Source organism: Nelusetta ayraudi, unplaced genomic scaffold (genome assembly GCF_046127955.1).
Source record: "Nelusetta ayraudi isolate G7.1 ecotype Tasmania unplaced genomic scaffold, CSIRO-AGI_Nayr_v1 ptg000106l, whole genome shotgun sequence".
NCBI lineage: Eukaryota > Metazoa > Chordata > Actinopteri > Tetraodontiformes > Monacanthidae > Nelusetta > Nelusetta ayraudi.
In genome coordinates, this window is record NW_027466156.1 from 1203165 (window position 1) to 1308031 (window position 104867).

The 104867-nt window shown below is 48.1% G+C and overlaps 3 protein-coding genes across 4 annotated transcripts; 1 reads left to right on the forward strand and 2 right to left on the reverse strand.

The window, feature by feature from the left end:
- The first annotated feature begins 270 nt into the window (after positions 1-270).
- On the forward strand, positions 271-56939 carry tns1a (tensin 1a). Its single transcript, XM_076048648.1, has 35 exons — positions 271-1267; positions 14883-14997; positions 16636-16673; positions 26493-26531; positions 27654-27695; positions 29742-29791; positions 30705-30876; positions 30983-31033; positions 31710-31832; positions 32075-32139; positions 32254-32337; positions 33220-33332; positions 33432-33492; positions 33585-33660; positions 33848-33977; positions 34221-34286; positions 34387-34506; positions 41852-43579; positions 44300-44377; positions 44619-44764; positions 45258-45408; positions 47469-47537; positions 48018-48050; positions 48242-48323; positions 48427-48926; positions 49011-49097; positions 49221-49349; positions 50028-50123; positions 50209-50286; positions 52449-52520; positions 52684-52710; positions 52822-52990; positions 53486-53554; positions 53648-53677; positions 53793-56939. Exons 1-35 carry the CDS (start codon positions 1172-1174, stop codon positions 53920-53922), a joined length of 5115 nt encoding a protein of 1704 aa, XP_075904763.1. The 5' UTR covers positions 271-1171; the 3' UTR covers positions 53923-56939.
- LOC142903151 (C-type mannose receptor 2-like) lies at positions 45364-47213 on the reverse strand. Its single transcript, XM_076048644.1, has one exon. The coding sequence runs from the start codon at positions 46310-46312 to the stop codon at positions 45581-45583; it is 732 nt and encodes a 243-aa protein (XP_075904759.1). The 5' UTR covers positions 46313-47213; the 3' UTR covers positions 45364-45580.
- A 1697-nt stretch (positions 56940-58636) lies between the features above and the next one.
- LOC142903149 (cyclic AMP-responsive element-binding protein 1-like) lies at positions 58637-61741 on the reverse strand. Of its 2 annotated transcripts, none has more exons than XM_076048641.1 (8): positions 61556-61741; positions 60337-60430; positions 60090-60236; positions 59854-59954; positions 59619-59758; positions 59346-59528; positions 59087-59240; positions 58637-58958 (listed from the first exon to the last, which is right to left on the reverse strand). In XM_076048641.1, exons 2-8 carry the CDS (start codon positions 60421-60423, stop codon positions 58814-58816), a joined length of 957 nt encoding a protein of 318 aa, XP_075904756.1. In that variant the 5' UTR covers positions 60424-60430; positions 61556-61741; the 3' UTR covers positions 58637-58813. The 2 variants fall into 2 exon arrangements, with proteins under 2 accessions (XP_075904756.1, XP_075904757.1); XM_076048642.1 differs by lacking the exon at positions 61556-61741 and adding an exon at positions 61378-61549.
- Positions 61742-104867: the final 43126 nt, after the last annotated feature.

Sequence of the window (104867 nt, forward strand, 5' to 3'; positions counted from 1 at the left end):
ACACACACACACACACACACGCTTGTTCCCTCGTTTTGTTGTGTTGTTGTTGTTGTCTCTTCCCCCCCCCACTGAGACCCTGCCCATCCGCCTCCCTGCCTTTATTTCACCGTTTCACCTCTTTTCCCTCCCAATGTTACCAGTCATTTCTTGCTTTATTTCCCCCCCCCCTCCCCCCTTTCTCACTCCTTTGCTCCCCTCCTCCCGCGCTGGCTGAGTAAGTGCTGCAGCATCGGTGCGTGTGTGAGCGAGAGAGAGAAAGACCAGAGAGACCAGAGAGAGGATAGAGTGTGTGTGAGAATGAGTGTGTGTGCGTGTGTGTATGCGTGTGCGTAAATCGGAGTGTGTGAGCGCGGTAGCACCGGGGATCCTGAGCCTGGAAGGAAAGCCGTGTGACTAGGAGGGGGGCTGCTCTTCTGTCTGTGGATGTATGTGCCAGGACAGCGGCAGGGGGACCCTTTCTTTTTATTTTTCTTCCTTTTTTTTAACCACCCCCCCACCACCAGCACGGGCGAACGCATACGTGTGTCCGTGTGTGTGAGCGAGCTAGCGAGTGAGCGCGTGTGCATGCCAGCGTGTGTACACGTTTGACGCCGTCGCCGATCAGCAGCAGCTGCAGCAGCGGCAGCGGCAGCGGCAGCGGTAGCGGCAGCAGCAGCGGCAGCAGCAGCAGCAGCAGGCTCTTTGCATTATGCAGCCGACGATGGTGCTCATCACACTTTGAGGACTGACTCATCTCCGGTGAGAGGCAGCGAGAGACAGCGGGGGGGGCAGATGGATGGAGAGACAAGGAGACAGTTTTAGGGTCTTTGTGCAAGGGGTCCCCCGAGACCACCCCAGGGTTTAGTCCACTTTGTGGGACACCCGCACCGTCACAGTGGCCTTGCCAATTTCCCTGCAAATTGGAAGTGCAGGCACGAAATCAGACAGAATTGTTTGCCAAAAAACCCGAGTCCCTCGTCTTCGTCTGACTTGAGGGGAAGCTTCCAAGTCGCTGCTGCCTCACGGACTCGACCGCACGAGAAAGTCTCTGCTCGTCCGTCTCGTCTTGCCGGGTCTTGGTGTTTTTCACCACCGCCCCCCCCCCCCCTCGCTCACAAGGCAAGGCGTCGCAGGATCGTACCCAGGGAGATAAGAGGCTGGCACGCAAGAGTAGAGAACAGACGCAGGCATGGCTCGCCTCAACTGGTGCCTGGCTGCCGTCATCAGCTGGGGCAAGTTCCTCTTCGCCTGCTTCTTCCCACTGCGGGGGGCCAAGCGAGACAAGGTAAGACTTTCCCCGGGAAAGGAGTGCAACGGGTTTTAGGGGGTTACTTACATGGTGGATACTATTGTAGTCTCTCACTTTGGAGACGTTTGCGTGACTTTTGTAGAAAAATTACCCTCATCATCCTTGGCGCACGTATTCCACCTCCATTGGGCCTCATACAGCCGAGCTGCTCCATGTGCACTGCCGGATTTTTCCGTAACCACGGAATGACGTTGCTGTGGGAAAAAAAAAAAATTGGTGACTGGTGGTAAACCTGTAAGGACTGTTTGCCCCCCCCCCACACACACACACACACACACACTCTAAGTGCTGATTCAAGGTCAGTGTTACATCTCCAAGTGGTCTCTCCAGGCAGCCACTCCAGTTGAGGACAGTAGGGAACCATGGGGATCAAATTTTTTGGGACATGCTGGTAGACCCTCTAATTCCAATGATTGCTTCTGCTCATATATACATTAGGTCACCTTGCGTTCACTAATGCAGAATCAAAAGCCTGATTCTTGGTCCTCAAAAATATGTTTTTTGTTTTTTGTTTTTTTTAAACCCATGCATCTGCTGCCATTGCATTTCCTCTATCATTGGGAAAGGGGGGAGGAGTTGATAGGGGGTGGGGGGGGGGGGGGGTCATCTTTCACAGCTTTTTTTTTTCCCTGCTGCGCCATATTACGATGGTCACATTGGCCCATTTGCACGAGCAGCAAAAGGCTAAGCGGAGTTCATTGAATGCTATCAGCTGAATGCACACTTTGTGTCTTTGTCCGTAGCCAAGGAAGAGGCTGTGTTATTAATGAAAAAAAAAATCCTGGATGGCAATATATACCCCCACCCGTTCTTTTTTTTTTCTCCTTTTCCGAGCAAATAATCAATCATGTGTAACAACTCTGGATTGCATAAATGCCACTATTTCCTCTTACGCACTCTTACACATGCACTTACACACATATGAGGACTGTGCCCGAGGTGGTGGTCCTTTTGATTGACTGTGATAGGTTGGAATGTTGTTGTTTTTTCCTCTGGAGGTGATTGCTTTTTTTTTTTGCATGCATGCATGCATAAATGCATTTTCTGAGAGATTGCGAGTCCTCTGGCAGGATGCATGCAAAACCCAATAGGATTATTCCACGTCATTCCTTGTGCAGTTTTGTTGCAAAAATGTAACTAATTAGTTGGTTATATATCAGTGCCCCCCCCAAAACCCTTCCCCCTTGGCAACGCAGACAAAACGATTGAAACTTGAGCGACGCAGCGTCGCAACTCTGTCTGTCTTTTTTTTTTGGCCGACCGGTGCATGAAGTCCGGAATGACGATTTACTGGCAGTGACGCCGTAGTGTGCAGTGCTGCTGCTGCTGCTGCTGCTGCTGCTGCTACTGCAGCTGCCCGTCTACACTCTCTCGAGTCCCCAACAGCCTCCCACTAACACCAGCAGCACCCCACCCTCCACCACTACCACCACCACTACCTCACTGCCGCAGCTCCTTATCTCCTCACCAGCGCTCAGTGGCTCCATCCCCCCTCCCCTCACCTCTTCTCCCTCCCTCCCCTTCCTCCGGCACTCTCTCTTTCTGGTCCGTTTTTTGTGCAGCTTGTTAGTGCCTTTGCACAACGCACACATACTCATTATGTATATGTGTATCTTCCCTCAACCCCTTTGACAAAGAATCCACAACCCATTATGTTCGCGCTGGCGCAGCTTAGTTGTGTTGTTGTCAGCAAAAGCCTTTTTTTTTTTTTTTTTTTTAAATCTCTCTTGCATGAAAATATACGCACCCCCCAACCCCTTGTCTTTGAAAAATCCAGATCATCCATGTTTGTATTTGCATGTGAAAAATTATTTTGTCTGCAAACCTCCTCCTGCAAAGGTGAATTGTACCCCAGCTAATTTCCTTGTACCTGCAAAGGGAACATTTACAAAACCCTATCATATAATAATGGAGTTTTTTTTGTCTATTGATCTTAAAGATCTTTTGACTCTTTATTTCTGTTAAGGGCCTCAACATTGTCGGGAGAATATCTGCTTTAGCTCATGATGGGGGCTGAGTGGGTTTTTGCACAAGGTTCTCACAAGGACTCATTTTTCTATGAATATTGAAAAGCTACCCACTTCAAGACTACATGATCTCGCTCATCATCATAACTAATCAAAACTTCCTCCAGTATCAATTTTCTGCGCAAAAAACACTCACAAACCCTCCCTGCATTTCTTCAGCTTTTTATTAGCAACAGTTGGGCAGGTAACAAAAAAAACCAAAACAAACCCAACAACAGGCAACCTTTCTTGACCAAATTCGAAGGACGTTGGCTTAAACATAAGACTGCAACGTAGCAACCGCAGCATATTGCGGTCCCGCATCATTCCTCTGTTCTGGAATGCCACTTGCCGTGTGCTCCGTCCGCAGCTCTGGTGGAGCTCACGTGACGTTGGTTGGGAGGTGAAAGTGGAGAGGTAAGGCTCTCTGTCTTTCCCTCCGAGGAAATGCTGTGAGGTGTTCAGTTTCCATGGCAACGCGGCTCACGCAGTCAGTCCCCACATGACGATGGGGGGGGGTGTGTGTGTGTCTGTGGAGGGGGGGGGGGGGGGGGGGGGGGGGGCTGAGGGGAGGTTGCAGCCGTGGAAGATGGGGCTCGGAAACGGACGGCAGTCAACACGCACAGCGGTTCTCTCTTATTTCTGCCCTGTTTTTTTCTTACGACTTAACTTTCCTCCTCTCCTCCTCTTCTTCTTCTTCCTTTCCTCGTTTCCCCGCTTCCGTTCCATATTCTGCTCATCTTCACCGTGTTGTTGTTCACTTTTTCCTTCTTTTGATTCAACTTTTTTCATCCCCCTCTTTGCCCCCTCTTCTCTGCTCTCCAACCGTTTTGACCCCCCTCAGTTCCTTTTGCTTTTGTTTCATCCAGTTTCCTTCCCTTTCTTTGCTCACCCCATCCCCAAGTGTTTTGTGTTCCCTTGCCTACCTATTCATTTAGGTAACATCCCTTTGGGCACTAAATTCAGGGGCCGGGCTACAGAGTGAAGAGGATGATGGAAAAATCTGTCCTCTGAACGGTCCCTTCTTCCTCTCTGAGTCAGACTGCCTCTGCAGTATATGCATGAAAATCGTATTCACTTTCTGTTGTATTTATTGAGCGTTCCCAACCTACCTTTCGGTGCTGAGTTGTTTCAGCAGGGCAGCGCAGGTACCCAACCACCGGGGCTTCTGCCCTGAATGGCTCATTGTATTCTGAAGCCAGCATTCAACATGATGAATGCTTTGTTATCCTAGCATTAAAGCTTTAATGTGATGGATTCGCCGGCGGCACGAGAGGAGACGGCAGAGTCGATGTGGAAATTGTCCTCAGTCCCCCCCCCCCACTTTGTCAGTTCTTTTGTTCCAGCTGTGCACATCTAGTTCTGTGTTTGTGTCACCCGAGCTTAGGGTCTGTGTGTTTACAGACATATGCAGTAGTGGTATGCGGAGCAGTAAATGTCATTAGCCTGAGATTTATTGGAGAAAATTGTGGTCCTTTATCCATAATCCCCCTCCCAGCAAACACCATTCTGTGGGAAGCAAAGTGTGTGTGTGTGTGTGTGTGTGTGTGTGTGTGTGTGTGTGTGTGTGTGTGTGTGTGTGTGTGTGTGCGCGCCTTCATGTTTTAAGTGAGCTCCAAGGCATGTTGCACTGGGAATAAGGGAATAAGAACCTGACCTCACTGTGCAAAAATGTTGTACTGAGAAAACACACTGCTCCCGATAGCGCGCCACCAAAATCGATGCTTTTTGCAGGTAGCAAAAGTATTACCCTGCACAGGACGGGCTGCCCTGCACTGCAGGAGCAGCAGCAAAGAAGGCAGCACGTGTGCAATTTGTTGTAAAAGTGGCATATCTTACGTCACACACTTGCACCCAAATTTCTCCAGGAATTGGTTGGAGGCCACTAGAGGCTGCTAGCAAGCTAGTTTAGACCAGTTTGCAATGAAGAGGTTTAGATTCAGGGAGAGGGGAAGAGGAAGGGGGAGGTGAAGGTGAAACAAAAAAAAGGCTGACAGGCATCAAACACTGTCAGCCGAACCCATTGAGAAATCAGTTGTGCAGTTAACATGACGACCGAAGTGTAGCCGACAGCGTTGCCCTCATGTGACCATACTGTGCTCTTTGCTGACATTATGTTAATATAGGACTCATAGGAAAGGGAAACACACACACATACACACACACAGATTATGTGTCAGGTTAGCCTATGGATTGAGGTAACTGTAACAGTGGAAGTGATGGAGTGCAGCAGGGATCAATAGAGGGTGTTTTCTCAAAATGAATTGGCTCTTAGCCCTTTATGGATGTGGCTGTGGAGTGATGTAATGTGGCCACAGCACTGATGTAATGTTGATTCACTGGTGTGCCGTATACAGACACACAAACACGGGGACGAAAGGCAATTTTTCACACCTGTGCTTCTGAAACATTAGACCGACGAAGTTGTACGGTGAAATCTTGTAAAATCTCAGGGAAACAGCTGCAGCATTTAAAGTTTTCGCACAGTATGAGAAAAGTTCATCCCTCACTCAATTTGCTTGCCCCACTTTGCGAGGAATCCCCAAGAAGGGTGGTGGGTGGTCATTGAATAGTGCGTGAATGGGATGTATAGGGTAAAAGAGGGACTAACAAGGACTGTTGGAAAAGAATGGTTGAGTTGTGGGAGAAAAAACAAGGGGCTTGAAACCCACCCCCACCTCCCTTCTCTCGTCCACGGAATGAAGTTACAACACTTAAGCAGAGACGGGAGGAGGGCAGAGGCAGTGAAAGCATGAGAGAGCGAGAGAGAGCGAAGGACTAAGAGTAGAAGGAGGTACAGCGAGCCTTCGAGGGAGGGAACTCACATGCAAGAGAGAGAGTGACTAGGGCCATCAGAGAGGGAGAGAGGGAGAGAGGGAGAGAAAACGACAGTGGCGTTCCCTCTCCCATAGACTCCGTTGCACCTCGCGTGTCTGGCATGGATTTGAATCACCCGTTCCTGCATGGAGCTGGTGGGAATTTCTGGGAATACCGTAGAGCCCGACCGTGAGTGTGGTGGAGATCCCCCAAGTGGGACGCCTCTCGGGATGCCCTCTGTCTCCCTTTCCCTGCCGTCCACTCTGGCCGGGAGGGCCAGGACCTGGGTCTGCCTCTCCTGCATGTTTTGGGTAAGGACTCAGGGGCCATTGGCAGTTTTTATACGTAGGAACGATCAATAACAGACCTTTGTTTTTCCTCACTCTAACATGTTCTCAGAGATCTTCCAGGGTATTGCCAGGTAGTGTGAGACTGTAGAGCGGAGAGCCGTTTGCGGCCAGTGTTGTATTGAATGCCTAACAGCCCTTGACATTGTTCCCACCTGTGGGGGTTTGTTTTGGAGTTAAGAATTTGGCTGAAACTTAAAAAATGGCTTTTTACAAATAAAACACAAGAAGGTATACCTTAGCTAAAATGCTATTCTGAGTGCAACCTTTTCAAACATTTGGAAGTCAAGTCCAGAGCATCCCCTTGACCAGATGCATGGTTTTAAAAGTAGCTCGTTCCTTGCCATAATCTGGGCTGGGCTAATCCAACTGACTGCATCTCGCATCGGCATGTCGAGTCCATGCAGCCCTGGCACTGGAGCTATTTCTGGTTTCTCCTGTATAATTTAATCTGCTGCTGCTGCTCGCTTCTCCTCATATCTGGGACTGACTCAGTGTGTCAGGGACCAAGGGGAGGGGGTTCTGCACAGCAAATACAACAAAGAGATGGGAAAAATTGAAGGTGTGGTGGGGGGTATCAAGCCCTGAAAATAAAGGAAATCTGAAGATAATTTTTTGGGGGGTTTTGTGACCAAGAAACCCGTCTTTTAACAGACCCAGCCAAACCTAAACTGCATCTTTTTCAGATTTCCTTTGCAACATCTTTGTATTCAAGCTATATGTTGCAGGATCCATGCAAATGTGGTGCCACTCTGCACATTACTTGATTTCTAATGCACCTATTTGCAGTTTCTCTGTTGGGGTAGGTAGTGGATTTATTGCCCTTTTTTTTGTTGTTGGCATCGTTGTGTGTAATGTACACACCGTGCATAATGATCTAACCCAAGTGTTAAATGAGGCATCTGCCCTACTTTTTTTCCCTGTAGCTTTCAGCAGAAGAGAGGGTCATTTAGATGCGAGAGGCAGGATGGAGGCAGGGGAGGAGGAAGGAGCCAGAGTGCAGTTCATATGCAAAGCGAGATATTGACTTGGCCAGATGCAGGAGGTGGTTCGGTGGTGGCGGCGGTGGTCCTTCCACTCTAACGTTAACTCCCTCCCATCTCCTTGAAAAAAGAATTGGCAGCAAAATAGAGATCGAGGGGGCAGAAGGGAAGAAGGGAAGACAGATGAGCGAAGGAGTTGAAGGAGGCCATGGCGCTGAGTGACGTGCAAACAGCCGAGCTCCAAGAAAGCCTCCTCAAATACACACCATCAATAATGTAGCGCTGCCGCACGCACCGTGAGAGAATATAAGATTTGACGTCGCTGACAGCCACAGTTACAAATGCCGCTGGCTAGCTGCTACGGCGCCGGGGGTGGGGGGGCTGCTCTCGTGTGAGCTCGTTATGGCTCTGTGACGACACGCCAATCAGCTTCTCTTTGTTTGACGCAAAGGCAAGAAAATGTGCCTGAGTGCTTATTGTTGCATGGTGTTTTCATTGTGTCATTCTTTTGATAACATCAACAAATTTGCCAAAGTGACGTACGACACAAAATATGCACGATTGTACTGAAATTGCCCTCAACGTCCCCTAAACCTTTTATGCAACCAATATGATTATTGTGTCGCATTAAAAATATAGCACACCATAAAACCGGGCTGGATTTTCCTGCCCCCGGTCTGCGCGGCCGCCCAGGTGGCAGCTGTAACGCTTGCGTGTCATGATGTATGGTAGATCCATCATGTCTCCAGTTGTCTAACAGAGTCCCGTATCGAGCGGCCAGAATCCCCCCGAGAGCCCTGAAAATCAATCAGACTCTGATTGTACCGCCACTGCCCGCCACGCCTCCCGTGTGCGTGAGTCACCCCAGCGTGGGTTGCAAGTCGGCGTGCCTGTGGCCTTGCCGGGTATCAAGAATGTCACACCAACATCCCCACCGCTGCTAATGCCAGCGCTTGTCTGACCTTGGTAGTTTGTTAGAGAGTCTTGACTCAATGGATCCGTCTTGGACGATCCATTGCATTGCAGCAGCATCATCACCAGAACCCCTCTTAAAGCATGTGGGATACTTGTATACCTACTGTACGTCCTTTTCGAATCCACATCAGCATCTTGTGTGTCCAACGTGGGGGAGATTGTTTCATATGCTCAGATCTCGACGAATCGCCTCAGCTGTCTCACAGTGCACCCGAGTCACAAGTTGACTACCGTCCTATCGAGGAAGTGACCTTAAAGGGGCGCAAGAAGAGCCTGACAGAGCGTCTTCGAGGGTGACAAGCGCATCGATTGGGTGCAGGTGTGAGAGCACCCCAAAAATTTATGTAGTGACTTGAATGTTGAGTTTGATCAAGGCTGCCGCCAAATAAGTGAACCTTAGGACCTTGTTTAGGTCAACTGCCTTCTGAAGCAACCGTAAAAAAGCAGTCATGCTGCCACACTGGCTCGGCCGGCCTCTCTGGAGATTTCCTCCTCGTTCTAGATTTTTTTTTCCAGCCACAGCCTGTGTGTGTGCCTGTGTGTTTGCATTGCGTGTGGCGCTCTATCTTTGCCAGTCAGACCATTCCCCCAGAGAGCGCGGCCGTCACCCGGGCTAAAACAATGCTCTGGCGCGTATGTGACCAGGTGATTTATATGCGATGTGACCGGGGACGCCTCCTTGCAGGCCTCCAGGCTGCCGCCGGTCCGGGCTGAGACCTTTGCCCTCCCTGGAAACCGTCCGCCCGCCGCTTCTGCCCCACATTTCATCAGGATGTGAAAAAAAAGTAATTATTTTCTTAAGCTTTCTACACGGTTGAAAGAACGCTTAAAATCAGCAATAACCTTCAGGCTCGATAGTGACAGTATCTGACAAATAATCTGAACATTTTTTTTAAAATGATAGACCACAATAGCTCACAGTTAGCAACATTTTAACATTTTGCCCCCCCCCCACCCTCCAGTTGTGTATTAAGTACTAGCATGTGGCGCTAACTAGGGATAGAAACGCCTTTGGTACCTTTCAAAGCAGACCATGTCTTTGCTTGCCGTTGCACTTTCTCCCTCAAAGAGATTGAGGCTCATTAGTGAAACATGGCGTCCCAAGTTCATTAGCGACCCGGCTAATGATCATAAGCAGCCGAGACTTCATGATCACAGCTCATTGATCCCTGGCGTCTCCCCAACGTCTGCACCTGGTATCGATCATATCGTGCAGAGCAGAGGGCCGGGGGTCGCCTGCTGCTGCGACCCCCGGCCTGCCAAAAATGCCTTTGCTGTTTGTCTTTTCTATCATTGCGCTCGTCACAGACGCACATCGGAAGAGGGGGGTCTACTACAATCTGGCTCCGGGCCGGCCGGTGTCGGTCCGTTGGGATCAGCTTTTCTCAGGGCAATAAATAAAACATCCCTGGCCCTCGTATCTGTGGCTTGTCCATACGCTCATGAAGTATGGATACGGCCAGAGAGAGAAATCTGCCGTCTCGACGGCGGCCAAACTTGCAACAACGTCGGCAATCACATGTGTGTGCAAGCGCACGTGTTTTGTCCCGGGGATCCGCATCTGTCCGAGCCCCCCCCCACCCCCCCAGCCCAACAACAGCCACCTCTACAGGCTGCAGAATGATTACGGGCTCTTTGCCGCTGCCAATCACTGATGTAGCCATAATCACAGTGAAAAGGCCCCCGGGGGGTTATAACCAGAATAATGACTACCCAGATAAGAGTTCCCTCTCTCTGGTCCACAAATGGCTCCATTAAGGCTGGAAGTGAACGCGCTGTTTCACCTCAACGGATGGTACGCAATTTTTTTTGCAAGGTACACTAAATACTACTGCTACGACTAATGTGAAACAGGAAAAGGAAGCTCCTGTTCAACACTGGCTATATCCTCACTGTTGTATAGCAAGCGATGCTAGCTGCAGCTTCCTGTTTCTGTAACCGCTAAACCCCTGGTCCTAGCTCCCACTTCTTCCCCCTTCAAAGGATGGTGATTGGTCACGTCATGTTATGACTGTCTTTTGAAAGTTATACAAATTGGAGCTTCACAGAATGGATCTGCTAGATTTTATCTCTGGATTCTGCGGATTCTTGCACCTAATTTAACTGCATTAAATGCATTTAAATCATTCTGTCCCCCGCCCCCCTCTCTGAACTGCAGTATTCTGGCTGTTCCATCCACTTTCCTCAACTTGATGCAACTGAAGCTACATCGCCGCAGCGTAATTCTTTTTCTTTCTCTTTTCAAGTGTTTACAAAAACTTTTTTTTCCTGATCTACGAGCCTATGCCATTACAGGTAATACATACTGGATCCTGAGCCTTGTTTTTTTGTTTATTCCCCCCACTCTATTTTGTCTCAGTCTCACAGAGGCCTCCATTGTTTGGAGCAGAATTTCAATTTGGTTGGAAATTGAAAGCAGGTGTGGTTGCTCTTTTTCATCTTTGTGTGTGTGAGTGTGTTTGTGTGTGTAGGACTTTTCCCTTTCTCAGTCTGCTGCTTTTGTGGGGCCTTCACTTTGGTGATCCAGCATTTTGGCCGCTTCGTGGCCTTATGTTGTTGTTTTTTTCCCTAATCCTCTTCCTCTCCTCACCTCCCCTCTTGGATTTACCATGTTTGTCTACCTCATCCATCAGCTGGGTACAAACACGTCCACCCTGCAACCACTACCACCAGCTGCATTAATACCACAACTTTTTCAAATGGAAAACGGACTTCAGGGTTTGTCCAGGAAATCCCTCTGCCTTAATCTTTATGAGTGGGAGCCGTGTGAACCCTTCCTGTGAACTGCAAAAGTGGAATATAGGTGTAAAACAAAAAGGATGCAATGCAAAATGATCTTCTGTTAATGGACGACGCAGGTTGGGTCACATTTATGCAAATTGTTGTCTTAATCCCAGCGTCCCTCCGGTTTTGGCCTTTTTCAACTAGTTCCTCCAGCATTAAACATAACCATGTGAGCCATGCATGGAATGCACATTCGTTTAAGCCCCAAGGGACGGGAATACAGACCACCTCCAGTGAAGGTGTCACTTGCTGCCCATAATCTCGACGCTAGCGCCTTTGGGAACGCGAACTCTCGAAATATTTGGCTTTTCAACAACGTCTGGGCTCAGTTGTAACAAGGATCGGCCAAAGTTGCGCAGAAGAGTCATTAGAAATATTGCTTTCAGTAATGTTTTTCCTTCCCGGGAAAGGTGAATAAAATCCTTGGTCTGTCCATATTCATCAGTTGATGGTTTGCAGAACTATATAAAGTTCTTTCTAAACTTTGACCTTGCAGGGGTGTCCATTCAGAGCACACTTATTTGATTTTTAACATTTAACATTAACTCTATCCTAAGCGGCGTTGGTTAGTTTCATGCTAGTCAGTCGGACAATTGTGAGCATTCAAAATTTAAAATAGCATTGATAGCACAAGTGTGAGGAAAGACATCTCATTTTCTGTAATCCAACTGCTAGCATTGTAGTTCAGGTGTGCGTCCGTCCCTGCATGTGTTGCAATAGCGGGTAATTTGTGTTCATGCATCATCCAGGATCGTTGTCCCTCCCCCTCACGTCCCTCCTCCCCACCCTACCTCCCCAACCCCCGTCGCCATGCCTCCCCCGGCTCTAAGTGGAGTTGCGGTCAAGGTAGCGTTGTGATGCCTTTCATTAGCTAAGTGCAGTGACGGGGGGGAGAGGAGCGACATGCACGCACGCACGCCGAGCGCTTTGATTCGCCATCCGCAGGCCTGGAAACCCTCCTCACTGTCCTCCTCATCCCTTCATCCACATCCATCATCCCCCTTTTTCCTCTCTTTCCACCTCTCTGTTTCTTCCCTCCGTGCGTCCTCTCCTGGGAGTCAGGACGCCGAGGACAAGCCTGCTGATTATGCAGCCTTTTTTCATTGGGAAACAGCCCGTCTTTTTTTATTTTGGATTTTATCGGCTGATTCGAAGTTTCCGTCCAACTTTCCACAGTCCTGACTTTTCACATCCTGTGCGATGCTTATTTCTTTCACCTGTTTCACCGATGTCCTGAGTGGTGCGCAAACATTTTTCTTTTTACTTTCAAATCCATTTTAAGGTTAATTGTGGAAACAGTGACATTAAGTCGTTACATTTTAGATTGCAGCGTTTTTCACTGTCCTTCCCCCTCCTGAATTTGCCAGTGAGCTACGGATACCTTGTCCACCTTTTTCTTCGTTAGTTTATTTTAAGGACGCATGTGTTCACCCTAAATACGAAACACGTTGTCAGGTGGACTGAATTGTCCACACCGGGCTTCCTTAAAAATGTGTCAGTGCAATGTAGCAGCTAACTGGGAGCAAGACCTTTGATCTATCTATGTTCTAATATACAGTATATATGAGGAACCGTTCTAAGGGTACGAAAACCAAATTGCTTTTATTGTACTGTGAGTGTACACTTATTAATGTATTTATGGGCAGTGTATTAAGCTTTTACCAATATAAAAATAATAAATCAAACCAAATATTACACCCTGGACCTTTCATTGTATATTTCATTTCAAGGAAGTTTCCGAACCTGCAGGACTGCTGGTCAGGTGTCGCTGTGCACCCCGGCACTGCATGGCCCAAGGTCGACTACATTCCCCCCCGGTCCGTTCACTGGCTCGGCCCCGTTGCGAGCGACGGAACGTAATGTGTGACAGAGACCATTAAGATTTAGGGCGATACGGGAGAGGAAAAACGCTGAGGAAAACACTTCTTGGCCAAATTGGCTGCCGCGCATGGAGGAGGGTGGAGAAAAGGAAAATGGGGAGAGAGAAGTCTTGAAAAATTAGCAGCGGCGACGGAGCTGAGGATTTGCAACTCTCTGTCTTTCTTAAAAAAAACAAAAGAAAACAGGCTCATTAGTGGATGTTGTGGTTGCAGCATCTGTAGCATCAAATCAGCCGCAAGTGATTTTTGTTTTTGTTGCTGTTGTTGTTGTAGCAGCACTAAGATGTGTTTTTGCTCCTTTTTTTGTCCCTTGGCTGGCTAGTCATGTGACCCTCGGTTTGAGTGTGTGGCCTCGTTAGGCTTCATTCCATTTTGCTTAGCTTAGCTGCCTCGCTAAGCTTAGCTACCTCACCAGCTCCATCACCGGCATAAATGCAGCATAGTGGGTGTCTGTCCTAGGTGAATCATGGAAAATGTCGATCACTCCGAGCAGAGAATCTACACACAGTGCGAAAAAAAAAACACACAGAACACACAAACACACACAAAACACTGCCTTCAATAAAGAGATTTATGGTCCGGTGCAGCCCAGCCCAGACTGGCCCAGCAGCTGCACAAATACACAGAGGAAATGACATCATCATCATCATGACTCATCCAGGAGGGGTTTGCTCTGAGGGGGGGGGGGGCAGAGAGATGAGGGATGATGATTCAGAAGGGCGACGACACAAATCTGCTTTTTTGACCTTTCGAGGACTGAAACAAAGTTCTAGCCTACGCCCTAGCAAGTGGTTTCGGAGAGGCGCCTCAGAGGTCGTGGGGTCAACATCATAGAATGCGGGCCAATCAGAATTTCCTGCAATACACTGCAACATACTTATTGGCCCGTCAATGAGCTACTTTCCTATGGTAGTCTTCTTCTTCTGCGGTTGCCGCAGCCACTTCCTACTTTCCAAAATCCATTGGTCCACATCAGCACTAAGCCCGCCTCCAGGGTGGAGCTCTGCAGGAGCTTTCTTCTCCTCCTCTTCTTCCTCCTCCTCCTCCTTCTCGTTCTTATTGAATGGAAATGAGAGCGGCAAATAAATGTTATTTTTCAAAAATCTTCTTCTTCTTCTTCTTCTTCTTCTTCTTCTTCTTCTTCTTCTTCTTCTTCTTCTTCTTCTTCTTCCTCCCTGTTCATGGCCTTAGCATCTTGCATTTGCTCAGGTTTTAGTTGGGATGTGGAGTTTTTGACACACACACACACACACAGGCCGTTCCTGGAGTTTTTCCAGCTTTCTGACGGCCGCTGTGAGGTTCCTTCCTCTCCTTCAACCCTCCTCATCGTCGTTAATTAGTGACTTAATTACAAGACTTCAAAGTGACGACATCCCACTGTCGGCAAGCTAGTGTGTGTGTGTGTGTGTGTGTGTGTGTGTGCGTGTGTGTTGATGTGAAGGGATAGCACAGTCCTCTCACCACATGTTAGAAGATATTTTATCCACCAGGTCCATGATGTTGTTTGGGTTCGTGCCTGACTTGTGTCTGTTCATTATGTAATAAATCTAAGAGACAATATTTTTATCCCCCGCCTGGTCTCTGGCCACGGGACTGTGTGTGAAGTTGCCTTTGACAGTCCATCTGTCCGGCTCAGGAATCACGACTCTGCCCTGACCGAAGTTGTGCAATAGATTTTATCCTCCCGGGGAGGAGATTTGAACACCTCAAAATAGCAAAACATAACAAGGTAGAAAATGAACCAAAGAAAAGTCTGACTTTCTGTCTGTCTGTCTGTCTGTCTGTCTGTCTGTCTGCAGCCCGAAGAACTGGAGGGCGTCCACACACACACCTTCAAGCTGAAGCCCTTCAAGAAGGCCAAGAGTTGCGACATATGCAAGCAGGCCATCACCAAGGAGGGACTCATCTGCAAGGGTGAGGAGGCCTCCGGAGGGGTGGGGGGGTGGATGGTGGGATGGATGGAGGGATGGATGGGCCGAGGGTTCAAGGGATGGATGGAAGGATAGATGGATGGGTGAATGGGTGGAGGTGTGGAGGGGTGGGTGGATGGATAAATGGGTGGATGGTCGCTCATTCAAATTCAATACCGTGATAACAAACATTTAAAAAAAAAAAAAAAAACACCAGATCAGATTGTGGCTTGAGAAGCATGTATGGTCAGCGCTTCCTATTGGTTAGAGCTGCATGCTTCCCTCATAGCTCCGCCCATCCGCAGCTACTTCCTCCTCCAAATAGTGGACTGGTCTCAGTGCATCACCTCTCACTGCCTCCGCACACGAAAGACTGCGTGTTTCTCTGACTTGAAATCTAACCTTTTAAACAGCGAAAAGAAAATGCAACTAGACAAAGAGAAAAGCTGGACTAATCGTCACATCTGCGTGTTTTTATTCTTTCTATTTCTTTTCCATGTGACAGTAGTGCGCCGTGCACAGGCTCTGCCTCCCGTTAGGTCTCGGCCGGCCCGTCACGTGTTTCCTCTGCTAATTTTAGCAGCTCCACAGGTTTTATTGTAAGTCCCAGTCAGTTCCAGGGGAAATTAAAAACATCAGAGGACTCCCTGGCAGCTCCTGGCTTTTCTCCCTTTCTTTCCCTCCACATCTCTCCCTCCGTCCCTCCCTTCATCCCTCTCTTTCCTTTCCTTTTGTTTTCTGCCCTCTTTTTTTCTTGTTGCTTTTTGCAGAGGTCGGGTTGACTGGAGCCGGGGCTTCAGTTGGAAGGGGCTCTGGCTGAGGATTTGAGGTTAAAATTAGCATGGTTGCCACTGCTGCTGCTGCATTAGCCTAGATAAGAGGGGAGGAAGAGGGGATGATGGGTAAATGGTGGGGGTGGAGCCGGGCAGAATAAAAGCAGGGGGAAATTGGGGTATGGAGAGGGAATGGAGAGAAGAATTCCATCGTTTTATGTGCTATTGGGGAAAGGTGCTGCTGCTGCTGCTGCTTACCTGCAGACATACCATACCTCTGACATACCAGTTTCCTGCTCATCCAATTGATCAAAAGCCAATAGAAAAAGTTTGACCAATTTGTGGGGAATATGTTTTACATTTAGCAAACAGTCCTTCCTTAAAAGAGGAAAAATCAATAATAATACTAATGTGGAAGGAATAAAAAAAAAAAAATCTGCCTACAACCTTGAATTTTTGGAAAAATGTTCCTTATTCATGTATTAATGCACCTCTTTTTTTTCTATTTTCTTTTAGAAAAAAGGGAAGAAATAACATTTATTTTTCTTAACGCTCGCCCTCCTGCGTCTCCTCCTCCTCTATTTGATCGTCTCCACCTGCCTGCTTCAGTCAGTCAGCGTTTGGATGTTTGCTGCGTGTGGCCACTCGGGGGCAGCATCCCGTCACGCAGCAGCAGCAGCAGCAGCAGCAGCAGCAGCAGCAGCAGCAGCTCTTTGATCATAGCTACAGAGTGCTGATTAATTTAGAGTCGAAATGAAAAAAATTGACAGGATGTTTGCAACCCTGTTTGTGTGGGGTTTTTTTAATTAAATGTTTTATCTGCTCCTAAAAAAAAACAAACTTTATTTTTTCTCTCTCTTTTCTTCCAGCGTGCCGCTTGTCCTGCCATAAAAAATGTGAGGTGAAGGTAAGAAAATCAAGTTTCTCTCCTTGTTGCTTCTGTCGTATATGCTAAAGTCTGTCCGCTGCTGTTGCTTCTCCTCTTATACTTCTGTTGGATCTGTACTTGTTCATTAAATACTGCTTTCAGTGCCTCCAGTCTTGCAGCTGCAGCTGCTCAAATAAGTCAATCAGTCAACCAGTTGAGACCAGAAGAGTCTTCCTGTCTTGGAAATATGGCTGTTTGAAATATTTGTCACCTTTCCTAAATGTATTTGTTTGCATGTGACAGAAATATGCGATTTGAGGCAGAGAACATTAACAATATGGGTGTATGAGCGGAGAAGCCTCTCCCGTTTGTATTTGCATGACCTCTGGTGTCCAGTCTTGTTTGAGTCATGGCTTAGTTTGGGGTTTTTGCAGAAACATTGCTACTTAATCACCCTAAACACATAGATACCATGTTCTAGATGTGCCGAAAGTCAGCGTATTTAGCCCTCTGTTTACAGCCTCGCTAAAACTGAACATTTTCTTTGACTTGAAAGTAAAAGTGACTGGCACCACAACATACGTGTGAAAAGTGACAGGCTGCAGTGGGATGGAGCCAAAACACCTGGCTGGCCAGGTGGGTGTGGGGTGGCCACCAGCCTGGGTGAGGTATCAGTCACCCTTTGTGACGTCACCAAAACTGCTCCTCCTCCCCACTTCTCTCTCTGGGAATCGCTCTCAGCCAATATTTTAAAGCCTGTGACATCCGAAGAAGAAGAAAAAGAAGAAGAAGTAGAAGAAATGGTGGTGGCGGTGGTGGAAGTGGGTGGAGACCAAATCACCCAAATACCTCCCAAATCATTTGTGGTGGCGAGTCACAGAAATAATCAGGAGGGCCGTGACTTACTGGTTCTGGTGGTGACAGGAAGCTTCAAGAAATCTGTTTCTTCTTCTTCTTTTTCTTCTTCTTCTTCTTCTTCTTCTTCTTCTTCTGATGCAGCTTCCCAACTCTTCGCACTGCAACCAACTGTGTCTTTCTTTTTCTTTTCTTTTTTACAATGTGTTAAGGAGGCCTAGTCAAAGTTTTCACATGATGAATGAATTACATTTGAAACATGACATATGCTGTTCTCTGCTGGTGGCTCCTTGAATTGGTCAATTGATCAAAGTGGGGTTTAAACAAGCATTTATTTGGGACCAGAATGTGATTTTCTTTGGCCTCTTAGTTGTTTTACTCCCCATCAGTCCTCTCCGCGACCTCCAGTCAAGCTTCTTTGACGGGACTTCATTGAATTTGCAACTTCAAAAAAGGTTCAACAACAACAGTCACGTACAATATCGCCCTCTGTTTGGAGGCGGCGGGAACACGTGTTTCATTTATTTGCAGCCTTGGCGTTCAGTCCGTCGTCTCCCGTTCGCTACTTTCCCCCTGAATTCTGTGAATGTCAACTTATTTCATTTTCAAGGTTTCAAGGATTCACGCCAGATCTCCTCCTGCTGCCTGCTGCCGAGCGCTGTCTGAACCCTCACTGTTCACTCTCTCTCTCACACACACAAGCCTTGTGGGGTTTTTTTTTCCTATTTTTTTCCTGCCATGCCTCGCGGAATACCGCCGCCGCCGCTGCAGTTGACGCCGCTCCTGCCGCTCCTGCCGCTGCTGTGGTTTTGCTGCAGTCGGATAGGGCTGGCAGGTTTGGGCAAGCAGAGGGAATGAGGCGGAATGGAATGATCGGAAATGATGTGTGAGGGGAGAGAAAACTAGGCAAAGTATTTCCTGGTGTCAGCAGTGACATTTCTGTCAATTTCCCAGTTTTTGGGCATTAAAAAACGAAAACAAAAACAACAACAACAAAAACAGAAGTGAGTTCAGTCTGCTGTCCTGGAAGCTGGTAGCTAACGAGTTAACAGCAGCATCCTGCGTGTGTCACAGCAAACCCTTACCACAGCACCCGACCCTTTTTACCTCAAAGGACTCTGATTGGTCCGGTCAGGTTCTGACCGGTTGACATTGATATGAATGAGCTCTTTTTTTCCAAGATGGAAACCTCACAAAGAAAAAAAAAGGCTTGTGCTCAGCTAGTAAGACTCATATAGTATAATTAGTCCCCTATTTTTCCAGCTGATAGTGAACCTGAGCTGCTGAGTGTCTTTCTGTTCTTATAATATACAAATTTATATTACAGGGTGGATTAAAAAAAGAAACAAAAGAAAAAAGTTTAATTCAGAGCTCAGATTAGCTCGGCTCTTCTCTAAGAAGCAAGAACAAGTGATCCAAGAGAAACCATTTTTTTTGGAGGCTCACACCTCTGAGTTTTTTGCACTTGGGGTAAAATATTAGTCGATAACATAGCTGTATTGCACCTTCCTTTGTGGACTGGAGCTTTTAGGGTGTTTTGTGTGTGTGTGTGTGTGTGTGTGTGTGTGTGTGTGTGTGTGTGTGTGTGTGCGTGTGCACGTGCGTGTATGCATTTTTTTCGTGTTGATGTTTTTGTTTAGAAACCTGGTGGAGGTCTTTAATTAGAGCTCTGCAAATTACGTTCAGCCCCGTGTAAAGTGCAGCCCAGAAAAAGTCTTTAAAGGAGGGACGGGGCGCGACCCTGTTTTACCACCTACTGTAAAAGTCTGCACTGTTTGCGTAGCTCACGGCTGGCTTGGCCTTTTTTTTTTTTTTTGGCTGTGAGTTGATTGGTTGGAGAATGGAGAGGAGGTTTAATAGCGTGGGACTTGACATGGGAGAAGGTCTGAACTTGAAAGAAAATGCCACTTTTCACAACTTTTCCCTGTTTTTTTTACATTCTTGCTCTGGAAACACGCCTTAACGAGCGACTTCAAGGCTCAGCATGGTGGAAGAATTTGTCCTCCTTCATATTGGACGTCCGAAGATGGACTTATGGAAAAAAGCCATAATGATGGTGATCCTGCCTTGTCAAGAAATGGAAGGATGAAGAAGTGGGACGGAGCCACGGCTGTTTGCAGGCTTGCAGGCTGTGCAGAGGAACACAAACAGATGACGATCCTCCTTCTCAATCATCTGCAGAGCCGAGAGGAGCGGCAGCGGTGGGAGGGATGCAGGGAGGATACAGTTTCTCCTCTGCAGCTCCCTTTTTTTTTTGAGTCCCTGGCCTTATATAGAGTGTTTTGAAAAACTACCCTTGGACAGCAGTTGACGAGCAGGTCTGGAGGCTGCACGGGCATCCGCTTCAATGAAGGGAATTCAGTAGCTGCTCTCTGGCACACGTCCGGGATTACCAGAGAGAGAGAGAGAGAGAGAGAGAGGCAGGGGAGGAGGAAGAGAGAGTCCTGGAGGTGAGGGGGTCTGGAAGTGCAGAGAGAATACAAGGCAGAGGGACACAGCAGCAGCAGCAGCAGCAGCAGCAGCAGCAGCAGCAGCAGGAGGAGGAGGAGGAGAGCGTGAGAACTCAGGTAGGACTCACTGGAAGCTCCCACGTTTGTTTTGCATGTGTTCTTCAGAAAGCTGCTGCTGTGAATAAGCTGTGTTTTGGTCCAGATGCATCCCTCCACTTGCTCCGTCCCTCCGTCTGTCCGTCCATCCGTTGACCCAACAGTTTGTCCCAAACTGGTGGGAACGTTTCCACGAGTCCCGTGGGAAAAAGTGGACAGAGTTTGAGTTTGAGTTGCCTTCAGGGACCTCCGGGCAGTCGTGATTTGTGGCGGCGGAGTGCTTGGTGCTGTGTGTGTGTCTGTGTGTGTGTGTGTGTGCGTATGTGCGTGCGTATGTGCGTGCAGGCGGCAGCTGGTCAGTGTGTTTTCATTCCCGCTAACCTGCGTCTGTCTTGTCGCCACTGTTACCAAGAGATGAAGTCAGGAAGCAGCTGCAGAGCAGCAGCACCGTCGTCATTCTCAGCACCCCCCAGGGAGGAGAGGATGGCCGTCCTTTGACCTTTGACCTTGCCTTATACACACACAGACGGTAGTCAAACACGAGCGGTCAGGAGGTCCCGTCTGCTGTCTCACAGAAGCCGGAACATCGTCAGACGGTGAATGCGGATTCTTGAATTGAGAGCGTTTTCTCCCAACTTTTCTCATGATACACAGTCCGGATTCGAGCAGCAGGGTGGCGTGCAATCTTAAACCTGTTGCTGCTGCACAGGTACAGGGGTTGAAAGTCTTTGTGGAGGCTGAATGAGCAGAACAAACCCAAGTATTTGCTTGTTTGATGTCTAAGAAGCAGCTTTCTGACTTTCGTTTCTGCTTCCTTCTCTTGTTTTTGCCCCTTTTGAAATTTGTCGGAATTCTCAAGAAAGGTGAGGTGGTGCACAGACACACGCATGCACGCACGCACGCAGCAGGGTGGGCTGGTAAACTGCTGGCGAGGAAATAAAACGAAAGACGAGGTCCTCCTGCCGCGTCAGCTCCCAAACTATGTGCAATAAAAGCAGGAGCGAGCGGGCGGGACGGGCTTTTTAACGCGCTGCCACACACAGAGGCCTGGCACTGCTTGACTGACTTATTCCTGTCAATAAGTGACAGCCTGTTGAGGAAGTTTAGAAAAAAACAAAACAAAATAAACAAAGGCACATTGAAAAAAGGGGAAAATGTGCAATATATATATATTTATTTATATATATGTATTAAGGGTGTCAAAGTTAACGCGTTATTAACGTGTTAACTCAACGCCACTTTATCGCCGACAATTTTTTTATCGCGTGATTAACGCACACAGTGCTTTTTGAACCTTTGGCCGCTCCGTAGATTGTGGAAACGGGAAATTGATTGATTCACAGCACACAGTCACACGCTTGAAAAAGACACTGAGCGTTGACTAACTAATCTTTTGTTTTGTTAGTAGTACTTGTCATTGCTCCAACACGAATAAACATGCTGCATTTGCAGAAAGCAAGTATTTGCCTACTCCCATGTTGATATGATTATTAAAAAAATGGAAAAAATATCAGTTTACGGTAGATTTAGAGCAGATAAAAAAATATGCGATTAATCGTGAGTTAAGTATGGAAAACCATGCGATTAATCGGATTAATTTTTTTAATCGACTGACAGCTCTAATATATATCTATATATATATATCCATATATTTGTTTTGGTTTTTTTGTTTTTTTTAAGGAAATGACCAGCTACTTTTCGGGTCGAGCTCTTGATTTATCCGTCATGTGGTTCACTCTGCTACCGCTGCCGACCAATCAGGATCAGCGGAGCTCGATGTTGTCTGGAAATGGGCGCCATCTGGTGGGTGGTGGTGAGAACACACTTGTTTTCCTGAAGGAGGGAGGAGGGGCAGGATCTGACGAATCATGTGATGCCTTTTGGACCCTTCGTCCGCAGCTGTAATCCCGATTAGCTAAGCCAGCGTTTGTGATGTGCGGTGGAGTGTCCTTCCTCCCCCTCCTCCTGTCCTCCGTCCTCCTTGTCCCCCCTCCCTCCTTCATGGTCTGAGGTTTTCGACCTGCGTCCAAGAGCTGAAGCCACAATTGCACATCTGATATTCATCGTTTCCTGTTTGTGCGGCGGGTGGACAATGGTTCAAAACCTTCTGGTGGTGGTGGTTGCGGGGTGGGGGGAAGCGGGTCGTTGACCGAGATCCCGGTGGACCAATCACTCCATGATCGAATGGCTGCGGCCTCGTTGGACGTTCGGTGGACCAATGAGGAAGCTCCCCTTCCCAAAACCCAAGATGGGCATGTCGGGGTTTTCGAGGTGAAACCGAATCTTTGCTGGGTACATATTTGCACTCGGAGGCAATCAAAATAGCTGAGAGAAGTTGGGAAGGGTTTGGGGGTCCAGAGGGATGAGTCACGATGCAAAACGTCGCAGTGCCAGTCAGTCCAGGAGGAAAGTGAAAAATTAAAAAACTTCCGGAATGATCTTAAAAATTTAGATAGCGGATTGTGAAGAAGAAAACCTGGCAACAGAGTCGTCGCAAAGCAGTCAGACAAGTTGTTGCTCTTGTTGTTGTTGTCTTTTTTTTTTTGAAAGCCCTTAACAACCTCACACAAAACAGCTTTTCACATTGCGGGGAGGCTGTGTTTGTGTTTCTGTGGAGTGCGGTGGAAACAGCACAAACAGGAACACGTGTGCCGCCGTACAAGAAAAACAATCCACTCGGGCTGTTGAGTGCGTACACACACCAGCAACCTTCTCCTGTGAGCAACACAAGAACAACTTTGATGGCTGTTTAGCCTTTAGGCATTCCTTTTGGACCCGTCTCTGAAGCTAGCATCAACCGATCCCGTCACCATTTGTAACTCTGTTGGTGGAAACTCGCAAATTCCTACCGAGTGTCCTGGTTTTCACCCCGGAATCAGAGTCAATTCAAACCAAATCTGGCAAAGACGCAGTTTTAACCTCCGGGAGTTTTAACATCCCGCAGCGGGTTTGTGTCACGCTAACAAAGTCGGACTCTCCCCCGGCCGCAGTTCAGTTCTGGAGAATTTGGTGGTGTAGCGTGAAGCAGGACTGAGAGCTGCTGTTACTGCTGCTTCAGTGCCAGACGTTGGACAGATATCTGCTAAAGAACTTACAAGCTCGACAGAAGACGTTCAGAGCAACGACTCTCTCTGATGATGTTTCAGAGAGAGTGGAGTGGGGTGGGGGAGACGGATTGTGAACTTGACAGATCTGAGTCTGAGATATTGCATTTTTGTGGCTTTGACTGGTGGCTCTCCAAACCCCCCCTTCATTTATCGTACAGCTATGCCATCGAACCCTGACATCGGCTGCTGCTGCCAGACACTCTGTGCCACCCACTCAAACTTGGCAGTACCAGCAGCGTGATAGCCAGGGTGCTAGCCAGTGGTGCTAGCCAGTGGTGCCAGCCAGTGTGCTAGCCGCAGATTTCTTCCACCCTTCCAAGTCAAACAGAACGCTGGTGGATGGATAAATCCCTCCAAAAAAGGGGGGAACTGTTTGAGCTCCAGACCTTATTTGGCGCCTGTTTGGAAAGTGAAGAATGTCCTCTTCCTCCCTCTCTCTCCCTCTCTCTCTCTCTCTCTCTCTCTCTCTCTCTCTGTCTCTCTCTCTCTCTCTCTCTCTTTCTCTCTCTCTCTCTGTCTCTCTGACGGGCAGCCACCATCGCTGCGCTTTGTCCTGCTCGCTGCGCTATGCCATGCTCGCTGCGCTATCTTGTGCGGGCTGGAGGAGAGACGTTGAGGAATTTGTGCGTGTGGTGGGGATCCAGCAGTGGTGATTTATGCGCAGACTGGACCGACCCCGTGCTTTCTGCCGTCAGCCGGGCTGAGGCACATCGCCGAAGATCAGAGGGATTATGGCGGCGGCGGATGAGAGGGGGAATAAAAAACATTTCTGGAAACCCTGCAGCTTTTGTTTTTATTTGTGTGGAAAAATGTGCAAGAAATATTTGAAAAATAGCATTGTATCATCTGCAAAAGTCGTGTTCCTTTATTTTTTTTTATTAAAAAGAACTACAACCACAGTTCGATATGTTCACAAGCCCAGAATAAAACCTCCTCCCCAACCTCCACCCTGCCTGAAACTAGCCAGACGTTCACCTATTATATCCCTCTTTGATATCCTGCACTCGGCAGCTCGTGACGTAGTAAAAGAAACACACAAAAAAACCCTGTTCCAGTGCTGCAGCAGCTATTGCACTTTTGCAGAAGTCATCAGCGCTTCGTGGGCCTCTCCCCTTCCTGTCTCCATGGCTTTGGCCAAGAGGAAGCAGGGGAGCTCCGTTGCCCTCCGCCGAGACTCACCTGAGACTTTTGACCTTTTTAGTCGAGGCTAATAGAACAGCAAGTGTGTTTTCCGGCTCAGGGACTTCCTGGATCCCCTCCCTCACCTCCTTGTGACTAGAGAGATTAGAAGCTCCCGATTCTTTCTTTCTTTTTTTTTTTTGTAAGAGCCTGAACACACGTTGGCTTTTCCTTTTTCCGCCACCAGCTGAGGATTTTAAGTGCTTTTCACAAGCGTGATGATACAACACTGATGCACTTCTTGCTGCTTCCAGGTTCAAGTGTTTTTGTCTGATCTGCACACTTTTTTCCGCCCGTCCGAGCGGCCTGGAATCCCGCTGTCTGGGCAGCCTGCAGCTACACCTGCCATATATGGTTGCAGCCGCGGTTAGCAGCGCTAGGTTGCTGTTGACGTCCCGCCGTGCTGGATTTAGAGCTAAAGCTCAGCCGCTAGGCTCTGAAGGGGGACGGGAGGATTTTGTGCAATTGAAGTCGCCGTCTGCATTTTCTCTCGCGGCTAGGAGGTGGTATTGCTGTACATATTTCTCGACAGGATCGATTGAACAACATCCACCAACTTTTTTAGGGTCTCGGCGGGACAGAGGTTTCACAGGTTTGCTGTGCGGTTGGTCACAGCCCCACGACTGGCCGGCTTGTAAATAAAGACAGACGCTCTTCTCCAGGGGGTGCCGGTGCTGCCAACTGTGATGTATTTATGTCAGGCCGCGGCCTCAGATGGGAAAGAATGTCCAAAAAGCGAGCGAGTGAGAGAGTGAGCGAGTGAGTGAGTGCACTTGGCTCCTGTTCTGGAGTCCAAAAAAAATGCTTCATGGGACATTGGCTGCCTTGCAAATGACGCTTGTGCACTTTATTCTCTTTCTTTTCACGGTTGGGAATGTCGAGCAAAACAGTTGGAGCATCTCTGGGCTGTAGGATCCACAGTGACTCTGCACTTTTTTCGACCCATTTGCCACAGTTCTACTTCCTGCTGCCCCCCTGCAGTGTAGATCGCTCACCGCATTAACCCGTCTGTTCCGGATGACCACACATTTCTCCATCAGAGGAGTCCAGAACAAGTTAGCATTAGCATTGGCTTAACATCATCTCTGTTTTCAACACACATTAGCTAATGGACGGAGGCCACTCTGTCATTGAACCATTTGAAACCCTTCATCGTCATCTGCCCGCCTTCGTCCGATACCTTTGAAGAAGAAATGACAAAAAGGCAGCAACAACTCTTTTGTTTTTGGTGTTTTTTTGTTCCCCAGGAACAGGCTAATTACACTGGCTTCCTCCTTTCCGCCTGTTGTCTTCTGATAGCGACGCCGCTGTCGTCTTTCTCACGACATTCAGTCAAAATGCTGGATGTTTACCAGCGTTGACGTGCCACCAAGAATGAATCAGATGGAGCTTCTGATTGGGCCGAAGTCGCTCCGCTTGATTGGGCATCGTAATCAAGTTATGCGTGCGTTCCTGCAAACACATGCATCTACCTTCCGGTCTCTGCAGGAAAACACGCCAGGCCTTCCTGAACTGCAACGGAGCTCAAAATCGTCAATATATTATTGTGTGAAAATACACATTCCGACCAGAGAGGTTGCAAGTGCCAAAACTTTGGTTTGATGGCTACAGAACTACGACGTGAACATACATTGCTCAACGGGGTAGTTGCAAATAACTGTTGATGTGCACATTTAAATTGTCGGTTGAGCAGTTTTAAGGTTCTTAATCGACTAGTGTGTGTTTGCTGGTGTTTGCTGATGTTTGCTGGAACTGCCCTCTGCCTGGCGCTGATGCATGAACGGCTCCTCTGCCCAAATCAAAATGCCCTCAAGTCCTGAGAGTTAAGAAAAAAAAATAGAGAAGAAGCCTGGTCCCTCTGGGTGCAGTGCCAAGCCCTCCGGAATGGCCTGGGACATGTTTTCCCACAGAGAAACATTTAAAAGGCTCTCTCTCTCTCTCTCTCTCTCTCTCTCTCTCTCTCTCTCTCTCTCTCTCTCTCTCACTCTCTCTGAGGCTAAGCTGTGGTTATTTTTGTTCTGTGCAGTGCATTTTGGGAAAATACTCAGGCATTCAGGAGGAGGAAATGTTCGCTACCTCCCCAAAAAAAGAGAAAACACTTTCAGTCTTTTTGTCTCCTTCTTTAAATGTGATTTTCCTTCTGTTGACTCTCGACTCTCGTCTTCCCGCAGGTCACCACGTCATGTCAGACATCCACCAACTATGAACTGGTGAGTGTGTGTGTGTGCGCGTGTGTGTGCGTGTGTGTGTGTGTGTGCAAAGCCACTGCGGAAACTTTTCAGAACCTTGCAGACCGTTTCGAGACCCTCCTCCTCCCCCCATAATCTGAAGATTCTTCCTAGAATTGTTGCAGTGCCACACACAGGGAGGGAAAAGCTCTGTCAGGTCCTGCTTGCCTGGAGGTCAAAGGTCATGGGCTATAACCATAAGAGCTTCCTCTCTCCCACCCTCTGTCCCTCTGTTTTGTTTTTTTTTTCTGTTTCGCTGGAATGAAGAGGAGAGACCTGCCCACTGAGAGCTCCGGTTGTCAACGGTGTTGTGTTGTTGTGGTGAGGAATTGTGCATCGGCCAGATGTCGTCGCTGGGAACTGCTGCTGTCAGAGACTCTGAGAACTCAAACTCGTTTTTTTCACTCAGGATTATGTAAATGCAGGGAACTTTCGAAAAAAAAGAAAAAAAGAAAAAACTAACCTCGCTCCTACAGGAAAGCTGTAGGAGTAGCTTAATGCCCCTTGTGGTCAGATGAGGTATTACAACAACAAACGCTTCACAGGGCACAAAGATTTCTCAGATATTGTGAATGATGGCCCAAAAAAATCAGTCAGCCATGAGTACCGATCCTCTTCTAGGCGCCACTCAGACCAGAGACTCTTGTCCAGAAGTTTTACTTCACTTCTGTACACTATGTTCACAGTGATTTTAACCTTTTTCTCCCAATGTATATTCAAAATTAGCTTTCCTTTCTTTTCCTATTTTTGATCCCAGGCTGCATTGATACGACCTTATTAGGAGTCATTCCAGGCTGCTGTAACAACCTCTGGCTTATTTCCTTTGGACTGGATGCTGTTTTTTTTTCTTGTGTTCTGTGTGTGTGTGTGTGTGTGTGTGTGTGTGTGTGTGTGTGTGTGTGTGTGTGCGCGCGCGCGAGCAAAGGCTCTGCTAGATAAGTGTTTTATTACCCAACAGCTACTCATAAAACACTTCTGCAGGTTTTTTGCTGTTTAAAAACATCCAAGTCTTTCTGGAAATTTTTTGGTTGTGAGGAATCGAGCTGAATTCCTGGTGAACAGACTCTCTGACGCTTCCTGTCTGTCTGTCTCGCCTCCCTTCAGCCTCCCACCCCTCAGCTGCCGTTAAAGCATGTAGACACGCCGGTAAGTAGCCGCTACTCCCACCCCTCCCACCTCGCCGCGGTCACATGCTTTCAACGCCCCTCATTCGATCACAACTTTTTTTCCATACATCATCAGCATGCACACGCCCAATCTAGTGTGGGGAGCAGGTTGGTTGTGAGAGGAAGTGCAGAAGAAGATGGAAAAGGAAGTTGCTAATCAACGAGTCCCCACCAGCTATTTGTTTCCTGCACGGTGCAGAAGGTGGCAGCAACACGCTGGAAGTCCAATACGAGCTGAGTTCCCGTTGCTGAGATGATGCTGACAGTTAAAGGGAGAGTGCCGGCAAAAAAGGAAAAAAAAATGCAGCAAATTGGATTTAAAAAAAAAAGAAAAAGAAAAAAGCCAGAACAATGTTTAATGTGCACAGATATCACCTAAAAAAATTGATAAGAGATTTAGTTGGTAATTTTTTTCATTTTTCTTCTCCTCTCCTCTTTTTTTCTTGTCATTATTTTTTGGAAGCCAGCACTCAGACACATTTGCTTCATATCTGAGACTACAGACGGCCTCTCTTCCGCACCGTAGATGGCAGCCAAGCCCTGGCACTGCGGACCAGTGTGTTTGGATTGCACGTTGCTCAACTGTGAGTGGCGCGAGTTAGAGTCGTGCGAGCGGCACCGTTCCAAGAGAGAGGGTGACCAAAACAAACAAAGCAAAAAAGCTTTTCTTTTTTTTTTTTTTTTTTTAAAAAAGAAGAAGAAGGAAAAAATGCTGCACAAAGTGTCCTAAGACCTGAGATTGAGGCTGCAGACCGTCGGCAGTGCGGATGAATTAACCGTCATCACGGTGCACCAAAAAACACTGCAGGGGAAGAAGAGGAAGTGAAGGAGGGGGAGGGAAGGGGAGGCAGGGTTGGCACTGATTAGAGGTAATGAGAGAAAGTGGGTGGAGTTCCAGAGATAAACAAAGTGGATGTGAGGGGAGGAGATGGCAGGAGAGGGGCGGAAGGGAAGAGGAACATATTTTTGTATCATCGGTCAGAAGATTCGGCTCCTCACTGCTTGTTTTTCCTGCATCCATGTGGACCTGAAGACTCTTTTCCCAGTGTGTTATGCACCTGGATAATTATCATCATATTAATAATAATAATAATAATAATAATAATAATAATAATAATAATAATAATAATAATAATAATAATAATAATACTCTCAAAAAAGTTAGATTTCTTTTTTATGGAGCATGTAGCTAGTGACAGGGTCGGCCATGTCTCTGAGAAGCTCCCTCCAGAGGCGTTTTCTCAAGCTGAGGTCGTCAGTGCGCTGGAGCAGCGGTCACCTGTTGGGACAGGTAGGCGGTGAAACGTGCTGACCGACTCCCCCAGGATGCTCGGTTCAGCACTGGACAACAGCTTGTCGCCGTGGCAACCACCTGACTGGCAGTTCCTGTTTGGGAATCTCTTATTCTTTCAACTCTCTGGCGTTTTCCAAAACGTCCTCATCTCTCCACGGCAGCCGAGACCTGCTCCGAAACCTTGGAATATTCGGGAATGTTTTCCATGTCCTAGTTAGTACAGGCATGACGACAGGCACTCATCTTCATCCTTATCCATTCCCTCTTCCACACCTCTCTTCATCTCACTGGCTCCAGTAAATATAATCATTTTCTATATTTTGCATCTCACTATCCATGCATGTCTCCTCCCTACATCTCTCTCCCTCTCTCTCTCTCTCTCTCTCGCGCTCTCTCGCTCTCTCGCTCTCTCTCTCTCTTTCTCTCCCTCCCTCTCTCTCTCTCTCTCACTCTCTCTCTCTCTCTGCATGTCTGTTTTTTTTCTTATTCTTCCTGCGGAGACCCTTTCAGTTTTGCTTCTGCGGTCGGGATTTCCTCTAATAGGTTGTCAGACTGTAATTCAGTCACATAATTATCATCATTACCAGATGGAGTTTTGCTTATGAATCATTATCTCTCCATCCCTATCTGCCCTCCACCCTCTTTCTCTCCCTGTGTGTGTGTGTGTGTGTGTGTGTGTGTGTGTGTGTGTGTGTGTGTGTGTGTGTGTGTGTGTGTGATTGCCTCCTCCAGGGATCCACGAGGTCCTGCAAGAGTGCGGAGATAAAGCGGAAGCAGTCTCGGTAAGACGGCCGATTTGCCGATTTGCCCTTCTCACACACACACACACACACACACACACACACTCACACGTTTATTTCTGAAGAGAGGGGAAAAAATCTGGCAGACAAGGTAAGCAGTTTGTGGGATCAGCTGGTTTGAATTTGTTTTTTTAAAAAAGGTCAAAAATCTGCCGAAATATTTGTTGAAAATTCTCCTTAAATCGTCTTTGAACCCCTGTTCGATTATTTTTTTTACCCCCCGGTCGTAAACAGGAATAATTCTAAGAACACCTTCTTACAATCATTATTAACAATTGTTAAGCTGGGAAACCCCACAAAGACCCTTTGGTCCTCCAGCGAAGGGCTAAGCTATGTTCCCGCCGCTTCATAAACCCGTCGGCTGAGGTCGTGTCAACAGCGGCGGGTGGGCAAAGTGTTTTGGCAAGTCTCTCCCTCTCCAAGGAACATTAACAGTGAGCCGCGGGAGTTTACGTTTGGACGGGAGTGAAATGGTTTGAACTCTGGGAGAGGCGAGGAGGAGGGGAGTCGTTGGGACCTGGAGGCACTCGGTAAAGGGCCGATCCAAAACTAAAATCCTGAGGCAGGTTGAAGTCTGTCAGGAACTTCAATGTCCATTAATTCCATCAACATGAAAAACATAAAACAAAACATAAAAACCTCCAATTGTTGTCATAGATTGTCGGGTTCAAAGAATGGAAGCATGTCAACTCCTGGAGCTGGACCTGAAGTATTGATCCGATAGCAATACTCACCTCAGTATTTAGATTAATACACCCAGGCCTACCTCGGTCATCCAGTTTGTTGAACAAGTTATTTTCAATTCGCACAAAACAGAATGAAACGCAGCATTTGTTTGCAGATTTCAAAAAACCTTTGGTTATCAGGTCAACTCCTTCCACTTCGCCCCCTGCAGGAGCCAGAGTGTGGTGCAGGCCATGGAGGAGAGCTACGAGGTGGACCTGGTCTACATCACAGAGAGGATCATCTCTCTCAGCTTCCCCGCCAGTGGCGAGGAGCGCAGCTACAGCAGCAACCTGAAGGAAGTGGCTGCCATGCTGCGCTCCAAGCACGGCGAGCACTACCTGGTGAGACCTTCCGAGGGCGCCACCCAGCAAGCGGGGAGGGGGCCAGATGCTAGGAAGGTCTGGGTCGGCGAATCACGTGACCTTCCCCTGTCTGTCTCTGTTGCAGGTGCTGAACCTGAGCGAGAAGTGGGCTGATCTGTCCAAGCTCAACCACAAGGTGGGATACTGGGGGTATTGATCCGACACCGAGTAAATACTGCGCTGGTGTTGCAGATACCGATTCAGATCATTCTGACTTAAAACGTCATGATAAGGAAATCATTTTGTGATTTTTGCCTTCAGTCTGTTGATTGTGATCATGATAAAATCTCATGTCAAAGATCTTTGTCAAATAAACATTTCCTTTTACTAATTGCACTGCTCATAAAGGAATCTCAGCACTCCCAAAAGAACAGGTGCCACCCAGGAGGCAGACAAAATCAAGAAAAAGCTCCCACACACTGTTCAACTCTCATCCTTTTTAATCAGGCAACTTTTTCTTGATGTTGACTAATTTCACTACTACACTTGTTTTAGAAAAAAAAGCAACAACGTTACAAAATGTAAACCAAGCAATGTCAGCAGCATAACAGAAACAGCCTTCCATTTTGCACTCAGATATTTTTGAAAAATTGTCAGGTTGTAGGTCCTTCACCACCAGAGTAACTTTGTAATTTGGAGTCATTTGTAGAACGTCTAGAAGAGAAACTGCAACAAAAGTATCAATCCTGTCACACAAGTATTGATCCGATACCATTATTCACCTTGGTATCGATACTGTTGAGCCGGGCCGGACCTCTTACACCTTCCTCCTTCTCCTCCTCCTCCTCCTTCTGTCTCCTGGCCCTCCTCAGGTGGTGGAGTTTGGCTGGCCCGACCATCACGCTCCGGCGCTGGACAAGATCTGCAGCATGTGCAAGGCCATCGACACGTGGCTGAGCGGAGACCCGCGCAACGTGGTGGTGCTGCACAACAAGGTAAGAGGAGGAGAAGAAGTAGGGTTTTTCTTCCCTTCGAAACGAAAACGCCTCGGGACTTCTGGCCGCTTTCCTTTTTCAAACAAGCAGAGACTCTAAATATTGTTTCACCTCATTGTTTCGCTCGCAGCTTTGTTTTGCTGTTCACGCCGCCACTGAGCCGTCAATTTATTTCTCCTTCAAGTTTTCCTGTGAATTGTTTTTTTTTTTCTTAAGTATGTTCTTTTCTTTCTACACGAAAGGGCAACCAGGGCCGGACTGGGGTGGTGGTGGCTGCCTACATGCACTACAGCAACATATCCGCAAGGTACCGTCAGCAAAAGAGGTTTCAGCTTGGTGCTTACTCAGAACTCTGGAAAGCTGGGTTCTAATTTCCAGCATGTCTGTCTGTCTGTCTGTCTGTCTGTCTGTTTGTCCGCAGTGCCGACCAGGCGCTGGACAGGTTCGCCATGAGGCGCTTCTACGAGGACAAAGCACTTCCTGTGGGTCAGCCGTCCCAGAGGAGGTGGGTCACTTCCATCCGCACAGGAAGTCGCAGGGGCGACTACCCTCCAGTTTCACTGTCAAGTCACAAGTCACCGCCGTCCCTGCCACCACAGCTGTCAGCCCCCTCAGCTTAATTAGACCTCCGCTTAAAGACTCGACCCTTCCACCTGCAGACCGCTAATCTGGATAAGCGGCTCAGACCCGCTGCAGGAAACACAATGGGACAGACAGGAAATGGCCATGGGGACCTGCTAGTACTTTATTCTAGCAAAAGGAATTAGACAAGTCATTTTTTTCCCATTCTTTTTTTTCAGGTCTGCAGGATTGACCGTTTGACCCCCAGCTACTATTTCCTGCTTGGGGATATAATTACCCCCCCCCCCAGAGCCTGACAGTATGCCGGTCTTTACCTCGTGACATCACAAGCTGGAGTATCAATCGCCGCGAGCGCTGCTAAAAGTCGGGATTAGAGGCGTCGCGGCAGCAAAGACACCCCCTTGCGTATAATCTGGCCAGATTCAGCCGCAGGTAGTGGGTGAAACCTGTCGGTTTAAACATGGGGCCAACGGGGCTGAAGGTGCCCCCAGCGATTGACCCCCCCGTGATTGGACGGTGTATTTCCCCGCCTCTTAATTGAATGAACACGGAGGCCGAAAAACCATCTGGTCGCTGACAGCAGCACCGGCCGACCTCACGGTCAAGGTCGTGTTGTCATCATCGTTAGGCCGTAAGCGACCCATGGAGCGGCCTCTGTGCGGAGACCCAGCCTGGGTGGGGTCTGGGTGTCTAAAATTAGCAGCTTTATCACGTCAGGCTGTCAAAAATGTTGAGATAATTCTGTTTTGTGCATAAGAGCAGAAACCGGTCTGATCCGGTCCTTCCCCTCCTTCTCCTCGTGCAGGTACGTGCGCTACTTCAACGGCCTGCTGTCAGGCCACATCAAGATCAACAACAAGCCCCTCTTCCTGCACCACGTCATCATGCACGGCATCCCCAACTTTGAGTCCAAAGGAGGCGAGTAGAGCTCGCACAGTCAGCAACGAGAGCTGAGAAAGATTTTTAGAACGGCTCAACAATTTTTCCATCCCTCGCTCTTTTCTTCCCCGCTCGCAGGCTGCCGTCCCTTCCTGAAGATCTACCAGGCCATGCAGCCGGTCTACACTTCAGGAATATAGTACGTGGAGCACGGCTGTCATTCAGAGGCGCTGGTCATCACACCGCTCATTTGAAGTTTTGATTTCATGGTTTTTCCTCCTTCAACCGCAGCAATGTGCAAGGAGACAGCAACACTAGCATCTGCATCACCATCGAACCCGGCCTGCTCCTGAAGGGAGACATCCTGGTGAGGTTCAGTCCAAGGAAAAAATATCTTTAGATATATTCACATATTTTCATTCATCGAGAGGAATTTTAACCAGGATGGGCGTCACTTGACTAATCTGTACATCCTCCTCATCATCTGTCTGGTTTTTATTAGTATTATTTATTCATTCATTCATTCATTTGTTTATTTATTTATTTATTTTTAGCTGAAGTGCTACCACAAGCGGTTCAGGAACCCAACCAGAGACGTGGTGTTCAGGGTCCAGTTCCACACCTGCGCCATCCACAACCTTGGCGTGGTGTTTGGGAAGAGCGAGCTGGATGAGACCTTCAAAGGCAACATACATTCAATACATAAATAGATTTATTGCACCTTGATTTTACTGGAAACAGTGAGAATGCATATGATGGAAATGAAAAGAAGTGGGAATAGCCTGTGGGGAATGATCTCTGATATTGTTTCTTTAGTTTCTGTAGGCAACAGGGTCCCCTTGTGGTGAAATAAAATTACAAAAAAACAAAACAAAACAAAAGAAACCCTGATAAAATGCTGTTTTGTGCTCTTGTGTCTCTGCACAGACGAGAGGTTTCCAGAATATGGCAAAGTGGAGTTTGTTTTCTCCTATGGGCCGGAGAAAATCAAAGGTAACGCCGCCGTCCAGTGTGACAGACCTGCACCCTTCCCCTTCGAAGACTCTGTTACCCATCATGCCCCATCTCTGACTCCTCCCCTCCTGTTTGCCAGGCCTGGGCCACCTGGAGAACGGACCCAGTGTGTCGGTGGACTACAACACAGCCGACCACCTGATCCGCTGGGACTCGTATGAGACCTTCAACCGCCAGGAGGCGGCAGATGGCGAGCACGGTCTGTGCACGTAAACACACACACACACACACACACACACACACACACACACACACACACACACACACACACACACACACACACATTGTTAATGCGTTAATGTCAAAAAAGAAAAAGAAATACTGGAAATTCCGATCAGCGTTTGAGCCCGCAGGTGAAAACTGACCCACGGTTAAAACTCGAGTCAGTCTTTGGCTGCTTGTGGATGCAGTCGCTCCTTTAAATAGCTGCTGCAGAAATAGGGGGGCGTCAGTCGTCTGGGGGTGAGGTGGGTGAGGAAGGTTTGGGGTGGAGGAACCTGAGACACCACAGTCCCCACAGCTCCCAGTCACCCCAGCAATATCCAGCCAGGCCTGCAGGGGGCGGAAGGAGGGAATCAAAGAAAAACAGTGAAATGCAGCATCTGAACGTATTTAGCAAATGGCGTCTGAATGATCTTGTCATCACGGCCATTAATGATGGAAAAGCACAGAGATGCAGTTTAAAAAAAAAAAACATTATGTTTCATTTATACGTGCAAACCCCTCTAGGGGGCGCTGTGGAGTAACTGCTGCAGTAACGAGTGGCCTGTCAGTAAGTCAGTCAGTCGGTCAGCAAGAAGATATATCATTACAAAACAAGTCACCTGATGGATGTCGACTGCAGTTAATTGTGGTCGTGGGATCATAAAAATATGGCGCCGAAGATTCTTCGGTGCTCAGCCCTTGAATATTATACTTATGTATATTAAGACTATTAAAAAAGGGCTCAGAGGGAGAATGTTAACCAGGTGTCAAGTGCTCATTGTCGTCATCACCGGAGGACTCTTCCTATTTTTATCCACCGCCCCCTCCCCACCTCCGTGCTTCGAACCCGGGCTTGTTTACTTGTCCCCCCCACTCGCCCCCCTCCCTCCCCCACGCCCGTCTGTCCATCCATCAGACTTGGTCAGACTCGGTCGGCCTTCCCTCTGCCAACCTTGGCCGGCCCGTTGACCCGTTGAGAGACGGGTGTCTTAAAAGGGGTGACGGGGATTAGCGGGCGACTTTAGAGTCGGACTGATGCATGGTGGGAAACAAGAGGAGAGGGAAGGGGATGTGTGTGTGTGTGCGTGGTTGTGGGGGGGACGGGGATGTGGGGGGGTCATCAAATGAGTGCTGCATAGTGGGTAGTTACTGGCCATGGCAGTGAGAAACACGTCCATCATGTTAGCATCAAACCTTTGCTTGTTTTGACCTCTTGCTTGTGTGTGTGTGTGTGTGTGTGTGTGCCGGCTTGCCTCTGCTCCACTAATAGCCCTGCGCTGCGGCGGCAGCTGTCGACCTCTGAGGTCAAAACAGTCGGAAGGCCGACAGTGTCGGCCGATTGGCGACCAGGGCAACAAAAGTTTCAAAGGCTGATTTCACTTGATTTAAATGGATGTAGCATAGCACAGTGCCACCAACAGTAGGCCAACAGTTGGTTTGGTGTAGAACGGGATGCATGCTCTTATTGCTTTGGAGAGACGTGCTCATTTTTTTGCACTCAGATCCTGCAAAAGCGAGAGCTCATGCATTTTTCAGCGCATTTTGTACCTCTCGCATGCAGCCGTCCTTCCTTTTAAGAGGAGCAGAGCCAGCGATTAGGGCGAACAGTAGCACCACCGCCAGTCCTCCCTTCCCTCCTTCGCTCAAGTCTCCGCCCCTTGTCGACCTTATTTGGCAGGGCACGGGCCCTCAAACATGTCTGGAATAGCTGGCGAGAGGCAGACAGAGATACAGCAAGCACCCAGGGGAGCGGACGACGAGCCGGCGGAAAACTTTTTTGTTGTTGCTGTTCCCCTTTTCCTCCCCCCCCCCCCGGTCGCAGTTAGATAACTTGCTTGTACAAGGACAGAGGGATGAGTTAAAGTCCAGAGGAGACAGACGACCAGTCGGTGAGTTCAGCCAAAATGTGAAAATGCTGAGAATTTCTATAAACACTGATAACAATTTAAGGCATTTTGCTTCCTTTAACAAATGTTTTCCACCGTTTAAAAATGTCTCAGACGCACTGCTTTGCATCGAGAAAATGCTCTGAAAGTTTTTTTTTTGGTTGTTGTTTTTTTTGTTTCCCAGACCCCGGCCGTCTGTTTGGCTTGTTTATCGCGTCTCCGTGGCAACGTTTGCATTCGCGTCCGTGTGTTTTCGTCCACATGTGCGCCGCGAGATGAGTCATGCGGGGAGCGATCTGGCTTTTTTTTTATTTTATGAGCCAGCCTGCAATTTGGGTTCACCAAAAGTATGAGGGGCTGCTCTGCTCAGTGACTTCATGAGAGCTGCAGCCAGCAAGAGGTTGGACCAAGATTTAAAAAATCTCCCGGATGGAGCTTTTTTTTTGTTGGCCCATCGTTCCTTCTAGTTCAGCCCTCAGCTGCAGCGAGCACCTGTACCTGGATATGGGATATTATATATGAGGATATAGCATCTCACAGGACTTTTACGCTGAATATTAATACACAATATATAATCGCAATATTTTTTTTACCTGCGAAGGAGGAGTCAAAGCCAAATATGACATCACAAGTCATTTCATCAAACCTCGGCTTACTTTTTGAATTTATGAAGCTCCATGTATTGTTCTTATGTCCAGTTTGCAATCTTTTTCCTACTTCTTTACATTTCTCCACTTTAATGGTATAATCTGTGTAATCTTTATGTGTCAACAATACAGCTGTTTCTGGTTATTTGCAGTTTAACGTTTTTACTTCACTGGTAAAAATCGATGGGGCACTGGTGCTGAACACGGCAAAACTGCAAAAAAAGAGCATCTACAAGTGTTTCTATATCGGAAAACAAGTTCAATTGGGCCACCTTCCAGTTCCAGTGGTGCTGGTGTAGCTCAGGTGGATCCTGTCTTTCAGTCTGTACCCACCCATCCAACCAGCCAGTGGTTCAAACCCTTCAGAAACTCTCGAGTCGAGCCGATGCGACAGTCCTGACAGGTGGAAAAATCGCCGTCAGTCAGTCAGAAACGCAGACGTGGCGGCCGTGGTGGCAGCGGCGGCTGTCTTTATGACTCACTCCGATGACAGACGGGTTGGAGGGGAGACGAGTGACATCATCCTGAAAGCAATCTGGCCGACGGACATCGATACGGCGGCGTCGCCTCGGCCTCTCAAACGACACTGACAGCCGGATGGTCGGTTGATGGATGCGGCCCGTGACGCCAATGTAAAGCCGCAGTGCTTTGTCCCTGATACTCCCCTCCCTGACACCTCTTTTTTTTTTTTCGTCTGATGGGCTGTCGCCTCATCATCCCCTCGTCATCCGAAACGCTGAGCGCTGATCGAATACCTGCGATACTTGCTCAACAACGTCGATTCTCAGTGAATAACTGAATGGGATTCATTGTGTCTCCATTTAAAATATCTAATTCTTAGTATTTTTCTTCGAAGACAACAGCTAAAATATTTGTGTGTCTGTGATAGAAGAAAAAACACTAATAGTCATTTAGATCCTTGATTAGGATGTGCCTGCGATGAATCCAGGAATTAATCCAGCAGCCTGGAAAAATCCGGAAGCTTTATTTTTCCCAGTAGGCGTTACTCTCCCCTGTCTGAGGGAGTCTTTACGGGCCTTTTGGGGGAACAAACAGTCCTTTTCATCTTGGTCACAAGTGCTTCACGGCCACCTTTACAGCCCTTGTGCCTGCCCTGTTTCCACCTTCTTTATACACGAGTCATCCATCTAAACTCATGCATTTATATTTCAAGCCCCATAAATTAATACAACCACAGGCCCTTTTTTTACAACATTTAGGAGGAACGGTTGGGTAACGGTAAGGTTTGCTCTTTAACACCTGCGATACGTGCCTTGTAAAAAAAAACAGGTTTGGAACACTTTAAAGAGGTGTTTCCTATTAAAAGACATTTCCACCAACCCTGGAACTTTCCAAGAGCACAAGAGAGTTAGTCAAAGAGCCTTCTTGGCTAGCCCTAGTAGCTACCAAGTGGGAGTAGTAGTTGTAGTGGTAGTGGTAGTACTAGTAGGTTAATGTTTTGTCTTTTTCTAATGAAGAAAGTTTGAGTGTTTAGTGGCTGAAAGTCAGGGAAATAAAAAGGCCATTAATAAAAATGCCACACGTCCCTGTGGAACTCCAATAAAAGTCTCAAATGTTGAAAGACAATCAATATGTGGAATCGCAAAGGCGTTGGGAAAATTAACATTTTAAGTTTTTATGTTAATAGTCCTGGTACATGTTCAGCTGTCCACAAACGCCGACAGAACAGAATTTCTCACGCAAGTTTCACCTGAAAACGAGCGTTCAGCCACGTAGCTTCTCAATGGCCGCGTCGACAAATCTGTGTCCGCCACCGCCGACAACACGCTCGGTCCGACAGTCCCAGCTGGTGCGTTCGGCTCAGCAGCAATCAACAGCAACGCGAGCCTCGGCGCCACCTCCTGTTTTATTATTATAAGTCGCTGGGCCGCAGGTGTTCCAATGGCTTTTTAATGGCTCTCAAGGCTGTGCTGCAACACTGTGTGTGTGTGTGTGTGAATGTAATGCCTTGTTTTTACAAGCAAGCAAGGCACCTGTCACATGAGAGAAAATAGAGACCAGCCAGGTGCACGTGTGTGTGTTTGTGCACGTCTGTGTGTCTCTGTGTGTGTTTGTGTTAAAGCAACTCTGCTAAAAAAAAAAAATTGGAATTTGAATTTCTGGCTGCACGTTGATATGAACCAGCAACGGTTTTAAATGTGGCTTTGTCCTTCAGGCCAGGAATTGGGCCATTAGCTATTAGTTGTTTCTGTCTGTTTGTATCCGGCAGCATGCCTATGTATAAGAGGTGGGTATTTATCAGGGGCACCGTCGCGGTGTTGGTCAGTGAAGGTGGTTGGTTGATGGATCACTTGGAACGCAGTCGTGATTTTGTTAAAGTGGCGATGAATCACTGCACAAGGGAGGTGTGTGTGTGTGTGTGTGGGGGGGGGGGGGGGGGGGGGGGGCATGTTGCCCAAGGGCACCTCAGCAGGTCGCGACTTTCCGAAAGTGCGAGTTCCCGTCGCTTCCGTTGTTTACCAAGTGGGGGGAGGTGAGGTGGCGGAGGAGCGGGGGTGAGACATGCGTGACGTTAAACTCAGGCATCCCCCTCACACGTCGGCGAGCGGCAGAAAATAGCGAGCGAGGAGCCCTGGCAGAGGCGAGAGTCACGGCGGAAATGCTCCAACACTGCGGTTTGGCTTTCACGACGTCCTGTCGCGGCACGTTTACCTTGAGAAAAAAAGACAAGTGGTGACACACGGTGGTGTTGATGATTTCCTCACAATTGCAGGCTTTTTGTGGGAAACATCTTGTGCTTTTTCTTAGTAGTTTATGCAAAGAAATATTTGCATGATTACAACAAATACATTTTCACCCCACTTCGAGTCAGACAATTATGATTTTGAGTCACCCCCACTTGCTGCAGCGCCCCCCTCATTTTCCCTCGGCCACGGCGTCTCCGACGTTAACCAGCCGGAAAAGAATGTCACCCTGGAAAAACTTGAGTCATCGGGGCGTCGCTGCTGCTGCTGCTGAGCAGGACCTCCTTGCAGTGGAGGGGTGGAAGCCCTTTCTGTACAAAGGTCAAGGCAGGGGGGAGACAAAAAAAGTGAAACTTTTGAGGTCTTGAGCACAGAAAACGCTGAAAACTTTATTTTTGTCTTTGCGCCGTGAAGGTCACGTGATCAGAGGTTTGTTGCCAATTTTCAGACGTGATTACATCCGCGAGAACAAGCCATGTGTGTGTGTGTGTGTGTGTGTGTGTGTGTGTGCGTGTGTGTGTGTGTGTCGGGGGAACCCCTGTGATGACATCAGCAGTTGGACAGCTGGCCTGGGACTTGTAGTCTGCCTGGAACTGTTGCGGCTGTGGTGAGAGTGAGTCCTTCCCTCCTCCTTCCCCTCCTGCCTCTTCTCCCCCTCACGAAGGCCACCTCACCCCTACCAGTGGCGGCTGCAGTGGTACGGCCCCCGCCTGCCTGCCTGCCTCACAACCAGTCTCGAGCACATGTTGGTTTGATGAGAGGAGTCAGAGAGGAGAAGAACCAAAGGAGCCGGACAAGTGTCTGGTGCAAAGACTTGGAGTCTGGCAGAGGAGACATTACCCCTTTCTTTCTTTTCTTTTTTAAATTGGAGGTGCTTTTTTCATTCATTTTTGGACCAGAAGCATTAGTGGAAAGTTTGGGAAAGTTTGGCAAATGCAGGTAAGCAGAGTTGTGTTGCCTTGGATTGATCCAATCTGTCGTTTGCTCCACTGGCACCAATGGAAGGAAACACTATTTGTTTTATTTTTTTTTTTAGCCAAAATCCAAATTGAACCACAGGCCGCATCGTGCTTCATGGGTTTGTTGACTCGGTGGGAGGGAAGAGTTTGAAATAGCTGCAGTGCGAGTGATCGGCCATCTGTTTTCCCCCCGCTGGTGGGACTGGTTTCGCTTTAAGGTGACCCAGCAGGGGCCGGTAGCTGTCGTGGATCACTTTGCAGCGTGTCTACTGGTTACACTGGGCCTGCTGGGTTCGGGGTTTTCTTGTTTTTTTTAGATAATCTCCTTCGTTGTTGCACATTTGTTGTTGCACATTCGTCAGCCAGCAGTGTGTTTCACACACGCCGGCAGCAAAAATATTAGCCATTCAATTTCGGACTAACTGCCACAATTACTTACAATTTAAAAAAATTGAATAGAGAAAATCCCACACGTTTTTATCCTCTCAGCTCCTGTGCTGTTTCCAGGAAGTATCTCTTACTTTAAAATGAGGCTCCTTTGAGATGATTTTAGGTTTGTTTTTGTTTTTGTGAAAGCTAAATGATGTTATTGTTCCTCCTTTTGTTTGATCCACGCCCAGATCAAAAACGCCTCTTCAGTTTGCAAAATTCTAGGCTGCTAGTGTGTTTATACTTCACACACGTCACTCATTGCCTGATGCCAAACACACAAAGTGTCCACAAAAGGAAAACTCCGTTGCATATGGCTCAGGACAAAAAAATATCCTATTAAAAAATTGTCATGTATAGTGCGAGAGATAGAGCTAAACAGCGCTAAATGCTACTGTACAGTTCTGGGATACGGTTCTCTGACTGGCTCCGGGCTCTGCCTGAGACCAGCTGTTCTAGTGGGCCCCGACCCCCGGACCATGTGACCTCTCGCGCTGACGCAACGTGACCGACCGGGGCTCTGTGGCCGCTGACAAATCGTCTATAAATAGCAGTGGCGAGGTGCCGTGTTGCTGCTGGTAACAAGACGGGTGTCAGACGAGGGTCACCGTGCTCCCCTGCAACTCAACACACTGCCGTGTGATTGGATGGAAGGGACCTGGAGAACTTGCTGCGCTTGTTCTGATTTTGCCCTCCATCTTGGTGTCTTTGCAGACGCAGGCCACACCCAAGGCCCTCTGGACGGGAGCCTGTACGCCCGGGTCCGCAAGAAAGACTCCCTGGAGGGCGTGGTCACCATCAATGGCCTGCCGCTCCACGAGAACCTATTGACGGGCTCCCAGAATCCCTTGCAGCAGCAGCAGCAGCAGCAGCAACAGCAACAGCAGCAGCAGCAGCAGCAGCAGATTCCCCCCCAGGCGGCCGAGCACACCCTCCCCGTCACGGGCCACGCCTCCCTGCCGGCGGTGGACCACACCCTCTCGGTGAGCAGCGACTCGGGCAACTCCACCGCCTCGGTCAAGACCGACCGCACCGACGAACACAGTCAGTCGGGTGCACCACCACACGGCGGCAGCGGGGGTGCTGGAGTCGCACACGGGAACCCGGCGGCGGCGGCGGCGGCGGTGTTGGGCGCCACCCACCCGGGCCTCAGCCCACAGGAGAAGCGGGAGTTGGAGCAGCTGCTGAGCGGCCTTGAGCCGCCCAGTCGGCAGGCCTACATCTCCACCTCCACCAGCCCCGGTGGTAGCGGAGGAGTGCGGCACCTGGTCCCGGCTCAGGTGCACGTCAACGGTGGGCACGCCAAGCTCGTCGCCGCCCCGTCAGCGGAGGAGGAGGAGGGGGGCGAGCGAGAGACGGACATTCTGGACGACGAGCTTCCCAACAGCCAGGAGGGCAACAGCGTGGACAGCCTGGGAACGCCGTCCTCCCTGGAGGGCCGGGACCACTACTACCAGCCCCCCACAGTGGCCGGCGGCCGGCGGCAGAACAACGACGGGCCCTACCTGGAGCGGGGCAACCAGATGCCGGTGCAGGAGCACCCTCTGCTGGAGCCCGGCCGCTACCAGAACGGGGACGGGATGTACCACCAGCGGCCGCAGTCCTCCGGGCAGCGGCAGCCAGCAGGAGGCGCTAGCAGCCCCGGCCTGGACTCCAGCAACCCCAAGCTGATGCCGCGGGCCCCCGAGAGGAGCACCAGCAGCCGGGAGGCGGTCCAGCGAGGCCTGAGCACCTGGCACCAGTCCAGCCTGCCGGATGACCCCTTCGGACCCCCGCTGCAGTCCACTCACAGCCTGCCGCTCCTGCCGGCCTCCCAGCGGGACATCGAGCAGTCCATTGAGGCGCTCAACATGCTCATGCTGGACCTGGACCCCGCCCATGGCCACGCCCATGGTCACGCCCACATGTCCAAGTCGCACAGCGCCCCGCCCCCGGCCCCGCCCCCTTTCTCCCAGAGCCTGGCCCGGCCCTCCTACCAAGGCGACTCGGCCATCCACGGCCAAGCCAACGGTTCCCTCCTCCTCCTGCAGGGGGCGCCATGGTCGGCCGGGAGGTCCGAGCCCTACCAGCAGCAGAGCGCCACGCCCAGCCACACCCCCGAGCCCTACCTCAACACCCGGCAGCACCAACACCAGTACCAGCAGCAGCAGCAGCAGCAGCAGCAGCAGCAGCAGCAGCAGCAGCAGCAGCACCACCACGTGCTGGAACCTGCCTCCGCTTTCAGCCAGCAGGTGGCAGCAGCAGCACCAGTGCCGCCGAGGTCCCCACACTCCCCCGATCTGCAGGCGTCGTCACCCTACCCGGGCTGCAGCCTGGCGTCGTCGCCGCTGCCGGCACTCAGCCCGCCCCCTAAGGACATGTCGTCGTCGTCGCTGCCCCGCGAGCAGGAGGGCGAGGAGGAGGCGCTCAACCTGGAGGGCCTGGTGGCGCACCGCATTGCTGGTAAGATAAATCAGCAGGTGGCGCTGTTCCAGGAAAACACGATTGGTGCACAAATATGAATCAAATTTTGGGCAATTTTGCTCCCATAGTTCATTGCTGAGCCGCAGAGTCGCGACTATTTTAGCTTTTTTTTAAATTTTATTCCTCCTTTTTTTTTTTTTTTTTTTTTTTTTTACCATTTTTCTTTCCTGAGTCGCTGTTTCAACATTGCAAAAAACTTTGATGCCACGCTCGAGATTGTGAAAAGTTCCTGTTTTTTTTTTTTTATCATTATTCCTGCTCTGTATAAGAGCTGTTAAAAAACATGATTCAGTCGTCCTCATAACTTTCGCCTTTAGCTCCCCCCCAGCGGCACGCTAGCCGACAGACCTGCAGTGCCCAGAATTAGCCACTGCGCACCGGGATAAAAGCTGTCACGGGCTGGCCGTCACCTGGAGGAGGCCCCCGGGTGCCTCCCAGTGGGCTGGCGCTGTACTTGCATGTCATCCTCTGGAAAAAAAAAAATTCTGTCATTGTCTCATTCTAAAAAAAAAAAAACTTTTTCTTTCTTCTTCTTCTTCTGTCTTCCTTTTCTGTCCGATCCATCTGGGCTGCCGTGTGGACCCACCCCTTCCTCCATTGCTTCTTCTTCTCTCCTCCTCTGCACTCCACTTCCCCTTCCTCTTCCACCTCCTCCTCCTGCCCCTCCCTTCCTGTCTCCCTTCCTCCCCGGGGAAACAGAGTACAACGCTCGTATCCGGGGCATCAGTGAAAGCATGACACCACAGTCTGACCGCCACCGCTCCTATTCCTTCTCTGGTTTGTCCACTCGCCTCACGCTTTTATTTGATTATGATCATTCTATTAGTTTAATTTGCTTTTTGTTCTTCCTTCCATGACATTTTTTATTTCCTCTTTTACTCCTTCACTTCACCAGCACCTCCTCACTATTCTGCAAACTGTCTCAATCAATTTCGACCCCTCAGTCAGGAAATGCAGTTTCTCTCTCTCTTGTGTCCTCACCTGTGATTTCACTTCCTGGTTCCCGGTGGTTTTCCAGGTGTCCGCTCCAGGGGGATGACCCCCGAGGTGACCCAGGAGACGGGCCGCCGCCGGACCACCAGTGAGGGCCAGTACCAGAGTGGCACCGACTCGCCGGACTTCGCCCACAACCTGGCGCTCAACCCGGGCGGACGACCCCGAGAGGTCAGATCAGGTTCAAAGGTTGCGGTTAGCCTGCTGTTTGCAGTTTCCTTCTGATAGCGAAGCGTGTCTCAAAGGGGGTGGAGCCAACACCTGGCTGAGAGGAGGGTGATCACAAGCCTAGGAGGAGGAGGTATAATTCCCTTTGTGACATCACAAAGGTATTTTTGACCTTCCAATTCGTTTTGGAAGGGGACATAAACAAGGCATTTCTCAACGGGGCGGGGCCAACACGTGGTTTTCGTCAGGGGGTGAAGAAGAAGAGAAGGAGGAGTCACTGTGCCCTTTGTGACATCACACGGGTCTGTTTTCTTTCCTCCTCTGCATTTATTATCAAATATCAAAAAAATTGATTAATTCATTTTTTGCAAGTTTAGATGTAAAAAAACTGATATATCAATACAGTACATGTTAATTTTGTTAAAGAAATTATTATATTTTTTAAAATTTACATGAAGAAATTTACATGTCTGGCTGCGCTGCTTGTGTCTCCCAGGGTCTCGTGCACAGCTACCGCGAAGCGTTTGAGGACGTGGAGGCGGACGGCTTCGCCCACAGCGCCCCCTACGGCAGTGGCGGTGGTGGTGAGAACTCGCCTCAGACCCCTCGCTTCCCCGTGTCACCGCAGACTCCTTACTTCAACATGTGTAGGTTCACTCTGAGCAAATAAAAAGAAAAAAAAAAACTCCAACAGATTTGTTTGGGGGGATTCAAATTTATTGGATGAAAAGCAGAAGCGATGAGCAGAAAAACGAGTGAGAATCAGCCAGATTGATGGTTATCAGGAGCTAAAGCCAGCTAGCGCGCATGAAAAGGCCATCAGTAGCAGACAGAACGCAGCTGCTCCTCGCAGTCGCGGGCCTCCCACGTCGCCCCGCTGCGCACCCACAGTGCCCCACATGCCATCTTGGAGCGTGGACACTGGGGGGCGCTGTCTCCTCCCCAGTAGCTAAGCGGCCGCCCGTCCGTCCACAGCCAGCGTCCCGCCAGGAAGCGCAGGCCGATCCAGAGCCGCTCCCCGGCATGGCGGCTGGCCTCCGCCCTGATCAGCTCCGCCTCCGTGGGCGAGGAGACGGAGGCCAGGTCTCGGTGCTGCCCCCTGCAGTGCTCCAGCGCCCCCTCCCAGCTGCGCAGCTGCCCCACCACGGTAGCATGGAAGCAGAAGAAAGGCTTTAGCAAGGCGCCGCCAGTGTCGTGCCACCGCGACGCCTTCGTCGCGCCGTACTGTTCGTTGTTGTTGTCCGGCTGATCTTCGTCCCAGAAGAAGGTCGTGACCTCGCCGCCGCCGGCCCACCTCCACCCACCCCGGCCATCTCTCTCCAGGCCGATCCAGATGAAGTCGTAGAAGGCAGCCGCACCCAATAGTGAGCGCAGCTGCCGCTGGTCGTCTGCGGACTGGACGGGGGCCAGATCAGTGTAGTAGAGGCGGCAGAAGCTGCGGGCAGCGTTCCTGTTCAGGCGCCGCGTGATGAAGATGTACTTGGGGTCGGTCGGGGCGGAGCCGAGCAGCAGGCCGAGCAGCAGCACGTGGAGCAGGTGGATGCAGGCCATGGCTGGAACTGAGGAGTCGCACCTCCTGCTGCCGCCACTTTATTGGCAGCTTCATTTGCATGTGGGCGTGCGGGGAGGGTAGGGGTGAGCGAGAGGGAGGAGGATGACGGGTGGGCGGGCTGACCACCTGCTGCTCCTCCAATCAGCTGCCAAAGTCTTCCAACGGCGACACGGCCGCGTTTTGACGAAGCTAAAGAGAGTCCTGTCGTAGATGTTCGCCAGTGCAAAATGACTCACTGCCAATCACAGAATGGAACAGAATCTGAGTGGTACAGCACGCACAGCTGGCAGTTTCCCAGCTATGTTCTCTCCAAGTCGCGTCTTCTCTCCAGGCAAATCAGTTAGACCCCCCCGTCCACACCCCCTCTCGAAGGAAGCAAATGAATGCAAATGCAAAGATGCAAACTTTCAAGACTCCAGCGAAGGGGATGTTTTTTTCCCACTTCTTCAGCCACCACACCGCCTGCTAATTTTAATTGCTAACTAGCTCCCAGACTGCCACCACTCAGGCGATGCTAATGGCTAACTACCTAGCCTCAGTGAGGCCTGGTCCAATGGTCCTGGTCCTGGTCCTGAGCTCCAGGTTCAGCTGCACTCGACGGTCAAACACACACAGCTGTTGCAGTAAGATTCTGCAACAAAAAAAAAGTGTCATGCATCCATACATCTGGATCCTGGATCTGGATCCTGCTGCATTGTCTGCCTTGACATCAGCAATAACAACATACTTCATCATCATCGTCATGGTGAAGGTGAGCCTGTGGCCATCACTTTATCACTCTCTGCCCAGTTGTTCCCCCTGGTGGTCAGAAGTGGTGAAGAAGTCAAGGGGGGACAGGACGGAGGCAGATCATCAACAATGTTGATCATAATAATAATAATAATAATAATAATAATAATAATAATAATAATAATAATAATGATAATGATAATAATAATAATAATAATAATAATAATAATAGATTTTATTTATAACGCACTTTACATCTGCGGTCACACTTGATTTTTCATCACGCGGGTCCATAAACATGGCGTTTCCCATTCCATCCATCCGCGTCGTTCCTGCTTTTCATCCTGAGAGTCAGTTGTTCCTGTTGCCGTCGGTGCTTCCTCCTACTCTGACCTCACCCCTCCCTCTCTCTCCTCCCCCTCGTAGCTCGGTCACCTGCAGGTCTGGCCAAGACTCCTCTGTCGGCGCTGGGCCTGAAGCAGCAGTTCGGATCAGGTCAGTGCGACGTCACATGGAACGTGCAGTTGCTGCTTTGTCTTCATTTCCACTTTTATTTTGTATTTTTTTTTCTTCTTCTTTTTTTTTTTTTATTTAAAACGTTTTATCTTTTTTTGCTCGCTTTTTGACTGAATCCCAAAGTTCGGCTTTCAGATTTACAGAATTATGCCGGGATTAAAGTTGAAAGTGTCACGCACGCATGCACAGACACGCACACAGCGGGGATGAGATGAATTAAAGTGGCACAGTTTTGTGCACAGTGTCTCGCTGTAGCGCTGAGTAGGCTGAGTCACGTAAGCCTCTGGTGCCCTCTATGGAGATGAAATGGGTACTGCTCTTATTTAAGAAATGTGTCCTGTTCATCCTTTGCTTTTATCGCGCTCACCCTTCTGCTTCCTGTCTCCTCCTCCTCCACACACCCCATTCTCCTCCTCTTCCTCCTCTTTTTCTTCCCCCTCGTCTTTTCTCGCTGCTCAGACTCAGATTCTAATGATGGAGACGCAGGTACGGGTAAGTTTTTTGTGTTTGTTTTTTTTTTCTTTTCTTGTGCTGCATCTCTCCTCTTTCTTCCTCCTTCTTCATCCACAGGTTCACGCTTTTTCTCCACTTGTGCACCTCTATTTTTTTTTCATTATCATTATTGTCATTACTGGAGTAGCTCAGTTTGTGTTTGCATTCTTTTCTATGTGTTGATTCAGCAGACGATCACGGTTTCGCTGACTCGAGAGCGCAGCTTTTCCACACCCCTCTGTCGTCCGGCAGTCCCGTCTACGGTGCTGACGGGTGAGCAGCTGTGTTGGAAATCTAAAAAAATAAAAAAAAATAAATAAAAATAAAAAACAATCCTACCCGACATCTTCTCCGTTTTGCTTTCGTTTCCGTCCAGCCGCCCCTCCCCTGGGCCTGCCCACCGCCCCGCCTCCCCCGAGGGCTCGCAGGTCAACGTCATGGGCGTGCACACAGTGCCCGGCAGCCCCAACACCCTCCACCGCACCGTGGCCACCAACACGCCACCGAGCCCCGCCCTCCAGCGCCGCCTGGGCCAGGCCAGCCCCTCGCTGGCCCGCCACCCACCCCCTGCTGGTGGCAGCAGGGACCCCATCCCCTCCAGCCCACTTGTGGGCCGAAAAGTGGCGGCCTCCGCCGGTGGCGTCCCCCCGAGCCCCTTGCTGGGTCGACGGGGCCACGCCACCCCCGACGAGCTGGGTGCCGCCTCCCGCCAGGACGCCACCCAGCCACCGCCCACCCCAGCCTTCCCCGTCTCACCGCAGCTGCCCGAGAAGAGGCACATGTCCAGCGGGGACGCCGAGAGGACGGACAACAAGAGCAGCTGCAGCAACCTGTCCGGGGCACACACACTGCCCGACGTCTCAAAGTCCATATATGGTGAGTGTGCCGTGGACAGAGGTGGGCGGGATTTAGGAGGCCATGCCCACAGGTTCTGTTGTGACCCTGTGTCTCCTCCGGCAGATGGCTACCCAGACATCAAGATGAACGTCAAGTTTGTCCAGGACACGTCCAAGTACTGGTACAAGCCCGACATCTCCCGGGAGCAAGGTGAGGCTGGGGGGCGGAGCTTAGGCCTTCAGGGGACTCCGCCCACTCTTCAACCTCCCCCGCTAAACCGAGCCCTCCGTCTTTCTTCCTCTTTTTGTCTCCTTCTCCTCCTCCTCCATCCAGCCATCAACCTGCTGAAGGACCGCGAGCCCGGCGCCTTCATCATCAGAGACAGCCACTCCTTCCGCGGTGCCTACGGCCTGGCCATGAAGGTGGCCTGTCCACCACCCACCGTCCAGCAGAGCAAGAAAGGTTTGGAGAAAAGTTTCACGTCTTGAAATGGACACGCACGGCATTGGCACGAGAATCGGGAGAAGAAATCTGAACTGTACAACTGTACTATGCAATTCTATTGGTATATATTGGTAATATATATGGTAATTACTGTGTGATGTCACAAAGGGCACATTAACTCTTGGTTGGTGAGTAAAACATATTCTTAAACATGATATGTATATGTGTGTATATACGTATATATATATATATATATATATATATATATATATATATATATATATATACATATATATATATATATATATATATATATATATATACATATACATATATATATACATATATATATATACATACAAATATATATATATATATATATATATATACGTATATGCATATACATTTTGTTATAGCCAGAAAAACATTTAAGATCTTCAAGCAGCGTGAAAGTCGCTCTGGCGGTCCCGAGTGGTCATTTTTGAGAAGACACACTTGTGGCCTCCGGCAAAATGTGCAGTCTTGATTGATATCAAATGGTTTTGTCCCCTTCCAGACATGTGGCAGGTCCGACAGAGCAGATCTGTTTCACAAGGAGGCTGTCAACAGCGGACTAAATGTCTCTCCATCTGAAATGTTAAGCCTCAGCTGATGAGACTTCAACCCTCCCCCTGTATTTTTTTGCCTTCCCTCCAGTGGGCGACCTGACCAACGAGCTGGTGCGCCACTTCCTGATCGAGACCAGTGCCAAAGGTGTGCGGCTGAAGGGTTGTCCCAACGAGCCCTACTTTGGTGAGTGCCCACCTCCATTCCATCTGATTGGTCAGTTGCCTGCCAGGTCAGAGACTGTTTGAAAAAAAAACTCTTGCTCTCGTAGGTTGTCTCTCGGCTCTGGTCTACCAACACTCCATGACTCCGCTGGCTTTGCCCTGCAAGCTGATGATCCCCACCAAAGGTAAGGACCGTACTTCCTAGTTCCAGGTTTTTAGTTCCTCTAAATCCTGGTTCCATGTTCCTAGTTCCTATATCCTAGATCCTAGTTACAAGTTCCTAGTTCTCAGTTCCAGGGGCGGTTCTAGAATTTTTTTTCTTGGGGGGGCAAGCTAGGGGCACAGACTATGGAAGGGTGGCACACTGTAATGACATTTATTATTTTTTTGAAATGCCCTATGTCTTAGGTCATAATAAATGGTAGGCTGAGGTATGAATAATATAACTATTTTATTTACCAAAACAATGCACAAAACAGTGTAGCATCCAACATTTAGAAATCTTATCTGACTGCGTAAAATGAGTGAGTTGAATGAGTTGATCTGTGCTCCGGGAGAGTATACTGGTGTATCTAGTACTAGTAACCTAGTAGTATTAGTTTCAGCAAGATAAACAAGCGTTTCATAGGTATCTATGTATCTTTGTTAACTTATAGAGATGGAAACAAACAACTGAGTTTAGTTATGAATGTTTTTTTTTTTAATTCATAACAGGTACAAAGTGCATACACATGAGAATTACATTCAAGTTACCAAAGTTTGACTTATATTACAAGTACACAGTTTATGTGTATTATTTACAAACAGGATTATGACAGCTGAATACGCTTGTTTTGGTGTTGACTACCTGCAGAATGCTGAATTGCAGATGATGGGCCCTCAACCTCATCATTGGGAAAAGTTCCTGGGAAAAGTTTTATCAACTACTCAAAATGTCAATACAAGTATAACATCAACTAAACTTTTAATACTTATTCAAATGTTATCGATTTTAAAGACACCCTGCTTCCTTTCTTGACATTGTGGACATATCCTATTCACTTCATTTAAACGTCTTATGTTAAAGGCCACTTGTCTATCCATTAGCTCATAAAACAACAACCACACTTCCATTCAGCAAAAATAAAGAGCATTAAAATAAACAAAGTAATAAAACAGAATTTAATTAGATTAAATTAATATTGCCCATTCCACAGTCCAGCCCAATGCAGAGGTGGTGTGCGACTTTGAGTGTGACTGATTCAGGATGCAGTGACTGACTGATACCTTGATCACCATTATCTGCAGCTTTTCTTTTCTTAACTGTGAAAAAGGTCTCAATTTTTTGAGTCCTTTTCATCCTGCTTTGTCTCTATCACCGTCTGCCCCTGAAGAAATCATGCATATTATTTGGTTAGAAATAATAAAGTCAGAAAATCACTAAAATGAAACACACAAGGCTGTGTGAACGCTGCGTGTAGCTGCGTGTAACACGACTGGTCGAGCTAAAAGCTAACGCTAAAAGTCTAACCTCCACTTAAAAAAGCCTCGACACTTGTACTTTGTGAAGAAACTTTTATTTAATAGGCGACAGAGGCGCTCACACAGATACATACAGTGAGTGTGTCAGTTAAGTTAGTTAGTAAGTCTTGCTTGGGGCTGCAGTGACGATTGTTTTTCCACATTTACCGGCGCAGGCTAATGCTTCTCATACATCTCAATTCATTATGCTAATTAGAGTATGGCGCTAACTGTAGACACACCTTACTTAACTTAATTTAAACATTTGTACATCATTCAAGACCGCACAGAGAGACTGTTTAGTTACCCTTGTTTTCTCCTTTTCCGCAAAGTTGAAGCTTGAAGAGTTGAAATGCATCTAGACGTGAATCCTCAATCAATTGTGAATGAATGTCGACTCGGACAAAGTGATTGGCAGCTGATTGACAAACTGATTGGCAGCTCTGGTGGGGGTGGCCGGGCAGGGTGGCCAATCATATTCCAGGGGTAGCCAGTGCCACCCCCAGCCACCCCGGTGGCCACACCACTGCTCAGTTCCATGTTCCTATAAACTAGTTCCTCGTTCCAAGTTTCCAGTTCCAGGTCCTAGTAACAGGTTTCTAGATCCTAGTAACAGGTTTCTAGATCCTAGTTCTCAGATCCTAGTTTCTAGTTCCTAGTTCCAGGTTCCTAGTTTCTAGTTCTTAGTCCCTTGATCCTAGTTCCTATGTTCTAGTTACAAGATCCTTGTTTCTCGTCCTTCGTTGAGGTTCCTAGATCCTAGTTTCGAGAACCTAGTTCCCAGTTCCTGGTCCCAACCTATCAAACCACCCCGACCTTTTGTCTCTTGCTGTTCTGTCGTCCGCAGACCCCAATGAAGAAGCACTGGAACTGGCCACGCCCACCGACCCCGTCATGGAGCTCCTCAAACAAGGCGCAGGTGAGTGGAAGAAACTCAAAAGAACAATAAAATCAGACTTTTAATGTTTGTAGAGCATTGAAGAGGTTGAATTGTAGTGGGTTTTACTGACAAGTTCTGCCATTTAAGTGTTTTGATCATGAATATAATTCAACTCACTTGCTCTGTTTTCTTCCTTCTACAGTCCAGAAGGTTCCTGAGGACGCTCACGGTAAATAAAAAAACACATCCTGCACCGTTTTGTTTTGCTCTTGTTGTCATTGATGATGCCCTTTGACCTTTTAAAGAGAATGTTTTACTTTTTCCCGCCACCGTCGTGCAGCGTGCAACGTCCTCTACATCAACTCGGTAGACATGGAGTCGCTGACGGGGCCTCAGGCTGTGGCCAAGGCCATCAGCCAGACGCTGGCCAGCAGCCCGCTGCCCGACGCCACCACCGTCCACTTTAAAGTGTCGCAGCAGGGCATCACGCTCACTGACAGCCAGAGGAAGTGAGTTTAAGCAGCAAGCAGCAGGAAAAAAACACATTAAAGACCAGAAGGAAAAAACTGCAAAAGCAATGCTATTTTTCCATCCACATCATCCACCCCCTCCTCTTGAAACCAGCCCTTTGTGATGTCACAGTTAACCATAATACCCCCTTCTAGGTCAGTGACAATGCTCACCGCCAGGTGTGGCTCTGCCTCCTGAAACAACCTTGTTTTTTTAAATCCCCCCATGCAAAAAGTCCAAGAGGTCTGTAAAATGGACCCTTCGTGATATCACAAAAAGGCACCCCCCACCCCCCATTGTGTGGCACAATATTTTGCCTACATATATTTTTATTTTGTCTAATATATCTAGAGAAAGCCACTGACAACCTTATATGTGAGAATTGCTGACAGAACGCTTCTTTGGCGACCTCAAGCGGCCGTTTTTAGAAGACACCCTGACCTCGACAAAATTTGCCAATTCAATGGACGTCTTTCCTCCCTCCTTCCCTTCAGACTGTTCTTCCGGCGGCACTATCCTATCAACACGGTGACCTACTGTGACCTTGATCCCCAGAACAGGAAGTAAGAAGCTTTTTTCCCCCACCTAAAAATTATTGTAATTTGGTTGTTTACTTTTCCGAACAATCCGAATAATCTCATGCTGTCTCGTCCCAGGTGGGATAAAGAAGGAGGCGGCTCAGTCAGGTAAGATCAAATGGCAAAAACATTTGCAATATTGTGACAACAAACAAACAAATAAATAAAAAATTAGACACCTGCACGCTAACTTTATATATGTATATTTTAACTCCTCCACCAGGCTGTTTGGGTTTGTGGCCAGGAAACAAGGAAGCACAACGGACAACGTCAGCCACCTGTTTGCCGAGCTGGATCCGGATCAGCCCGCTACAGCCATCACTGGCTTCGTGTCCAAGGTGATGAAGCGGTGAAAGAAAAAATAAAACGGTGAAAAAAAGCCACGTTTTTTTCTTCCGAAGACCTTCCTTCATCGCCGGGGAGTCGATGACGACGACGTCCTCTTCATTTCCTCTCTGGGTTCGTCTCCGTCTCTTCGTTTTCTTCCCCTCTTCCTGGTTTTTCGTCTCGACGCTAGGGTGTCTTTGACCCGAGGAGATAAGAAGGATATATTTTTTCAGCGCGGATGCCCAGAGTGAAGCTAGCGGATGTTGCAACGTGGAGCTTCGAATGTGGAGGAAAGAAAAAATTACCCTCGTAGGGTTTAATTTTTTTTAAAAAAACTGAGCGAGGAGACAAGTTTCGGAAAGTGTTCTGAGTTTGGTTGGAGGAAACAATGCGGAGGGATGTTTCAGGGTTTTTTTGTTGTCTTTTCTTTTTCTCCTCCTCCCCGTCGATTGTTTTACCAAAGGTAGCAGCAACATAGGTGCAAGAACGACAGACGTAGCTCTGAAGCCATTACTGTTAATGTCCTCTTTTTGAAAAGACGAAACGTTGAACACTTCACACATTCAAAAAAAGAAGGAAAAAAGAGATAAACTGGTTCGTCCTTGAACTTTGTCTTCAGGAAATGTAAAAAAAATAATAACAGAAGTTAGCCTGGTCGGCTTTTTAGCAAACCTGAAGACCTTATGCATGTTAGCTTGACCTTTAAGCTCGGATCTTCTACCTTCCACCCAGAAAAAAAGAACAGAAAAAACAAAGAAGAAGAAGAAAAGAGGAAGAGGAAGTCGTCATGAGTTCATTTCCTGACGGGTCTGTTGTGTGTTAGAAAGGGCTCTGCAGTGAAATAGCCACTGATCGAAAAACTGTGCATGGCAGACCGGACTTTGAAAAAAACAAACAAAAAAAATTACAAAAATAAAAGCAGGTTTGAAATTAAATTGAAAAAGAAAAAATGCAAACAGTGGCCACAGTTTGTGTCCATCACAACTTATACGCATTATCACCTCCACGAAGGCTCATTTTCCTCCTCACGGATTGCCTGGAAAAAAAAAATCCCCCCCGAGCAAAGAGAAGAGAGAATGGGGTGGGGGCGGGGATGGGGGTGGGGGGAATGGGGGGTGTCAGAGACTATTTGTCCACAGGGTGGCGCTGCTCGCTCGCCGACCCGCTCAGGCTTTTGGAACCTCTGGTTCAGACACACTGGACTGGACCGGAGCCTCCCCCACATCCTACCGCCACTACCTGGACCTATGCACTGTTCTTCTTTAATGCATGCCGTTGTTCCCATGATGCACTTCTCCCCCCCGAGACTTCCCCCGCCCCTCCCTCAATCATCCCTCCATCATCCCCCCAAAAGAGATTCATTAAAAAACAATCGATGCGTTGTGCTAGGAAGAAAAAAAGAGAAAAAAAAAAACTAATGGAGACAAGCACACAAAGGATGTATGACTTGTCAATAAAGTGCATGAGATAGACTTTTTTTATACTCCGCACCAGACGTAGACAAAAAAAAACGACAACGTTTAAGTCACATGATGCCGATTTTCTTTTTCCTTTTTCCGGAAACGCATCCTCTCCCACGCTTCTCCCCGAGGATGCTCCCAATATTATTTTCTTTTAGTTTTATTTAATTTTTTTTGCTGCTTTCTCCTGCATTTAGACGGAAAAAGAAGAAAATTAAGAAGAAGAAGAAACCTCACCTGCAACTACCAGAAGTAAGAGGGAGAAAAAACTACAAAACAATGGAAAAAAACTTTCCTCACTGTGCGCGCACAACCTCCACGCTCAGCCACTCACGATAAGCTAACGTCAAGAGTATCCATATCAAATGTACATAGATATCCTACTTTGAAAGGTGAAACTAGTGAGATTGAGCGAGAGAGTTAAAAAAAAGTATTTATTTTTGTTGCTTATGGCCCCTCATGGTTAACTCATATATACATATATTGTACAGTCTCGATAAAGAAGATGACCTAAATGGGTTGAGATTTAAAAAAAAAGAAAAGAAACAACGTTGAAAAAAAAGTTAAATAAATAAATAAATATATAGACTTATTTTGGCTAATGAATTCAAAGTCTGACCACTTTGAAATGTGTTTGAATATATGGTGTACATTACTTTGTACATGTATGTTTATTTTGTTTTTCCGGGCTTGTCATGTTTGTTTTTGTTGCCATTTTATTATTATTATTATTACGACTTTTTTGTGGAGCTGCAGGGAGCGGGATTGTTATTCTTGATTTATCAATTTTGGGTTTACGAATGATTCTTGACTGCATGAATAAGAAGCATCTTTTTTTTCTTGTTTTTTTAGTTTGGCGTCCGATAGAAGCTAGTGACGACTTTTAGCACAGGGATTTAAAAGTGAAAAAAAAAAAAAAAAAAAAAAATTAGAGAAAAGAGAAAAAAAAAAGGTTGGATGCAATACCGAAAACAGCCACCAGGATTTATTTATTAGGGACTGAGCCGTTTCCGATTTTTACCGCCAAAGACTGCGTCAATGCTAAGAAAGCCTGCACGAGCGAGCTCACCTTTCTTCCCCTTCTTCCATGTTCATCCTCCCACCTGACGCTTTCTTTTTAACGTCCAGGAAAAACAAACCCGTGCTGAAGCACTTCACCATTAAACCAAAACGAGACAGCGTTCAGGTCGATGCGGCGTGAGACACCGGCAAACCTTTATTTATTCTTATTTATTCATCTTTGTTTGTCTTTTCTTTGGTTTTTTTCATCCTCATTTCGCAGCGTTTTTTTTTTCTTTCAGCGTTGCAGACAAACGGAAGAATGTATGGTGGAGATGACAAAAAAAAAGTCTCCCGGTCCCACTGAGAATTCCCATCATGCACTGCTCCCTGCTGACGTGTATGGAGGAGGGCTAGTCATTTTTAATGAATGAATGTGATGCTGAAGATGGACAAAAAAGGGTGGCATAGTTCAGGGTTTTTTTTTCTTCAGTTTTTTCTTTTGTGCTTCTCATTGTGTCATGGCTGACCTTGTTCCCGAGGAGGAAAGAAAACATTAAAGCAATACAGATCAGTTACATCCACGCTGTCTCGCTGTCTTCAGTCCTTCATGCAAGTCTTTCCTTATTGGTTGTTCTCAAATGGAGCGTTTGAAATCATTGCTGCAAAATCTTTTTTTGGGGAGTGGAGGGGGGGGTTAAAATGGTGCTGGAAGTCGGCCCTCTGTGACGTCACAAAGGGCGCCGACGCCGCATCTCTTCCACGGCAGGTTTTGGCTCCACCCCACTGACCCTTCCAGACGTGTAGAACTGGATCGTCCCTTAAATGTGAAACGCAGCAAGAAAGAAAGCATTACTTGGCGACCCCAAGTGGTCGTTTTTGAGAAGACACTTTTGTTCAAGGATGCGCGCGCCCCTGCACGCACGCAACCACTGAGCGACAGAGAAAGGTATGGGTCCAACGGGTAAAAGTTACCAGAAACACATTTATTAACAGCTGCCAAAAAATGTAATATTTCCTTTATAGCTCTACCGTAATGCGCTGTATCATACAAGTCATTGCCGATGTATTTATAAACTGTGAATACAAAACAAAGAGAGAGAAGCAACTTTTTTTTGTTTGTCTTAAGAAAAACAGAAGCATCCGACGACGACACAAAGTACTGAAAATAATACAATATGGCATTCCATTACATGAATCATAAAATATCCACTGGTTCCACAACTGTTGCAATGTGTCGGTGTTACTTATTTTATTTATAGCTGTGATATATTCAGAGACCTTTTTGTGAGCATTAGTTGCTGTTCAAAAGCCAAATCAACAGGACAGGAAAAAAAGAAAAGATCTTTGAGGTGGGGTAAGGGTCTCACTTTGGAGACCCCCCCCTCCCCGCCCACCGATGAAATGAATGTGCTCAGATTGTTTTATGCAAAGTTTAGCGTCGGCGCCACACACACACCAGTGGAGTCGACGCAGCGCCACCGATATGATTAAGGCTCAGGAGTTCATTTTGTTGGTTTGTTTGCATTTAAAACAAATTCCCCAAAAATAAAAAAAAAAGACAACCTTTTGAAATAATTTAACCCAATGTTATGTTTTTTGGGAGGGAAGGGGAGTAGACATTTAAAAATAGCCTCTCAAACAACAAGACTTGACCCTTTGCATTGTTTTTCCTTTAAACGTTGATGTGAAGTCAATAATTTAGTAGCAGTTCTTTTGCAAAAAAAACCCAGAAACAAAACAAAAAAACAGAAACAAACCGCGGCATCGCAGGGGAGCTCGACTCGTCCGAGATGGTGGGGGTCCAAAAACTTGTAGTACTGTGTGTGAGGGGCCGCATGCACCAAAGAGCTCCAGGAATTAGCCGTCTATCTTACAGCCACAGAGCTTTGCAAACAGGAAAAGTTGTTATAAAAATAAAATGAAAAAGCAGGTGCAGAGCGAACCGACAGTGTGCGCAACGGTCCTGAGCACTGCTGGGTGTGTGTGGAAGGGGGGCGGGGCCTATGCCCGGGGTGGGCGGGGTCCCGCCGGATCAAGTCCCGGCCAGAAAATCGCAATTCCCTCGTTGCTGGTGATGTCGCCCAGTTTATTCCCAATGGCTGGAACGCTTCCTGTAGGTGGCGCCGGAGCTCATCCCATCTGCCCAGCTAGTGGGGGTGGAACCATGAAGTGAATACTTTGTTTTTGAGTGACAGGTGGTGTGTTGGTGTTTTTTTTTTGTTTGTTTGCGTTTCCTGGCAGATTTACTAGTCAGTTTTTTTTTTGTTTTTTTTAAAAAAAGAAAGCAAAATAGTAGAAAAGCGGAGGTGGGAGTGGCTTCCAGATGCACGGCTCTGTGCTGAGTCTCTGTACATGTGGGGGAGGGGGAGAGGGGCGGAGCCTCGTCCAACCCCGCCACTCCCACCGGGGCATCAGGTGATCTTTCTTCTTCTTCCTCCTCCTCCTCCCAACATCGCTACTCGGATTTGTGGCAGTACAAGTCTTTGAGGGCTTTCAGTTCCTCGATGAGGGTTTTGTTCTGGTTCTCCAGCACGGCCACGCGGTTCTCCAGACACTTGACGTACTCCTTCTTCTTCCGGCGACACTCGCGCGCCGCCTCCCTGCGTGACATCCCAGAGAGAGCGAGAGACCGTGAGTGGCTAACACACACACATCTGGCGCCACCTAGTGGACGGACCAGCTGACCGCGCGCGAACACACACACAGCTGCGTTTTGCCGCTTGCTCACCTGTTTTTCATCAGCCGGACCTCCCTTTTGCGCGTGACCTCCTCCGTGCCCCCGGCTGACCCCAGGGCGGGTGAGGTTGCCATGACCACGCCTGGGGTGATGGCGCTGGTGGCCGCCGTGCGGATCTGGTAGGCCTGCACGTCGCCGGAGGCAGCTGGCGCAGAGCAACGAAACGTTGAGATTTCAATCGGTCAGTCAAATTCATACAAGCTGCGCCCACTTTGCGTGAACCCCCCCCCTCCGCAAGCCCGAAACCCACCTTGCACCACCACCTGGTTGCTGGGCACGAGGATCTGCTGCCCGTCGCTGGTCTGCGCGTACTGCAGGATGGTGGCGCCGGGCTGCGCCGCCGCCGCGTTGGCCATGGTGAGAGTCTGCAGGCCCTGCACGCCATCTGTGCCGTTATTGGCCAGCTGGATGGCACCGCCCTGGGTGATGGCGACTGGGAGTGAAGAGAAGAAATGCAGCAGTTTTATCAGCGCCAACAACTGTCAAGACCAGAAGCAGGAAGCGTGGCGTGACAGGGACTCACTGTACTGGCCGCTGCTGGTCTGGTAGATGGGCGTGGGCATGGTGACGGTGGTGATGGTCGGTGCAGAGTCGTCCTCCGACTTCTCCTCCTCAATCTTTGGCACCGCCGGGACGTCTGACGAGAGGTCGTTCAGGATCTTCCTGCAGGGACGAACCAAAAGCGCGGACACCGTCAGCAACCAGATCTGAGGCGTCTCATCAATGCATTCTGTGAGGAGGCGCAGTTGAACCCCGACCTGTATGAGGGTCTCCTGGACAGGATCTCCCTCCTCTTCTGGCAGTCTGTCACGCTGTCTACAGACTCCTGGGAGTCCTCGCTCTCGCCAACCGTCGATATCTAGCACCACCACGGCACAAAAAATAAAATAAAGAATCAATTTGAAAAAAACAAAATAACACCAAAAAATGAGAGAAATTCAAAAAACATCTGGGGCTGCACTGGCAGGACTTCATGTCATTTATTTAGTTTTACCTGTACAGTCTGGACCTGAGGGGACTGGATGACCGAGGGCTGGGCTGCTTGGATCACCCCGTGCACTTGAACCGTCTGGCCGTTGGGCAGCTGCACCAGGGTGACCGTGGGACTGCTGGACGAAACCTGCGCCGCTGCTATGGAAGCCTGCAAGGCCAAAAATCAGAGAAACCCCTCCTGAAACCTGGTTTCACAATGACATCCTGCAGCATTTATGCAGTTATGATCATTTATTCATTCCTAATACCTGGGCCAGGCTGATCTGCTGGGCCTCAGACTCGGAGACAGCTGTGTCACCACTTTGCTGTGTGTCTGCACCAGCCTCCATGGTCATCAAAAGTCTGCCGGAAACAAAACAACGGAGAGCTCATTCGAAAATGCACAAAGTAGTGTTTCCCTCCTAAGTCTGTACAACAAACACCGAAGGGACAATCACAGCACAGGGGTCACAGTTTAAAGTGTGTGCAAGTTGACACACACACACACACACACACACACACACACACACACACACACACACACACACACACACACACCTTATTGATACTCCGAGGAGGGTGTGGCGTAGCCCAACGTGCTAGCTCACACATTTCTTGTATTATTATTTTTTTTTAAATTTAAAAACAAACAGCTGGTTTCTGGCTTCTCTTGTAAAACACATGTCCTGGCGTTCGCCATAAACGTAAACCCATAGTCACTAATTTATCTATCTATCTATATACAAAAACAACATTATTTTTAAACTTTATGTGCAGACACGGCTGTGCTAAAGCTAACTAGTTGGTTAGCGTTGGAATCCTGTTGCAAGTCCAGAGTTAGCAGCCAGCTAGCTCGCCTCCGCTAGCGTGCTAACAGGCTAATAACACACAGAAGCCGTCGGCGGCTATTTATTCATCATTTAATTTCAGAAAAATCACATCCTTCTTTAAATAACAAGTGTGAAGACAACAAGTGCGAGTTAGTTTATTTTCGGCAGTTGCTGGCGATCACTGAGCTTGAAGCTACCGATGCTAACTGTGGCTACAGACCGCTAGTAGCGGTGCGTCTATTTGGAGGGAAACGTCTGCGTGCATTGTACGGTTTTGCCCGATTTGACTGCAACAAGAGCCCCTGGTTCGACTTTCTGCAACCACGTCGCTGACTCATTTCTCTCAACAAAAAATTAAATAAAAATAAAACATCACCCAGCAATAAATTGCCGATGCGCTTCAGGAATATATCACTTAAAAGAACTTTATGATGGGAAGAAATAGCACACATTTTTACAAACCCACTCCCATATTGGTACCTAAGTCTGGGTTGTGTTGCGAGCCGGCGAGCCGAGCAGAGACTGACTCATTTTGTGAGTCTCTCCAACAGGGCCGCCATGATCTCTTTGTTGGCTTTCTGCAGATATTCAAGCACAAACAACTCCCGTGGGCGGCCATCTATCTGTTTAGCAAAACATCGGACGCGGATCCTCTTACCAACACGGACTCGCTTCGTCACTCCCGGGTCTACGGAGCTCCACTTTTATTCAGACCGACACGTAAGAGACCGCGTCAGGCTACACCTCCGTCGCGTCACCGAGAACAACAACAGGGAGAGGAGGACGAGGCCGACGACGACAGAGAGAAATCTGCGCGGTTCGGCGCGGCACGAGCGGAGTCGAACGCCGCCGAGAGGTGCCGAAGAGAGCCGAAGGGGGGCGGGACCAAGGGAGCCACGGAGGTTGCCGAGACGGGCCCCCGGGGCGTCCTGGACCGTGCTGCGCATGGGCAAAAACATTGCACTACTCGTAAAACGGGGAGGTTAATGCTCTTGGGTTATGCCGCAGCATTTGTTTTTTTTTGTCCCCCCCCCCCCTCTGTGTGTTTTGTTTTAACTCTTTTGGGCCTCGTGTTTTCATATACATAAAATGTACTATACGTGACCCCCCGCCCCCGATGTAATACTAATACGTTTTATTAACCTCCGGTCTTTAAACTAAACTAAATAGCTGCAGTACTATATTCTTCTTCGTCTACTTCTTTATGTTTGGAATGATAAAAATAATTGTAGGGATTAGTGGTACTTGAATAAAAAAAATAAACTCAAAGAAAAGTTGTGTTACTTAAAAGTAAGTACATTTTAAGTAACACAACTATTAACCCGATTTTGAAGCTATGTTGTGTCCAAGAGTTTTGTACCTGAAAACAACGAAGCAGAAAAATTGATGAAAAAAGATTATAAATAAATGAATGAATGAATGAATGAATGAATGAATGGACGACGAACGAACGAACGAATCAATAAATAAAGTGCAGGAGCGCATTATTTGGGTATTCTAGGATGATTACGCGGTCGTACCACAGGGAGGCAGCATTGCATTATTTCCGTCGTGCAATCGTTCCCAAAGGGACACAGACGTGATGTGTATACAGTATATGCCACAAAATGCGGCGGAAGGAAGGATTAATGGAGCGCGAAAAATAAACGAACCGCCACCATCACTAACTCGCGATACATGGGCGATGCCGGTGCGACGCCGAGGAATTCCTGCTGCCGCGACTTCTGATGAACCAACTTCCGGTGAGTCCAAAACTTTACCAAAACTGTTTAACAACACCAACAACAATAGTGATGATTGCTGCTGCTGCTGCTGCTGCTGCTGCATTTCCTTCGCGTTGAAAGTTGACGGTTGTGGTTGCTCGTTCTCGACGCAGAGAGGCGCCAATGTCCCTTGAAACGAAGTCCTCTTACACGAGGGCCTTAACATTATTTATTTATTTATATTTTGTTGGCACATGTTTCCGGTTGTCTCGGCCCCGATACGATCAGAACCAGATTAGCCTTATAGCCATAGCGCTCACTGATTTCATTGAGGAATGAAATATAGCACATCCTATCCCCTCCTCCCCCACTGAAATGTTCTCCGCCTTGGCTGTCAAACGCAGCCATAAAATTCACTCATTAACTCCATCACCGTGTGTGTGTGTGTGTGTGTGTGTGTGTGTGTGTGTGTTGGGGGGGGGGGGGGGGGGGGGGGGGGTGTCAGCAAAATTGGCTCCTAAGCTGTGGCAGCTGGTCAAAAATCCTGCCGGGAAAATGACTGCGCACCAATTTATGGCCGTCATCTCAGTGTGCGAGGTCACCGCAGAGGTCTGCGAGTGCACACACACACACACACACACACACACACACACACACATACACACAAAAGTTATCGTCAGCTGAGCTGTGAGCTGATTTGACGACTGACACTCCTGGCTAAAGATCTTGTTCATCACAGCAACAGTTTCATTTATTCATCAATTTTATTTTTAGTTTTTTGTTAGTGTTTGGCAAAGCTGAAGCAAAACACAGCGTTTGTGTTTGTTTCTGCCCTGACAATCAGTCAGTCAGTCAGCAGACTGGACTGGAAATCGATTCCCTTTAATAATCATGATGATAATGATGATGATGGTGATGGTGATGGTGAGCTGAGATAAACAGCATCTCTTGCACAGCAGCTTCATTATTCATCGGCAGCTTGCAGGTGCAGCGGTGCAAAGCTGTGCATGTTTGACTCTCTTGCCGCATCTCTGTGTAATTTCCGCTGGTTTGCGCTCCTGTCTCGTCATGGGAGGCGAAGCTAGAAAGGAAAATGGCAGAAAACTGTTTGATGATGATATTCTCTTGTGGATATTCAAACATTTCCTCCAGAAAACATCAGTTTTTAATGGCAGAATGTTGACGTCTGGTGTGTGAACCAATAAGGAAACCACTATTTATTTTTTGAAACACATGGGGCCTTGGCTGTAAAGACTTTTTTTGTTTCTTTTTTCTCTCTTCTTTCTCTCTCTATCCGCCACAAACTCTCTCTGAGTCTCTGCCGTCGTGCCTTGCATAACTCAGAGGCCTTATCACAGCGCCATCGGCTCATTTTCCATCAGCGGCGCATCCGCGAATGACAGCGCCGCCGGTGATTAAAGGGGCCTTTTTCTTTTTCCCCTCCCCCTCAACCCCCATCCTGCCCCCCTCCCCCAGTTTCTATCGCTACTGCTGCTGCTGCTGCTGCTGCTGGCGAGGCGGCTCGGCCACCGACCTGATCTGATTGCCAGGTTGTTTCTCCTTCTTCTTTTTTTTCTCTTTTATTTTCTTTTTTCTTTTTCTGTTTCGTGACTGTGCCACCGAGCAACGAACCCCACCCCCCGCCCCTCCTTGCACTCTCCCCTTCCCCACCCCGACTCCCCCAACCAACTCTAAATCAAAACCTGAAAGGGCCACAAACAGCCGCAGAGAAAAGATGCCACGGACGTCCAAAACCGAGAAAGAGGAGGAGGAGGAGGAGAAGGAAGGGGAGGTGGAGGAGGAGTTTAATCTCCAGAGTATGAAGCGGAGACCTGACTGCAATCCCGAGACCCTTCTCCTTAAACCTGGCTGTCAAAGCCCCGGGCTTAACACAAGCCCCCGAAACCCCATCTACAGCAGGGCTGCACCACTCACCGCCTCTGTGTGTGTGTGTGTGTGTGTGTGTGTGTGTGTGTGTATGAGTGTATAATATATATGTATACATGTATATATTTATTTTTAACCATCAGGGTGAAGGTGTTGAGCTTTATCCTGATATTTCAAAGTTGAAGGCCTGTGTGTGTGTGTGTGTGTGTGTGTGTGTGTGTGTGTGTGTGTGTGTGTGTGTGTGTGTGTGTATGTGAGCATATTGATGGGTGGCCAGTGTGATGCTGCACGTCACAGGAAATGTCACCGCTGCTTTAGATTTCCTTGAGCGTGAAAGGAAATAAAAAAACAACACAACAACTCATCATGAATATTAATGCAAGGAATGAATTTCCCTTTATTTATTTATTGATTCACGCCACAGCTCTGTGTATTTACCTGTTTAATACACCCTATATATGGTTGATCTACAATCCACTGTGTGCGTGTGTGTGTGTGTGTGTGTGTGTGTGTGTGTGTGTGTGTGTGTGTGTGTGCGTGTGCGTGTGCGTGTGTTAAAATCGCGCCGTCTGGTCTGAAACCTTCCGTCAGCTTCCAATAAAATCAAAAATGGAAAATAAATAAGTAAATAAATAAGCCATGTGGCACATATGCGTTAGCTGCCACTCAGGGAAGACCGCAGGGGGGCTGTCGTGGGAGGGGCTTCAGTGGGAGACCCCTTGATGGGTGGGTTGGGGGAGTCTGAATACCGCTGACCTTACAAGACGGCAGCTTTTCCTCCCGCCGTCGTCTTGAATTACCTGCGCCGCATGCGAAGCAGCTGCACCTGGCCCCCCACCGTCGCCATGGTTACTGAGCCCCCCTCCCCCCCACACCCCACCCCCTCCTCCGTCGAGCCGCACACGACGAGCGAGTCTGTGCGGGGAGAAAAAAGCAGCGACGTGATTTGAGGAAGGAGTGCTTTATTATTTTATTTTTATTATTCCTTCCTGTTGTGCTGACCTCTGACCTGCCACTAATCCAGGCTGCAGGCTGCCAGGGGCTCATCTCAATCAATCCGTCAAGGTGCGGGCAACACCCCCCCCAACCGCCCGCCCACCTTCCCTCTTCCCTCCCTCTTCTCCTCCTCCTCCTCACTGCTGCTGACAGTCTTTCACTCCCTCACCCCTGAAGGTTGCCTCTGATTTTGTTCCCGCTGCCCCTCCTTCTTATTTTGACTTCAAATTTGGCTTTTTTTTCTGTCTGTGGTTGTTCTGGTGGTCCGGCGTCTTCTGATTGGCCGCCTGGAAAACCGCGTGAAAACCGCAGACGTGACAATGTGGCCCTTTAATTGTGTATGTTAGCCTTTGAATCATCAAGTTCAAGCTTTGGTTTTCTCTCATCATCTTGTTTTCATTTCTTATCCCCCCCCCCCGATGAGTCACTTGGTAGGCAGGAGACAAGAAGACTCATGCATAATGAGCTCGGAGTGTGCGTGTGAGTGTCTGTGATGGTGTTCAGCCCCCCCCGCCCCCCCGCCTTCATCACATGTCATCCTGGACACTGTTCCTCCCCGCTGAGGCCGACGTGGCGGCTCGCTGAGGCAGAGCCGAAGGTCATCTGTCAAACAGAGACGACGACTTGTGTGTGTGTGTGTGTGTGTGTGTGTGTGTGTGTGTGTGTGTGTGTGGGCTTGAATATACATAGTTGCGACACAGGTATCACTACAGGAAGTGATGCTGTCAATCACAGCAGGTTGGACAGAAACACCTGCATCCCCGTCGGCCCTGTGTGTGTGTGTGTGTGATCTGCCCCCAGGCTAGCCTGTTTTGGCAGGAGGAGGTTGGGGGGGGTGAGGAGAGTGCCCTGACCTTTGACCTGTCAAGGTCCAGCCAATAGGGGCACAAAAACAGTGAGGGGGGGGGGGAAGCTTTTCACCGTCTTGTGAATTTATTGGCTCCTCTGATCTTTGAGCCCCCCTCTCTCCCCTCCAACCCCCCCCTTCACTCACGCCTCACAGACTTCGGGGTGGGGAGGGGTGGGGGTGGGGGTGTTCTGGGCGAGCGAGATAGCCGCCCTCCTCTAATCCTTGCCGAGTCTCTCTCACCTGGCTTCCGTCGACGGTGTTTCCCCCTTGTGTGTGTCTGTGTGTGTCTGTGTGTGTGTGTGTGTGTGTGTGTGATGTGGGGCGGGGGTGGGGGGGCTTTGGGGGGGTGGAGGTGTGAGAGGAGCGTTTATACGAATGGCAGCAGTGGGGGTGGGGAGGGGTGGATGCAGGGCTGAGGACCCTGACATTAGAAGCTGGTGGCTGAGAAATTTCTCTCAAAAAAAATGTTTTCATCTAAATTTTGCACTTTTTATTTTTTACAGGGCAATTAGCATTTTCCTGCTAGAAAATATGAGTTTCATGCGAGCCGCCTCTTACCAGAAAAGTCAGAGGACGCAGACGCTGGTGGGGAGGCAGAGCAATCGTGTGTGTGTGTGTGTTTGTGTGTGTGTGTGTGTGTGTTTGGTGTGTGTGAGACGCAGGGCCAGTCAGGAGGTTATTTACGGCGCCGCCCAGCCGACCTGTCTGTCCTCACGTCCAGCAGGCGGCGAGATTAAGATGCAGCCGTCGGCGGCGGCGGAGACGAGATTGATGGCGAACACGAGGGGGGAGGGCGGAGTTGTGGGGTGGAGCAGGCGGCTGTCGGGGGGGCTCGGATGACCCGCAGAATTCCGAGCAGAGCCCCTCTGGCCGGCTCCCTGTCATCTTTTCCCTACAAAAAAGAGGAAACGGGGTAAAAAGTCTCCTCAGACTTCTCTTCTCTCGCTCTGTTGCTCATCTCTGTTGCGGTTTTCACTCTCGATGTCAATCTCAACCCCCGCCCGGCCACTTCCTCTTTCGCCCCCCCGACCCAACCTCCCTCCACTACAAACCCCCCCCCACGCCCCCACTCTGCAAGACGCTGCCTCAGCAGCTTTCTGCAGATATGGATGTCAGGGAGCTGCAGGTGTGTCAGCAGTTCGTGGCGGTCGAGGGCCGAGGGCGGCGGAGGGCTGGTGGCGGCGGTGGGTGGGTGGGGGTGGGGGGCGCGCGCCCCTGATAAATAATTCCAACTCCTCCCCCACCCCCACCCCCCACCCCTTCAAAAGAAAAAAATTGTCTGAGCGTCCGGCGCCACATCTATCAGCAGGGAAACATCTCGTTATCACCTGCTGCTCGCCTGTTTTTTTTGCCTGTTAGTTATGATGCAGCAGCACATGGGTGTGTGTGTGTGTGTGTGTGTTGAAAGGGGGGTGGAGTGGGTGTGGGGGGGCGGGGGGCAGAGAGGGCAAACTGCACTGGCAAGGAGTTTCATCCGTCCCGAGTCCCGGCGGGATCCGGAAGACACATGAGTCAGCGGCCGGCAGGATTTATAGCCCATTGATTAAATTAGCATTTGTCCTGCGACACGAGCAGCAGCAGCAGCAGCAGCAGCCTGTCGCTGCAAACATACAGTGACACACACAGACACACAGAGGCTGAAGCACCTGCACACGGAGGTGAAGGAGCACAGAGGTGGTTGGAGACAAGAAAGAAAAAAGAAAAAAAAAATCCAGAAGACAATTAGCACCGATGTCAATAAGTCAACATGATTAACATCAGGATCACTGCCATGTAACTACTGGGGGGAAACACACATACACACACACACACACACACACACACACACACACACACACACACACACACGCACACACACACACACACTGGGCGTGCTGACAAGCCGCTTTTTACGACATTCATCAAAGCCATCTGCCATTTTCCGCTCAATTAATTTGTTATGGGAAGCGGGATCAATTAAGTGCGCGCAGTAATGGCTTTATATCCTTGTTTCCCTTTTATGGACCCAATATTTTCCCTCCGCTCCGCTCTGCCATGAAGAGGAGGTGCGATCGATAGCAAGGTCCGGCTATTTTCTCCTCCCGGCCGCTGCCGCCGCCGCCATCTAATTTGTTTTGTGTGTGTGTGTGTGTGTGTGTGTGTGTGCCTGTGTGTGTGTGTGTGTGTTCTCTTGCCGTTGTCGGGCCCTGGTGAAGCACCAGTTCGCTAGCTCACTGTGTTAATGAGGAGGATTGTAGTTGTGTTGAGAGGACTGACAAGGTACATCCATCTGGTTCAGAGCCCAGTGAGAGCACTTCCAACGCTAACAACTTTGCGGGTAATCAGTGCACCAATATAAGAATTTTCCTTATTATCCTTATTTCATACTGAAAAACACCCTGCCTTTACTGCCCCACCTAGCTAGCTAGCCTCCTTAGCATCAGCAAGGTTCATAGCCACTTCCTGTGTGATTTTCTTTCTTAAGATGAACGTGATTGATTCCATCCACGGCGGCAGCGGCGGTGATGCTAATCCACTGAGTTGCCTTCGGCGCTGACTCAGTGGCAGGTTCAGTATCTGGAGAGATTGACCTTTGACCTGTTATCACCTGGGACGTCGGTTAACCTCGGTGGTGGCGGCGACAGTCAGTGGCTTAGAAGCCCTGGGACGGCGGTGATGTTGCACACTAGCCTCCACGAGCTCTGCTGCCATGTATTGATCGCTTCCCCCTCATTAAGGAGCCTGATTGGTTTGATGATACGATGAAGAAGCATCAGGGAGGCGGAGGAAGGGGGAGGTAGGGGAGGGGCCGGGGGGGGGGGGGGCGGGGGTTTGCTTACGATTGATTTTGACATCATGGTAGGCCGTGGGCGGGGCTTCGCTGCCGTCTTCTTTGCGCAGCAGCATGATGCACCAATTTTTTGGGAAATGACAAAATGATTGTAAGTTTCGCTTCCAAGCATTTGAGAAGGGAAAGTGGCGTGACGTCTTAATGTGTGTGAGGTCATGCACTGCGTGTGTGTGTGTGTGTGGTGAGGGAAGGGGTGAGGAAGGGGCGGGGCTCCCTGGCAGATTAAAACTCCATCGATCCGACTGTAATTTATTTATCAATTCAGCCCAAAAATTAAACATTGACCTGCTTCTCCGAGGCGACGGCACCACCACTCCCTCTCCCTCGCCCCCCCGCTCCCCTACGCACCCCACCCCCACCCCCCATCCTCCCCTTCCCTCTCCTGTTACTCCTCCTGCGCTCGCCGCTTTTGATCTTGTGGGAGGCGGCGGCTGGAATACTAAGAGGGCGGTCAAAAGCTGAGGCCTTTTATTCACACCCCCTTCATCCCCCCCCCCCCCCCCCCACAAAAAAAAGAACAACTTTTGGCGGGGGCGGAGCATCCTTTGTACCCCCCTCACCCCCCTTCAAACTCTCTGCTCTCCGGCGCCCACTGTTGTACAGATGTGGGCAGCAGCACCTCCCTCCTCTGCCCCCCCCACCCCCCTCTCGTAACAAGGTTACTGCACTGGAGCTACGCCCGTCTCACCCGCCTCACCTCTTCCTCACCTCTCCCTCTCCCCTCCATCACCCCTTCCTCACCCGCCTCACCCCTCCCCTGAACTGTTGCCATGGCCGCTCCTCTAATCCAATTAAAAGCACATTAGAGGCAAATGAATAGCGGTAAGATTTAATTAGCCGCTGACGAAGGTTGGCTGCTTGGCTGCTGAGTGGAGGTGGGGCGGGGGGCAAGGGAGGAAGACCAGCGCTCCCCCTCCACCCTGCTGGTGTTCGGGGGAATTGCACCACTGCACGCTTCCAGCTCCTCCCTTTTTTGAATTAAACTTCTTCCTCACGTCTGGGCACAAGCACCGCTTTTGGACTGCAGAGCACAATCTTGTCTTTAGGGGGCGATGTTTCCGGAGGGGCCCAGTCCCTACTTGTTTGTCTTACCAGCCTGAGCTGAACAGCTGCGGAGCGGGAGCGATCCTTTGGAGGCTTGAATGTTCCTTCAAGCAAAAGGCTCCAATTTGTCTTCAGGGTGAAAAGGAATAAATGACTAAAAAAGAAAAGAAATCCTGGTTAAGCTTCATAAAAACAGGCTGTCGCCCGTGATGAGGACAAAGTGGCGGGCGGGAATTTAAACGACACTAACTACGGTCGCTTCCCCCGAAGCTTAACGGCCGAATCCCATTTTCCAATGACTGACTTCCAGCCGGAGCGGATCAATCCAACACGGAACAGAAAAGAAACAAAGCCTAGCCCCCTCCCCCTCCTCCTCTCTTCTTCCCTTTATTCTTTGGCGTATTTTGACCAAGTTTTTTTTGTGGCAATTCCGACGTCTTTTCCTGGAAAATTCGCCCCCCCCTGAAGCTGGATCACGCCACTGGATCATGTCTCAGGTCAGCAGAACGGACAGAGGCTTTTTCCTGCAGCTGGAGGAGATAAAATAAAGGTTTTCTCACAGCGAGGATGAAGGTCCTGCTGCGCTGCTGCTACTACTGGAACTACACACTACACGCACACACACACACACACACACACACACACACACGCACACACACACACACACACACACATTTTCTGGCCTGGCAGACTCTAGAATCTGGGTGCAACCTTTCTCTCGCTGCAGCCTCCCAATGTGCACAGTCAGCAGAGTGGTGGGTGTAACACACCGTGGCATTTACATCTGTGTGAGTGTGTGTGTGTGTGTGTGTGTGTGTGTGTGTGTGTGTGTGTGTGTGTGTGTGAGACCACATCCCGCCCCCAACACCCCACCCTCCACCTCACACTCTGCAGCAGCAGGTACTAAAACTACAGTGTTGGTTCCTCCAGTCCAGATCTCTTGAAATCTGCCCCTTTTATTCTTAACCCCCCCCCAACACCACCACCACCACCCTGGTGGGAAAGCCGAGAGCGGGCGACGCGGGAGGTGTGGGGGGTGGGCTTTCACGGCGAATCCTCATCGTCTCTCCCCGTCACGTCGTCCAGGACCTGCGGATTGTGTCTCAAATCTCCGGGAGAAAATTTCATATTTCCTGCTCAAACAATGAGCCCCTACCCCTCCCACTTCCTTCCTCCCTCCCTCCCTCCCTGCCCCAATCAAATCTCGACATCTTTAAGAAGGCTTCTTCCTCCTCTTCCTCCTCCTCCACCTCCTCCTCTTCTTCTTCTTCTCCTTGTCCTCCTTCTTCTTCTTTTGTTGTGGACTCGCACCATTTCCATCTTGTTATCTCCTGAGTGCGAGTGTATTACACCTCCACCACTCTGCCACTCCGGACTCCATTAAAAGCCCATTGTCTCCTTCCCCAAATGTCACCCGGACCCCCCCCGTTACCCCCAGACCCCACCTCGCACGCCCCCCAACCCCCCCAAAAGGAGCATTCTTCTCTGAGGTTGGTTCTCATCCAGTAGAGTTGATTGCTACCATTTCATGATCTGGGGGTGTGTGTTGGGGGGTGGGGGGGTCCTGGTGGATGAGATGGACGGGGCCAAGTGATGGGGGGCCCCTCTCCTGAGGATCTGCTGGGGGGGTACGGCTCTCCTGTCTGGCTCAATAAGATAAGACCACCCGTCATTGTGTCCTGCCACTCCACTCAAACCCCTCCCACCCCCATCAACACCCCCCCCCCCCCCACCCCCCATCAAATATTCATGGTGCCACGGCTGACTCTTAAGTAAACTGGCCAATTTGTTGCGGAAGCCGGCCGTTCTGATGGGCCGACCCGATAGGCCGCCGCCCCCAGGAGGGGGGGGGGGGGGGGGGCAGACAGATTTTTTCCCCCTCTTTTTTGGCTCCTAGTGTCTCCATTGTTGCCCCGAGGGGCCCTGAGAGTGGCACGTGGCGGCAGGTGGGCGGAGCCGGAGATAAGCAGGGGTCAGCAGGAGGCACTTTGTTTTAATGGGATGCATGCGGAAGGATGCTGGTGGTGGCGGAGAGGGGGGTCAATAAGGCGAGGGAGGGGGGAGTGAGGGGGGGGAAGACAAAGCGTGCACGGTGACAACTTGATAGATCTTCCCTGGAAAGACTAAAAACAGTACTTTTTTACAGAACTTTACGCTTCTTGACGGATGTCAACATCTCGGAAAAAAATAATAAATAAAAAGAACAAACATCGGGATTCAAGGATGGCCCGACTTGCACATTGCCCCCCACCAACAGCCCCAACCCCACCCCAACCCCGAGGACAGGAGCTGACAAATCACTGGAGTGCAATTTTTCCTCTCAATGTGTGTGTGTGTGTGTGTGTGTGTGTGTGTGCGCGAGAGCGTTATTTTTACTCAACGCTGGTGCAGGAAGTCGATCGGCGGCAACGAGAGAAAAAAAAAGACCCAACTTTTCCGCTCGATGATTCCCTTGAGGGCGTCGGATGGAAATGAGCCGAGGAGGAAGCCGTCTGCCGAAAAACGTCTTTTAGGGAACGATGGCGGCGGCAAGCGGAAGCGGCGAGGAGAAAAAAAAAAGTAGCATGGAAAAAACAGTTTGGGTAAAAAGGGAAGAATTCCTCGAGGCAGGAAAAAAGAAAGTGAAAGTGTGAAAGAGAGAGAGAGACAGAAAGAGAGAGCGGCGGTCCTTGAAGGAGGCGGGGGGCGGGGCAAGGATGGTGAGGCGGAGCCAGGATGGTGAGGCGGAGCTTGGCCAATGAGCTCATTTACATGCTAATGAGCGTGGCGGCGGCTCATTTCCTCATCAGGTATGTAAATGAAGCATGTATGTTGGACAAACACAAGCCGGCCCACGTTCCGCTGAGTCCGCCTTTATTTATTTACCCAGAGGTGGGGGGTGGGGGGTGCTGGTTCTGGGAGAGGGGAGAGGTGGGAGGGGCAGGGAGGGAGATTAAAAACCAGCGCTGATTTACGCACTAGCCTCGTTAGCATTAATTAGCTCTAATGAGGAAAACGAAGCAATCTGTCGCACCTGTGGCGGCGGCGGAGCGGCAGCAGGCGTGGGCGGCGTGGGCGGCGTGAAGCGACAAGGTGCGGCTTGAGTGTGTGTGTGTGTGTGTGTGGGCGGGGATTATTCCCGATCATTCCCCGACGCTGCGACGCAAACAGGCGGATGGGTTTGACTTCCAAGGTGACGAGACGGCAGCGAGTGAGGGAAAAACAACAGAGAGACGCAGCCGGAGAGTTTCAGCCGTGATGAAGACTGAGGCAGAGGAGGCGATGCGGAGGTGTTTTGTTTTGTTTTGGAAAAGAAAAAAAAATATTCCGAGCATGCGCGCGCGCGCGTGTGCGTGCGTGTGTGTGCGTGTGTCTTCATAGAAATCTATGAAATTCCCGGAAAAAAAACAAGAGACTTGCTGAGACTTTCTCGAGGAAACATACACAGAGTGTAGAAAATCAACCCCTGGTGATGTCACAAAAGGCCACCATGCCTCTCCAGTAGAGGTCTTCGGAAAAACCCAAACGCCCCAAAAATCGGTTCTTGTGTCCATTCACAAGAACTGAGGGGTCCGGATCAGAAAGAGTTCTTCTCGGTACTCGGAGTTCTGACAGTGAATAGCCGGGTCCCATAGTACCCGAGAGGACCCGGCGATTGGTGGTCACAGCTGTCAATCACCTCAGGCCTCCCATTTCCCTCCATCTGCCCAATGCGAGGCCGCGAGCTACCTTGACTTGCATCACGTGGCTTTAGTAAAGGAAGTGAACACACTTGCCGTAGCCAACATTCACCTAACAACAAAGACTTGAAAAGAAAACTGCATGATGGAGAGGGCCATGAGGAGCAGGCATAGGGAACAGTTCCTTGTCCTAGCTAAAGCAGATGTTAAAACCAGGAAGTGATTTTGCATGTTGCCCTCGCCACTGCCTCTTAGTTAATTGTTTCTTCGAAGTCGCGTAATACATGCACTTGCACAGGAACAATATTCACCGGATCATTTTGGTTCAGAACTCAGATTTCTATTAATGGCTCGTAGCCAGTAGGGTCCTGGAACAAATTTCTCGGAGCCATTAGATTCCGGGTCCTTCAAATTGGACCCGTGAAGACCTCTAGTCTCCTGGCCAGCTGCTGGCTCCACCCCACTGAAACCCCCCTCACGCCCTTTTCCAAACACAGCAAAAGCGTGACTTCCAGCGGCAGGCTAAAAACACCAGGCTAAATATTGAACACGGTGCTCTCTGGAGTTGAAGTGTTGCTTTTAATGATATAAATAAGTGTGTGTGGATCCTATGCACATGGCTCACATATTTTCTGACACACCTCTTTTGTAATGCATTTTTTATTATTATTTATAATGGTGAAAATTTTGCTTGATTTTTTGGGAAATATAATATTATCCAGAAAGGTGGCCCGTCATAAACTACATCTGATTGCTTTCCATTGATTTTTCCTCTTTATCCACCTCGCGATAATGCACGTACTTCAGCGCGTATGTGTGTGTGTGTGTGTGTGTGTGTGTGTGTGTGTGTGTGTGTGTGTGTGTGTGTGTGTGTGTTCGACTCGGAGGTCGTTCCAATAAAATAATAAAAAAACAAGTGTAGGGGACATTTGGAGGAAATCCAATTAGGACTCCGGTACAGCTGTGCTGGCATTGAACAAATAACTTCCCTCCGCCTGCACCAGCAGGCCGCCGCCCCCTTTCACCAGGCCGCCACCCCCTTTGCTAGACCGCTGCCCCCCACTCCTCTCGCCAGGCTGCCACCCCCCCACACTGGTAATAAGGCCCTCATTCTAAGTTATAGTCTTATATACTGCGTGTTATGTCTCTCTGAGAGCCCAGTGATGAAGACATTAGTCAACACACACACACACACACAAACACACACACACAGCTGTGGCTGCAGAGACCAATCACTGCACAGGAGTTTTCATGCCACACACACACACACACACACACACACACACACGCGCACGCTGAAGTATGTGTATTATCGTGGGGTGGATAAAGAGGAAAAATCAATGTAAAGCAATATTCCTATCGGATTTAGTTTATCACATCGACCCGTTTTCCGCCGACGACCCGCTGACCTTTGACCCTGGTTCACTGCGGCAATGCCGGCCGCTGCTGCAGAAACCTGCTGCTTACGCAGGACACGGAAATCTGTTAAAAATCTGGTAAAAATCCCCCAAATTCCCGCAGAGATGCCAATTCAGAAAAAGGAGACGCAGATGGAGGGCGCTGTGACGATGCTGTCACCTCTGCCCCCCCAACCCCTCCACCCTTGCCCCCCTGACTCCCCCAGCAGACTCAACATGTGAGTCCCTGCAGACCCCCCCACACTGTCTGTTCGTCCTGGCGGTCTTGAACCCGGCGCTGCTGAGTGACAGGGTGGCAGGAGGCCGACCTGCCAACGGGTGGCGCCGCTCGTCTGGGAAGATAATGAGTTCCCACAGGCCCCAGTGTTTTTGTGTGCACGTTGACATGGCGTGTGTGTGCGTGTGTCAGTGTGTGTGTGTGTGTGTGTGTGTGTGTGTGTGTGTGTGTGTGTGTGCGAGCGCCTTGTTATCAAACTCCAGAGGCTGTAGGGTAAAAATGAAAAAAGAAAAAAAGTGGAATTGTTGAAAGTTTAAGGCAGCTTTGTTGAGGATTTTCTTGGGCGTAATGAAGCGTTGCCCCTCCTCACTCCCCCCCACCTCCCTCGGTCACTTCCTGCTCTTCCCCTTACTTCCTGTCTGCAGTCTCACACCCTCTCTCTGTGGCTGCTGCTGATGGAGCAGACACCTCACATCCCAGGTGGCCGACGCCCCCAAAACAGGATCCATCACGCTGACAGCGGGCGTCGCTCCGGAGTCTTAAAGTGAAGCAAGTATCGGGATAGACTCCGCCCCCTCCCCCTCCTTCTCCTCCTCCTCCTCCTCCTCCACCTCGTCACTCCGCCATTGTCGTTTTCATTTCACCTCCGCCGGCGCTCAACTCGGGATCGTTCCCACGGCGGGAAGACGAGAAATAAAAGAGTGGCAGCAGCTTGAATTCACAGTCGTGAGTCTATTGAGGTGGAGTTCTACTGGCATTTTTGGCCTGACTGCTGTGAAAACCGATGTCCTTGAAAGAATTACAACGTAAAGAGGCTAAGGCTGCGTTCAGACTGCAGGCAATTCTGTTTCCAATCAGATTCCTTCTCAAATCCGGGCTTTAGGGCTGACTGTCCACACTGTTTTTAGCAAGTGTCCAAATGGGACCTGGCTCTGTTCAGACTGGGACACATTATTGACCCATCTGACATGTTTTTGTCGCAACTACGTCGGAGCGGAGGGGTCCCACAGACTGATGAGGCAATGAGTTGGAATGCTGTTTTCCACTTCTTCTGTCTGCTCCATTACGTTACAGCTCCACACATTGAATAGCGCTCTCTGGTCTGGCACATTGGGTCTTTGCGTCACATAGAGTGACGTCACGGACAGTCAAAACCCATCGGTGTGTTTGGAGCCGTTCAGACTGAGATGCAACTGTCCAAATGCCATTTGAAACTACCTTCCGAATGTTGTTTCAATCCGTCTTGCAAAAATCGGATTTCATGTGGTTTGTGACTGTTCAGACTACAAAAGAGTCATCCAGTTTCAATCTGGATGCGCTAAAAAAATCGGATTTTGGCTGGCAGTCTGAACAAGGCCAAGAGGGTGAGGAAGGGGTGAGATATGTGATACATGGGGGACGGAGGAGGGAGAGGGTTGTACTGCGCCAGAAACCTTTTTTAAGGTACAATTCTTGATATGCAAGTGGCATTTTTTGAGTGAAGAGAGAAAAAAAATGAAACAGAAATTGAAATTTGAGGCCCTAAAAGTTGGACAACAGCAGAGAAAAGTGTGTTTCCGACTCTTCTGAGGTGCAACTGGTCTTGTTCACTCCATCCATCCATCCATGCATCCATCCATCCTTCCATCATCTATCCATACATACTTCAGTCCATCCATCATCCTTCTGTCATCCATCCATCCATCAATCATTAATCCACCCATCTGTCAGTTTTTCAATCATCCCTCAATCCATGCGTCCATCAATTCTCTGATCCTTCCATCCATCCATCCATCCATCCATCCATCCAACCAATCACAGGACGCTCCAGGAAGTCTTGATCTTTGAGCTGCTGCTCTAGCAGCCGATGGAATTAGGGGAACTGGTTGTCTGGTTGTGTGAAGACTTTGTGTTGGTGCATCTGGCTCCAGCCGGAGGTCCCCCGACTCATTGTTGGGCTCTCGTAAAAAGTCAGAGAGGCAGAGAGAGAGGGGTAGAGAGAGAGAGGGAGGGAGGAATATAAGTAGTTGGGAAAAGTTTGGAGCGGGTGCGCCGGGTTATCTCACCAGAGGCCTGAGCGGCGTTCCCTTTTTTTTCAGCCTCAGTCTGGGCCGCATTTAGTTACGGTGTCTCCAAGGTCCAGCCATCACGCCGTGGAAAAGGAGGGGGTGTGAGGCTGGGAGGAGGCAGGGGAGGGGGAGCAGCTGTGTGAGGTGGACTGAGAGCCAATCAAGGCCGACACGGCGGCCGGGTCTTCAGGCGGCGCTTTGCTCATAAAAAATAAGAAAAGAAAAAGAAGGAAAAAAAAAAACATGAGAGAGTTTTGTGGCTGTTCACCTTGTAAAAGTCCTCAAACGTTCCCGCAGCAGCTTTATGGAGCCGCCAGCCGAGCGTTTTAACGGCTCCGGCCTCGGACGGCCAAGTTTCAGGTACTGGTCGTGCGGTCGTGACATGTTTGAGGAGGTAAAAGGTAGAATACATTGAACAGACAAAGGAGTTTGTTAAGTTAAATTGTTTGCTTTGATGCGTCGCTATTTAATTAAATCACGTAAAAATGGAACAAAATCAAGAACAAACTTGACTGTGTGCAACGCAGCGCTAGAAAACATAATTAACGTCATCTTTATGACTATTGCAGGCACCACACAAACAAACACGGTGGCACCTGATTGGCTCCTGCAGATTATCCAATCCGTGGCCTTCAGAACCTAATGCAAGGTTACATATTCATGAAAAGAGGTGGCTGTGATCTTTATCCATCGATTTATTGATTGATTGATTGAGTGATTCATTCATTTATTCATTTATTGATGCACTGAAAAAAAAAATTTGCACCTTCTTTGTAAAAAATATAAATTAATGAGTATAAATGCAGATGTGCATCAGTTTCTGGTTATTGAGTGTTTTCTGTTTTGCGTGAGTGTCACGTCGGGTACGAATTAAAACCAAAGGGAGGCGTCGAGGATGTTTGCAAACACTTATGGCCGCGAGGGCATCATCTGCACACATGCAAGAGCGACGGGCGGGAAGAAAAAAGGGAAAAGGAAAAAGGCGGGAATGTCAATAAAAGAGGCGATGCGTTGATGCGAGCGCATAAACAGGCTAAACTGAATCTCTTTAAGGCTCGGAAATCCTGACGAGGGCAGCAGGAGAATCTGTCAGAGTCGGCAAAGAGGAGGAGGAGGAGGAGGAGGATGAGGGGCAAGGGGAAAGGTGAGAGGGGGAGGAGGGGTGAGGAGATTACTGAGAGAGAGGGAGAGAGAGAGAGAAGAGTTGAGGATGTGATAGCGCAGTGGCAACCTTGGAACCTGAGGTGGGTGAGCGAGGAGCCTGTGGGGGGCTTTGTGTTAGCGAGCGAGTGAACAAGAGAGAGAGAGTGAGAGAAGGAGAGCAGGCAGGCAAGCGACAGAGAGAGAGAGAGAGAGAGTGAATGAGATCACAGGCCTGTTGCTCACAGTGACAAGGGGCTCCGCGCAAGTACGAGGACATGTGTGTGTGTGTGTGTGTGTGTGTGTGTGTGTGTGTGTGTGTGTGTGTGTGTGACTCCAGGAAATAACATTAAAAAAAAAAAAGAATATTTCAAAAGACCTCGAAACAAATCGTCCTGCTGTCTCGTTTTCTGGCTGCTTCTGCCGACACTTTTTTTTTTCCCCTGCTCGCAACCAGATTTTCACATTTTTTGAAAATGTGAAAATCAGCACTTTTTATTCGGACTCCTACAATTCGATTTTCAAGTTTCCAAACAGCTGATGCCAAAAGCCCAAATGTTTGAAAAATAATATTGATTTTTTTTTGTAGTTTTTAAAAAGTAAAATGTATAATTCAATGTTTTCCCACCCCCACCCTCCTAAGATGCACATGCCTCAGTGTTTTTTCTGCGTTTTTATTTATTTATTTTTTGCCTTTGCAAAGACGTTCATGCAGGCAGGCAGGCAGGCAGGCAGGCAGGCAGCCCTCTGGTTCCTGGCGGAGGGCATCCGTCGGATGAAAGGTGTCGTCTCCCTCTGCTCACCCCCTCGTACCCCCTCCCACTCCTGGCTTGTCAAACATCAAAAAGAAGGGTGCTGTCTCCAGAAAAAGGCTCACGGGGGAGAGGAGGGGAGGGGGAGGAGGAGGGTGGGTGGGCTTCTCTCTTTCTTTCTTTCTTTCTTTCTTTCTTTCTTTCTTTCTTTATTTTATTTTATTTCACAAGAGTAGAGGGAGTGGGAGAGGGGGGCAGGCGAGGACAGACGGGGTTCCACTGATTAGTGGCAGAGCGTTCTGAAGACGAGAGGAGGGAGGAACCAGCGTCGCTGCCGCGAGCAGAGTTCCACTGTGAAGAAGTGTGTGCGTGTGTGTGTGTGTGTGTGTAAGAGAGAGTGTGTGTGTGTGAGAGAGAGACGGTGGTGCAACGATGAAGTCATTCCTCACACTCGCCTTTGATGAGGCCGCTTTGCCGTGTTTTTTTCTCTTTTTTTTGAAAAAAAAAAAGATGGTAAAAATAATAAGAAGCTCCTCCCACACACACATCATTAAGGAACAGAGGGGGTCGTCCCTCAAGTTGGATGAGCAGCAGCAGTGGGGGGGGTAGGAGAAGGAGGAGGTGGAGTCAAACAACTCCAACAGACGCGCATCGCAATCTCACCACGCTTGTTTTTGTGTTTTGTGTTTTTTTGTTGTTTACGAGCAGTAACACGCCACCTCCTACTTGTCCTCCTGGTCCTCCTACTCCTCCCACTTCTTGTGAATCCTTGTGTTGTTGTCGTTGTTTGTAAATTAATTCATTTTATATACGTATATATATATATATATATATATATATATATATATATATATATATATATATATATATATATATATGTATATATATATATACGTATATAAAATGAATTAATTATAAAATATAAATATAAAAACAACGTAACCTGTTAGCTGGCGTCTATTTTCAGTAAATCATCGCTGCTGGAGGTAGCAGCACCAGTGCTTAAATTAGCACAAAGCGGCCGACTCATTATTTGCTGCGGGAAAAGAATGAAATAAGCTGATTTCGAAAGGAATATCAATGCGAAAGAAATGACAGAAAGCTGGGCATGATGGTTTTAGTAAGTTTTTCCGGCCAGTTGAAATATGACCGGACCAATCAGCGTCCGTGTGAGGGGAAGTGGGTGGAGCTGCTAAACAGGAAGCTGTGGCTAGCTTGTAAACAGAAGAACAGCATGAGAGCAACAGTCTGGGAGCAGCTGCAACTCCTGTCTGAATTTTCATCGTCTCTGTGCGGCACCACGTTCGACAAGAGGAAGGAGAGGGAAGAGAGAGGGAGAGAGAGAGAGAGAGAGAGAAAGAAGTGGAAGTAAACACAACAGTTTGTTTGTCTGGGCGCCTCCTGGGCGAGATGAAAAAGGCCGTCAGAGTGAGTGACAGACACAAAAAGGTTTTTTTGAGGTTCGCTGCATCGCTGGGACGTTGCGTCTCCCACTGAATTTACCAGCTGACAGTGATGGAGCTGCTGTCTGAACGGAGGGTGGGAGCGTGGGGGTGTGGGGGCGTGGGGGCGCTGTCGGGGCGTGGGACTAGAACATAGAAACGTTAAATTAAATCCTATTAAATTAAAGTGAAATAAATTACATTAAAATTAAGTCAAATTCTATGATAACAGTAATACCATATTTTAACATCATTTCAATATCATTGTATATATATGTATATATATATATTTTTTTTTTCTTTAAAATTTCTATAATTTTAAAGAATTATAGAAATTTATCGGAACTTGACCGGTCAGCAGACAGGAAGTTGGGTCTTGACCTCACGCTGAACCCTGACTTTTCTTGAAATCGAATTTTCCTTCCATTTTGTTTGTCTTGAAATTGAATCCAATTTTACCATTCGTCGACTGACTTCCCATCGAAGGTTTCTCCCCACCTTCGTCCTTGTTGAGGTGGGACCCAGAGAGACGTTGGAGAAAACAAAAGAAAGCAGCATAACGGAGGAGGGAGGGAGGAGAGGTAGAGGTGAGGAGGTAAAGAGGCTCTCCAGCAGCTGCCCGCTGCTTTTGCCGTGAGGGGGCGGAGCCTTGGTTGAGGCGTTGATTGCCTGGACCAAGTGCTTTTCTGCAAACACTCCAGCAGCACCGCATCCCCTGATTACTCTCAAGGGTCTCAGCAGCACATTGGGGCCCCCACACTTCAGCCATTGATAGGAGACCTCAGGTGCCCTGGTCCCTTGGTCCCCTGGTCCTCAGGTCCCCTGGTCTTCAAGCCTCCTTGTCCTTTGTCCCCTGGTCCTAAGGTCCTCAGATCCCCTGGTCCCTTGGTGCCCTGGTCCCCTACTCCAAAGGTCTTCGGATCCATTGGTCCCCTGGTCCTAAAGTCTTTAGATACCTTGGTTCCCTGGTGCTAAGGTAAACCCCAGCCCTTTCTGAGATCGCTGAATGCCAACGCGTTCACAGAGAACATGAGGATTGTGTTGTTGTTGTGGTTGTTTGATGTCCAAGTCTGCCACTATTTTCTCCCTTGAACAGGATTATGTGAGAAGCCTCATGTGATGTTTGTTGGAAATGGCAGCTACAGGGACGACATTCCAGGTCTAAAAAAAATTACATAGATGAAAAAAAAAAAAAAAATCCCATCACATTCCATTTTTGTCCACCGCCAAGAAAGGACGGCGTGGAGGTTTTTACAGCTTACAGCAGGAATGTAGGACGATAGGAAGTGACAGCTGCACAATGAGCGTACAGTCATGTATGGTCACACACACACACACACACACACACACACACACACACACACACACACACACACACACACACACACAAGGGTTGGACTGGCATCTGTCTGATGTATAGACACACACACACACACACACACAGATGCACAGTGCCATGTCCTGTGTGTGTGTATATGTGTGTGTGTGTGTGTGTGTGCGAGCGCCTGTGCGGACAGACAGACGTCGAGACATGAATATTTAAGAGGCTTCAGTCTGCATGAGTTCCATATATGTCACCATCAGTGTCTCAAGAGCCGGTTGGAGGCCAAGGAGGGGGCCGGTGCGTGTGTCTGTGTGTGAAGTGGACCGGACACACACACACACATACACACACACACACACACACACACACACACACACACACACACAAAGTGGCCATCTTCATATATCATGTAGCTCCTCCTCGCCAAGAGCGCTGCTTCTGTCAAGTGTGTGTGATGAGCGCCCACAAGACCTCTCCTCGCTCTCCATCCGTGTGTGTGTGTGTTTGTGTGTGTGTGAAAAAGAGACAGAGTAAAAGGGAGAGAGAGAGAGAAAGAAGGAGGGAACATCATGTACATCTGCTGCAGAAGGAAAGCAGGTCAGTAGGCTGGGGTTGGCCTGCAAGTGTGTGTGTGTGTAAGGTTTCATTTTTTTGCAGAGTTGCTAAAATAAGATTTTATCTCATTTTGCTTGTCTCTCTGATCATAACCTGGTTCTGCAGCCACTTCATGTATCTTCTTCTTCTTCTTCTTCTTCTCCTTCTTCTTCTTCTTCTGTGGTTTCCGTGCTCAGTTTTCCAAGAACAATCGTACAAAAAATTTGACAACTTTTTTCGCTGCCGGCTGTCAAGAAGGGTGACGTGCGACATACCGTGTCCACAAAACAAGTCACACACACGCTGTGGTGGGGGAGGGGCACAGCGGCGCCCCCTGCTGAGTCTGACAGTTGCTTGCAGCGGTCCGTCGCCTCGCCTGTCTGGGCACGACGACCGGCAAACGTGATGTCACGGGTTATGAACACGACACACACACACACACGCACACACACACACTCACTCACTCACTCACTCACACAAAGCGAGCTTCCAGGAAACTCCTCCGTGTTGTGTTCCTGCTGTACATAATGTTTTTTTTTCCCGGTGTTTAGTCTGATTCAGCGGCAGCTCGGAAGAACCTCTTTCACTCCGACGTGCCGCCAAGTCGGAATAAATTACCGAAAATAAAAAACAAAAAATGAAGTGAATTCATCAAAAAACAAACTTGCTATTTGCTCCTCCAACCACAGACTCTGTCCCGCTACGACAGCTAGCGTAGCTTAGCTGCGTTGTGGCGCCACCTTTTAATCTCCTCCCACTATTTTCACTGTTGCGTAGGTGGAAAACCACCTCAAACAAACAAAAAACAAAGAAACAAACAACTTGCCCCCGGGCTGCTGGTGCCCCCCTGCGGCTCAGCTCGACAAACATTGGCGGGTTTGGGGGGGGTGACGCAGCGGAGGAAGGAAATGAAGGAACCTCTCCCCACCATCCTCTCCATCGTCAACTTCTCCCCCTCCTTCTTAACCTAAAACCTCTTTGCACCCCCCTCTTTTCTTTCTTTTTTTTTTCAAACATGCGCGTGCCAACCATCCATCCATCCACAGAGCCAACCGGGGGTCGTGCCAGTGCGCCGCAGCCAACCTCATTACCGTGCGATTATGTGAAATCAGTGGCGAGAGAGTCAAGGACGCCTCTGCTGGAGACCAACGAGTCGTAGCGGAGCGCCGAGCGGCGGCGGGTGAGGGGGGCGGAGCTTAGAGATTAGAGGAGCAGCTCCCACCGATCACATTCTCCCACTTGGCGACCAGAAGGAGTTCTTTTCTTTCCTTCGACGAGGCAGATGTTGAGGAGGTGGGGCAGTCAGGGGGGCAGTGAGAAAGGTGGGGACCCAGGGGGGGTTGATCCTGCCCACGAAATCCGCAAAGAATTCTGGGAGGAGCTTGGTGAGGGGGGTGGTCTGATTGCAAATAAATATAGGGCTGGTACCACTCAGACTGATTGTTGAATTGTTTTGTGATTTTTGCTTTCAGTTAGTTGACTATGACAGAACAGAAAACTAAACACAAGATTTTAGCCAAATAAACATGTTTTTTTTTAAATTAATGAACTACAACATAAAACAAGTTCACAGTATCAGTGTAAAAAAAAAAAAAAATCACACACACACACCCACACTCCCCATCCGTGCACAGTGCGATAAGAGGTCCAAGCAGAGGATGGTGACCCAGGGGGGGACTTGCGAAGGGTTGGGGGGGGTCGGTCACGCTCGACTTCCTGTTCCGCCGTGTAGCCGCCCTATCTTGCTGCTGCACTGACCCCCCACAACACACACACACACACACTACCCCAGCCCCTCCCCTTCTACACGACTGGTTTCCCCCCTCTCTGCCGTCTTATCAGCTGCCTCACTGCCCCCCCCCCCTGCCCCCCCACGGCGGTGGCGGCGGAACGTGATTCAGAAACAGAACGGTGGTTGTGGGCGGAGCCACCGAGCGGCACTATCGTCTCCGGACAGCAGCGCCGACACATCGATCGGCCCTTTATATATTACATAAAAAGTAAATTGTGGATTTTTTTCCCTCCACCTCGAGGCCAATATGGCCGTATGTTTCCGTACGTGTCCAGACTCTCCCTCTCTCTCTCACACACACACACATGCACGCACGCACACACACACACACATGCACACACACACAAGCCTTTAAATGAAGTGGTATTTGCAGGTAAAAAAAAAAAATCCTCATTTATATGCACTTCTTCCACCTCAAGCTGCAGGCCGACACAGACACAAACACACACACACACACACACACACACACATACACACACACGCCTGCACCAATACATGCAAACAGCTCCACCAGCACAATGGCCACAATGCGCATTGAGGCTGACACAAGGTTTTATCCTCCTTAATCCAAATTTACATAACACCACTTCCGCCACCGCCGCTCTTCCCAACATCCACCACCGGCCAACAAAAGACCCCCGCCCACCACCCTCCGACCCCACCCTTCTGCCCTCCACTCCCTCCCCCGCTCCCTGACTTCCAGCCCCAGCGCAATAACCCAGAACAAGGGCGTCTTTGGAAGGTCCAGAATTGGTCTTCCTGCCAGAAAGCAGCAGCCAATCAGACGCAGGTTTTTATTCAATTCCTTTTTTTGTCCAAGGTTAGTGACCACACCCCTGGTGTTGACAGGTGTTGGCTCCGCCCCCTCGGCCACCTTGTTTTTTTTGTATCATTAACAAATGTGTTGATAATGTTTGATGCGAGGATCATTTATCCATTTGATACAAACTTCTGAACTTTAATTGCACTTTGAGACAAACGTGATGTTTATGCTTTGCATATGCACTTTGCACACCGAAGAAGCTGCAAACACCACAGTTGCTCATTACTGAAAGTTTTTGTGTGTTCCCTTTCTCCACTGCACAGGCCATGGGTACGACCAAATCTAACCAGGGTTCCATGCCACTGTGAGGTCCATTACGAACGACACAACAGAGTGGATTGAGTTCCTGGCAGCCATGAGTGTAAATCCAATCCAATTGGAGTTCTGGTTATGGCCGCCGCTAAGTAAGTCGCACTCAACTCTGCTCCGCGAAATTCTGGCTAAATCCTGACATCAACTCTGAAACTCGTTCCGAAAGTGCACACAGCTTTCAGGACTGAAGCGGCTATGAAAAGGTGACAAAAACTCGCTAAAGATAACGGGAAAACGCAGACACAGTTGAAACTAACTGACTTCGAGGTACATAGCATGGAGCATATGGCTAACTGAGAGGCTAGCAAAATCGCCAGTACTAGCAACATGGAGGTCTCGGGGCAAAGTAGTCAGGAGCTCGCCGGAGCTAAAGAAGAAATATTGACGGCGATAAACGGTTTAAAGTCTGATTTTTCAGCCAGACTAGACGGAATTGTACTTGCCATAGAGGAAACAAAGAGAGAACTGGCTGACTGTACTGAGAGAATTGCACAGGCGGAGGTACGTGTGTCAGCAGTGGAGGATGAGCACGTCGAGCTACGAGAGACGGTCCAATTGCTAAAAAAGAAAAAGAAACTTCTGGAGGATAAAGTGGTTGACATGGAGACAAGACTGAGGCTGAACAACCTGAGGCTAGTGGGTCTCCCCGAGGGTGCCGAGGGCCCGGACCCCTGTTCATTTTTGGACGCCTGGATGCCGGAGACACTGGACATGGCCCCCCTGTGACATCGAGAGAGCGTACCGGATCGGGCCGAGGAGAGACCAACGAGAACTATGACGTCCTCTACAAGAACCAACAGATGTGATTTTACAGCGACCTCGCCACCGAAGTGCACAAACAGTGCAGACAGTACAACTCAGTGCGCCAGCAGCTGCGGAGCCTGGGACATTGCATATTGTCTCCAGCGAAGCTGGTGGTAACGTACAAAGAAAAAACACATGTTTAACAATCCAACTGAGGCCCAAGCCTTCATTGATAAGATAAAAGATGATGAATAAATGTCGGAGGTTAAGAGACAAGGTAGTGGACTATGTTGGACAGCTTTGATTGATATCTTACAGACATGAAAGCGCTTATATAATAAGAGGGACTGTGTACCAGATTACAAATCAATATAATACTTGTTATTTTTATTTTTTCAAGGGGCCTAACAATTGCCGCATTTTATTATAGATATTATTGTTTGCTGGTGTTTACTCTGATTGAGTTCTGACATTTTAGTAACATTGTACTTTTTTTTTATTAATTATTTTTCTTTTACATAATGATGTTTAAAGCTGTGACAGTGCCAGCATTTAACAGCTGACAATCGTTATGTTTGCACAATAATATACTTAATGAACAGGGTTTATATACATAAATACTAAGGAGCAGAAGAGGCAGTGAATTTCATTAATTTCTTTTAGTCATTTTCTTTATTTTATTTTATATTTACCTAAGTGGACTGATCCAGTGATCTGTCTAAAGGAGTAGCCGGAAGCAATAAATGGGTTTCCCATTTAGTTGGGATAATGGGGTTGTGTGTTTGCTATGGTTCAATATGTTCAATGTACGTTATAATGTTTAGCTGTGTTAACGTTCTCAGACACTTTGTTTATTGCTTACTATATAGGTCAAGGGAACTTCACACCATTTTGAATGCCACAAAAAATAGAGCTTAAAGGTCACCTATTATACTGATTTTCGGGCTTTTGTATTTGATGTCTGGCCCCTCCAGAGCAGCAACGCACGATTTTCCGCGCTGAAAGCTTTTTAGATTTGTGTATCTCGTGGCTCGTTTCCTCGTATTTACTGCGTCCCGCGAAAACGCTCTGTTTCACTTCACTCCACCCCCAGCCTTGCCGGTGTACGCCCCCGCCCGGGGTCACACTCTTCGTCGCTGCTGAGCCTCACTTCCTCAGTTTGCCGGTGCGGGAGTGAAAAGGAAACGTCAAACTTTATGAAACAGGCACAATTTAAACACTTACCGTCGTGAAGGCTTCACCCTTTAGCAGCAGTTTACCTGCTAATCCAGTTTGATAGGGACCCAGCGCGGGCTGAGTTACGGCCGCAAGGTGGACCGAAGGTCCCTGGACGTTTTTTGTGCCTTCCGTGTCCCCGGAAATATATTTTACTTTGTGTACAGACCATGTTTTTGTTTTGTTTTGTGTTTTTGTATTTTAATAGGGCTTAGAATGATTTGGTTTCTGTAATCTTTTTAGTTTTCTGTAAACCCCTGCAATTCCAGAATGTAAATTTAAATGGCACCTATGATGCTTTTCCACTTTTCTGAGCTTTAAAAACTGTTACAATGTTGAACTCTATCGTCAAACGATGTCGATATCGTCAAATAATGACGTTCATGTGTTTGGACGTGAGCCCTGCAAATTGTTGGGCATGGTTCTAAATGCTCTGTTCACGGAGATTTTTTCAACACTGGGCACGGAATGACGCCATTGTGTGCCGGATCTCCTTTCATGGCCAAGCTCAGACACACTCTCGGACTGGTTCCACCCTCCCCCGCTCTGCCCCGGAAGTGATGTCGCAATGCGCTGCTCCAAGAAAATGTTTTTTTCGGTGTCAGGGAAATTAAAAAATATAAAATAAAAAATACCGAGCGACTACCGAAGCACCAAGGACCACAACCGTCGGAGTGGAACCAACAGAGAAAATGTTGGAGGTTTGTTCAGCCTAATGCGGATGCAATGGAACACCGGTCTGCAGCCAGACCCCTCTCGTCCGGTCGGCAACGGGAGTGAGATGGGCTCGACTCGGCCCCCTGGTGGACGACGAGAGAATAGTCAGCCACGGCAATATTTGAAAACATGTATGAGGACTGTAAGTGTATTGTGACCTCAAGCAACATTCGTTTTAAGACTACTTGCAATGTACAACCGCTGAATCGTGTTGATGAACTGTTAGCCACCACCGCTAACTCCGTGCTCTGCTTGTATTTCACGTATTAAAAACTGAAAAGATTATGAAACTGTACCATGGGCGAACGTAGAACTACAGACGTTTCTGTTCTCTGTGGCCGAAGAAAAAGCTCATAGAGAGGTGGACGGATGGAGCGACACGCAATGAAAAGCCTTCCTGGTTTCGCAGCCGGTGGCCGTCGCTGTACAGCGAAACAGCGTCCGCAGAAATAAAAAAATAAAAATGCCGAGCGACTACCGAAGCACCAAGGACTACAACAGTCGGAGTGGAACGAACAGAGAAAATGTTGGAGGTTTGTTCAGCCTAATTCGGATGCGACGGAACACCGACGCGGTGGCCAACGGGAGTGAGACGGGCTCGACTCGGCCGGTGGACGACGAGAGAATAGTCGGCCACGACGATATTTGAAAACATGGTTGAGGACTGTAAATGTGTTTTGTAACATCAAGCAACTTTAGTTTGAAGGCTATTTGCAAAGTAGAGCCGTTGAATCATGTGGATAAACCGCTAGCCACCACCGCTAGCCACCACCGCTAACTCCGTGCTCTGCTTGTGTTGTGTTCGCTGGCAGCGAAACTTAAGAGGCAGCGATTTTGGCTCGCAAGTTTTGTAAGTTTCACTCCCTATAGCGATTTTTAAACGCTGCTCGCTTGTTAACGCCGGTCGAATAGAGTTGTTGCTGTTTTGTGCTTTGTGTGGACTTAAGTTGTGCAGATATTCTTGTCTAATAATAAACGACTGTGAGACTCAAGGTGATCGTTTCAGCGTCTACATTTTCTCTTCTGGGACAGTGTTTTGATACAAGTCAACAGTATGAAACAAAATCATTCGAAGCCCTATGAAAATGTCTCGCACAAAACAAAACAAAACCACGGTTAATACAAAAAGTGAATCCTATGGTTTCCGGGACACTGGAGGCACAAAAAAACCTTTGGTTCGCCTTGCAACTGTGACTCCGCCCACGCTCAGGTACTAGTCGGGCTTATGGAAATACATTTCAACCGAGCTGTCCCGTACCGTGAAGGGCTGGCACTAGCCGCACAGGGCTAGTGGGTAAACGCCCATATACGCAGCAACATTCACATCACAAGCCAGGGGAGTGATGATTCTTATTGATAAATCGGTACCTTATCAATTCTCAAATGTAATAAAGGACACATCTGGTAGGTATTTAATTATTCAGGGATCACTGTTCTCAGTAAACTTAAATTTAGTCAATATATATAGCCCCAACACAGATGAACCATACTTTTTTTTACAAACTTATTTCTTACACTTGCATCTCTCCCAGGAGGATAGATAATCACAGGAGACTGGAATTGCACATTAGATCCAAATAGAGACAGATCTACAAGGACTGACCAAACCCATAATAGATGTAGATTAACTATTCACCCCTTTATTAAAGAGTTGAATCTGCTAGACATTCGGAGATACTTGAACCCTAATGGTGTTGCTTACTCCTGTCACTCTCTTACCTTTAAGACATATTCGCAAAGTGGTTACTTTTTAGTGTTGTCAACGTTGATTTCCAAAATACATAAGTGCTATCATGACAGTATATCAATTTCTGATCATGGATTGTGCTGCCTAATATACACAGATGCTAACCTTTTTAGAGGTCCACCTAGATGGAACCTGAATCAGAAAATACTGTAGCTACAGGATGTAACATTTGTCAAACATATTGGGGAAGAAATAGATTATTATTTTAAGGCCAACAAGACTCAAACATCAGCAGGCATCAGATGAGATGCTTTTAAGGCATACTTAAGGGGACACATACTTAGTTATACCTCATCCAAATCTAAAGAATCATTCCAAGAAAGACAACACTTAGAATCCAGAATGCGAACCCTCCAAGAGGAGGTATTTACAAACAGAAACCCTGGAGCAGAAAAGGAGTTATTACTTCTGAGAGCAGAGTATGAGAAAGTATCAGTAACGAGGGCGACCTCCAGTATGCTCAGACTCAACCAAACATTTTATGAGCATGGTGAAAAACCTGGTAAACTTTTAGCCTGGCAGACTAAACAGCTGGAAACAAGAAGGACTGTTACTTCAGTCATTAACGATAGCAGTGAAACCATAACAGATCCTTCTGGAATAAATAACACATTATGGATTTATTATGAGAATATATATAAGTCTCAAACTGAATTTGACCCACAAGCCCAAAAAACATTTATGGACAGGTTGAATATTCCAACTTTTCCTCAAGAGTTTGCTGAGCAACTAGAAGCGGACCAACACAGGAAGAAATAAGTACAGCTATAGATGACATGAAAGTAGGTAAAACACCAGGACCTGATGGGATCCCTGTAGACTTCTATAACGTATTTAAATATAAACTACTCCAATCATTATTGGAAATATTTTTGGAAGCATTTCAGACTGGCAGTTTATCAAGATCGATGGCAGGTGCTTCCACATTGCTTCCAAAACCAGGAAATCCAACAATAGGTGTGAAAATTTTAGCAAAAAGATTACAAGACACATTACCTGCTATAATACATAGGAATCAAAACGGGTTTCTCCTTGGACAGCAAGGATTTCACAATGTTAGGAGGGTATTGAACATTATTAAAAGACAAGTCAGACATGGCCCTCCGTTTGGTTCTCTCTGACTGTATAAAGCGCTTTGAGACGCCTTTGGTTGTGATTTAGCGCTGTATAAATAAAAGTTCATTATTATTATTATTATTATTATTATTATTATTATTATTATTATTATTATTATTATTATTATTATCTTTGGATGCTGAAAAAGCTTTTGATTAGGTGGAATGGCCCTATATTTTTGGTGTTTTGGAACGATTTAGATATCAAAATAAATGTATACGATGGATCCAACTGCTATATTGTAACCCTACAGTTGAAACATTAACAAATAAGAACATATCTGACCCAATTTCAATCGAACGAGGATGCCATCAAGGATGTCCTTTGTCACCACTTTTGTTCACACTAGCGATGGAGCCTTTTGCAATAGCTGTACGGACACACACTGAAATTACAGGGATAACAAATGGGCAGTCAGAAAATAGCCTTGCTCTTTACGCAGATGATGTCATCTTGTTTATCTCAAGCCTACAAAAAACATTCCTGCTCTGCTGAATTCACTACCAGAAGCTTCCCCATTTAAAGCAGTAGACCAGTTTTCATATTTGGGCATACAAATAGGACCCACAATTGATTTAATTGTTAAAAGTAATTATGTATTAAGAATATTATGTGATATTAAGAAATATCACAATCAGTTAACAGATGGATGTATCTGCCTTTATCCATAATTGGTAGAATATTTTTTTTTTAAATGAAAATCCCCCCTAAATTATTGTATCTATTCCAAAACGCCCCCTGCCCCCACCTGATGATTTCATTCACAAAATCAATACAATATTAGAGAATTTATTTGGGGAAATAATCATACCAAGATTAGGCTGTCATTACTGTACTTACCCAACACTGAAGGAGGTTTGAAAAGTCCAAATATTCTTTGGTATTATTGGGCTGTGCAGTTAAGAACTATTAAGTTTTATTTTGCGACAGAAACTGTGCCACAATGGAAGGAAATGGAAACTGAGAGTTTGGATTTGCCTCTTTTTATGTACTTGCATTCAGACAAATTGTCAAATTTAGTTAGGCAAACTACCAATCCAATAGTTAAAAATGTGGTCAAAGTGTGGTTTGATGCAAAGAAATTTGTTAAAGAACCTAATGTACTGTCTCGGTACAGTCCTATCTGGGGGAACCGATACACTACGCTGTATTTAGAATGTGGGCATCAAAGGGGTTACAAAAGATCCAAGGCCTACATCTGTTTGACAACATGATGTCATTTGAAGAACTCAGATGTAAATTTGATATAGAAAAAAAATACTTCTTTATATTCCTGCAACTCAGAAACTTCATTAGGACGAGTCAAAATGGTCAAACAACTAAACCACTTAAAACCAACTTGGAAAAATTGATGTCTAAAGATAGTTTAAGTAAAGGAGCAATATCAGAATTGTACAATTTACTAATGGCTAAGTCACCAGAAAACTCTGATGATAAATGGTTGGGGTGGAGTGAAGATTTGGGAGAGGAGATCTCTCCAGAGCACTGGAGTTTGATATGCTCTAAAGCTCACACTCAGACAGTTAACTCACGACTTAGACTGTTACAATACAAATAGACAATGAGAATGTACACCACACCAGTTAAACTGAATAAATATGATAATAATATCCCAGACTGGTGCACAAAATGTTTAAATGAAAAAGGAACATTATTTCACTGCATGTGGCAACGCTGTAAGATCAAAGCTTTTTGGGAGGAAATAAATACTTGAGAAAATGATATCAAAAGACCTCTTAATGAACCCTGCTTTCGCATCTTGGGACTCTACCCAAAAGGTCACAAATATACCCAGAGTGAAAGGATAATTATTGACATGTGCCTCTTACATGCTAAAAAAATCAATAGCACTATTCTGGAAAAACAAGTCGGCCAAGTGTTACATTCTGGGTTACGGATATGTTGGCAGCCTTTCCTCTGGAAAGAAACCACATATATGCTGAAAGGGAAACAAGGCTTATTTGATTTATTTGATTTGGTGGTAAAAGATGTGTAAATACCCTGAAGTTTTAATATTTTTGGAGATCTTGTGTGTAGCTTTGTTTATCTGAGAGCTGTTCGTTCATGTGTTCTGCTTTGTTTTTATTTTATTTTTTATTTTATTTTTGTTTCGTTTTCTTTTTTTTCTTTTCTTCTATTTACTTATATGATCACATAATTTGGATACTTGGTACTCTGTCTATATGTGTATTGGAGTGGAGATACCAATACCTGAAACTGCACTGAATGTACCTTGTATATATGACAATGTAAAATATTAATAAAGACAGTGTTATAAAAAAAAAAATCCAATCCAATTGTTGCGTTCGGCGCACTAATGGTCTCATTAATTGTAACCACATCCAGGTCTGCAGTGGAGTCTAAGCGTTGTTTTGGCAACCGGAATATTGATTAATTCAGTCAGTCAAATCAGTATTAAATTAGTTGTAGTTCAGTTTAACAGCTATTTGTCACCTTAAATGGTAGTTATTGTTGTTGGCTTAGCATTAAATTTCTAAACTCTTGGGATTATTTCATTGCAAACGGTGAAAACAAGGTTTTTTAAAAAACAAAACAGCGAATTATCGGGAGCTTTAATGTCTTGTTGCGTAACAAACAGCCAATCGTAGAGCTTCTGCTAGACCAATCAGAGCAGCAGCAGCAACAGCAATGACTTTGTACTATTTGAATTTGGACATTTCAGAATATTTAGCACAAGTGACTTTATGATGTTAACAGACACAATTGCTCGGTGCTATTTTTGCACTCAACACACACACACACACACACACACACACACACACGCGCACACACACAGAGGATCCTCTGTAATGGGCTTTTTGCGGCCGTTACCCGGGATATTGCTCATCTTCGCTGCTGTTTGTTGCCTCCTTTTATGGTCATTGCCTTCTTGCCGCCGTCTCCCGGAGCTCCTGGATCCTCCGTCTTATTGCCTCCCGTTTTCCTTTATTGTCTGGCCTCCTTCCCTCCTTTCTTTTGCCGGCTTCCCAGGCCGGCTGTTTTCCTACCGACGGCGGTCTTGTTAAAGAAAATGACACATAAACGCATCATTCGTGAGGTTTATCCCAAATTCCCAGCCAATCACCCCCCAACCCTCCCACCCCCGGACAGAGCAAAGCAACTCCTTATTGCTTACGAGCACAGACTTGTGTGTGTGTGTGTGTGTGTGTGTGTGTTCGTGCACGCATGTGTGTGTGTGTGTGTGTGTGTGTGTGTGTGTTCGTGCACGCATGTGTGTGTGTGTGTACCTCGTAAAGGACGTGATCATAAAGAATTAAGGTGATTCCCTCTGAGGCCGTTCCAGGAGGAGAAAACCACCCAGTGGAACAGTAAAAATATATATTAAATGTGTCCCGACTTTTCCCGTTTGACCAGTCGAACATCGTTGGGATGGATGGATGGATGGATGGATGGATGGATGGATGGATGGATGGATGGAGGAGGGGGAATAAAAATGAACCAGACCAGTGAACCTGAGGTGAGCCAGGCAGAGAATTGATTTTCCTGCTTGTACCCTGAGGACTGCAAGCAGCAGTTTTTATCTCGTATCGCTGCTGCAGATGCACATTAACCTCCAGCTTCATCCTGGGAATGTCTGCCGAAGCCTCCCGGGATGAGACGACGACCTAATTGGTCGAAATTCTCTCACCGTTTCTTGCGTCTTCCTTCCCTCCCGTTCTCTCCCCAAATCCTGCAAGAATCAGGCAGGAAGGGTCTCAATATTCCCTCGCTGACTAAATCAGCTGTCACTTTTTCACTTTTCTTTTGGTTCTCTTGAGGAAGAAAACTTTTTCAGCGAGATAACCGGACGTCTCCACACTCTTTTAGCAGCCGGACCTTCTTTTTTTAAACCCCTAAACTTCCACACATCCCAAAAGACCTCCAGTTTCTCTCTGGAGTAAAAATCCATCCAGCCTTCTCCAAAATTGCCTTCTAACATCCGAAGTTTCTTCCACATGAGACTTTTTTTTTGGCTGGCTGGCTGGCTGGTTGGTGTGTCAGAAGAGCCACAATTGGCCAAAAGAGGGAGAAAAAGTTTGAGATGTTTTATGAATATTCTCATTGAATTTTAAACATGTGCGTTCGCACAGATGTCCCGTTTTTCATGCACACTTTTTATTTTGTATGGTAAGTCGCTGCCGGCAGGCGACTGCCGCTGTTTTTCCGAGAGGAAGTTTAAAGGCGGCGCCCAGGTGTTGGCGCCGATACTGATAAAGGTCAACGTTCTAATTAAATCATCCTGAGTCAGAGAGGCTGCAGCGACTGGAGGCTCTAATTTACTGAGAAAAGATTGTGTGTATGTGTGTGTGTGTGTGTGTGTGTGTGTGTGTGTGTGTGTGTGAACATCCATCCTCAAGTATTTTTGGACTGTTCCGATTTTCACACGCACTGTGAAATCTTTACAAAATAAAAAAGGTAGACAAAATTCCTCCTCTGGTCTTCCTCTTTGGTCTCAACGTTGCCCCTAGTGGCTGTGCTATGGTGAGATATGCAGGCAACCGGCCGGCAGATGATGAGAACACGGCAGCAACTTGTCACAACGGGGAAATACACCTCCACAAGCCAAATAACTTAGCGTGTTAGCTAGGAGGCGCTAGTGCCAATAAGCTTTCACTGCTGTGCTAACTACTGCTGTCATAGCTTGGATTTAAGGGATTTAAATTCAGCACATATGCATTCATCACACTCATCCGTCAACTGGCGAGCGTTTCTCCAGCTTGGGCCACGGTAACGGTGCACTGAATTATTGAACACAGCCGCGTCCTTAAGGTGATGCAGCAACAGCAGCAGCAGCAGATACGAAGATGCTCATCTGTCACGCTCGAACACAAGACATGGGATTTGATTCCCGGGAATGCCGCTGGGACTTCCTGTCCTGTTGGGTGTGTTGTGTTGGGGTTGGATCCCGCAAGTAACTTCTGCACTTGGCTGCAGAGATGGAGTTTATGCCCGGAGACTATCTAGAATCTAGAATCTAACCCTATGTTCTGCTAATTAGCATTAGCCTTAGCTAAACACGGGACTAGTGGTGTAACAAGTGGCGGCTGTGCTGTCCGTGCTTAAAAAAGTGACAGCTAACTTTGTATAAACGCTTTGTGCAAAGCTAGCTAGCTTGCGTGCTATCAAACGTACTGAAAGTTTCTGCACACGGTGCAGTCATACATCACATACGCACCCGTGCGCCCATAAAAGAAATAAGTTATGCATCCGAGCCGGGCGTGCGTGACCCACCGCACCGGCGGTAATACCATCAGAGCCCTGCCCCTCCTCCCCCGAAAACTGAGCACCTGTTTCTTTTTTTTTATTACATTACACGCCGCCGATCCTCGAGCTGCATATGAAACCCGATAACGAGGCAGCAGCGGCGGCGCTCTTTGATTTACTTGCCAGAGAGCCGGCTGAGCGCTGGCACCGCTCGAATCGCCCGCTAAATCTGCCGTCTAATGGCGCTGGCGAGCGGCGTTATTACATCAGATAGGCGGGGGAGGGAGGCGGGGCTGGCGGCGGGAGGAGGAGGAGGAGGAGGGGGAGGAGAAGAAGAAGAAGCAGAGTGAGTTCTTATCGCACTCAAGGCGCTTGATAAAAGGAGCGAAGGGGCTGATTTGGATCCGCCGCAGCATGTAGATTAAAGCTGGATTCTCATTTGTTGCCACCAAAATATTTTATTGACTCCCCCCCACACCCTCCTCACCCCCTTGCCCCCCACTCGCCCCTTATCCAAACACAGGAAGGTTTCCGCCTCGACCTATCAGATGGCACCAGGGCCGATATTGCGGCTATTATTAAACGTCGCCCGCTCCTGCCGACGTGCAGGATTGTAATCGTGGCGGTTTATCGCAAACAGGGGGACAGGGGAAGGTAGAAGGTAGAAAATAAACTACTCCGGTAATTGAAAGCAACAAGCAAAAATGAGTCGCTGATTATATATTCGGAGACCCTTTTTTTTTCTTTTCTTTTTTAAACATAAGGATAAAAAAAAAGAGAAGAAAACAGGTTAACAATATTTCTTTCCCCCTTCACCGGTTTGTTGTGATTATTGGTGACAGAAAAGATTGTGTGTGCTGGATGAATGTGTGTGTGTGTATATATACACCTCTGGAAAAAATTAAGAGACTACTGCAAATTTCTCTGAAATCAGCATCTCTACATGTTTGACAGCCATTCCATTCCAGTGTCTGTTGAATTACAACACAGGCACACCTCATTCTACTTAATTATTTAATTATTATTTAAGTATTGATTAGGTGATCACCTGCACAAAATCTTGTTTAGCAAGGAAAGAATAAAAACCACCTGCTATGGTCATCACTACCCTCTTGCAATAGGACCAGCTGGATGGTAAAAACAGTGCTAGTAATACCTCAAAAGTAATTGGAATCAAAAAAATAACTACTGACCATGCCAAAAGAGTTGAAAAAAAAGAGTTTTGAGTGAGGAAAAGAAGGGTTCAATTCTGGTTTTACTGGCAGATACAGTTAGTGTCAGGTTGCTTACATCCTTAAAATTTCTAAGACCGCAGTTCATCAGAATGAGATCAAGCAGCAGACATTGGGGACAACAAAGCTACAGGCTGGCAGTGGGCAAAAACGACTCTGCACTGACTAGGATGACCGTCAACTCATTCGAATGTCACTCAGCAACAGTAGGATGACATCAAGTGACTTACAAAAAGAATGGCAACTGGCCGCGGGGGTGAAGTGCACTGCAAGAACAGTTGGAAAAAGGCTCCTAGAGGCAGGGCTCAAGTCATGTTAAGCTAGAAAAAAGAAGAGTCAGACTGAGGTTTGCAAAAGACCATAAGGATTGGACCATAGAGGACTGGAGTAAGGTCATCTTCTCTGATGAGTCCAATTTTCAGCTTTTTCCAACACCTGGTCATCTAATGGTTAGACAGAGACCTGGACAGGCCTACAAGCCACGGGGTCTCGCACCCACCGTGAAATTTGCTGGAGGATCTGTGATGATCTGGGGGTGCTTCAGCAAGGTTGGAATCGGGCAGATTGGTCTTTGCGAAGGACGCATGAATCAAGCCAAGTACAAGGTCTTCCTTGAAGAGAACGTGCTTCCTTCTGCTCTGATAATGTTCCCCAACTCTGAGGACTGTGTTTTCTAGCAGGACAATGCTCCATGCCACACAGCCAGGTCGATTAAGTTGTGGATGAAGGACCACCAGATCAAGACCCTGTCATGGGCAGCCCAATCTCCAGACCTGAACCCCATTGAAAACCTCTGGAATGTGATCAAGAGGAAGATGGATGGTCACAAGCCATCAAACAGAACTGAGCTGCTTGAATTTTTGCGCCAGGAGTGGCATAAGGTCACCCAACAGCAATGTGAAAGACTGGTGGAGAGCAGTGATTAGAAATCAGGGTTATTCCATCAAATATTGATTTCCAAACTCCTCCTAAGTTAAAACATTAGTATTGTGGTCTTTCAAAACAAATATAAACTTGTTTTCTTTGCGTTCTTTAAGGTCTGAAAACACTGCATATTTTTTTTTGTTATTTTGACATTTGTCATTTTCTGCAAATAAATGCTAGAAATTACAATATTTTTGTTTGGAATTTTGGAGAAATGTTGTCAATAGTTTAAAGAATGAAACAAAAATGTTTATTTTACTCAAACACATAAATATGTGTGTGTGTGTGTGTGTGTGTGTGTGTGTGTGTGTGTGTGGTTAGTGTGGCCAACGAGTTCTTCTCTTATTTTTTGGTGGTGGTTGGACGATACATCCCGTCACCACTGTGGGATAAATAAAGTCTTGTCTTTCTCTCATCGCGCTCCTCATTTTAAGAGAGTCGGGAAAATAAAACATGCTAAGTGGCAGCGAGGTAGCTCGTCGCCTGGCTAGTGCTAACAAACACTCAGCACTGGGAAGAGCTCAATCATGGCCACACGTGTGTGTGTGTGTGTGTGTATCCTGGAGAGAGATAGGCATCGTGACGTATGGGGGCGCTCTCCTCTTGCCGGTGCGAGATCTGCATTCGTAACCCCCCCGATTGTGCACGATAGCTATCGGCTGCTGTTTGCTAGATGGCTATCGTAGCGTGTGTTTATTCGAGTTGTGCTTTGTGTATATGTGTGTGTGTGTGTGTGTGTGTGTGTGACCCAGACAGGTTAAAAGACCCCTCCCCCACCCTCCGCCATTCAGATACGGCCTCTCTTCATCTTGTTGACTCCGGCTAAGCCGGCAGATTGCATTTTTCAACAAGCGCCGAAAAGCGTCTCTGAAAACCAGACGCCGCCGATCTTATTAAACTGACGCCGACTTGCGGAATGAAATTGGCGCGAACCTGCGACCGACTTCCGCTGGGCTCGATTTTAATAAGGTGCTAAATCAAATTGTGTGTTTGTGTGTTTTTTTGTATTGTGTCGACACACACATATACACGCGCACACACAAAATATCAACCTCAAACAAGCGAGGACGACGTTTGTCGCTAAAGTGCCACCCTTAATGTTCCCGACATGGACGGGAAAATAGATAAGACGAGAAGCGGCGATTGCAGAGTGATGGAGAGGAGCTCCAGGAAATAATCGGAGCCGCGGGGAAAAAAAAAAAACCAAACGTCATTTAAGGGAAGGTGGAGGAAATGAAACGGTTGTGGGTTTGTTGTTCGCTCTGGGAATCAGTTGGCCGTGGTGCCGCTTAGCCCCGCCCCCTTCCACTGTCCCCCTCCTCCCTCTTCCCTTCCCTTTGGAACGCCTGTTGCTGATCCATCTCCGCCAGGACACCAGCCAGTTATTAATTACTCCACAATTTCGCCGCCGTCTGCCGAGCAAAGTAATTACATCCCTCTCTCTCTCTCTCTCTCTCTCTCACTCTCTGTCTCCCTCACTCTTTCTCTTTTGCGCACATTCCGAAAATGACGCGATAACCACAAAACCAAATTACTCCGGCTGATGAGACAATCACTGGGCGAGAGAGAGAGGAAGAGAGAGAGAAAGAGAGAGATTTTACCCGAGGAAGACTCCTTCCCCCCTCCCATTTTGGGTTGATGTCAATCTGACACACAGCGGCGGCAGCCACGGAGGTGGGGGGTTTCCAATTTCCACCTGAACTCCCCACTCCATCCTAAAAAAATAGATAAATAAATGAATAACACCACTGAAAAAGAAGATAGCTCTGCACAGATCGGCCAAACAAATTAAAGTGAGACTCCGCCCCATTAAACCTGTCCAATCACGAGGCTCCAATCGGCTCCCTACAGCTGGAGAGGGAGAGAGAGAGGGGCAAGTGATGGAGGAGCCGCATTAGTTGCCACCCCTCCTCCCACTCCACCCCTGACACAAAGCAGAGAAGAAGAAGAAGAAGAAGAAGAAGAAGAAGAAGAAGAAGAAGAAGAAGAAGAAGAAGAAGATTCTCAACCTTTGAAGGAATATAACCCATTTATTTTAAATCTGGTCCAAATGATCTGTCAATATGAGAAGTCCCGCCTCCAGCAGCCCAACAGGTGGTGGTCAGGGACGGCGCTGGTACTCCTCTCCCTCCTCTCCCGCTCCCCCCGGCCCCAGCTGACTCCTCTCAGCCCATCCTCCCAAAAAAAATTTAATAAAAAAAGTGCTCCTCCTCCTCAGTCAGTGTGTTCAGGATTATAGTGTAGGAGCCCATTGAAAATCTAATGGACTAGTCACATCAAATAGATTCAGAGGGAGCACACACACACACACACACACACACACACACACACACACACACACACACACACACACACACGCACAGAAACGTAGCAGCAGAAAGAGAAGCTATTATCACACAGGGGTTGGGCCATTACTCTCTGTCTGCCGTGTGTGTGTGTGTGAGGCCATAATGTTTCCAGTCTCAGGACTGTCTAACTCTCTAAATAATGACCACAGGTCTGATTGTGCATGAACAAGGTGGGTAGGTGGGCGGAGCCTCGAAGAGACCAATGACGTTGCTCTAAATATGGGATGCAACACTGACTGGCTGGCGCGTCGCGGGAAACTGTGAAGGTCTCGCTTGATCAGTATTTATTTTATTTTTTTTTTACGTTTTTGAGATGTTTCAATGATTGATGAGGAAACAGATTGACTGACACAGTAGCTGCTAGTTGTGTAGCTAGTAGCTAGCAATGGGGTTTTAGAAAGGTTTTAGATTGCTGTTTGCATGTTTCTTGCTACGCTAACATCTTTTTGTACTTTTGGTGATAGATTTAATGTGTAATCAGATTTTAGTTAAAACAAAAACAATGAGTTTCAGTCAACGGAAATCGTCAAAATCGACGTCAGCAGAATTTTAATGAATAGCAAAATTTCCAACATTTGTCTTGCTACGATTTCAAATTTTATGTTTCTACGCTGCCTACACCGTCACTGGTTTGGAAGCATTTTCTAATTTTAATGACTGTTTCTATCTGTACTGTAAAAAAACAGTTTTCTCCGCTCCTGACATCTACCTCTGAAATGTGTCACCAACTTCAGCAGAGTGGCCTCTCGTCTCACTGAAGGAAATGCCTCTCTTCTCTTCCAAAACCAGCGAGCTGTCGGACGGCCGCAGATGAGTCAGGACCAGAAGTTGTGAAACACTCATGTGCGCGCGCGCACACACACACACACACACACACACACACACACACACACACACATTTGCCAGCCTCTCATTTAAAAACAAACTATTTTAATTGTTGTCCAGGAAGTGCAGCAGCAACCTCACCACTTCCGTCAAACCTTGCCGCTCATTAAACAATCCCGCAACTCATTTTCACACTCACAAACACACATACACTCTCTCTCTCTTTCACACACACACACTGAAGTTTTTCAAATCTCAGCAACTAAGGGAAGATTTTTCAAAAAGCGTCGCGCCTCCTGAAACGTCACTTGGTGGTGGCAGCAGCATGTGGGTGAAAAACACTTTCATGTACGACGAGTCCCCGGTTGGTTGGGTGAGAGGGAGGGCTGATGTGCATGGTGGTGTGTCACATCATCACATACACACACACACACACGGCCCCGTGTAAGTCATCCTTGATTAACCCCTGCTGAGTGACTCCAATTAGAGCCAATTAACTGAGGGCCGAGCACGACGCTCTCCATGCAGATGATGATGGTGGAGGAGGAGAGGAGGGAATATGGATGGATGGATGGATGGATGGATGGATGATGGATGGATGGGATGCAGGTGAACCCTGGGATGATGAAGGGATGGAGGTGGAGAGGGATAATGAGCTGGTGGTGGTGGGTTTTGAGGAGCTGCTCGTGCTGGAGGACTTTTCCAGCCACTTGAAGAAGCCGGGTGAAAACACATTTTGGTGGTCGTACAAGCCTCTCTCTCTCTCCCTCTCCCTCTCCTTTTTTTTTTTTTTTTTTTTTTTTAGCACCGCAACAACGTAAAACGTTTTACGAGGCAACTACTTATCTAGAAAGATATGATAAGATATATTTTTTTAATCCAGCTGTTTGGGAATGCAGCACGCTCGTGGGAGACGACCGTATGCTAATGGGCCGAGGCTAATGTGGATTCAAGGATTTTTCCGCTTTTCAGTTATTTTTTTATTTAAACAGTGTACATATATATATATATTTTACGGCAAGTGTTTGTCAAAGTCAAACAGGCCGACCAGAGGATGTCATTGGGGAAGCAAGCATTCCGACGGACTCCTTGAAAGCTCCTTGAAAGCTCCTCAAAGATCCAGCGCAGAAGGAATTCTCAAGGATGTTCTTGCCCCGCGTGTCCTTGGTGGCGGCAGCGCTGGAATCTGGCCTCTTTAAGAATTTAGTAGTTAGTCTGTTTTTAAAAATAAGTGAGGTGACAAAGTATCCATACATAGATTGTCACGGTCTCCAAGCCAACGCCTCTATAATCTTGATAGCCAACAATCTGCCCCTATTATCTTAATAGCCAACAATCTTAGCCTTTATTAACCAGTCTCCCGTGTTCCCCCGTTGCCAGATTATCTGTTTTGCATCGCACCAGCAATCCAGCGCCTGTCTCCTCGTTGTACTCCTTCGTTCCCCGATTGACCACAGCCCGTCTCCACCTCGCCCTCGGGCCGACTCCCCGGTAACGACCCTGCTCGCCTCGGACTACGTTCCTCGTCTGCCCCGTCTGGATCCTGTCATCGACCTCCGCCCGTCCCCGACGCCGATCTCGCCTGCCTCTCTCACCGCCTGAACTGGTTCTCGACCCTGGACTGCCCGACCTCTACTCTTCAGATAAACCTCTTAAACTGCATCAGTGGTTGTCGTGCATTTGAGTCCACCAACACCTGACATAGATGAGCTCCCATTCGGTGCATTTTCAGCTGGTTTCTATTGTTCCAGAATGTTCAATTTAAAATCTGTACTTCCAACCCTCTAATCTATGAATCAATTGTTTTGGACAGCATTTTAAAGACACCTTGCTGCAATACCTCTGTGACACCACTAGGGAGGAATTTGGGCAGTTTGTGCAAATTTTTGGTTGTTGCCACTTCTCTTAAATTTCAACTAGTGACCGTTCATTTTTTTCAGGATTTTACCCAGTCGGCTATTTTCCCCCAAAAATGACCTTATTCCCAACAACAACAAAAAAAAAACACTTTGTAATGGTATGTTATGCTGGGCTAACGGCGCACAACTCAAAGTGTCCTGCAATGCATTGATGCCGCAGCACGGAAAACCAAGTGGAGAAATTGAGTTGAATTATCTTTAACCGAACCCCCTCCCCCACCAGACGATGGTGCTCCTCCCACCTGGACGCACCCAGTGCCAGGCCAGCCCTCCCCCTCCTCCTCCATCTCCTCGGTGGTGGTGGCGGAGGTGGAGAGGCCAGGCTGGAGAGCCCACTCAGCCCGGCTGGCTGATTGCCTCAGTCTATCATCAGCCTCAACACTTCTATTATTACAGACGGATGATTGGTCTGGCTCGCTGCCGCCCCCCCACCCCGACCCTCTTCTGCCCCCCTCCCTCTGGCAAAGCAGGGCTCTTTTTTTTTTAGAGAGAGGCCTCAAGTGCACCTAACCCACGCCAAAACCCCCGAAGGTGGCGATCCGGTTTTCTGAGATCTGAGATTTTTACGCGCTGAGGGGAAAATAACATCCGTAATCATCCGAGCACGAGGTCTATTTTTTTTGTGAAATGCAAGCGGCCGCCGTTTCCTCACCACTTTTGCAACACTAATGGGAACGTGCGAAAAACAAATAGAGGGTTGCCGCTCTCGGGGACGAGGAGTTTGTTTACTGCGTGTTTGCGACTCAAGCTTGAGAACAAAACAACAAACAAAATAAAAAAACAGAGCATATCGCGTCCGTGAAGAGGTGAAACAACGCAATTATTCTTCACCTCCACGCAATTTTTTTCTACGCTCTCTTTCAGCGGGCAAAGAGACCTTGCTGCAAAAAAACAACTAAGATGCAAACAAAAGGTCATGTGACCTCCCACGATCGTCCCCACTAGCACGTTTGCAACCGGGCACAGTTCTTGTTGTTTTTGTGTTTTGGAGATGAACGCGACCGACAAAATGTCTGCAACATTCCGACCGACCCTTCGTGTTCTTGCCCGTGTTGGACGGCCTGACTGCGCGACCTGAGACCTGAATCGATTGGTCTGGAGGGAATTGGAGCTGGTCTGGCTGCACAGCCCCTCAGAGACCCTCAGA

Bases quoted from the DNA above. Each gene is read 5' to 3' on its own strand.
- LOC142903149 (XM_076048641.1), bottom strand. From the start codon at position 60,423: ATGACCATGGAGGCTGGTGCAGACACACAGCAAAGTGGTGACACAGCT. The intron at 60,237-60,336 runs GTATTAGGAATG...TTGGCCTTGCAG, and splicing joins AGCAGATCAGCCTGGCCCAG to GCTTCCATAGCAGCGGCGCA. The intron at 59,529-59,618 runs GTGAGTCCCTGT...CTTCACTCCCAG, and splicing joins GACCAGCAGCGGCCAGTACA to TCGCCATCACCCAGGGCGGT.
- LOC142903151 (XM_076048644.1), bottom strand. From the start codon at position 46,312: ATGGCCTGCATCCACCTGCTCCACGTGCTGCTGCTCGGCCTGCTGCTC.
- tns1a (XM_076048648.1), top strand. From the start codon at position 1,172: ATGGCTCGCCTCAACTGGTGCCTGGCTGCCGTCATCAGCTGGGGCAAG. The intron at 32,140-32,253 runs GTACCGTCAGCA...GTTTGTCCGCAG, and splicing joins TACAGCAACATATCCGCAAG to TGCCGACCAGGCGCTGGACA. The intron at 50,124-50,208 runs GTGAGTGCCCAC...TTGCTCTCGTAG, and splicing joins TCCCAACGAGCCCTACTTTG to GTTGTCTCTCGGCTCTGGTC.